The 115,424-nt window shown below is 57.9% G+C and overlaps 5 protein-coding genes and 1 long non-coding RNA gene across 51 annotated transcripts; 2 read left to right on the forward strand and 4 right to left on the reverse strand.

The window, feature by feature from the left end:
* Window positions 1–5,195: 5,195 nt before the first annotated feature.
* Window positions 5,196–13,930, reverse strand: NSMF (NMDA receptor synaptonuclear signaling and neuronal migration factor). Of its 10 annotated transcripts, XM_085002111.1 has the most exons (16): window positions 13,664–13,908; window positions 13,193–13,254; window positions 12,059–12,559; window positions 10,845–10,920; window positions 10,102–10,107; window positions 9,718–9,810; window positions 8,830–8,882; window positions 8,495–8,584; window positions 7,853–7,977; window positions 7,478–7,561; window positions 7,341–7,374; window positions 7,177–7,247; window positions 6,958–7,037; window positions 6,711–6,813; window positions 6,409–6,484; window positions 5,196–6,312 (listed from the first exon to the last, which is right to left on the reverse strand). In XM_085002111.1, the coding sequence occupies exons 1-16, from the start codon at window positions 13,732–13,734 to the stop codon at window positions 6,215–6,217; spliced, it is 1,623 nt and encodes a 540-aa protein (XP_084858237.1). In that variant the 5' UTR covers window positions 13,735–13,908; the 3' UTR covers window positions 5,196–6,214. The 10 variants fall into 10 exon arrangements, with proteins under 10 accessions (XP_084858237.1, XP_084858207.1, XP_020936745.1 ...); XM_085002081.1 differs by lacking the exon at window positions 10,102–10,107 and having other exon boundaries at window positions 9,718–9,786; window positions 12,413–12,559; window positions 13,664–13,930; XM_021081086.2 differs by lacking the exon at window positions 10,102–10,107 and having other exon boundaries at window positions 9,718–9,786; window positions 13,664–13,930.
* Window positions 13,931–14,475: 545 nt separating this feature from the next.
* Window positions 14,476–76,446, reverse strand: PNPLA7 (patatin like phospholipase domain containing 7). Of its 31 annotated transcripts, none has more exons than XR_014831092.1 (37): window positions 76,383–76,446; window positions 75,144–75,175; window positions 73,716–73,790; window positions 73,473–73,560; window positions 73,032–73,111; window positions 72,072–72,163; window positions 71,753–71,893; window positions 69,278–69,437; window positions 68,398–68,498; window positions 67,952–68,032; window positions 54,932–55,060; window positions 54,257–54,337; window positions 53,234–53,351; window positions 52,519–52,659; window positions 49,456–49,556; window positions 49,226–49,372; window positions 42,331–42,408; window positions 41,464–41,669; window positions 40,383–40,514; window positions 39,524–39,647; window positions 39,007–39,120; window positions 35,887–35,956; window positions 32,999–33,148; window positions 29,344–29,407; window positions 29,063–29,231; window positions 27,509–27,691; window positions 26,868–26,986; window positions 19,506–21,727; window positions 17,802–17,918; window positions 17,613–17,682; window positions 16,977–17,093; window positions 16,422–16,570; window positions 15,983–16,135; window positions 15,771–15,881; window positions 15,316–15,400; window positions 15,026–15,135; window positions 14,476–14,911 (listed from the first exon to the last, which is right to left on the reverse strand). XR_014831092.1 is itself a non-coding variant. In XM_085001996.1 (37 exons), the coding sequence occupies exons 11-37, from the start codon at window positions 54,986–54,988 to the stop codon at window positions 14,798–14,800; spliced, it is 3,237 nt and encodes a 1,078-aa protein (XP_084858122.1). In that variant the 5' UTR covers window positions 54,989–55,060; window positions 67,952–68,032; window positions 68,398–68,498; window positions 69,278–69,437; window positions 71,753–71,893; window positions 72,072–72,163; window positions 73,032–73,111; window positions 73,473–73,560; window positions 73,716–73,790; window positions 75,144–75,175; window positions 76,383–76,446; the 3' UTR covers window positions 14,476–14,797. The 31 variants fall into 31 exon arrangements, 24 of the variants coding, with proteins under 24 accessions (XP_084858122.1, XP_084858120.1, XP_084858073.1 ...); XM_085001996.1 differs by having other exon boundaries at window positions 19,506–19,662; XM_085001994.1 differs by having other exon boundaries at window positions 19,506–19,662; window positions 52,519–52,662.
* Window positions 76,447–76,713: 267 nt separating this feature from the next.
* On the forward strand, window positions 76,714–77,369 carry MRPL41 (mitochondrial ribosomal protein L41). Its single transcript, XM_021081118.2, has one exon. The coding sequence runs from the start codon at window positions 76,817–76,819 to the stop codon at window positions 77,222–77,224; it is 408 nt and encodes a 135-aa protein (XP_020936777.1). The 5' UTR covers window positions 76,714–76,816; the 3' UTR covers window positions 77,225–77,369.
* Window positions 77,370–78,869: 1,500 nt separating this feature from the next.
* On the forward strand, window positions 78,870–82,215 carry LOC146407356 (uncharacterized). The gene is made up of 2 exons (XR_014831223.1): window positions 78,870–80,474; window positions 80,740–82,215. It is a non-coding gene; the product is annotated as an uncharacterized LOC146407356 (long non-coding RNA).
* Window positions 79,149–97,355, reverse strand: DPH7 (diphthamide biosynthesis 7). 6 transcript variants are annotated; one of them, XM_085002130.1, is made up of 9 exons: window positions 97,063–97,355; window positions 96,222–96,355; window positions 95,486–95,573; window positions 94,226–94,317; window positions 93,205–93,377; window positions 88,968–89,037; window positions 88,815–88,880; window positions 88,437–88,609; window positions 79,149–79,714 (listed from the first exon to the last, which is right to left on the reverse strand). In XM_085002130.1, exons 2-9 carry the CDS (start codon window positions 96,227–96,229, stop codon window positions 79,260–79,262), a joined length of 1,125 nt encoding a protein of 374 aa, XP_084858256.1. In that variant the 5' UTR covers window positions 96,230–96,355; window positions 97,063–97,355; the 3' UTR covers window positions 79,149–79,259. The 6 variants fall into 6 exon arrangements, with proteins under 6 accessions (XP_084858256.1, XP_084858286.1, XP_084858262.1 ...); XM_085002160.1 differs by lacking the exon at window positions 88,968–89,037 and adding an exon at window positions 93,761–93,890; XM_085002136.1 differs by having other exon boundaries at window positions 97,054–97,355.
* A 2,787-nt stretch (window positions 97,356–100,142) lies between these two features.
* ZMYND19 (zinc finger MYND-type containing 19) lies at window positions 100,143–109,453 on the reverse strand. Of its 2 annotated transcripts, XM_021081116.2 has the most exons (7): window positions 109,180–109,453; window positions 108,463–108,585; window positions 107,621–107,680; window positions 106,291–106,397; window positions 105,560–105,700; window positions 100,914–101,094; window positions 100,143–100,684 (listed from the first exon to the last, which is right to left on the reverse strand). In XM_021081116.2, exons 1-7 carry the CDS (start codon window positions 109,228–109,230, stop codon window positions 100,541–100,543), a joined length of 807 nt encoding a protein of 268 aa, XP_020936775.1. In that variant the 5' UTR covers window positions 109,231–109,453; the 3' UTR covers window positions 100,143–100,540. The 2 variants fall into 2 exon arrangements, with proteins under 2 accessions (XP_020936775.1, XP_020936776.1); XM_021081117.2 differs by lacking the exon at window positions 108,463–108,585.
* Between the last annotated feature and the right edge of the window lie 5,971 nt (window positions 109,454–115,424).

Raw genomic sequence — 115,424 nt, forward strand, 5'->3', positions numbered from 1 at the left:
GTTCCTCCTCATCCTGAAGGCCTGAGAGCTCCTGCTGGAAACGGTCCCGCTCTGGGAGGGCCGTCTGCTCGCCGGGCGCTCCCGGGAGCCGAGGAGCCCAAGGATCACACCTGCCACCCAGAGACTTTGTCTTTTGGAGAAGACGCCTCCGGAAGGACTCCCTTCCACCCCACTGGCAAGACCCCACTACTCAGCCACTGCTAACCCACCCGTGCTGCCAACTGACACACCTGGCAAAGCACCCACCGTCGACGGAGCTGCACACCGTCTGGTGACCCGGAAGCAGAGATGCCACGGAACTGAATGGATGACGCCTTTTAGGTTTCAAATTCATACACGTCTCTCCTTTCATCTGGACTACTACCTGACTCACCTCTTATCCAAATTCATGGTCTGAATTTGTAACTTAATTGCTATATTATTGATAAACATTTAGCTCCAAATTAAAAAGTTTTTAGGGAGTTCCCGTCGTGGCACAGTGGTTAACGAATCTGACTAGGAACCATGAGGTTGCGGGTTTGGTCCCTGCCCTTGCTCAGTGGGTTAACGATCCGGCGTGGCCGTGAGCTGTGGTGTAGGTCGCAGACGTGGCTCGGATCCTGCGTTGCTGTGGCTCTGGCGTAGGCCGGTGGCTACAGCTCCGATTCAACCCCTAGCTTGGGAACCTCCATATGCCGTGGGAGCGGCCCAAGAAATAGCAACAACAACAACAACAAAAGACAAAAAGACAAAAAAAAAAAAAAAAAAAAGTTTTTAACGGCACAACCACTATGGAAAACAGTATGGAGGTACCTCAGAAAACTAAGTGTAGAAGTATCATATCATCCAACAATCCCACTCTTAGGCATATATCTGGACAAAAGTTGAATTCAAAATAATACCTGCACCCCTGTGTTCACGGCAGCACTATTCGCAAAAGCCAAGACATGGAAACAACCTAAATGTCCATCAGCAGATGGATGGATGAAGAAGATGTACACACACACAATGGAATACTACTCAGCCATAAAAAAGAAAAAAAATAATACCATTTGCAGCAACATGGATGGAACTAGAGACTCTCACACTAAGTGAAATCAGTCGGAAAGAGAAAGACAAGCACTATATGACACCACTTATATCTGGAATCTAACATACGGCACAGATGAGCCTTTCCACAGAAAAGAAACAAACTCAACTTGGAGAACAGACTTGCTGAAGGAGAGGGAGGGGGAGTGGGATGGACTGGGAGTCTGGAGTTGACAGATGCAAACTCCTGCCTTTGGAGTGGATGAGCAATGAGACCCTGCGTAGCCCAGGGAGCTCTATCCAGTCCCTTAGCATGGAGCGTGATGGAGGAGCAAGTGAGAAAAAGAATGCCTATGACTGGGTCACTTTGTTGTACAGCAGGAATTGACAGAACATGGTAAATCGACTGTGATAGAAAAAACAAAATCTTAAAAAAATATGAAGCCTTCCAAGTTTGTCTGTTTCGGGGAAAGGTTTATCAGTTGCTGCTTCATGGTTATTCGTGCGGTGTGCCTTCCGGAAGTGCTGGATTCTTTCCGCTTTGAGGTGCTCTTGCCATTGCCGCTGTTCTAAGACAGGCCCTGAAGGGAAACCCTGAGAGCACCCCCCCCCCACTTGTTACTCGGATGTGACCCCCATAGGTCTCCCTGTGGCGCACACGCCTCTCCATTGGGGACACGTCCCCAGGAAACGTCCTCCCTGGCATGGAGGGACGAAAAGGTTAATGAATCTGGAAAACAGCTATTGATAAGCAATGCTTTCAGAGAAAAATCTTTTTCTTTTTCTTTTTTTGCTTTTTAGGGCCACACCCGAGGCATATGGAGGTTCCCAGGCTAGTGGTCGAATCAGAGCTGTAGCTACTGGCCTACACAACAGCCACAGCAACTTGCCATCTGAGCCGCATCTGTGACCTACACCACAGCTCATGACGCAGGTCCTTAACCCACCAAGCAAGGCCAGGGATCGAACCCACAACCTCATGGTTCCTACTCGGATTCGTTTCTGCTGCGCCACGTGTGATGGGAACTCCAGAGAGAAAAATCTTGATCTCAGGGGAGAAATGTGGGGAGATCCCTCATGCAGCAGGTCAAGGATCCAGTGGGTTCCATCCCTGGCCCAGGAACTTTGGCACGCCCCAGGCTTGGCCAGAAAATAAAAGGGGGTGGGGAATGTAAAAATTAATCAACAGAAATTTTATTTAAGAGGAGGCCAGAAGTGGGAGCTCTCCCCTGCTACTGTGTGGCCTCGGTTGCAGATCTAAGGGGAGGGGTACTGCCTACTGCCCAGCTGGAGGACGTCTCGCTGCTCAGCAACAGCTCAGCCACTCGAAGCCCAGCTGCCTCCAGCGGACTCTGCTTAGAAAGGCCCCCACTCGCCGTTGCCCTCTGCGAGAGAGTTTCCTTTGTCTGCACTCACGTGTGGCTCGTACTAGGTTGCTTGTCCCGAATTCCAGCTCTTGCTGGTACATGACCAGCGGCTGTGTCATTTTAGGTCACATCAGCATTTTCACAAAGGCTCTTCCAGGCGTTCGTCAGATCATCTCAATGCCTGCCTTCTCTTGCTTGCCGCCTGCTGGCCCGTGCCCCGCATGCCGGATTTTCATGGTTCTTCAGGCCTGGACTACTTTGTGTGCCATGCTGAGAGCTGGGATCTTGCCTCCATCCAGTGCAGAATGCTGGGGCCTAACTGCACCCCCGGTGGTGGGTATGCGAATGGGCTGGTCTGCTGCTGAGGGGGCCGGTTGGGTCCACACAGGCCTGGATACAGGGCCAGGGGCTCAAACACCCTCGCAGGCGGTTTTCCTGCACTTCCCAGATCCCTGCAGGGTCCCCCTTCCTGGCCCTGTCCGGGTGACGGCTGCGTGAGGTGGGACCAGTGGGGGGAGCCTCCCGCTGTGGCTCTGATGATCTCCTTCCTAATCCCGGTCTTTGGTGGCCCTTCCCTAGGAAACGCAAGCGGGGCTCTTTCCGGGACACAGACCTCCTGAAAGATGTTGGCACGTGTTCCTTCCAGAAGCAGGGCTAACGGTGGAGCTGTGAGTTTCCCCCTAAGGGTGATGGAAGGTTCTAGACTAGCGGAAGTGCCCCGTCTGTCCACCCCAGGATGAGGTCTGTCCCTCTAGGGCACATGTCCAGGGCAGGGGGTGGCTGTTTGGGGTCATGGGCTGAGCTGGGACGTGTAGGCCAGGGTGTGCACACCCTGTCCCCTGGGGGTGCGGTCTGGACGTCGGGCCTGGCCTTCCAGGTAGTTCTAGAGGTGTCTGTGCCACAGTGGGTGAGGGGCACACCTCATCAGTTGAGACAGAGCATTCGGGCCTCTGGCAGACCCGGCCGTGCTTCTCCCTCGACGAGCCTGCTGCACGAGCTGCTTCCCGGGCGGCTGTCCGCAGCAGCTGGCCTCGCCCCGAATAATGGCAAGAACCTCCATGCAGACGCCCGGGGGGAGGCGCTGGCTCCGTGTCCACCAACTATATCTTAAGAGCTATTGCCAGATGGATTTCCAAAAAGGCTACAGCAATCGGCGTGGCCTTCTCACACAGTCACCAGCACAGGGCACGCCACGTCCCTTTACATTTTTGGTCAAGCCAACAGGGAGGAAGCGCCTCTCTCCCTGTGCTGGCTCTCCGTCAGCCGCCTCGTTTCCTCCTCTGCGAGTTCCGGTCCCACCTTTTCTTCTCCCTCCTTGTCATCATTATAGAAAAACTCTTTGCATGTCAAGGACCTTAATCCCCTCTCTCACATCGGTCGCGAACCCCGTTTCCCCAGCTCCCCCGGCTGCTGCCACCCGTGCTCCGCTGGGGAGGGTGTGCTGGAAAGGCCGCAGACCTGAGCTGCCTTGGTGCCCCTCTCACCACCTGCCTCCACCTGGTACTCTTCCGCAGCTGTGCCGGGTTGGTTTCGGGGTGCCTTCTGGGTTGGATGTCTTTTCTCCCTCACGGGCCATGACAGAAGGAAGCCTGTGACCAGACGCGAGGCCTGCCGCCTCCTGTGGGTGGACTCAGCCCTCCCCACTGTGGCCAGCCATAGACTGTGGGCAGAGCACACTTGCTGTAGCAGCCCCAGACCTGCGACTACAAGGTCCCAATCAGGGGCGGGGTGAGCAGGGGCACGAGTCAAAGCTTCTGGCGGTCCTGGGGTCAGAACTGCAGGCGACATGGTACTCGTGCGCTCAAAGCACCAGGTATGCGGGCGGGCGGGTCCCGCTGGCAAGCTCTCCTGGCCTGCGCAGGCCTTGACTGAGACAGAAATTCTGGCAGCTTCACCCTGACTCCGGACCTGGGGGCAGGGTGACACCTCCTGCCTCAGAACCTGAGAGTGTGCAGAGGGCTCCTGGGTCACGTGTGACCTTGCGAGGAACGATTTGGTGGGGAAAGTACGCAGGTATGCATTCGGCACTGAATCCAACTCCCCGAAAGCTTATCTCTTTGAGAGGCACAACCCCTCTATTCCTTGCCTCAGCGCACGCGAGACCCTGGAGGCAGCTCGGGGCTGCAGGGCCGGGTGCCTTCCCTCAGCTGGCACGCTCACCCCACGAAGGGCTGCCAGTCACTAGGTCCCTGGAACCCCAAGCCTCCCAGCTGTCACACACACCATCCACTGGTAGCCCCCTGCCCTCCTCAGCCTTTGGTGGCCCTGGATGTACCAGCTGGCACCTCCTGATCTGCCCACAGGCAATTGGACCAGGAGCCACCAGGGCGGTCAGGCCCGGATGGACCCAACAGCAGCCTGGACGCTGGGGGAGGGAGGCACTGGGCACTTCTGGGGACGACTGGGGCTCATGATGGCCAGTTGGTCCTGTGGTCACTTCCTGGCCTCCCCCCGTGGCCACACTGCTGACCACATGCAGAGAATGGCCCGGGGGAATGGGTGGCCCCGCTCCATGCCTGGGAGTGGGGCAGAGGCTGCAGGAGGCGGGGTGTCTGCTCTTATCTCCTGGCCCCACCAGGCCCTTCCGCAAGACCACATCCCCGCCCCCCGCAGCAGGACCATCCCAAGGACCTGCTTTCCCCAGGCCCCGTCTGGGAGCCTCACAGCCCCATCCCCAGACCTCTCACAGAGTGTCCCCTAGGTGGGAGAGGCCTGGCGGCCCCAGGCCCCCCAGTCCAGGCCGCCACCACAGCAGCAACCTCAGACCAGCAGGCCCAGAAGGTAGCAGACGGCGCCGAGAGAGGAGACCCACGCGGCAGCCGCAGCGGAGGGTCAGATTTAATGGTCACTCTAAGGGATGCCGTACGTGGTGCAGAGCCCGGCTCAAGCCCCGCCCCCTCGGCCAGGGGCACAGCCGGGTGTCTGGCACCAGGCTCTGCAAAGGGGGGCCAGCCCCCGAGCCCCAGCTATGTACAAGAGAGCCCCCCGCCAGGCCACAGCAAGGCTGTGAGCCCATAGCCCACCAGCCGCCCAGCCTTCAGGCCCGGGCCCCCACTGCAGTGTGCTGCAGGGTTCTCGCCACCGGGACCCAGCCCCAGCAGGCTCCCACCAAGACCCCAGGCTTTGCGCTGGGAGAGGCCTTCGGACCTCGGCCGCCAAAAGCTGAGCTGGACAGCTGTGGGGAGCCGGGCAGGCCCGGGAGGCTGGGGAGCAGGCAGGGCCTGACTCGACCCAGTGGCCCTCTGAGCAAAGGAAGGCTCGCTCCCACTCTGTGGCTGCCCAGGCACCGTGCTGAGCCGGTGCGCCTGAGGCCAGGGAAGCAGGGGCGGCGAGAGCAGCGCAAGCACGGACGATCAGGGACTCGGCCAGCGACGGAGCCAGCCGGGCAGACGGGCCGCCCTGGTGCTGGTGATCAGATACGGCAGGGCTGGGGAGCTGGGGCACAGAGCTGAGCCGGGAGATCTACGCCGTAACTAGTAATGCAGCCCTTAACTAGTTCACTAGTCATGCTGCTTCCCTTGGAATTGTCTCGGGCGTGTAGAAAATTGCACTTATTTCTATGAACCTACAGAGGAGCCGCCCCGTGCTGCAGCCTCCAGGCGAGGCCGAGGCCCGGCCAACTTCCACGGCCGTGGTGGCCGTGACGGATGAGGCTCCTCCCAGGCGCAGGGGCTGTGGCCTCGGTGACCCGGGCTGTGTTGAGGACCAGACCCCTGGGAGGGAACCTGAGCGGCGTCGGAGGGTGCCCTGAAGTGGCCATGAAGACCAGGACCCACATGGAACTGGGCGCACACGGCAGCCGAGCCCCAGTCGCCGGTCCAAGGCAGCGGCCCTGCCCTTCACAGAACGTCCTCAAAGTCCAGCAGCTTCGAGTGCTGGCGGCTCTTCCACAGGCGGTACAGTCGGAAGTCAAAGTAGGTTTCAATCATCTGCTTCCCTGAAGGCAGAAGGGGCGAGGCTGGGGCTCAGGCCACCCCCCCAACCCCCGGCCCGGAACCCACCCCGCGGCCGAGGACCACGCCAGCGAGCTCACCTTGGGCCGACAGCTCCAGGGGGGACTCGAAGGTGACCCTGTAAGGGGTCATGAGGCTCCTGAGGTTCTGGAACAGCTGCAAAGAGGGGGTGGCTGTGAGTTCAGGGCAGAGAAGAGAGAGACGAGGAGAACAGGGGTTGGGGAGCAGACACCCCCCCCCAGCTGCTTAGGCTCAGGCACGGGGAGGGTGATCCTCTGGGAGGATTAAAAGAGGGAAGGGAATCTGGAGAAAAACGGGGTTCCGTCCGCTCTCTTCCCGGGTCTGGGGTCCCCAGCCTGGGATGGGGTTCGGGGCCCCTCACCTTCTCCCCGTTGGGGTTCCCCAGAATGTAGCAGCCCATCACATGGATGACGTTCGGCTCTGGGTTTACTTTGCTCATCAAGCGGCTCAACCGCTTCCAGAAGCTGGTGGGGGAGAGGTGGTCACAGGGGGCCTCCTGCCCAGGCCCCGGGGGCGGGGGCACCACGGGAGGCCCCAGCGGGGACATGGGCCGGCAGACGCTGCCGCCAGCCCCCCAGCCCCCCAGCCCGCGGGCGGCCCCTGCTCACTGGATCATGTCCTCCTCCTTCTCCACTTTGGCAAAGGTGGCCACCTTATTCTTGAGCAGGTACAGGTGTCCCGGGCCGCCCTGTAAGAGGCTGCGGTTGGCTGGATGGGGCCTCGCACCAGAGGCTCCAACCGCTGCTCCCCCGAGGAGCACACATGCCAAGGGCCGGGGAGGCGCCATCCTCCAGCCCCGCTCCTGGGCCGGAGGGGCAGAGCCCTACCTGGCAGAAAATCAGCAGCTTCCAGATCTTGGCCCCCTTGTGGTAGACGTTCAGCTTCTTCTCTATCTCCTCTGGAGAGGAGAGGGTGTGAGCGCTGCCCCTCGGCCCCCACCGCTTGTCTGCAGCCCCGCCCCAGGATCCGCCCCCAGGCTGGGGGCACGTACCCAGAATGTCCTCGAATGTTGCGTGCTCGTGGTCCTGGGACAGACAAAAGCCACTCCGTGTCAGAGGGCCCCCCCGCCCCTGGCAGCCCGCCCGCGCCCCCCGCCCCCCGCCCCGCGGCAGGCTGGGCAGCACTCACGTAGAGGATGGGGATGATGGAAGGGTCGTCTCTGCGGATGATGGTGGGGAGGTACTCAGCTTTGGGCACTTTAGAGGAGATGAGCTGGGGACGACGTGGGGGCTGCTCAGGGCCCCGTCGCTTTGGAACCAAGGGCAGCAGGAGCCCCCGGGAGCAGCCGCCCACTGCTGGGCAGCCGGTGGTGAGGCCTCAGGGACCTAACCTGCCCCCATGGCTGAGGAGCCCATGGTGAAGCCCTGGGAGACCCTCCCCCCCTTGCTGGGCAGCCCGTGGTGAAGCCCAAGGAGAACCCCCCCCACTGCAGAGACCACCCCCCACTGCGGGTGAAGCCCCTGGGGACCTGCCCCCCTCCCTGTTTGGGCCTCTGGGCCTCACCATGACCTTGGGTGGCACAAAGCCCTCAGTGTCACAGGCTACAGCCTCCAGGCCCTTCTCGGTCTCCCAGTCCAGGTCCTCAAAGGCCTCGCCCAAGGTGCAGTGTGAGCTCTGCAGGTCACCACCTGTAGGACAGGACGGGTCACCAGAGCTGAGGACCATCTGCAGTGCCTCCTGTCTGGCTGCAGCCCCCAGAGACGGGCGATGCACAGAGCCAACAAGCCATGTTCCGGTGGGTCCTCCCGGGGTGGGTGAGAGAGCCCAGCTGAAGTCTGCACCAGCCCCGCGAGACTGGCAGCTGCCACGAGCCAGTGCTGCCTGGGGAGGAAGGCTGGTGGGAGCCAGGGTGCAAGCTGTCCGCTCCAGCCAGGCGTGCCTGGCGCCTGGGCCAAGGGGGAGCTGGATTTTGCAGCCCCCTGCTCCTCAGGCCACCAGTGTGAGGGCGGCACATGGGCCAAGGGCAGCCGGCAAACTGCAGCCCTTACCCCTGCCCAGAAGATCAGAGGCACAGGAGCGCCCCCCTCAGATGGATAACCTGAGGCTCAGCAGAAGCGCAAAGCCTAGCTGCCCATGGTGGGTGGTGGGATCGCGGGGCTGGGGAGCCTCTGAGGGGAGGTGGGCCGGCCTGTGCCGGGCACCTACTGTCTCGGGAGTCGTGGGAAGTGTCGGCTTTCATGGGGGTGGGGTCGCTCCAGGACCGGCTGAAGCTCCGCTCGCGCCGCTCGGCGAACGCTGCAGTGAGAGCAGAACCTGTTAGGGGGTCGGGGCGGGGGGCAGGGGGCTGCAGCCACCTGCGGTGGACAGGAACCAGTGGGGGCTGGCTGGGGGCGTGGGAGTGGGGCTGAGGCCCAAGGCAGGCAGGGCCGGCGTTGCAAGGGTCTTGGGGGGTTTGGGTGGGGGCCAAGAGTAGCACGCGAAGCCCCGCAGGCCAAGAGCAGCTTTGCCCGCCCACCGCCCGCGCAGCTCCTGGGTCTTACTCTGGGCCTTCACCCGCCGGCTGCCGACCATGCGCAGGTGTTTGCGGAAGTTCCTGGGGGTGGAAGTCGGGGGTCTGGTGAGGGCCCCGAGAGGTGGGCCACAGCCCCGTGCCCCGCTCCGCTGCCCACCGCTCGCGGCCTCGATGGCTGACACCGCCCCTCCTCACGGTGCCCCAGCTCTCCCACGGCAAATCCCACCCGAGCCTCTCCTGTGGAGCCCCCGCCAGAGCGGCCCTGGCTTCCAGGACAAAGGCCCCATAACCAAGCCGCCTCTTGCCACCCCCACCCAGGACTGCCCCCTCGTGACCCTGGGCACTCAGGTACCCGGGCTCTGCTGCCCACACGTCCCTTCCCTTCTTGGGCCCAGGCACACCCAGAAGGCCCAGAGCTTCCCTGCCCTCAAGCTGTCCGCGGCTCCGGCTTCCTGCGCACAGTGGCTGGGCCAGCACAATCGGCCACACCACCCGAGGTGGGTTTGGGCCTGCACATGCCCTCCCCCGCCGCTGTGTCCCTGGGCCACCCCAGAGGCAAGCAGGTCTCCTTCACCCCGAATGCCGTGCCCTGCCAAGGCCCCACGTCCAGGATGGACAGACATGCTTCCCAGACCCATCTCAGAGGTGGTGCCTGGGGAGTGTAAGCTGGCTGTTGACCCCACCACGCTGGGCTTCAAGGGCCAGCTGGCTGCAGTTCAGCAGTCCAGGCACCCCCAAAACACAGGCCTGGGGGCCCAGGCCACATGGCCTTTCCTGTCTGCCGCGTCCCCAGAGCAGGGCCCGGCCAGTGTCGCCACCGCCCTTCCCCCATGGGGTCTGCTGGGCTGGGTGGGCCCAGGCTAGACCAGCACAGACAAGAGACGGACCCTGGTGGCGAGTGGCTGGCAGGCCCTACCTCTGGATTACAGACGCGGAATCATTCTCCCGTTTCCGGCGCTTCCTCTCCGCGTAGCCCCTGAACACCCTGGGAAACCGCCACGAGTCAGAACTGCCCTGGGCCGCAGGCAGGAGGAGGGACGGAGAGGTGGGGACAGAGGCGCGAGCACAGGGCCCAGTGGGGCGTCCAGGGCGCTGGGCCAGGCAGAGGGTCCGGGCTGGCCTGGTCCTGTCCTTGGCCCAGCTCCCGGCAGGCCCTGCTGCGGCCTCTGCGCGCGCTGGGGCACAGCGCGCTCTCAGTCGCGGCCCAGGTCCCCGGCCTGCCCCAACCTACTCCGGAGTGGGGAGGGTCCCCCGGGGACAACCGCGTACCCTCAGGCTCAAGGTCCCACACGGTACTTACGAGATGCTGGGGTCGTGGCGGGAAGGGACAGCGTGAGAGAGAAGACAGAGTGAGCAGAGACCCTCGGCCCCCACGTCCCCTGCAGTTAGTGTCCTTCTTGTCACTGACTTGGAGGGTCCCTCACGGGCACCGCAGGCAAGGAGAGTGCTGCCTACGCTGCAGGCCAGCCCTCGAAAGGGCAGTGACACCGGGGTCACCATGGCCCACGGTGTAACCTGGTCAGGCCACAGGGGCCTGACTGCCCTGCCACGCCTGGGCCCAGCTGCAAAGGTAGTGGCCCCAGCAGCCGGCGGGTGGCGTTGTTCTCCTGGGGAGCGTGTGGGGGACGCTGCGGGCCAGAGTGCCGCCCTGCAGGGCGCCCCGACAGAACCAGGACGCGTGAAGAAAAGAGCACAGCCCCGGGGAAGCTGTGATCACTCGCCTGCACCCGCAACACAGGAGAGGAGGCTGACGTGCGGGAGGGCAGAGCTGGGCAGGGTGCAGCCCCCAGCCAGGTCCCCAGAGGACAGCATGGACGGACTGGAGGGGCCGTAGGGACAGGGCAGAGGCGGCAGTGGGAGTTGGCGGCCTGCCTTCAGACTGAGGCGTTCAGGCAGACCCTGCAGAGCGCGGGCACGAGCGGGGGTTGCCCTGCAGCGGCCCCCCAGGTGGGCTCAGAGGACGGGAGAGGGGCCGGCAGCAGTTGCCAAGCAGCAGGAAGAGGCCACCCCAGCCCGGGCCCCGCGCACGGCCGGGGGACTCACGCTTGCATAGTTGTGGTGGCTGTCTGGAAGCTGAAGAGGTTCTCCTTGGGGAACCAGGTGCGGATGGGGACGTCATCTGGAGGAAGCCAAGGAGCACTGCCTGGGGCGGTTCGCGCTCCGGAGTCTGCACCCCCGCCCCCACCGTCGGGGAGAGGGAATGCGTCCGCCACGGCCAGTGGAAGCACAGCACCAGGGTCCCCAGCCCCGTCCAGGTCGGGGAGGCGGCACAGGGCCACCAGGCTCGGGGGTCCGCTCAGCGGTTCAAGCCGCGCTGGCTCAGTGGCTTCGTGACCCCGTCTTCGCTCGGCTTTCACCCTGCTGCTCGCAGCTGACGGGCGTTCCTAGCACAGCCTGCCTCCGGGGTGCCCAGAGAGAGGACTGACCGGTCTCCCTTTAAGCAGGAGGGACAGGGCAGCTTCTCCCGGGGGCTTCTCTGCAGCTAGATGCTCTGGTGTCTGCTTGGGCAGGCCTCCCTTCCCCAGACCCCTGCGGGAGGACGTGGTGGAGGCCTCCCCTTCCCAGGGTGGGCGGAGGTCGAGTTTACTCGCTCCTCTCACCACGACCCCTGCCCCAACTCCTGGCCCGTGTTCTTCAGGGGAGCATGAGGTCATGGAGGTGAACTGCCCGCCCCTAGGCCTGTGCCCTGATGCCCAGCTGGGGTTCTGGTTTGGAGGCTCAAGAGGCGTCCTGAGAGGACGTGGCGGCTCCGCTCGAGTTAGACTTCTGCTCTTCCGGAGATGACCTCAGCGCCAGGAGGCGTGGGGCTACCCCGGCAACGCGGGAGATGTCTTCCTGACACAGCAGGCCTCTGGGCTCCTCAGCCATCCGTGCCACTCGACAGTCCTGGGGAGGCCCTGCCAGCTCCGTGCCCCCCTGTGAATGGGAGCCCACTTGGTGGGCCCCAGGGCAGGGCTGCTCCCGGGACCGCTGCAGGGAGCCTGGCCTTTCAACTCAGCCGTGGGTCTCGCCTGCTCCACCCTTAGGACCCTCCCAGCTCCCTCCTCAGGGAAGCACTCCTGGAACAACTTGGTGCTGGCAAGACTCCCGCCAGCCATGAGGCCGGCCACGGGGCATCGGGTGTGGCAGCAGGACTCCACCTGCAGGCCTCAGCCTGGCCACCCTGCACCTGCCCAAGCCTCACAGGGGTGGCTGCCGGTGAACCCCAGCGCCGGCATCCTGCCTGCGCCTGCCCGCGCCCTCCACGGGCCCCTCACCAGACACGCGGTCAACGCTGTACATCCTCTCCAGCTTCTTGCGGCGGCTGGTGGCCTCAGGCAGAGGCGGCTGGTCCAGCCCAAAGGCCTGAGGGGAAGGACTGGGGGCCAGCTGGGCACATCCGGGACATTCCTTGGAGCCCTGGCGGCTGCCTGCCCAGCTCTGGCAGGGCCTGCTGACGTCCTCGTGGCTGCCGCCCGGGCTGGCACGCAGGGGCTGGCTATGGTGGTGGGGGTGCCGCTCCCGCTGCCGCCGCCCCTTCACCACGGCCAGCTCAATGGCCTCGGCCTCCGGGCCGGGCAGCAAGGTGGGCTCCCCGGAGATGGTGTACACACGGGGCTGGGGGCCCTCACCGGTCGGCTTCCCACGGACGGCCTCCTCCGGGAGGCTGCCCTCATAGCGGCCATTGGAGATGAGGGAGAGACGCCGCTTGTTCTGGGGGGCCGGCTGCATCTCCGGGGACCCGTCGTGGCCAGAGTACGCGTCAGCCAGCAGGTGGTCTGGGGGAGAGACACCAGGTGAGCCTGCAGCCTGCCGGCCCTGCCCTCCCAGGCTCCTGGGCTCCGAAGGCAGGGAAGGAACGCCTAGCAGGGACCTGTTCCCCGGCCCCACGGACCAAACCCCAGGCCCTGACAACCTCGGAAGAGGTGTGCACGAGCTGCGCGCTCCCGGAGAGGCTCACACCTCGGCTCCTGTCGGGGCCCCAAGCCCCTCGTCTGTGTGGGGGCGACAGGCTGTGCTACCTGTGGGTGACTGGGGTGGGGGCAGGAACAAACAGGCCACCTCCCAGCCTGCTACCGCGCCCGCGTGCCCAGTGCCAACTTCTCCCCTCCTCCCTGCCAGCTGGCCCCAGAAACAGTGGTGCCAGCCCTGGGGGTGCCAGGAGGCCTGTTGCCATGCCAACGGCCCAGGCTGGGTGGGTACCATGGTGATGAGTGACTCGGAGCTCCTCCTGGGGCTCTGGGCCAGGGAGGGCAGGGGATGCGAGGAAGCCAGCCCAGTGGGGCAGCAGCCGCCTGCTCCCACGGCAAGGTACACAGGGGCTGGGCCTGGCTGGGACAGGAGGCAGCGTCCCCTCCTCTAGGCTGGGGGCTATGGACAGACCGTCCTGGAGCAGGCTCACGCGCCCCTACCTGCACCGTTCCGGTTCTCCGGGTGACTCTGGGACAGGTACTCGCCGAACGCTCGGGCTGCTCTGCGAGGTGGACAGCGGCGTGCGCCGTCAGGGCATGCCACCCACCCTGGTTCCCCGCCCCCACCCAGGCAAAGGAGGGCTCAGGGGTCACCCACGGCAAGCACTCCCATCCCACCCCAGAACGCCCAGGGCTGGCAAGTCGCAGTTCCAGGGTCCCTTGAGTCCCCGTGCACATGGGCCGGACTTGCGGACGGGGCCCAGGTCTGCTTTCCGTCCAGCCCCTGCGGCTCAGTGTGTGTGTGCAGGGGCGGGGGGCGGGGGGGTCGTGAGGTCGAGCAGCTCGCCCACTACAGCCTGGGGGGGGGGGGGGGAGCCGCACGGAGGTGGGGGCAGGGCGCCGGCAGGGAGGACGCCGCGGGGACTGGGGCGAGGGCAGCGCTGGCCCCGGCGATCCGCCCGCCGCACTCACCGCACTTTGGCCGCCACCGAGGACATGGCCTCGCTCCTCAGCGCCCTCCTTCGGGAGGCGACGGCGCCCATGGTCGAGGCGGCGGCGCATCCCCAGGCCTCAGAGCGCGCCCCGCGCCCGCCGCCTCCGTCGGGGGAGCCGCGCCGCGCCGGGGCTGGGGCTGGGGCTGGGGCTCGGACTCGGAACCCGCATGGCCGCTCCGGGCCCTCAGCGCGTCCCGCAGCACCGGACGGCGCGGCCAGGCCCGGGGGTGGCGCTCCGCCCACCGTGACGTCAAGGTCGGGGCGGGGCTCTGCCGGGCCGCCCACAGCAACGCCCCGGCGAGCGAGCGAGGCCGCGCCCACAGTGGCGTCAGCGCGGGAGGACCCCGAGGGGACCCGGCTGAAGCTCCGCCCACCAGGCCGGGCGGGGCCTGGAGCCGGGTGGGGGGGGCGGGGCCGACTGGCTCACCGCCCTGGGACTGCAGCCTCCGGTCCCCTGGCCACGCCCTGCAGGGATCCCAGACCCCGGAGTGGCCCGGCTGACAAGCCTCCTTTTCTGTACAAGGGGACCCCCGGCACTATTTCATGATCTGAGAAGTGAGGGGCACATCTCAGGGAAGAATCTTGTGTGTACGGAGTGGGAACATGCCCCAGAGGTCGGGAGGTTAGGGGACCCCAGCTCCATCCCAGCCCTTGGGTGCCCTGCCTGCTTGGCCTGTGGTCCTCACATGGCAATACCATGCCCACTGCAGGCTTAGGGCTGTGGGGTGGCTGTCCCCCTACCCACCCCCCACGGTGATGCTGCCCTTGCCACTGGGACCACGCATCCCGCACAATCAGATCTACCTTTATTGACAGGCTAAGCAGAGCATGGGGGCCATCAGAGGGGTCTCAGAGGCCTGAGGGGGGCTGCAGGGGCTGGCATGGCCCCCCAGGACCGATGTGTGTGCAGGGGATGCCAGGACCCAGGGCTCCACTGGGGGGGCTGGTGCAGAGAGGCCCCAGACACACCAGCTCAGGCCTGGGCTCCTAGCAGAGCAGAAGCTGGGCGTACTCGGGGAGGGGGGGGGCTTGGGCTGCCCCGGGTCTCCCTGGCAGGACTGCAGGATCTGGGCCTTGGAGACCCACCCGCAGGCTGCTGGCTTCAGGGCCATCAGAGCGGAGACCTCGACCCATCTTGGTCAGCAAGCCAGGGGGATGAGGAGTCCTGGGATGTCTGCGGGGGAGCCAGACTGGAGTGCCGATGCCGAGTCGAGATCTCGTCCTCCTGGAAGCAAACCACACACGGTCAAGGTCAAGCTGCGGGCAGGCCCAGAGGGCGGCAGGGAGGGGCCCTTAGAGCCAGCTCAGCCCAGGGGCCCTGGGTGTCTGGGCAGCTCACCGAGGTGGAGCCCGGGTCGGCGTCGGCAGGCGCACTTTGGAAGTCAGCGTATGCGTCCCTGGGGCCATCCAGCAGCTCCTCCTCGTACTCTGTCTGGTAGTCGGACTCGTCTGGGCAGAGGGGAGGGCCATGTAGGCACCTCTGGAAGGCAGGGACCAGGCCACAGGGCCATGGGTCCCCACGTGCAGCCACCCAGGTCCAGGGCAGCTTGTTGAGTGCCAAGGGTCAGGAGCGGGTGCTGCCACCAGCACCCTCAGCTATGTGGGCGTACGTCCCAGGGTCCAACTCACCGTCCACTGCGGCCACCTTGGCAGGCTCGATACGTGACACAATCTCGGCAAGGTCCGTGAAGGAGGCATTGGGGCAGGTGAGGACCTGGGGGCCGAGGGGGAGGAGACAGCTGGCCAAGCCCCTGACTGCAGACCTCCCTTCTCTGTGACCCTGGGTGGTTTAGCCCCACAGTGGGGACAGGGGCGTGGAGATGGGCAGGGGCCTGAGCAGCCCACCCAGAGCACCGTCTTCTCCTCCCATACGAGCACTTCAAGGGTAGGGAGCCAGAGTGGGGCAAAGAGAGGGGACACTGGGCAGAGGACTGCTGCCTGTACCCTTGTCTTCTGGCCCCTCTGCGGCTGGCGGGGGTCCCGCAGGCGTGAGCAGTTAAAAGCTGTGCCAGGACCCTGCCCTCTTCTGGGCTGGGAGGCAGAGGACCGGCTGGGGGCGGGGAGGGGGCAGCCCAGGCACTCACATCACCGGCCTTCATCTTGCTCGTCCCCTGCCGGTCCTGCAGCATCTTCTCCAGCACACCACTTCGACCCCAGATGTCAAACACCGTCCGGCCGTGCTGGTACCCCACCTCCTGCACACACACCGGGGACCCGGTGACCAGGTGCCAGGCCTCCTTCCTGCGCGCTCAGCATGAGAGCCGGGAGGCCTGGGAGGGGTGGCCTGGCCACTCACGCAGATCTCGTCGAACTTGCCGAAGTCCAGGGTGCCGTAGTTGTCGATGGGGGGGCGCAGGTACTCGCAGTAGTCACTGTTCCTCACCATCTCCAGCTGCCGGACGCAGCACACGTAGGCCAGGCGCGTCTGGATCTCCGCCATGTTCAGCACCTGCCGCGTCACAGCCGCTGACCCTGGGGCTCCGTCCCCGAGGGCCCTGGCCTCCCTCAGGACACTGCCTCTGCGTCTCACGTCCCGGGCCCTCCCTCTCCCCCTCCCGGAGGGGCTATCTATCTCTGCTAGGCCTGTCCCCTGTCCCCAGAGCTGGTCCCAGGGCAGGGATGGTGAGCGAGTGACCCATCCCTGCTCACCCAGAGCCTGGCAGGTACTAATGCCTCCCTGCCCATCTCAGGACCACCGACACCAGCGCAGGGAGAAGCGGCCGGGCTGCCCTCACCTTGACTTTTGTGGCCAAGGGATTCCAGCGCTTCCACAGCAGCCACCATCCAGAGAGCGCGTCCCCGTAGTTGGTGAGGTCCGTCTCATCCTGGCTGCCCACGTCGATGGCAATCACCACCTTTGCCCCCATTGACCTGGCCACATCCGCTGGGGAGGAGGTGGCCCTGGTCACTCGGAGAGGCAGGGGAAAGCACGGCTCGGGGGTGGGGGGCTCTCCCTTCCACTGTCACACCTGGGCTTGTGGAGGGGGGCAGCTGAGTGCACAGAGCTGTCCAACAGGTGACAGGTGTGCCCCAGGAGGGATCTTGCCTGCAGCAAACCCGACACCTGCAGGCTGTTAGTTCTGACTGTGGGCACAGACGGGACCTAATTGCTCCCGGCTCCTCTGCTTGGCCTTGTTCTGGGCACCGCTGAGCTGACAAACAGAGCCATATGCTGGGAGCAGGCAGTGCCGAGCGTGTGCCTGGCTGTGTGGGCGCCTGTGTCCCCCTTGGCACAGGAGAGCGTGGGGCTGCGGCAGGGCCGGGCAGCCCCTCCCCACCCACCACAGTACCTGGGAGGTTGTTGATGTAGCCCCCGTCCATCAGCAGGTGTCCGTCTTTGGGGTCGCAGAGAGGGGGCATGTAGCCCGACAGCGACATGCTGGCACGCACGTACCTCCAGAGGGAGCCTGGTAGGGGTGGCGGGTGGGGGTCCGGGAGAGGAAGGGGGCTTTTCACTGCCCTGGACCCTCGGCTCGAAGCCTCGCCGACAGAGTCTGGGCCCCGCACGCCTGGCCTCCAGTGGAGGGCTCTGAGCCCGGGCAGATGGCACCCTTCCTGGACAGCCTTCTCCTCGGGCCTCCCCACATCCCCCTGCGCCTCGGCTCTGCCCGCCCCGCCCCCCACTCACCTCCAACCAGACACATTTCAAGTGGCTCTCGAAAGACTGGCCTCGAAAGGCCTTCGGCTGCTCTTCCGGTCCGGGCCCGGCCGTGACCACAGTGTGCCCTCTGCCCCGTCCTGCCTCCACCTCTCCCCTGCACCCTTTGGTCTTCACGGCGGTCGTGTCTGTGCACATCTCCCCGAGCCTCTTGCCTCTTTCAGGGGACCCTGGGGCCTCCCTGGGCCTGGCCTGGAACCGGCCCCTCAATGCCCCTCCCTGGAGCTGCTGTGCCCCGGGAGAGCCTGCACCCGGCGGAGGCACCCACCGTCCGTGTGGACCCGCATGGCGGAGGCGGAGATGTCCGTAGTGATGGCGAAGGCGGGGATCCACAGGTCCTGCGGGGAGACGGGGCTCGGAGGGCCGCCCCCATGCCGACGCCAGCCCCCACCCTGCGGGCCCGGGGGGGCCAGAGCCAGGCAGGCTGCAGGCCCCTGGGCCTTCCCGGGGGCAGCACCTCGATCTGCCGGTCCTTGAAGACGCTGTAGATGCCGCTGTTGAAGCCGGCCCCGGAGAACACGGAGGTGACGGGGTAGGTCAGGTCCAGCACGGTCTTTACCATCGATGTCATGCCCTGGGCGAGGGGGCACTTGTGAGGCCCCCACGCAGCCCCACCTGCAGGCACAGGCAGCAGGCGACCCTGCGGCCCCACCCAAGAGCCTCCACGTGAAGGGAGCGGGCCACACACGCGTGCTTGCTGCGGACAGACAGCCTCCGGGAAGCAGCCTGGGTCCCGTGGGAACGCTCGCTGACCCTCAGCAGGCCTGGCGGGGGGGACGGCATGGGGCCCATCCAGGACCAGGGCCGGCTGAGCGTCCGCTGCTGCCCCTCCCCGGCTTGCTCGGGCGGGCTTTCCCACGCGTGCTGGTGGAGGCCGTCTAGCCCAGGCGAGCAGCGGCCCCGCCGAGGGCCCTCTCTGCCCAAGTCTCGTCGTCTCCAGTGGGACGAGGCCCCTTCTTTCCTCAGGGAGGACGGGGCCCGTTAGACCTGAGCACCGGACACGGGACCAAGAAGGCCTGACCCCTAGGGATCCGGGATGGAGAGGGAGGGTTTGCCCCGCCTCTGCGCAGACGGAGGCTGGAAACGGGGGCCCCCTCTGGAGCCTCACAATGAGACGCCACCCAGGACAGCCTGGGACACCACCAGGTCCTCTGTGGTCCGCAAGCTTGGCACCACACCCGCCCCAGTCCCTCCACATGCGGGAGACACAGGCCTGGGCACAGCTCCATCCGCCCACAGCATGGCTGCCCAGGCTCCCCGGCCCAGCACACACTCAGGATGAGGGGACCTGAGGCCCCAAGCCCCCTGCCCTTCCCACACCCACACCAGACCCGCAGGGCTGGGGAGGGAGCAGGTCTGCCCGGCCTGGGCCCAGATCCTCGCTGAAGCTGGAGCCCGGTCCCCTGGGGCCACTGCTCTGGGAGGCTGTCCCTGGTGACCAAGGCCAAGCAGGCCGTGGCCCCCGGAGTCTCGGGGAGCTGCCCTGATGGCCTCTGCACAGAGAAGCACCTCCCTTCCCCTCTGGAGGGGAACGCACACACTTCTGGCCCTACGGTTTCAGCCAGGGCTCCTCCTGCTCCACAAAAACAAGCAGAGCCCTGAGAGGGGCAGACTGCAGCCCACCCCCCTCCTGCTCCTGCGGCCCCTCTGCCCACGTGCATTCCCAGAGCCCTGATTGTCCCCCAGCGTCCATTCCTTCCAGGCCCAACTAACGCTGTGTGCTTCCCACTTTCTGGGTCCCTGACGCTCTGGCACTTGGGGGCTTACCTGACCCATCCAGAGCCCACACCGACCACCTCTGTCTGACCTACACAGTAAGCCTAAAGCACCCAGGGACAGGGGGACAGTCCCTCTGCTCCCAAACCCGTTGGAATTATTCAAACGGGCAGATCTGCAGCTGTGTGCCCGGCCCTGCCCTAGGGCCTGGCCTAGGGCTTCCTCCGAGACCCCGTGGGGCGGGCGTACCTCTGGGACTGTGGGGCCGTCTCCTCTGTCACTGCTGTGAGTGAAGACCAGGCACCGACCGGAGCCAAGCCCCTAGCCCCGTGGCCTTGCTTCCTTCGTGCCTCCCTCCACACCACGGGCCACACTCTCGGCCAGAGCCCTGCAGAGCCACGGGCCCCAGTGCCCTCCTGGCGCCCAAGTGCTGCAGGGACCCTACCTCAGCCCACTGCTTGGCCCGGATCCGCATCTGGCTGTAGTTCCGCTCCTCGGCGTACAGGGCGCCCATGAAGGCCCCGATGGACGTCCCTCCGACCATGTCCACGGGGATGCCGCTCTCCGCCAGGGCCCGGATGATGCCCACCTGGGCACAGCCTCTATGCCCACAGGAGCACAGCAGGAAGTGAGTGCCCCAGGCCTGCCAGGACCCCGCCCCTCAGTGCCCGAGTCCTGCCTAAGTCACAGAAAACGGGGCAAAGACGCCGACTCAGAGGGGGGCTGGGGACGCTCCCGAGGGCTGCCCGCCGTCAGCCTCTTCCAGCTGCCGGCTCGGAACGGACTCCGGTGGGAGGTGGAGCCAAGGCGGGCCCACAGGACAGGGCTGCTGGTGCAGGCTCCAGGGCACCCCTGGCCAGACAAGCCCACGGGAAAGCCAGCACCGGGCCAGGACCATCCTTAGCATTTTTGTAAGCGATGCCCACCACACCGCAGAAACACTTGCAAGGAGAAGGGGCCAGGTGCCCAGTGCCAGGAGGAAGGACAGACGGCAGAAGTGGACAGGGATGACCCCAAGAGGCAAAGGCTTGGCAGTTTCAGAACAAGGCTCGAGTTCAAGAAACATCTAAACTCTGAGCATAAATCCCAAGAAAGCCATTCCTACACTGCTGAAAACCCCAGACAGAGGACAACTTTCAACCAGCCTGAGAACAAAAAGCATGTTCCTCCGAGGGGGCAGCAGCACACACAGAGCTGACGGCCCCTGCCCTGTGCAGTGCAGGGAGGTCCCGGACACACCATCCAGCCCTCTGCAGTTGTCTGCAGCCCTGAGAGTTAGAAGAGAAGAGCGTGAATCAAAGAGGATAAAATTACGAAACCAGAAAAGCAGAAATTAGTGAATCAGGAAATAACATACAATAGAGAGGGTCCCCAAAGCTAAAAGGACCAATTCAGTTGACACCTCCTGGTACGACTGATTCAGAAAAGTGACAAGAAGGGGAGGGGAAGGCGAGAGAGACAAAGACAGAGCTGGGGCTTGGAGACAGGCTTTAATTACCAATATCAGGCTGAAAAGGGAACATCTGTACAGATGCTCCAGTTAAAAAGGTAAGAAGCTAGTATGAACTTCAGGCCTTAAGTATGAAAACTCAGATAAAATGGATACATCCCTCGAGCAACATAACTTATCAAACTTGACGCTAGAAACAAAAAATCTGAATAGTACTATAAGCACCAAAATAACTGACACTGTAATTTCTAAATCTCCACAAACTTCTATGTCCAAGTGGTCTTACCAGCACGAAGCATATAAGGGAGAATAACACGAACCACTTAAAACCTTCCAGAGCGAGGAAAAGAAGGAAGACTCCCCACCTCAGTTTTAAAGGCAGCCAGCAAACCTACCTGCCCTCAAAGAAAGGACAGGCGTGGCCCACCTCACTCAGACCTAAGGGAGCTGGTGACCCAGAGAAAGGGCCACACGCCCCAGGCATGAGTCCACCAGAAGAGGGCCGAGGGAGCTGTTCCTTTAAAATCCCTCAGTGTGAGGAAGCTCCCGTGTGGCACAGGGGTTAAGGCTCCGGTGCTGCCGGAGCTGAGGCTGAGGTTGCAACTGCGGCGTGGGTTCTGTCCCTGGCCCTGGAACTTCCACATGCCGTGGGTTCGGCCAATAACCAACAAAAAAACCCCTCAGTGTGATTCACCATGTTAGCAGAGTAAAGGAGCAAGACCGTATAATCCCAACAGACCCATAAGAACCACCACCTGTCACAAAACCTAGAGTAGGAGGAAACTGCCCGATCTGATACAGGGCATCTACCAAGCCTAGAGCCAAGGTTGCACTCAGGGATCAAAGAGAATGCTTCCCCCTGACCCTGAGAGCAAGACGAGGGGCCTGCTCTCACCACTGCCCCAAGCTTGGCGCTGGCAGAGCTGACCACTGCGACAGGGGAGAAGAAGAAGCAAAGGCACTTACCCATTTTAGAAGGAAAGAGGGAGTCCTGCCTTTATTCTCAGAAGAGATGACTATATACAAACAGACACACAAACACACATCTACCAAAAAACACTACTGGCAGGAGAGAATCCCACGAGATGTGGGACAGGACACCGCTGGAGACACCATTGTGGGCTCTCCCGGGCGCAGCCGGTCAGGGTCTGTCGTCCGCAGCACTCAGGTCGCTGCTGTGGCTCGGCTTCAATCTCTGGCCCGGGAACTTCCGCGTGCTGCAGGCACAGCCCAAAACAAAAACAAATACCATGTGTGATTCCATATATTGGCAACAAACAATTTAAAATGAAATTTAAAAAACACAGTTTGTAAGAGCAAAAAATCCCGTAAAATACTTGGCTGATTCTCAAACTTACATGGAAATGCAAAGGACCTAGGGTGGCCGAAACACTTTCAAGAAAAACAACTTGAAGGAATCACAGAAAATTCTGTCTGATGAATCCCTGTGGCGCCCAAGAAAGGGAGCCAGGGTCAGGGCGCCATGAGGACAGAACCCTGCCTCCGTGTAGCTCAATCTGGGGGGTGTTTGGGGTTTGATTCAGACGCCTTAGCAACTCCAGGGGAGGGGTGCGACCATGTGGCAGGAGGAGACTGGCACCTGTCACCTGAGGCCACGCACAGGGCACAAGTGCAGGTGGTCGAGACCTCGGTGTCAGCCCTTCTAGAAGCAGGTGTGGACTAGGTGAGAGCTCTCACAACACCGGAAGTAAAACCCGTTCATCGAAAAGTCCATTAGGAGAGCTCCCTGGTGGCCTAGCAGTTAAGGGCTCCCATTGTCGCTGCTGTGGCTCGAGTTGGATCCCTGGCCCGGGAACTTCCACAAAAAAGACCCATTAGGAAAACAAAATCACAAGTCAAAGACTGAGAGATAATATTAGTGATAAATATCTGGCAAAAGACTCGTATAAAGAACCCCTCTAACTAAACAGCAGAAGACAGGGCACCCGTTAAAGGAGCAGGTGACACCTGACAGCGCTTCTCAAAGAAGACACACAGCAGCCAGGAGGCACCTGGAGCCCTGGTCCGGGGAGGCAGACCAGCGTCACAACAGGGCATAGCCACACACCAGGGGCATGGCCACCATCTAAACGCCTGACAACACTGAGGGTGACAAAAATGTGGGCAGCCCAAACTCTCAAAACTGCTGGTAGGGTATAAGATGGCTCAACTTCCCCACGAACAGGCAATTCCACCGCTAGGTGTCAGCCCAGGAGAAAAGCACCTATGTCCACAAAAAGGATTTGCGCAGCAACGGCTACAGCTGTTTTGCACATGGTAACCAAACCCAAACGTCCATCCACAGGAGGCCGACAAGCGAGCAGGCCCCAGAAGCCCATTCAGAGATGCCGCTGGTGAGGCCAAGGGCACAGACTGCACACACACGGCGTTAGCAGGGCCAAGCCGGAAAAGACAAAACAAGCACCGAAATTCTCGGAAATCCAGTGCTGCGCGGGTATAACACAGAAAACACTATGAGAAAAGCACTCAGACACTAAAAACATTTGGCAAAAAGGGCGGACAGGAAGAACATCTGCGAAAACTCACCCAGAAAGTCGACTCCAAACACAGACGGAAAGCATGGGGTCTGACCCAGAAGAGAGAGCTGGGGCCAAAGGGGGACATCGTACAACCCCCCAGGGTGGAAGGTGATCAACTTGGGAATTTGAAAGGGCCCACCGGGAGCCTGCCAGCCTGACGGTGGGGCAGGAATGATGCCGAGCCCATCATCAAGTGCTCGCAGAACAGCGATCTACGAGATCCAGAAGGAACAGGCCTCATGAGCAAAATGCCACTGAGCGTCTCAACAGCAGACCTGGGAGCCAAGGTGCTCCCATCGAGGCGCCGGGGTCAGCGAATCCGACTAGGAACCATGAGGTTGCAGGCTCCATCCCTGGCCTTGCTCCGTGGGTTAAGGATCCGGCATTGCCGTGAGCTGTGGTGTAGGTTGCAGACGAGGCTCGGATCCTGAGTTACTGTGGCTCTGGCGTAGGCTGGCGGCTGCAGCTCCGATAAGACCCCTAGCCTGGGAACCTCCATATGCCGCGGGAGCGGCCCAAGAAAAAGCAAAAAGACAAAAAAACAAAAAACAAAAAACAAAAAACAAATAACTGGGAGCTAAAAAGACAACGGAAACGCAGCTTGAAACTCTCAGGGAAAACTACTTCCGTCTAGAATCCCAAACCCAAACTGCCATTCAAGAGGGAGAGCAGAATGACGATTTCTTCTGCGAAGCGTGGTCTTAAAAGTTCGACTTTCCCATGCATCGTCTCCCAAGGAAGTTTCTGGAGTAGGAACTCTACCGAAATCAGGAATATATCAAGAAAGAGGAAGACATGGAGTCCAGAAATGAACAGAGGAGGGAAAGGTGCAGGGAGGTCCTAGGATCGCCGTGAAGGGACCCTTCAAGGCCACCTCCCGTCCGCAGCTGCGAGGAGGCAGAGCCTGCGGGGCGCGGCAGGGAGCCCAGCTCTGCAGAGACACGGGGCCCAGAGCCCAGGGGAGGAGGCTGTGCTGCCAGCAGCCTCTGGGGGGAACTAGTGAGCAGGTGGCAACTGCAGCAAAGATCACCCCAAGGAGGAACACTGTCCGCCCAGGCTGTCACGACCACACAAACAGGGAGAGGCCACGGTGGGCTTCCGGCTGCGGAGGAGGGCAGAGGGCAGAGGCGGACGCGGACTTGGACTTCTTGTGTGTGCATGGGAGCGGTTAGGAGCTCAACCATCTAAACCTGAAAAACTGAAACAAATCAGACTGGAAGCGCTATTTAGAAAGGAAATGAACGACGAGCTCCTGCTGCAGAGCCAGAGCAAGACAGTCGGTGTCCTCCAACAGCACACGACGGCGAAGAGCATGGAGAGGACGGATGTTCCGCCGCATACTTTGCTGCACACCAGAAACTACCGCGACATCATAAATCAGCCACGCGCCAATCAAAAATTAAAAGGAGTTAAAAATGTAAATGACGCAGCTGGAGAAAAGTTGGAAGTGACTGTCTATGGGCTGCTGTCTACGGCATGGTGTCTATGGAACACGTCTGAGGGTGGCGACTACAGGACGGCGACTGCGGGACGGTGACTGTGGGACGGTGTCTGGGGATGGTGTCTGCGGGACGGTGACTGCGGGACGGTGTCTGGGGACGGTGACTGCGGGACGGCGTCTGGGGATGGTGACTACGGGACGGCGTCTGCGGGACGGCGACTACGGGACGGTGTCTGGGGACGGTGACTACGGGACGGCGTCTGCGGGACGGCGACTACAGGACGGTGTCTGGGGACGGTGACTACGGGACGGCGTCTGCGGGACGGTGACTGCGGGACGGTGTCTGGGGACGGTGACTGCGGGACGGCGTCTGCGGGACGGTGACTACGGGACGGCGTCTGCGGGACGGTGACTACGGGACGGCGTCTGCGGGACGGTGTCTGGGGATGGTGTCTGGGGACGGTGACTGCGGGCCGGTGACTACGGGACAGTGTCTGGGGACGGCGACTACAGGACGGCGTCTGCGGGACGGTGACTACGGGACGGTGTCTGGGGACGGTGACTACGGGACGGTGTCTGGGGACGGTGTCTGCGGGGTGGCGTCTGCGGGACAGTGACTGCGGGACGGTGTCTGGGGACGGTGACTGCGGGACGGTGACTACGGGACGGTGTCTGGGGACAGCGACTACAGGACGGCGTCTGCGGGACGGCGACTACGGGATGGTGTCTGGGGACGGCGACTACAGGACGGTGTCTGCGGGACGGTGACTACGGGACAGTGTCTGGGGACGGCGACTACGGGACGGCGTCTGCGGGACGGCGACTACGGGACGGTGTCTGGGGACGGTGACTACGGGACGGCGTCTGCGGGACGGTGACTACAGGACGGTGTCTGGGGACGGTGTCTGCGGGGTGGCGTCTGCGGGACAGTGACTGCGGGACGGTGTCTGGGGACGGTGACTGCGGGACGGCGTCTGCGGGACGGTGACTACGGGACGGTGTCTGGGGACGGCGACTACAGGACGGCGTCTGTGGGACGGTGTCTGGGGACGGTGACTACGGGACGGCATCTGCGGGACGGTGACTGCGGGATGGTGTCTGGGGACGCTGTCTGTGGGGCGTCTCTGGATTTGCTGATGGAGCGGATCAGGCAGAAGACTGCTTTGTTGCGTTACACAAAAAGCTCATGGTTACAGCATGGCCAGAAGGCTTTTAAACAAAGTATTTTTACTTTGAAAAGTGCTACTGAAAACCAGGTCCAAGTCTGGGCCAGTTGCTCCAGGCACCTCACTGTCCAAGCCTGGCAGAAAGTAGCCTGGGAGCTCCCCTCACCCTGGGAACCTTGGCAAATCGTCTGACTTTCTAGGCCCACTGGCCTCAACTTTCCAGTAAGACATGGCTCTAGAGCGATGCCCCCAAATCACCTGGGCCAAAGAGCAGGGTGCGCGTGACTCTACCACCCAGGCCAGGCTGTGCCTGGGGGCAGGGTCCCCACGAGCACGGCGCTCTGCCCCCCAGCCCCGCCAGCTGCCCTGGGCCCTGGAAGTGAGGCAGCAACTTGCGTTGTGAAGGAAAGTAAAGCCAGCCCAAAGCAGAAGCCCGGGTGAGGAGGCAGGGTCGCCAGGAAGGGCAGGGACCCCTGCCCGCCCCATTTTCCTGTCTGTAAAGGTCTCAGGCCAGAGCTTCGAGCCCCTGTCTCCATCCCCGGGAAGCAAGGAGACTGAACCCGGCCGGAGAGCAGTTCCGAGGCTCATCCTCTCCAACTGTGATCCGCGGGGAGAAGCGTGGACCAGGCACGAGGGAGCCCACTGGGCAAGGCGCTCCCAGGCGGGGACTCCCGAGGAGCCTCTGTCCCGGGCCACTGCCTTCTCCAGCGCTCAGGGGGCTCTGCTTGGGTGCCAACGCCCACCCGGCCTGGCCCTGGCCCTCGGGGGCTGCTGCCGCGCCCTGCCTCGCACCGCCTGATTCACCTGAGGGCCTTGGCGCCCTCCCCACACACTCCCTCGTCCCCTTCTGCCCCGGGTCAGGAGAGGGGCAGCCAGCGTCAGACTGACCATCCTGGGTAGAAGTTGTGGTTAAAAGTCCTTCAAGGAAACCCCCAGACCAGGGAACTAAAGACCGCCTTGCCAGGCGGTGAGCAGGGCAGACCACCGCTCTACGACCTGTCCTGAAATGAAAATGGAAAGAGACTCACCCAGAGCCCAGTGCAGAGACTGGCCAAGGGTAAGAATGGAGTTTCCAGAAGCAGAGACGAGGCCCAACAGAACAGGAGTGGACGGGGCCCTCCTGAGAGAGCAGTGGTGGCGGCGGCGGCGGCAGCGGCCCAGCAGGGGGCCTCCCAGGATGGGCTCAGGGGCCCCAAGGGGCGAGACTCACCTTGCTCCCCCTCCCCCAAGCACCAAGGCGATGGCGTTGCCAGTCAGCACCCGTGCCAAGCGGGAGAAGTCCGAGTGCCGGTCTGGGGGCCTCTGGCAGACCCGCTCGTACAGCTCCACCTGAGAGAGAGGGAGGCGGAGGCAAGAGCTCTCCAGGCACGGCCGGCGGGTCTCACTGACCTTGCCAGCACCTCGGAGCCCAGGCTCCCCTGGGAGGGCGGGTGGGTGAGCGGGCCAGTGGGCCACATACCCACGGGCCCGAATGGAGCCCGCCAGCCCCCAGGAGGAGCGCGCCGTGGACACCGGGGTGCAGGTGCTGCTAGAGGGATGCTGTCCCCAAGTCTCGGGGCGGGCTGGGCTGGGGCGAGGGGCGGTCTCTGGGTGGATCCCTAAGGAGGAGGCAGAAACCTGAGGCCTCGGATGAACGTGAGGCCCTCACCCATCTTTCTGGGGTTCTGGCCCCCAGCGGCCCAGCTGTGCGGTGCCTGGACTGTCTGGGGCCGCACCAGCGCCCTGCGGCCCGGGAATCCCAACCCTCAAGCTCAAGGAAACGCCCGCACAGCAGGCGGTGAGCGCGCAGAGACCTGGGGCTCAGATGCAGCCAGCTGGAAGTGGGCAGCCCCGTGCGCACCCAGGCCTCACCAGCTTGGGCAGGCTCCTCCGGGAGAAGATGCGGCGGGGGCAGCAGAGGTGCAGGTGGCCGGAGCACCAGCTGCGCATGTTGAGCCAGTCCACGGTGCGGGCCGGCGCCGGCCCGTCCTCCCGGTGCAGCAGGACCAGCTGCTTCTGAGCGCGCACAGCGGAGCGCTCCAGCATCCGCTCCAGCTGAGGGAGAACAGGGCATCAGGTGGCCCAGCAGAGCCCTGGGACTTGGGCAGGACAGAGCTGAACCCGGCGTGGGGCCGTCTGCAGAGGCCCCACACTGGATGTCGCCTCGCCGGCAGCCCAACAAAGCCTTGGCAGGTGGTGCCTGGTTCTGCAGCCCGGCCATGGTGTGCCCAGCTCTTCCCCTGGGCAGAGGTGGCCCAGGGCTGCTGGCTGTGTGCTCCCCTGACGCAGCCTCATGGGCACCTCTGCACCCGTCTTTGGCCAACACTCTCCCGCATGCAGCATCGCCCTTGCAGAACCAGACCCCCTCAGGGACGAGGAGTTTCCAGCTGTCCCAGGACCAGGGGGCGGACGCGAGTGATGAGAGCAGAGGGAGGAGGTGGGGGCAACACAGCTCCGCTTCGCCCCCGGGACGTCGGAAACGCACGGCACTGACAGTGCAGGGGGGACGGGCCTCAGGCCTCGCCCGTAGCCTCGGGCCTCCAGGGAGGGCAGTCTGGCAGATCCTGTCCAGCCTGAAGGCACACAGGCTCGGCGACACGGCCGTGACGCCAGTGGGTGCCCCGAGGCACCCCTGCACATGCCTGTCATGAGGTAACTTCGCAGGCTGCTGGCTGAGGCCAGACCTGGGGGTCACTCACGAACAGGACACTGAACAGCTATAAAATGAGTGGGACAATATGGACAAAACTCAGAAGCATAAGCGGCGAGGAAAAGAGGAATTTCAAAATGATATGAACTAGGCCACTGTTGGAGTTCCTGTCGTGGCTCAGCGGTAGCGAACCCAACTGGTATCCATGAGGACGTGGGTTTGATCCCTGGCCTCGCTCAGTGGGTTAAGGACCCAGTGTGGCGTTGCGGTGAGCTGTGGTGTAGGTTGAAGACACGGCTCGGATTCTGCATTGCTGTGGCTGAGGTGTAGGCCGGCGGCTACACCTCCAATTCGACCCCTAGCCTGGGAACTTCCACATGCCAGGTGCGGCCCTAAAATGACAAACAAACAAACAAACTAGAACACTGTTTATGTAAAAGACAGAGCTGTAAAATGTGAAACAGGGACAGAAGCTTTGACTTCATAAGAGGCCCCCTCAAATCTGGGCCACTCACTTCGGGGTCCCTGCCCTGCTCCTGCTAAAACAGCCAACAGAAGAAAATACAGGAGACTGTTTTTAAAGCTTGGAGAGCAGATATCTGGGTGTTTGCTCTTATTAGCCATCCCTTCCTGAGATCTGGAAATACTGCATTCAAAGGAAAAGAGAGAAACGGGGGGTCTGAGGAGAGACAGTCCCCACCCCAGGCAGGACTTGCCCAGCCTGCCGACCTGGGGTCCCGCCCGCTCAGCCCCCGGCACCCGCGAGGCCAGCTCACCTCACCCACCGTGGGCTCCTGCTCACCCAGGCCCACGATGAGGATGCAGTCGGCCTGCCGGATGCAGCGCTGGGTCCAGGGCGTGAGCGTGCTGTCCGCCTGGTAGAGCACGATGCGGTGGACGTCCTCCTGCTGCCCCAGCCAGCTGGACAGCCGGTACTCGTGGAGACTGGAAGGCAGAGACGGGGCGCGGACACCGGGGGGCGCATTTCAAGGCGGAGCTGGGACTTGCTGGGAGCAGGCAGCTCGGCCAGGCTGTTCCTCCAAGGAGGCCGGCGTACCTGTCCAGAGCAGCAGTGCCAAGGCGCTGTTTTATGTTGTCACTGGTGAGCAGCAGGATGGGGCCTGAAGACACAAGCAGCACACAGGGAAAACTGTGTGGCCGTCCACCTTGGAGGACAGGCGGGGGCCCTCCTTCTCCCAGAGGTCTGCCTTCTGGAATGTGCCTGTGGCTGGAGGTGACATGCCCTCTGGCCCTGAAGGAGACCTTCTGGACAGGTGAATCTGCAGGTGTATCCGCCATCCCGGGATGGGGGCTGCTCTGAGCTCAGTCTCTTCCACATGGGAAGGGGTCAAAGCGCAGCAGCACCGAGACTGCATGTGCACTGGGGCAGGGAAGCACAAGCTTGTAAAATGGAGAGTACATTTCTCAAACCCAACTCTGCCCAGCTGGCTGGACTCTACTCGAGCGTAACTGACCAGCAGCGTGACACACGTCTTCTCGCATTCTGTCTCTGGGCTCAGCATGCGTCCTCCTAAGAGCCACTGTCCCCACAGACACAGTTCTCAGCCAGGAGGACCAGCACCGGGATACCGAGCGGGCCACCAGGGGCTGGGACAGAAGCTGAGCTGCGAGGCGCAACATGTCGGGAAGCTGCCTTGCACTGTGGGGGACCCCTGAGGATGCGGAAGTCCTGCTGCCGCGGGAGGAGCCGGGCTGCTTCCTCGCAGCTTCCTTCTCACAGCCGCACTTACGGCTTCCGAGGGCTCGTGATGAGAAGGAGAGAGGCAGGAAATGGCGCACCCGCAGGACCTGCTTCCCCGAAGCACGCAGGACAAGGCGAGGGGCACAGGGTGGTACCAGTGCTGCTGGGCTGCCTGTGCACCTGTGTAGCTCTGACTCCAGTGGCAGAACCCTGATGGTGCAGGGAAGGGACCCCCTGGAGCGGGTGCCACACACCCACCACAAGGAACACCAATGCTCCCCAGTCTCCACCAGAATACCGAGTGAGAGGCAATGCTTCCTGATGCACGCCACGGGCCAGCACCAGCCGGATGCTGGATGCCAAAGCCAGGGTGGGACCAAGAAACCACTAGAGACTCAGATGAGTAACCCCGATGATAGAGAACCCTCAACAAAGGGGCGGGGGGCGGCCCCAGCTCAGCAGGACAGGACAGGGGCTACAGGCCAGACCAAGAGGGATCTTCTACTGAAGGCAAGACCAACTCAACCTCTCAACGCTGGTCAATGTAATAAATCACATCAACAGAACAAAGGGGGAGTGTGATCACCTGCCCGGAGCCCCGTCGTGGCTCGAGTACCGAGCACGACTCGGAGCCACGAGGACTCGGGTCTGATCCCCGGCCTCACTCAGCAGGTTAAGGATCCCGTGTTGCCCTGAGCTTGGTATAGGTCGCAGACATGGCTCGGACCCCGCATGGCTGTGCCTGTGGTGTAGGCTGGCAGCTGTAGCTCCCATTGGACCCCGAGCCTGGGAACCTCCATGGGCCACAGGGGCGGGTGGCCCTCAAGGAAAGAAAAAAGTATCTGCGATCATCTCAGCTGATGCAGAAAAAGCACTGACAAAATTCAGCATCTTTTTATGAAATAAACACTCAACAAACACGCTGGAGGCTAGACATGGAAAATGGAAGCTAACAGCCTAGGCCGAGCGCTCCCCTCAAGCAGGACCACGGCAGGAGGCCTGCTTTCACCTGATGCTGCTAAGACGTCAGGGCCACCCAAAGCCATCGGCGGATCAGTGCAGTCCCTGTCGTGATCCCCGGTTTCCTGCAGGAGCAGGAATTCACGCAGACACACGCACTCAGTCTGGATGTGGCTGCAGTTATGGGGCCCAGGAGGGCGCATGGCTCTTCCTTTACGATTTCTGCAACTACCCGTGAACCCATAATGATTTACAAATAAATATTTTTTAAAAAGGAATAAACTTTTTATGAGTCCACACACCTCCACTGTGCACTGGGCATCTCTTGTGTGTGCCCTGGTCAGTCTGACTGGCATCAAAGGACAAGGAATGGAGTTTTCCACGTCTGGAACATGTGCCATAAAGCAAAGACCAAGCCTACAGGAAACCAATGCTCTCTGTAACTGAAATTTTCACTTGGGAGGATAACTTTCTTTCTTTTTTGGCTTTTTAGGGCCACCCCTGTAGCATATAGAAATTCCCAGCAGGCTGGGGTCAAATTAGAGCTTAGCGCCGGCCTACACCATAGCCACAGCAAGGCCAGATCTGAGCCACGTCTGCAACCTGCACTGCAGCTCACAGCATAACCCACTGAGCAAGGTCAGGGATTGAACCCTCATCCTCATGGATACTCGTCAGATTTCATCACCACTGAGCCACGACGGACTCAGAATAACTTTCAAATATTAAATATTTATAATAGCATCTTCAATTTTATAGATCATTTTTGGCATTTATCTAATGCCTATCATCAAGTGTCTATTCAGGTAGGGGACATTTTCATGATATTAAAATATGCACTCTTGTCACAATGTACTGTTTCATGAGAGTAATATGACATTCATTGCACCTATTATTTATATCTTTTTTTTTTTTTTTTGCCTTTTAGGGCCGCACCTGCGGCATATGGAGGTTCCCAGCCTAGGGGCCGAATTGGAGCTGCAGCTGCCGGCCTACAGCACAGCCACAGCAATGCAGGGTCCGAGCCAAGTCTTCAACCTACACCACAGGTCACGGCAATGCCGGATCCCCAACCCACTAAGTGAGGCCAGGGATTGAACCCACAACCTCATGGATCCTAGTCGGATTTGTTAACCCCTGAGCCATGAAGTGAACTCCCATATCTTTTTTTTTTTTTTTTGGGGGGTCTTTTGCCTTTTTAGGGCCGCACCCAAGGCATATGGTGGTTCCCAGGCTAGGGATCTAGTCAGAGCTATAGCTGCCAGCCTACACCACAGCCAGAGCCATGCGAGATACAAGCTGCTTCTGCAACCTGCACCACAGCTCACGGCAACGACAGATCCTTAACCTGCTGAGTGAGGCCGGGATGGAACCTGCAACCTCATGGTTCCTAGTTTGATTCATTTCTGCTGAGCCAAGACGGGAACTCCTATTTATATCATTTTAAAAACACCCCTGAAACCTTCCGAATAACCCTATCTCGGAAAATTAACTTCTTGCCTAGGGCTGTGGCCACTCGCAGTCCTGGAGAAGCGTATAGACTCAGTGTCACTGACGCGCGACACCGTGATGCGGGAGCTCCTAGGAGGGCTCGGGCATTTCTGTCCCTTGCTCTTGAGTCCCAAAGCTTTACAGCCATCGGGAAGTCGGAAACACTGCCTAAGCTGCCTGACCCCAAGCGAGAGTGCTTTCCATGTGGTCAGGCAGCTCCCCAGCCACTGCAGCGTTCCCCCCAGTAGTGGAGCAGCTGGCACGCTCCCCTAGGGGGCTCAGATCTCAAGATGGGCTGCCAGTGGTGGGGTTCGAGGTCTCTGTACCCCGGAGACCCCCACGCTCAGCTTGGAGGACCGGCGTGGGGTGAGTGGCAGCGGCTCCCGTGAGAGAGGGTTTGCCCATCAGGACTGGGAGGGACCCGTGTCACTGAGACATCCCTGCCAGCATCGCCCCCACTCCCTCCACCACCACCTGCTCTCCGGGGAGAACCCAGAGGACGAGAGGCAGGAGGAGGAGCCGTCCGGCTGGACCTCAGGCGGCCTGGGGCCGGGCTTACCGATGGCGCTGAGGGCGTGCTTGAGCTCCAGGGCGAAGGCGGTGAGGGGCACGTCCTCCGACGCGGGCATGACGGCCACCGTGGAGAGGTTGCTGGCGGGGTTCCCCGAGTCCCACTTGCTGCCCACAGCATGTAGTCCAAACTGGTGACCTGCACGGCACAGGGTCGTGTGTTGGCCCAGGAGTCAGGCTGCTGCCAGCACGGTTCTGTTGTCCCTGGATGTTTCTAGACACAAGCGGCCCGCCGTCTCCAGCACGAGAGCCCTGCCTTCCCCACTGAGATACAAACCACCACGGTGCCCTTGCACTTCAGGCACACCAGACAGGCCCCCCCGCACGGAGCACGGACGCCCGAGGGGGCCAGAGAAAGTGCAGGTGGAAAGGAGGGGCCTCCTGGAGGCCTCCCCACGCCTGCTCCAGGCACCGTAACTGGACAGAGAGGTTTAGAAGCACACGCCCTCCTACGGCCTTGTCTGCCTGGGACTCCAGGGCCCAGGCGAGGCGCACAGTGACTGGGGAGGTCAGGGCGAGGTCCTGGGCGCCTGTCCCTGAGACCACAGGTCCCGCCGGCTCCAGATACGAGGGACTGAGGCAGCAGAGTGAGGGGCCATGAGCTCACGAGCCCTGTCAGAGCGTCCCCGGCCCAAATTTATTTCCAACAACAGTGTCACTTCTCGGCCAGTGGCATCTCCTGTCTTCATGGCGGTGGCTGAGGGGCAGCCTCAACCCTCCCGCTGGCCACAGCTCAGCCAGACCCCATCTTCCGTGGCTCGCTTGCTCTGCAGCCTGCTCCACGCTGCTCTCCTGGCCACCAGCCCAGCTCCTGCACAGGCCCTCATGACCTGAGGTGCACAGCCAGGGGCCAGACGCAAGCACCGGCCGTGCGGAAAGGCCCCGCTCTGCCAAGAAGGCCTCCATCTCTGACTCTGCTAGTCTCGTCCTGGCAAGTAGCAGTGGTTCCTGAGGGGTGGAGTGGGGGTCCCTGCAAGGCCTGACCCAGAAGCCAGAGTGGCAGAGAAAGGGGGCTGCTAAGGGTTAATCTGGGGGCAGGGAAGAAAAGGGAAAGACCCACTGGCTGCGTACCAGGCAGCAGAGGGTCGCTTTCGCGGGTGTCCCTGCAGCCTCTCTGCAGGGAAGTCCCTTCCTCTCTGTCCTTCCCAGTGGCCTCTGACGTGAGCGCCTCCATCTGGGCAGGACCAAAGGTGGGTTCTGGTGCCAGCTCCTGATCCTGTTCTCTTGGCCGTGAAGAAAGGCACGCAGGAAGATCTGTCTCTGGCCGCCTAACCGTGATCCCCAGTTATAAGGGGACCCAGGGGGCGCAGAGAAGAGGGTAGTCTGGCCAGGGACCTAACTCTACCAATGCGGCAAGGGCCGCAGTGCCACTGCCCTGTCCTGCCACAGCCAAGCAGGGTCCATCTCGCCCCTTCCCCACTGGGTGCTGCCTCCAGGGGGACGTTCTAAGACCCCAGCCCTAGGCAAAGACAAGTTCCTACGTGGAGCTGTAGGTACAGGGCAGTGGAGCCCCCACCTCTCCACGCCCTGCACTGGCAACAGAGGCAGCACCCCCACTAGAGAGGGCAAGATGGAGGAAGGCGCTCTCTAAGTCGCCTGTGCAGTCCTCGTTCACCCGCAAGCAGCCCACACGCGACACTGGCCAGAACTGCACAGCAGAGGCTCTGAGAACAGATACCAGCCAGCTTCCCGATCGCTCTGGGCTGCACACAAGCAAAGCAGACCAGGGGCGCGGCAAAGGCCTCGAGCATTCAACGCAGCCCGGGAAAGAGGGCCAGGACCTGCTCTGTGAATAGAAGTGCGCTGGCGGCCTGCTGAGACAGAAGACTCAAGTGGCACCAGAGTCCTCTCAATCCGCAGGACACAAAGGGTACAACCCAAACCCCCAGGCGTACCCAGAGCCCGGAGAGTCTCTGCCTGGACAGGAAAATACCAACCAACTGACAACAGGAAAGAGAACCTGGAAATTCTGGACAAGGCAATAAAGCTGTGCTAATACCCAGCTGGAAAAAGCAGTCATGAACAGTCTTGAAGCAAATATAGAAATGTTACAATTGAAATAAAAACTCTCTGGATGGGCTTAGGAGCAGAATCAAGAAGACAGAGGAAAAGGCCAATAACCCTGAAGACGGATCCAAAAAACCTCTTCAATCTGAACATCAGAGAGACAAAAGAGATTAAAAAATGGGTCGTGTCCCAGAGACTTTGCAGACACGAACAAGGGTTCAACATCTGCCTCTCTGGAATCCTGGGGAGGAGAGAGGGCACAGGACTCAAAGGGCATTTGAAGAAATAAAGCCTGAAACCTTCCCAAATCCAGTAAAAGATATAAATCTACAGGTTCAAGAAGACGAGTAAACCCCAAACAGAACAAACCCAAACAAATTCATGTCCAAACACTCCACATTCAAATTTCTAAACACTAAAGACAAAGGAAAATCCTGACTGCGGCCAGACAGAAGCGACGCACGACCTACTGGGGACAACTGGGGTTCGGGCTTTCTCGTCAGAGCAACGGAGGCCAGAAGGAAGCGGCACAAAACGTTTACAGTCCTGCAACACAAGGACCGTCAAGCCCAAAGTGCACATCCCGCAGAAAGCATCCTTCAGGATGGAGCTGAAGCAGACAGTCTCAGGTGAAGGGAGACCACGAGAGTCCACAGCCAGCAGACCTGCTCGGAAAGGGCTCACGGCAACGGAACGCCTTCAGGCAGGAGAGAAGTGGTGTCGGGAGGGCCTGCAACACCAGGCTGAAGGAAGCGCTTGAAACGTTTTCTGTGTTCTAACACTGCTTTTCAAGGGAGACCCAGGGCTCCGGGCAGGGCAGGGAGGCTTGGGGCGGTGGGTGGGGCTCCCAGGCGCCCCCTGGGTGCGCACCTGTGGCACTTCCTTGCTGGAGGCTGCCCAGGATCTTCTCGCCCAAGAGATGAATCAGCCGGGTCACAACCTGAGGGCAGAGAGAGAACAGAGACCTCACTCACACGTTTTAAACAAGAAGCCAAGAACCTTGGGCCCTCGATTTCAAAACTGACACGGCCGTGAGCCACTCCGGGCCCTGGGCGGTGGTGAGGCCGCTGTCTGGTCGCAGGCAAGCGTGGAAGCCAGGCGGCCTGCAACAGTTGTCCTGGCCCGGCCTCTCCTCTCACCTCCAGGCAGGAAACGCAGGTCAACAACGGGAAAGCCACAACCTGCAGGCAGGGCCGCTGTGGGGTGTGCGGGAGGGGCTTCCGCAGAGCCAAGGGTGATCACAAGCTGCGGAGCACCCGGCCGGGCTGCACGCTGCTGGTATTACATGAGATCCAGGAAGCATTACGCTCTAAATATAACAATGCCATTTTAAGTATACTATTTTTTTTTTTTTTTTGGTCTTTTTAGGGCCACACCTGCGGCACATGGAGGTTCCCAGGCTAGGGGTCCAATTGGAGCTATAGCTGCCGGCCTACACCACAGACAGAGCAACGCCGGATCCTTGACCCACCAAGCAAGGCCAGGGATTGAATCTGTGTCCTCATGGTTCCTAGTCGTGTTCACTTCCGCTGAACCCCCCCCAAGTATTTAAGATTGGAACACTGAAATAGCTATAATTTACTTTTACATGCTTTTGTATAAGAACAGAGTTAAAAGTTTGTTACTGCCGAAGTGTGCGGGCAGCAGAGGATGTACGTACAGGAAGCCTGCTTCTGTGCCCTTGCACACAGCACAGGGTCCTTCTGATAAAAGAGAAGCTGCTGTCAGTTCAGGAGACCCTAAAGTATCCAGGCAAACAAGGCGAAGGTGTAACAAGGCAATTTGGATGCTAAGCCCTCTGCCTCCCCACATCTCAGCCTCTGGCCTACTTCCTGGCCATTTGCAGCCGAGAGCTTGGGGGCTGATTCTGGAAAGAGATGGCTCCGAGACCTTATGCTACAGTAGCCAGCGGCCCAGCTCCTGCCGGCCAGCCTCCAACTGCAAGCTAACTCAGAGACCCTCTCTTACCCCTGGAACGCCAGGGCCAAAGACCCAGGGATGCAAGAGAAACTGTCCAAATTTTAGGATGTGAGCCAAAACACAGTCAAACACAGTGATCGAAAGAGGAGCTAAAAAGGAGTCTGGTTTATAGACAACTAATCTAGCATCAAACTATTAACTGGGGCTAATCTAACAAACCACATTTTATTACGGAAAATTTCAAACATACAGTAGAGAGAAGTACAGTGGACCCCATCAGCCAGCTCCAACTGCCGACTTCACACACACTCCCCCAACTCTGCAGAGAATCCCAAACACAGCATTCTAGCCGTTCATATTTGAGTTTGTAGCTCTAAAAGATAAAAGCCTTTAAAAACACAACAATGATATAATTATCACACTTACCAACTCACAACAGTTCTAAGCGAAAGCTAATTTCAAAAGTGATGGTTTCTGCGTCAAATGAAAAAGGCTGCCACCAAGCCAGTGGCCACAGGCAAAGGCTTCGCCCTCAGACCTCAGGGAGACGCACATCCTACAGGCACCATCTCCGTCCAAGAGAACCGCGGTGTCCGAGACCGTTGCGGCGGTTCCCCCGAGGAGCCTGCTGGGCTCGCCAGCTGTGTGCGGCCCGGCCAAGGCCCCACGGCTTTCCCAGGGAAGGCGCACCCACCCCGGGGGAAACACCCGGCACCTGGGAAGACGTGGCTGTGGGCACAGCAGGGCCTGCACGCTGCTCAGGGCTGCGGCTTTGCCCACTGCCTCACTCTTGATGACTCTACTGGCCTAACTGGGAGGATGGCTGGTTCCATTTTCACCTGAGACTCTGCCTACATCCCTTCCAAATCCCCCCTTAGTTTCCTCGGAGTTTTCTAGTAAAAGGATATATGCTATCTACAGATAGAATATTTACTCCTTTTCCAAATACACATCTGTTATCTCATCTTTCTAACTTTCCGGGGTAGCTGACAAGGAGGCTGGCTCACTCTGGACTTGGTGGTGGTCAAGACGCAGTCTTTGTTATTCTGAGATGATGTCCGTTCACTCTTTTGTATCTATCTATCGATCGATCGATCGATTGATCAATCTATTTATCTTCTGCCACGACATGCAGAAGTCCCCAGGCCGGGGGTCGAACCCGAGGCACAGCAGGGAAAATGCCTGATATTAACCTGCTGCATTACAAGGGAGCTGCAGGACCGACACTTCCTGATGGACCCCAATCACACACAGAGTTATTATAGTTGATCTGCTAACATTTAGAGTATTTTTTTTTTTTTTTTGGTCTTTTTAGGGCCACACCCATGGCATGTGGAAGTTCCCAGGCTAGGAGTTGAACTGGAGCTGGAGCTGTGGGCCTGCACCACAGCCACAGCCATGCCAGATCTGAGCCGCATCTGCGACCTACACCACAGCTCACGGCAACACGGGATCCTCAACCCCCTGAGTGAGGCCAGGGATGGAACCTGCGTCCTCATGGATGCAAGTCAGATTCGCTAGTGCTGAGCCACAATGAGCACTCCTAGAGTATTTTTATAGCTATGATACTAAGAGAAATGATTGGAGACCTTCTTTTCTGTGATTTTTATCAAGTTTTGGTATTCAAGAAAATAAAGTTAACTTCATGAACAAACTGGGGGCCATTCCACTTGTTCACACACAGGCTCAAGAGGCTGGGTCAGGCCTGAGCCTTCAGAGCCTTCAGCCACTACTGCGACCTCGTCCAGGCAGCCCTGCTTCCTGCCCAGACCTCTGAGCGGCAGCCCCTCCATTTCCTTGGCTCCATTCTCATTACTTGGAAGTAGGGAGGTAAACACCAGAAAACCAGAAGCCTGGCTGGCTCGGCACTGCAGTCTCGCACTGGGAGAAAGCAGCTGCCCGGGAGCGCAGATGGGGAGGCATGGGGCTAGGCCTGCGTCCCCAGGCTGGCCCACACCCACTGGTCCTTCCAAGCCCGGAGCCTGCCTGCTCCAGGCTGCCTCAGGCTGAGCCCCACTCTGGCTCTGGCCCTCCCAGCGCGGACACCCCGCCCCCTGACGCGGCCCTCACCTGGGGGTACCTGCGCTTGATGGACGTCAGGGCCCCTGCAGGAAGCTTGGCCAGCTCTGAGTCTCGAACCGCATGCACCGTGGTCGCCCTGGCCTGGTGGGTGAGCGCCTCCACCTGGGGACAGGAGCCGGTGCTGGGGCCACACACTGACCCACCGACCTGCAGGCCCGGCCACAGAGCCCTGCAGCCCTTCCAGAGCAGACGGGGAACAGGAAGAAGGGGGCTCAGCTGGCGCCCTGGTGCTGGTGACGAAAGTGTCAGTAGGAGCCGTGGGCCTGCTGCCAGCACTCCAAACAGGCCAGGCCCTCATCCTACCTACCAGCATCTCCAGGGCCTCAGAGGGACCACCTTCCAAAGGGCCCCTCCCCGCGCCTCCACCAGGCCAGCACTCTTCCTGGAAGGAGACTTCTGGGATGAGAGTCTTAGGGCTACTCTCCTCCATGTGCTGCAGCCCAGGCCCGGGCCACCCCGGAAAGGCAGTCCCCTCCTCCCCCCAACCCAGGAGGGGCCGGCCTACCACGCCGATGAGGTCTCCGCGGCCGTACTCCCCCGCCAGGCGCTTCTTGCCGTCGTCCTTCCGGATGACGGCGCGCAGGCGGCCGCTGAGCACGATGTAAGTGCAGTCAGACGTGTCCCCCTGCCTGCGGGACAGAAGCCGCTGGGAGCAGTCGGGGCACCCGCCAGAAGCCCGAGGCCACCGTGGTGGCAAAAAAAAAAAAAACCGGTCTTCTCACTAAACTTCCTTATTTTTGAAAACAGTTACGTTCCATTAAAAATATGGATACTAATATGTGAAGGGTTTATTGGGATTTTTAAATAAATGACTTTAACTTTTCTTAGTTTTCATTTTTATTTATTTATTTATTTTTTTGGTCTTTTTGCTATTTCTTGGGCCGCTCCCGCGGCATATGGAGGTTCCCAGGCTAGGGGTCGAATCGGAGCTGTAGCCACCAGCCTACGCCAGAGCCACAGCAACGCGGGATCCGAGCCTCATCTGCAACCTACACCACAGCTCACGGCAACGCCGGATCGTTAACCCACTGAGCAAGGGCAGGGACCGAACCCACAACCTCATGGTTCCTAGTCGGATTCGTTAACCACTGCGCCATGATGGGAACTCCAGTTTTCATTTTTAATACCAGGAAAATTGGTAGCTATAACCCAGGTCTGAAGGGGTGTGCGTGAATCTCTGAATTCAGCCCCATGTGGTCAGGACGTGGAACTGCGGACGCCCACCTGAGAGCACGCAGCACGTTAACGCCGCGGCTGCGTGTGGACCGCACGGGAAGGGGCCCCGAGGAAAGAGGGCATGTCTGGTGTGTGTGTGCACCGTTTCCACGCCCGGGCAGCACAGACTGGCGCCCCGCGGGCCTCACCTGTATATGGCGCGCCCGGCCTCCACCTCCATCCAGTCCAAGGCAAAGTCGATCTGCCGCACGAAGGAGGACACCCGCTTCACCACCGAGTGCGCCACGCTCAGGACCACGGCCGGCTGCCTCCGCATGATGCTGTGGGCACCCCAGAGTCAGCCCCGGCCCCCCGCGGCCCACGGCCAGTCCCGCTGGCTCCACCTCTTCGCTCCAGGCCACAGCCCCCCAACTTCACTTTCAGGCGACACCCACTTAGCAGGCGGCACGGACACCACCAAGGGCCAGGCCGCACAGTGCCTGGTCAGCTGTCCACTGCATCGTGGCCAGGTTCGCCAGCGGCCAGCGGCCAGCGGCTGTGGGAGAGCTTGGGCGCTCCCCCCACGACGTCCTGTGGTGCACAGACCACGCATAAGGCCCCAAGCCTGGCAGCGAGTCAAGCCCCGGCCTCCACCATGTGTCACGAGGACCAGAGCGGGGGGCGAGACGGGGCAGGAGGGCTGAGAAGGAGGGTGCGTCCGAGAGGTCGGCGGCAGGGCTCGGGGGCCTGGAGCCTGGAGAAGCACGGGGGGGAGGTTCAGGGAGGCTTAGGCAGGAACACCCGTGTTCCCGTTTGCTGAGTGTGAACAGGGCTGGGGGTGAGGGGGAAGCAGGGCGCCCCACTATACTCTGGAGGGTTCTGGAAGGCAGAGCAGGGGGAGTGTTGGCTCACGGGCTGCAGTCTGGCTGGGCTGGGCCGTGGAGAGAACAGAACAACGGGCTGAAGACGTTGCCCGTTGCCGCGCCGAGCGCATCGGGAGCAGGAGCGCCCTGGGGAAGGTGCTCACTAAAGGTGGGCTGCGGATGGCGGGTGGCGGGAACCCGCTGCCCCAGGGGACCCGACAGCAGCTGGCAGGCGCCCCGACTCCGGGAAGCTCGCCGGGAGACATGCATTTGTGCAGAAGGTCCCTCCGGGTATCAGCCGGGAGCTGCCCCTCAGGGCTTTGCACGGTGAGCACATGTACAAGGCAGGCCCACGGGTGGCCGTGGAGACACGCGTCACAGACAAGCTCAGAGGCCCCGCGGGAGCCCAGCGCGGGGAGGGACTCACTCGTAGAAGTGCGCCTTGGAGATGGAGAGGAAGCTGCAGTCCCGGTTGGCCCTGATGGTGAAGATGAGGGGCTCGCCCGTGAGCACGGCCAGCTGGCCCACCATCTCGCCGGGGCGCGTGACAAACAGGCACGTGTCCTCCTCGCTGTCGATCTTCCGCTGGTACACGTGCAGCAGCCCCGAGACCACGAAGAGGATGTTCACGTCCTGACAAAGCGAGGGACGCTGGCCCCAGCCCCGCGAGGTCCAGGGCCCGGCGCCAGCGCAGCGGCCGCACGCCTCCCCTGCACCCGTTCGGCTCCGTGACGGGCCCTTCCCACGGGGCCGAGCCATTGCAGAGCGACAGCGACCCCGCCTCGGGGAGGGGGTGCCACGCACCAAGCGTCCCACTCGAATGTGCAGCAAGGGCAGGGGCAGCCCTGAAGGTTCTCCCTCAGCGGGGGAGCCCCGCCCACGCTGCTGCCCCACTCGTGTCCCACAGACGTGCCTGCGAAGCCCGTCCAATGCCCACCCCACAGCAGGGCCTTCCCATACCTGCGCCCCCTACCCCAGCCTGACCACCTCTCCCTGGTCTGAAAAGGGCCCGTGTGGCAGCAACAAAAATGACTGCTGTGTTTCTCAGGGCTCTGGGCTGCCCCGGGGCCGAGGCTCAGACCCAGCTCTGGGCAGCTGGGGGGCGGCCGAGGCCAGTTTTGCTCCAGCTGCTGCCTCGGTGCTGCAGAAGGCTCTGCAGGGCTTCCCATGCAGCCCAGACTGGCCAGTGCCTGAGAGTCGGCCACACCTTTCCCAGCCACGGAAAGAGGAAGTTAAGGGGGGGAGAGAGCGGCTATGGGGGGGTCTCAGCAGGAGATCTCAGCCCCTCACACACCTGGTCTCCCTGCCTCGACACCACCGTGCCCCCTGGGACGTGCAGAAGTGTCACCCGGTTATCCAACAGCGACGGGTCCTGGGAAGGGAAAGACAGGATCAAGACAAGGAGCTTGGAGACAAAGCGGAGGCCGTGCGGCCCCTGTGAGCCGATGGCCACAGCCACAGGGCACAGCCCTCAGACGACTGCCACGAGGACAGGCCTGGAGGACGCCACCAGCATCAAACCAGTGACACGGGCACAGGACGACAAACATCAGCAGACACAGCAGAGTCAGAAATGCATACTGACATTTTCCCGAATTTACGCAGCAGAGAGAGGATTTCATTTCGGTGAGAAAGGCGATTTACTTAATGAATGGTGCTGGCCTAACTGGCAACGATCCTGGGCAGGGCGCCCTTTCCCTACCAGCCCCCCCGGCCGGAAGGGCCTCCCGCACTGGGCCGAAGCACATCCAGGGGCTCGTGGGAGAGGGCCCTGGAAAGCAGGTGCCCAAGGGCGTGAAAAATCCAGTGTGTTTAAGGCCACGGTTCACAGTAAGAGCAGAACAGAGCCACCAGGACAACTCCCTGGTCACCAGTGGAAGATGACGGACCCAGTTGTGAGTTCCAAGGGCACACAAACCCAAGCCTGGGCACGGGGCACAAACCCAAGCCTGGGCACGGGGCTGCCAGCCTCCCATAGCAAAGCCTGACGTTTTGTGCCTCCTGACCAAGAGCAAGACCTGTGCCCTGGCCCCAAACTGGGGGAGGGGAGGAGGGCAGCATCCGCCCAGCTGTCAGACCACAGGGGCCTCTGGGTCAAGGGCAGACGGGCTTTGGAGAGAGCCTGGAGCATCCGTCACCAAGCGGGCTGGACCCCAACCGTTTACAACCATTACAAGACAACCTCAAGTCTGAGCTGGCCAACTGTCCAAGAGAGGAAAGGAGTAGGTGTTATTTTAAAAAGCAGCCTGTGCCCTTTAGAGAGAAACACTGACAGCTTTGCTGAAGACGTAAGATGGAGAGAGTCGCTGCACGGTGGGGCCCGGCCTGGGGCGCAGATGAACCGAGACGGCCGAGCTCAGCGACACCCGCTCGATGGCGGGTCCTCACCTTCGTTCCATTTGCCATCTGTTTCGCTTGAGTTTTTCCACAATGAAAGTATTTCAGAAGAGAGACTGGAGAAACAAAGCACCAATAGCAACGCGCAGACTCTTTCGAACCCTGATTGGCATGCCAGGGACAGGAAACGCAAGACGATTCACGAACTTTCCGTTTCCAGTCCTGGGGAGGCACCACTCATCCTAACAAGGAAAACGCTGAAAAACCTGGAAAGTCAACGGCTCCAACTGGACCCAGGAGAGAAGGGCAGTCCCCACCCCTCCCGCGCTGGAGAGGTCGGGGTCCAGGGGGTCACGGCTGCCGGAGCAGAGCCCGCGAAGGGAGCCCGCACAGGACCAGGGCCGGGCAGGAGAGCTGCTGGAGGCACAGGGGAATGAGTCAGAGATGAAAACTCCAGGGCCCCGTCAGCGCCCTGAGTTACCCCTCCTAGAAGTGCAGCCAGGTTCCCACAGCAAATAACGACGACGACAAGTCCCCTGGCACCTCCGGAAGGGGAGGAGAGCAGAACCACCCGAACCTCAGGGACCCTAGGGAACAGGAGCCAACAGGCCGGAGGAGAGAAACGCAACCCAGCGCGCTCTCAGCAACCTGTGCTGCCAAAGGTCAGGAGGCAAACTGAGAAGCGCCCAGGGGGACAGGCCCACGAACAAGAGACCTCGCCCTAGGAGCACAGAAGGCGTGCCCGCCCCCAACACCTCAGCGCCTCTTCACTGACGGCCTGTTTACCGCAGCTCCTCCACCAGCACCCAACGTCCAGCTATCGAGAAAAAACTACAGGGCGAAAAAAAAGCAGTTTGAAGAGACGGAAGAAGCACCAGAATCAGACGTGGCAAGGATGTAGGAGTTATCTGGCAGGAATTTAAAATACCTGGGGTTACCATTCTAAGGCTCTAATGGGTAACGCAGATGGCACGCAAACACAGATGCGCATGTACGCAGAGAGACGGAACTTGTCAGAAAGAACAAAAGGAAATACTAGAGACCCAAATCGCTCTGACGGAGATGAAGGGTGTCCTCAAGGAGCTTGAGCGAGGCTGGCTCAGCCCAGAGGAGAGTCTCCGAGCTTGAAGAAATGACAGTAGGAACCTCCACACTGAAAAGCACACAGGTAAAAATGGAACAGAATTCCCAGGGACTGCGCGGCAGCCACACAAGGTGCAAAGTGTGGGAAGGAGGCCTGCAAGGGAAGGGGGCCTGAAAGGAAAGGAGCTAGGCACGGAAGACGACTCACGGCAACAGCAGCCGAAACCAGGTCAGACAAAACCGCAGGAAGCTCAGAGAGCCCCGGCGGGATACACGCCAAAGGCTGCATGTAGGCAGATCACACCCAAATTACCGAAGCTCCAAGATGAAAAACCCTGAAGGAAGCCGCGGGTACCACTTTATCTACAGGGGAAGCAAGATAAAAAGGACCTCAGACTTCCCAGGAGCCATGCAGGCCGAAGAGGGCGGTAAAGTGTTGAGAGAAGCCCATCGAGCTGTGAAATTATTCGTCAGCAGTGAAGGGGAAACAGAGACTTTCTTAGACACACAAACATTGAGGGAACATGTTGGCAGGAGAGCTGCCTTCCAGAAAGGCTGGACGTTGCCTGGAGAGAGGGAAAAGGGTGCGGGTCAGAAACGCCCGTCTGCCTAAAGCAGGAAGTGTGCCGGGGGGGGCGGGGGGGGAGGGAGCCAGGAACGTAAAACAAAACCTGCGCTGTTCTCTCCTCCCTCACCTGACGGGTGAGCTTGTTCAAGCAGGTGCAGCGACGACGCCTCGGAGTATGTGAGCTCACACGCGAGCGTGACAAAGGACAGCCGGGGTACAGAGAGGACGGGGGAGGACCTGGGGTCAGTCTGTTCCCACAAGGCAGGTGACCTGTCCGCAAGGCAGTGTGGTGCCAAGAGGAAAACGCTCTCTTCCGCTACACACCGAACACTCCCGACCCCTCCAGCTCGCCAGCTCCCCCGTGTCCCGGGCTCCATTCCGACACTACCTGGAGTTAGCCTCTGGGCCCACACGTTAGGAGTGCGGCCCCAGGGATGTCCCCCAGCGTCAGACACCCGTCGCAAGGACAGGGTCCCCAGGTCACCCACCCTTCCGCCCAACCTGGCCACAGATCAGGGGGTCTCACAACCCTAATTTGCCAGAAGGGCTCATATAACTCAAGAAAACCTAAGTTTACTGGTTTATTACATAGTTGACCCTTGAAGAACATGGGCTTGAACAGCCTGGGTGCCTCACATGTGCATTTTCTTTCAATAAATGCACAGAGAACTACCCGACCTGCAGCTGGTTGGAGACCATGACTACGTAGCTGACCGTGAAAATACACCAAGAGTTTCAACTGCCTCTGCCTGGAGGATGAGCACCCCAGCCCCACACTCTCCAAGGGCCAACTGCGTAATAAAGGGTGGGGTAAGCTCACAGATGAACAGCCAGATGAAGGGGTACATGGTGAGGTCTGGAAGGGTCCTGAGCACAGGCGCTTCTGTCCCTGTGAATGCGGGTACCCCCCCACAATGTGGATGCTACAGCTCCGACTGGACCCCTAGCCTGGGAACCTCCATGTGCCACAGGTATGGCACTAAGAAGACCAAAAAAAAAAAAAAAAAAAGTCAACAAATAACAAATGCTGGAGGGGGTGTGGAGAAAAGGGAACCTTCTACTCTGTTGGTGGGACTATAAATTGGTACAACCTGCCTGGAAAACAGCATGGAGGTTCCTCAGAAAACTATATATAGAACTACCATATGACCCAGCAATCCCACTCTTGGGCATATATCCAGATAAAACTTTCCTTGAAAAAGACACATGCACCCGCATGTTCATTGCAGCTCTATTCACAACAGCCAAGACAAGGAAACAACCCAAATGTCCATCGACAGATGACTGGATTAGGAAGATGTGGTATATATACACAATGGAATACTACGCAGCCATAAAAAAGAACAAAATAATGCCACCTGCAGCAACATGGATGAAACTAGAGACCCTCATACTAAGTGAAGTCAGTCAGAAAGAGAAAGACAAATGCCATATGATATCACTTATATCTGGAATCTAACATACAGCACAAACAGATCTTTCCACAGAAAAGAAACGCGTGGACGTGGAGAAGAGACTTGTGGTTGCCAAGGGGGAGGGGGAGGGAGTGGGATGAACTGGGAGTCTGGGGTTAACAGATGCAAACTCTTGCATTTGGAGTGGATGAGCAATGAGATCCCGCTGCAGAGCATAGAGAACTAGATCTAGTCACTTGTGGTGGAACACGATGGGGGATAATGGGAGAAAAAGAATGTCTATGTATGTGTGACTGGGTCACTTTGCTGCACAATAGAAATGGACAGAACACTGTAACCAGGTGTAATGGAAAAAATAAAAATCATTATAAAAAATTCAAAAATGGAGTTCCCGTCGTGGCGCAGTGGTTAACGAATCCGACTAGGAACCATGAGGTTGCGGGTTCGGTCCCTGCCCTTGCTCAGTGGGTTAACGATCCGCCGTTGCCGTGAGCTGTGGTGTAGGTCGCAGACGCGGCTCGGATCCCGCGTTGCTGTGGCTCTGGCGTAGGCCGGTGGCTACAGCTCCGATTCAACCCCTAGCCTGGGAACCTCCATATGCCGCGGGAGCGGCCCAAGAAATAGCAACAACAACAACAACAGACAAAAAGACAAAAAAGACCAAAAAAAAAAATAAAAAAAAATAAAAAATAAAAAATAAAAAATAAAAAATTCAAAAATAATTTTAAAATAAAAGAATCTGACTGCAGCAGCTGGGGTTGCTGCAGACGCACAGGTGTGATCCCCAGCTGGGAGCAGTGGGTTAAGGGATCCAGTATGCCACAGCTGCAGCACAGGTTGCAGCTGCGGCTCAGATTCAATCCCTGTCTGGGAACTTCCATATGTCATGGGTGCAGCTGAAAAAAGAAAAAAGAAAAAAATTAAATCAACAATTAATGACCTTCAAAACTAGAAAGTACCAGGCCCAGAAGAATTCACTGGTAGATTCTACTAAATATTCAAGGAATAAATTATACCAATTCTCTACAATCTCTTTCACTAGATAGAAGCAGAGTGAATACCATTTAACTTATTTTATGAGGCCAGCATTTCCCTAACACAGAAACCAAAGACATTCCAAGATAAGAAAACTACAGGTGGAGTTCCCATCCTGGCAGTTTCCTAGCAGAAACGAATCCTACTAGGAACCATAAGGTTGCAGGTTCGATCCCTGGCCTTGCTCAGTGGGTTAAGGATCTGGTGCTGCTGTGAGCTGTGGTGTAGGTCGCAGACACGGCATGGATCCTGCATTGCTGTAGCTGTGGCGTAGGCCAGCAGCTATAGCACCGATTAGACCTCTAGCCTGGGAACCTCCATATGCTGCAGGTGTGGCCCTAAAAAGCAAAAGTAATAATAATAAAATAAAATAAAAAATAAAAATAAGTAAATACAAATAATAATTAAAAAAAATAACTACAGGCCAACATCTCTCATGAATGCAAAAATTCCCAACACTTAACAAATTGAATCTAACAACATGTAAAAAGAATTATACATAATAACCAAGTTGGAGTTAGCCCAGATATGCAAGTCTGGTGCAACATTCAAAAATCAATTCATGGGAGTTCCCACTGTGGCACAGGTTAGTGGGTTAGTGATCCGCTTGTCTTTGTGGAGGCACCGGTTCGATCCCCTGCCCAGCACAGAGGGTTAAGGATCCAGTATTGTTGCAGTTATAGCATAGGTTGTAGCTTCAGCTTGGATTTGATCCTTGGCCTGGGAACTTCCATATGGTGTCGGGGGGTGGGCAGAAGCAAAAAAGGGAAGAAACCCATGCCCGGTTTTATCAAAATGAAACTGCAGGGATCCAAGGACAGAGAGACCATCTTTAAAGCAACAAGACAACAGAGTTCCCACTGTGGCACAGGGATCAGTGGGTCAGGGATCTAGCGTTGCCATGAGCTATGGTGTAGGTCGCAGATGCAGCTTGGATCCTCATTGCTGTGGCCATGGTGTAGGCTGGGAGCTGTAGCTTCAATTCAACCCTAGTCTAGGAATTTCCATATGCCGAGGGAGTGGCCCTAAAAAAAAAAAAAAAAAAAATTAAAGCAACAAAACATTGCTCCTTTTCAAAGGAGGAAGGGCCAGCACACCCTTCCCCGCAACGACCCTGGGAGCTGGAGGCAGTGTGCTGGCTCCAACATGCAGCTTGGCACGTAAGCCCTCCTTCAGGAGGAGGGCAGGGCACTGCCTGAGAACCAACACACGGCAGCATCAGGCCCAGTGCAGGAGGAGATTCAGGCACCCCCAGCTTTGGCCTGAGGGTGACCTAGTCGAGATGCTATGCCGTGTCATGCGTGTGGATGGCAAAAACTTGATGAAAACCCCCTTTCTGCCTGGAGGGCCAAGAAGGGAGACCCCTGTGAGCTGGGGCATGTGGAAAGCAAGCCTCTGTTTCCTGCTCTCTGTGGGCCCTGGGAGGACAGCCCCAGGTGCCGAGTGCCACGGCCCTGTGTGCTCCCCAGACCAGGAGAAACAGGACGGAGGACCCAGACAGACCAGGTTTATGACAATGACAAAGCAGAGCAGTGGGAAAGGCCGGCACCTGGAGTAGGGCAGGACACCAGGGACCCCCTGGGGCGCAGGAGGCAGTCTGCAGAGCCTCCAGGATCAAGATGCCATCCTGGCAGGCACCGTGGCCACCCCTCCCTGTGGACATGCTGCCTGAAGGAAGAGGGCCTCTGGGGACAGTCCGAGGTCTCCGGCCACCCCACGCCAGCCAGAGAGAAGGCAGGAGGGCCACTCACATCCAGCTTCATCAGGGTGAGCAGGTCCTTCTTGGCAGCGCTGAGGATGGCGTCAGTCTTCCTGCTGGGGATGGTGTCCTCCGAGTCGCTGTCCGGCAAGTGGAAGACCGCAGGAGGGGTCTCTGCCAGGACCACGCTCTTCTTGGACTTGAGAAGAAGGCAGGCAGCGTGATCGGAGGGGTGCGGCTGGGGAGGGTGTAGGAGGCCCAGCCAGCAAGGACACCGCCTACCTTGCTGGCCAGGGCACTCCCGGGGCGCTCCTCTGAAGGTTGGGAGACCCTGGTGCAGTCACGTGCTGTCCTCTGGTCTGAGGTGGCACCTGCTGTGGCTCCTACACACAGGGAGGAGGACTCAGGACACAGTGCTGGCTCCTCAGGCCCACTGGGCCCTGTGCACCCACCAAGGGCAGGCCTGGCTAAGCACGGCTGGAGCCTGAACACAGACCTGGCGGGTGAGACTAGAGACAGACCAGCTTCAGGCACCCACAGAAAGTTGCTGTCAGAGTTCCCGTCATGGCTCAGTGGTTAACGAATCCGACTAGGAACCATGAGGCTGCGGGTTCGATCCTTGGCCTTGCTCAGTGGGTTAAGGATCCGGCGTTGCCGTGAGCTGTGGTGTAGGCCACAGACCCGGCTCGGATCCTGCATTGCTGTGGCTCTCGTGTAGGCTGGTGGCTACAGCTCCGACTCGACCCCTAGCCTGGGAACCTCCATATGCTGCAGGAGCAGCCTAAGAAGTGGCAAAAAAAAGACAGCTGCTGTCACTGCTGCACGGAAGTGCCAAGGGTGGGAACGTCTAGTTCCAGGTGAAAGTGGAGAGGAACAGGGTGGGAGTGGACCACAGCCTGAGCTCCGCCACAGAGGAGGCCGGGGCAGGGGAGGGGACCTGGAGGCAGGAGGCAGGACTGGGGGCTGCCTGTGTTGAGAGCAACTTTGCCCCAACACCACCCTTCGTGGCAAAAGAAAAGAGGGGTTATTACCAAGAACTATGAAGACCAGTCTCCACTAATTTTTTAGAGGTTACGTTTCTAGGAAAATACTTAAATCTGCATAGCTATTTTCTTATCGGATTAGACTTTGAAATGTTTAAAACAACATAGCAGTTAAAAATAACTGTTTTAGGCCCTCTTGAGACACTATGTTTTCATGGTATTTCTTGTTATATACATTAATTAAGAGTTGTGTATTTCTATATTACAGTCTATAAAACGTAAAGTGTTGAGTATAATTGGCCAGTTTATTGCATTTGTTCCACGTTGGCAGAATCCACGGACGTGGAAGGGCTGGCTGACTGTGCCAATGCCCTTCACATGAGGGACCTGAGTGTCTCTGGACTGTGGTGCCCGCTGGGGCTCTGGAACCAATTCCCGTGGAGGCTGAGGGATGGCCGAGTGTACCTCTGGCTTCTGCCAGAGTCATGTCTTATCAGAGCGTATTATCTACTCAGGCCAGAGGAAAGGTGATCCAGCCTCTATAAATGCTATCTGGGTATATTCATGGAATTGGATAATTCATATTTAAATTCTGTTATATTAGATTGCTATTATTTTGAGTTATCTATCGTTTAGGCTTACTTTAGCTGAAAAAATTCACTATATATATATATATATATATATATATATATATATATATACACACATTTTTTTTTTTTTGGTCTTTTTGCCTTTTCTAGGGCCACTTCCATGGCACATGGAGGTTCCCAGGCTAGGGGTCCAATCGGAGCTGTAGCTGCCGGCCTACACCAGAGCCACAGCAATGCGGGATCCGAGCTACATCTGCAACATACACCACAGCTCACGGCAACGCCAGATCCTTAACCCGCTGAGCAAGGCCAGGGATCGAACCCGCAACCTCATGGTTCCCAGTGGGATTCGTTAACCACTGCGCCACGATGGGAACTCCACTACACACATTTTTAATATGGTGGGTTAACTGGACAGCCACGTAGAAGAAATATATCCTGACCCTACTCCCTTCAGACGAAAGACTCGATTCTGGATGAATGGGTGTGAAGGGTAAAATGTTAGACTCGGAGGCAGATTTCCTAAACAGGACCCAAAACGAATTAACCACAAAAGAAAAAATTTGATCAGTTGGACCCCATTAAATTAAAAAATTTCTTTTCATCAAAAGACACCATTAAGAGCATGAAAAGTGAGCAGAAAACATTTTTAAGACATACATCCAGAGTTCCTGTTGTGGCGCAGTGGTTAACGAATCCCACTGGGAACCAAGAGGTTGTGGGTTCAATTCCTGGCCTTGCTCAGTGGGTTAAGGATCCGGCATTGCCGTGAGCTGTGGTGTGGGTTGCAGACACGGCTTGGATCCCGTTGCTGTGGCTCTGGTGTAGGCCGGCAGCGACAGCTCCGATTGGACCCCTAGCCTGGGAATCTCCATATGCCGCGGGAGTGGCCCAAGAAAAGGCAAAAAAAAAAAAAAAAAAGGCATACATCCAACAGAGGACTCACACAGGGAATATCTAAACAACTCCTATTCGTCAAAGAGAAAATGAAAGACAACCTAAGAGAAAAAACGGGCAAAAGACAGCGCAGCCCCGCCCCAGTGGGGCTGGGAGAGTCTTAGGCTCCTGAGTGTGGAGGGTCGGGTAAGAGCCTGACTGCAGGCCTGGCCGCAGGGCACAGAGGGGCCAGACGACAAAGGTAGCAAACTGGCCACGGGAGGAAGGCTTCCCGTGAGGGTGCGGCCTGTCAGCCGCGTGGCTGTCAGCGGTAAGGCGGGTAGGGGATCTCTATTGGAGCTCGCAAAGAACTACTGCAAATCACAAGACAAATTCAGGAACCCCTGTGGAAACAGGCGGAGAACATAAACAGACGATTCTCAAGGAGGGAAACCAGACAGCTGGCGAATACACCGAGAAATCGCAGAACTTGCCAGCAACCCGCAAAACGCAAGTAAAGACAAGACACGTTTTCTAGGGACATGACAGCAAATGGGGATGGCGATGAGGAGGGACCAGGCCTGGGGCGGGGCGCCGACAACGCCCTGCCTGACACGCTGAGGTCACAGCAAAGGTCCTGTGGTGCGGGGCCTCTGGGAGAGGGCAGGGAGCACTGCTGACCAAAGGGCAGAGGGACTCTCAGCAGAAGACAAAGCAGACAGCAGAGGGGGCAAGGCTGGACACCTCCTGGGCACGAAAGCCTGCGGGACGGCATGGCTCAGGGCAGAAGGGCTGCGGGGCAGACGCTGCAGCAGGACAGGAGGGCAGCGGTGTGCAGAGGGGCACCGAGAGCCAGAGCTCAGAGCAGGGTGGTATGGGGGCACCGGGGGCTCTACCTGGTGGAGCCAAAGGGGCCCTGTCACCTTCCTGGGCCTTGCCTCGCTCATCCAGGGTGTCTTTGTGGACAGAAGGCAGAGGGGAGGAGTGGCTCCTCTTCAGCACAGGCCCAGAGGCCATGGCACGGCTGCCACCACGATCTGCTGGGAGGCCCGGTGTGAGGCCAGGCACCGTCCACAGAGGCACACAAACCACACGCCTGGAGGCGGCATGGCCTCTGCGGGCCCTGCGCACCTGCCCCTTCAGGCCGCACCCTCGTCACCTGCACCTGCCCAGGCGAGTGCCAAGCGAGGCCCTGCTCTGCCCTCCGCAAGATCCCCCAGCTGAGCACCCCGCAGGCACACTCCTGGCCAGGCTGCGGCTGTGAGCACTCGGGGAAGGGCAGGCTGTGGCTGCGCTCACTCCACCCGCTCCTCCAGTGAGTGGATCCGGAAAACCTTCCGGAAAACACCCTGAGCAACAGACTTAGTTGAACTGCAGGAATTTTGTGAGCCGCTTGTTACAAACATCTGTTCATGTGGCTGCAGTCACCCTGGAGGTGACGTCTGGCGGAGAAGCCTCAGTGAACAATTCTTTCCCCCAAATCCAGGCGCCCCCCTCCCCCGAGAGCTCAGGGCAGCGCAGTCAGAGGGAGAAGCTGGGGCTCTGCCCCACTTGGCTTCTCTCTGGCTGGGGAGGCAACGGGTGACCCAAGGGGAGGGCAGGGGGCAGTACCTGGGTCGCCGGGCTCCAGGGGCCGCAGGGGCCGCTCCTCAGCGCTGCAGCACGGCTGTCTCCTGGCCTTCCCGGCAGCCACGCTGGCTATGGACACGAGGGGGATGGCCTGGCTCTCCTGAGACGGGGGCGGGGGAGACGTGGGGTGGTCCCAGGAGCACTCCAGGGCCATTCCCCTGGGGCGCCAGCATGAAACCCGAGAGCAGGAGCCATGTCGCGGGGACTGAGAGGAGCCACTGATTCACCAGGATGCCAGCGCACAGAAAGGAGAGGGTTTAGGGCAGTAAGGCCCAGCTGGCTTTGATCCTGGCAACTCTACCGCATCTAAGTAACAGTCAAGATGGCCAGAAACCTCACTCCTCGTCACGAAGATAAAAAGGAATGTAGACAGCGAAGGGACACGCCCCAACACACCATCAGAGCCAGGGAGAACATCCACCTGCGGCGCAGACACCGGCAGCGAGCGTGTGCCCGGCCGCGCGGTGCCTGCGGGCCCGTGCGAGTCCGCGGAAGACGCGGCCTGCAGTAGCCCCGGCTCCGGGCCCGGGCCGCGACATGGGCTTCCCCCCAGAGTCTATGGGGCGAAGGGGTTCCTCCGGTCTCACAGCCGTCGCTCAGCCCCACGCTGAGCCCCACGCTGACAGAGGGAGGGTCAAGGAGGGCCCGCAGGAAGGAGCCCGGGGCGCAGGAGGGCACAGCCTTCGCTGGCTGCCAACCAGCCCAGCGTGGAGGGGCAGGTGTGCTCCTGGAGCAGGAGGGTCAGAGAAGTTGAATCCAGGCCCACCTCCAGACCCACCCAGGAAGGAGCAGCAGAGGCCGGCGAATGGGAAGGCCCGACTCTGGCTTCGGAGGAGGAAGCCCCGCACCCGAGACCTAACGGGTGGAAAGGCTCTCAGGACTTGGCCCAGGAGACCGCGCCCTGGCGTGTCCGCTGGCAACAGCCTTTGGGTAGAAGGCACACTGTCGGTGCCTCTCAGATTCCCGGGGCTGAGGACCCGCGGCGAAGGCGCCGAAGGCACTCACCGGGTTGAAGAGCTCCGTGGTCAGGCCCAGGTAGTTGTGCAGAGCCAGAAAGGTGACCCTCTGCAGCCGCACCATGATGATCTGGAGGGAGACAGGCCAGCTGAGCCCGCCCGGCCTCGCAGGCAGGGAAGCCCCGGCAGAGGCGACTCGCCGCGGTCACCCGGGCTGTTGGCACCGGGCACAAGGAAACTCCACGCTATTTGCGCAAGTTCTCTGTAAATCTAAAACTGCTTCAGCGTTCCCAATGTGGTGCATCAGATTAAGGATCCAGCACTGTCCCTGCAGTGGCTGGAGCCCCGCTGCTGAGGCATGGATTCGATCCCTGGTCTGGGAACTTCCATATGCTACAGTTGAAGCCAAAAAACAAACTAAAGTAAAATAACTTCAAATCAAGAATTTTATTAATAAGAAAAGACTTCTTTGGGGTGTGATGGGAAATCTGAAGACGCCTTTGAGTTTATCAATATGAATTTTTACTGCAAAATATGTTTAACAAAATATTTTAGAAACCACCTTACTTCTTCCTACACCCACCAGCACCCACGCCACCCACACTCAGTCCTACCAGTGAGGCGGACCCTGCTGCTGTGGCATCCTCAAGGTAAGACATTCGCGGTGCTGGGCTGCCCCTGCTGAGACAGCCACAGAAGCACAACTGCCTGGAAAAGCACTCACCTGCACCACTCTCACCAGGGTTTCAGGATATTTCTCAAACACTCCTTGAAAAGCCATAGCTGGGAGCCGGAGGACGGTGGATGGGACGGCAGCACGGGCAGACACCGTTTTGTAAGGTGCCGTGTGGCCCTGTAACGACACCCCTGGTCACTCTGCTCTGGCCGGTCCTGAAGTCTCAGAGCCCAGCTATGCAAGTCCCCACTCTGGTCTTAAGGATCAAAGCTCTCAGGACCCTGCTCTCTTGGGCCTCCTGCAAGGCCACCTAGAGCTAGGATCCCCCAGCCAACCACCCCTGCTGAGCGCTGCCTACCACAAGCAGGCCTCATGAGGCCTAGGACGGAGCAGGCAGCATGTGGTTGCTCTCTTCTGGGAACTGGCTGGTGCTCGAGGCGTCTCCCCCCAGGTAGTGACCTGGGTCCTTCCTCGTTTGCAGCTCTGAGTCCTCCACTACCTCCCCTCCCATTGCCAGTTCCAGGCCAAAGTTTTTGCAGCCCTGCCCGCCTCCCCCTTTTCCCTGTAAAAGCAAGTTCCCCCTCCTGCTTCTCTGAATTTGGCTTCTGTCTGCCCTAGTTCCCACATGCCGAGCTGCAATTCCTCTGCTTTCTCTCTCTTTTTTTTTTTTTTTTTGTCTTTTTGCCTTTTCTAGGGCCACTCGCGTGTGGCATGTGGAGGTTCCCAGGCTAGGGCTCTAATCAGAGCTGCAGCCACCAGCCTACACCAGAGCCACAGCAACACGGGATCCAAGCCGCCTCTGCGACCTACACCACAGCTCACGGCAACGCTGGATCCTTAACCCACTGAGCGAGGCCAGGGATCGAACCCGCAACCTCATGGTTCCTAGTCGGATTCAGCAACCGCTGCGCCACGACGGGAACTCCTCCTCTGCTGTTTCTGAATAAACGCTTTTGCTGGTACCATAACTGGCTATCACTTAGCAAATTTGACGTGGATGGTGTCAGAAGTGGGATCTGAGGCGGTGACCCCGAGGTGACAAGAGATCCAGGAGCGGAGCTCGGTGCCCACGCGGAGCCCTTCCTGCTCATCCCTTCCGTGAGTCTCCTCTTGGGCCCGACGTCTGCCCTCCCTGTGTTTTGAGCTCTCAGACTTATTCGGGTCTGGAGAGGCTTTGTTCTTTCAGGGAGAGGTTTCGTCCTTTCCGGTTCAAGGCGTCGTCCTTGGGGCACTCAGTTGCTTTCTGGGGCGCAACGGTGAGGTTCTTTTGGGGACCTGAGCTAACTGGAATCCGGGAGCATGGTTTGGCCCTTTTGGAACCTGCGCTCGGACTCCAGCAGTTTGGGGGGTTCCGGGGGCCTTAGGGAAAAGATCCCGATCTGAGGGCTGCCCTGTGGACGCCCTCCCTCGGGGACTCCGGCAGGTCCATGTTTAAAACCTACAGACCCCGACACGCTCGTTTTTTCACTCAGAGTCGTCCGGAGTTATCACGGCCTCCGCGAGGAACTCTCCATCGCCCCAAACTTGCTCTCTAGAGAGTAAACTGGAGGCCGTGGCTCTACAGTTAAACAAAATGAATGGTGTGTGTGTTTCCACGGGTACCTGGAAGCTTCCAAACACACACAAGAGTCTAAAATTGCCTCTTTGCGAGACACCACTTCGAAAGTGGCCAAACACGTTTCAAACGTAGGAAAGAGCAAAACGGCCTCTGAAGCCTCAAGCCCCTTGAGCTCCCTCCGGCAGTTTCCTGGTCACAGAGACAAGCAGATGCCCTCTCCGACCCCGACATCATGAGTCCTCACCAGATCTTTAATCCTGGGCACTTTCAAGTCTTTCTGTCATTACAGGGGTTGCCTGACTCCGATGCTTTTGTACGTGTGTTTCATGGTTAAAGAGGTTCACGGAAAGGACACTGACAAACACTCTGGAACACAGCTCTTGACACCTCTGAGATCGTAAGGCCAACCTGGTGAGAGCTGCTGAAGCTCTACTGGAAAACCGATCGCTTAATGTTTTGTTCCCCAGACACGAAGGGCCCCCTTTTCCCTCCCCGTGAAGCTGTGAAACTTAGAGCGGTTTGGGAAAGTGTCTCTCGAGAGTTCTGAAACTCTCAGTAAATGTTCTTGCTTCTCACGGCAGTGGATGCCTCCGCCCGGGTCTGACGCGAGGCTGTTCTCCCTGGAACAGGACACCCAGTGCACAGGGCTGCTGCCTCTTTGATCCACAGCTGATAAAGGGGGAGCCACGCTTCTGGCCTGTAAAGGCCTCATTGCTTCTCTTGAGCAGAACCGGGCTCTGGTGGGCACGCCGTTTGCAGTGCGCTCCCGGAAGGCCGAGACCCCAAACATCACCTGCAGCCCGGAGAGTCTGTGCACCCACCGCAAAAGGCACCCCCAAAAGGACCTCCTCCGGCCTCTCTGGAAGGGCCCCAGCAGGTCCTGCTGACTAGCCCCTGGGCCACCAAGACACTCCAGCGGGTGGACTCCTGGGTCCAGCGCCGCCCCTAAAGAAGGCCCCGAACCCCAGGTGGACCTGCATGCTGTCCAGCGACCTGAAGATAACCCCCACGGGGACCTGAAGCGGAGGACATCCGAGGCCGACAGCTTTCCCAAGACGTCTGGACCAGGCCTGTACACCTCGCCCTGTTTCCTCCCTCCCTTCCGTGGGAGGGCCATGCCCTCATGCCTAGTTCCCAATCCCTGGAGAAAGGGGGACATCGGCCCTTTGGGTCACCCTGTGAGTAATGTCCCCGGGGGTCGAGGTGCTGCCACACAAACCCACACGTACCAAGGACGCTGCAGAATGGCATGGAATAGGATGCCACTTATGAGCTAGTCATGAAAAATTGCACCACATTTTGTAGAATACCAGAGAAAATTCAGAAAGGAGAAGCTGAACAGCTTAGGCTCCCCTGAGACCTAGCGAGCCGGGCGCTTACTACCTCCCCGGGCTGACAGCTAGCATGCTGTGCACTGCCTTGGGGTTTCAGGTACATCTGAAATACTTCATGACGAATCTGGAAAAGGTAAAACCACGGGGGGAGGAATTGGAGGAAGATGCCCAAAAGGTACCAACTCCCAGAGCTCCCACCGTGGCACAGTGAGTTAAGACTCGGACTGCAGCACCCTGGGTCACAGTGGCAGAACAGGTTGCAGCTGAGGCTTGGGTTCCATCCCGGCCTGAGAACTTCCCTATGCTGTTGGTGTGGCCATAAAATAATAATTAAAAAAAAAGGTCCAAACTTGCAGTTCTAATTTAAGTAAAAGCTGGGGATGTGACATACAGCACAGTGACTACAGCTCACACGGAAAGATCTACAAGCAAACCGCTGAGAGCGGCTCCTCTAACAGGTCTGTCACAAGGAGAATTTTCTTTCCCTTTTTTATTGTACCTACATGAGACGATGAATGTTAAATCAACCTATTATGGTAATAATTTCGCAACAAATATAGTCAAATCACCATGCCGTATCCCTTAACTTTCATAGTGATGTGTGCTAATTATGTCTCAATAAAACTGGAAAGTAAATAAAAGAAGAATCAAAGTTGTATCAGTGCCAAAAGAATCCATTGTTACTTTTGCTGGAAAAACTAGCAACAAGGCCTACCTCCCGTTAAAAGCGGTAGTTGGAAGGCAAGCCTCTTATCTTTGTTCCCTGGAATGCACAGGAGCATCTCTGACTTGTTGAAGAGACACAGCCCCCTTTTGAAGACCAAAGCCGACCGCAGATGGCACATTCACAGCATTCCGAAAGCTGATGGAAACTAAAGGGCTGAGTGGCCACTAACAAAAAACAAAGGAAAAAGGGGCTGTCCAGTGAAAGCAGGAAGGTTCTCTCGAGGGCAGAGCCAAGAAACCACTGCTCCTGGGAGGGCCAGATCCCCTCCAGTGCCCTGCAGCTGCCCCAGTGCTCTCCCGAGGATGCCGAGGCAGACGGGTCCAGCACCAGGACAGCAAGCATGGCAGAGGGAGGTGTGTGCCCTCTTGCACCTGGGCAGGACAGGGTCCACCTGGATAGAGGCCCCCAGACTCCTCTCTGGACTCTGGCCAAGCCCGCCACGCAGCACTCAGCCCTAGAGAATCAGAGAAAAGCCCTACAGACACTGACCCATGCCCCCCAGCCCACCACCTTTCTTCAGGGAACCCCAGGGGAAAAGCCCTGAGCACATGGGCTCACAGCCAGCTTCAAGTAGCTCACGCTACCTTTCTTTTTATAATTAACCCATACAACCTCGGCTCAAGTGGAGGTTGAGAACATGTCTGGCAGCCCAGACCACCTTCTGCCTCCTCCTGAGCCCTAGCCAACCTACCCTGAGCAGGTAACACGAGCCTGCCTCTGTCATGGGGTAGGCAAACCACAGCTGGGGCCAAGTCCCACCACCACCTGATTTTGTAAATAAAGCTTTTCTGGAAGACACCCACAAGCTCACTTGGGCTAGGCTGGCTCAGCTGAGCGGCTGCCCTAGAGGCCAACTGCTTGGCCCTCTTCAGGGGGCTGCTGACCCCTGCACTGTCATCACCGCTCAGCCTCACTGGTGCCTGAGCCTCTGCACGGCCCGGCCTCTGGCCCCAGGACAGGTCTCACGGCTCATCTGCACTGGCTGGGTGGCCAGGTCAGATGTGGGCTTCGCTCTCACGTAAGTGGACTGGTTGGAACAGGAGAGGCCCAGATCTGAAAGATGGAGCAAAGAAACAGAGACAAGAAGCTCAGAGGTGCCACAGGTGACAAAGGGAGCAAAGAGAATTTCGTCTTACTTCATCTATGAGAAAAATATCAAGAGGAAAAAAAGCTCTTGAAATCAAAAACCTGATGACAGGAGAAGAGGGAGCCTCCTGCACTGCTGGCGGGAATGCAAATCCGTGCAGCCGCCATGGAGAACAGCATGGAGGTTCCTTAGCAAACAAAATACAGAGCTACCACATGAGCCAGCAACCCCACCCCCGGGTGCACATCTGAAGAAAACTCTAATTTGAGAAGACCCTGCACCCGTAGGTTCACTGCAGCACTACTCACAACAACCAAGACAGGCAAGCGGCCTCAGTTTCCCCCCACGGAGGGACGGACAAAGCGGATGTGGTACCCGTACACAGTGCGATATGACTCAGCCGTGAGAAGAGTGAAATAACGCCATTTGCTCATGAGTGACCCGAGCGATTATCATACCAAGTGAAGTCAGTCCAAGACAAACAACCTACGCTATCGCTTAGACGCGACAGCTAAAATATGACACGAATGAACTTTTTCACACGACAGAAGCAGACCTACAGACAGAGAACAGACTGGTGGTTACCAGGGGGAAAAGGGCTGGGGGACGATAAATTAGGGTTGGGTTAACAGCACACACTGCCATATAGAAAAGAAGAAGCAGGACCTACTGCGTAATACCCTCTACAGTCAGCACCCTGTGATGAACCGAGACGGAAAAGAACGGGGGGGGGGGGGGGTCCAGTCACTGTACTGTCCCCCGCCCATCAACCCACACCGCAACAAAAGCAACATGACGACGGAAACTAAAACTCAATGGAAGGTTTGGAAAACAAAGTTGAAGCGATCTGAAAGATAAAATAGGGGGTTTCGCAGATGTATTTGGGGCTCACTGCCCTCCTGGGACAGCGGGACACAGGGGCAGGGCTCGGCGGCCGCCACCTCTGGCTGGAGCTGCCCCTGCCTGGTTGGTGTCCTGTCGCTGGAGGCAACCCCCAGCAACGGGCTGGCCTCCAGCAACGGGCTGGCCTCCGGCTGGACCAGTAGTACCAGTCGTACCAGTGCAGCGCCCCCCTCCCCCCGAGGCTGTCTCCTTGCAGCCAAGCCCAGCCTCCCGCTGGGTCTGCCTTCTGCAGCCTGAGCTTCAGCTCCCAGCCCCAACCCGTCAGTCCGTCAGCCCGCCCGGCCCCTCCTCCTGCCTCCTGGCGGGAGGAGCATCTCAGGCTGGGAAGGGCAGGGTGGGGGCGGCTGACCCGTAGCTGCCACCCTCCTCCCAGGCCCCAAGGCTCTGCCTCCTTCCCACCTCACAGATCCTGCCCGAGGGCAAAGGCCTGACCTGATTCCGTCCCCCTTTTTCCTCTTCTCCTTGTGCTACCCAGCCTCATGGGGGGTTAGTGTCCTTTTGGAAGTCTGAGGCCTTCAGCAGGCGTTTTGTGAAGAGACCCATTTGTATTTTTAATGTTTTGTGGGAGGTGGTGAGCTCCATCCTACTCCTCTGCCGTCCTGATCCCCTCCTACACATTAATTTTAGCCAATAATTATCCACTGGTTTCTAGTTAATCTAGAAGGATGTCAGGAATGGTGTGACTTGGCTCCCAAATCAAAACGATGGGGTCTGCTGTGGCAAGGTTGAGACTGTGTTTCCAGTGCGACCTCGCAGAGCAGGAATCAGCACTGGTCAGCCCTCCCCTCAGCTGGCTCAGGCTCTCTGCCCCCCGCTGGAGGTCACTGTTTTTCCATAAACATTAGCAAAGAGGGTTTAGCCAGGTAGACAGGCAGCCTTGATGTGTCTCCCTGCCAGCAACCCAATCTGAACCCAGCTTCTTTTGGAGCTGGCAGGCTTTAGATCACTGTATCCGATCCATGGCTGAAATTCTGGAAGGGAAACATGCAGTCTCTGTGCGTCTCTGGTATCTATGTGTGTGTCGTAGCTGTGGTCCTGTCGAAGTTAATTTGGAAAAGAGCTCTGTGTAATTACTTAGAGGATACTAAGTACTCACACAAGTACATTAAATTAATGCCTGGTATTAGCTTAAGCTTGTTGGTTTGATTGATACAGACGTCTTTAGAGCCATCCATATGAAGTATAATACTTCTGTCATACCTAGGTTTACTTGAGGTTATATAAAACCTTATTATATTACAAGTTCGCCAACAACGAAAGTGACTGGGAGTGAAAAACTTAAGGAAAGTCAGTGTAAATCAGAGAAGTGCTTTTAGGTAAACTCTGCGGGAATAACGACAGTTTAGGAATGTCAACGTGGGGATGCTCTCTCCAGATATTTGGTAAACAGGACATTTTGGAGGTGTGCTCAACTAAGTTGGGTGATAAAAGTTTGCTGAACAGCTGGGTCATTCCCAAAGAAGACCCTGAAACCTTAATTCCCTTTACAGAGAAACTGAAGGTGCTTGGAAGTGGGCTGCGGCAAGGCTTGGATTTGGTCTCTGTGTTAAAAGAGAACAAGGTTTTCTCAAAATGCTGGGGTTTTTTGTTTTATTTATTTACTGTTTTTGTCTTTTGTCCTTTTAGGACTGCACCTGAGGCATATGGAGTTCCCAAGCTGGGGTCAAATCGGAGCTGTAGCCGCCAGACACAGCAACCAGATCCGAGCTGCGTCTGAGAACCACTCTGCAGCTCACTGCAACGCCAGATCCTCTACCCACTGGGGGAGGCCAGGGATCGAACCTGCGTCCTCATGGGTACTAGTCAGATTCGTTTCTGCTGAGCCACGGCAGGAACTTCGAAATCAATCCAACTGCTGTGTTTGTGGTCAATTACCTGCATCTGGTACGTGTGATTTATCTTGGTGGGTTCCTCCCGTCCAAGGCTCCTTTTACTTGGCTCTTGGCTTAGCCTGCTGGAATAAATTTCCAGATTGCTTGGGGATATACTGGGCTACAAAAAATGAAGTTTTTGACTTGATTCTTACTTACGAGCTTACTCATATTACAAGCTATATATTTTTACGCCCTGTTCTACAAAACTGTTTCTTGCATCTCCAAGCGGTCTGACTGAGCCTCTGATAAAGCCATACTGGTGTTGTATGATGTCAGTGACCACAACAGTGCAAATCCAGACACAGGAAGCAGCCAGAGGGAGGATTCTTGGGCCACAGAAGAGTAGCAAGAAAGGTGGTCCCGAGACCCCTGGCTACTGTCAATAAGGCCTGGTCCAGGACTAGCACACCAAGTGGCCTGTCAGCGAAATCTCTCCCAGACCCGGGAATGAGCACTCCCAGCACCGTGGAACAAAACGGTTATGAAATGCCGCCCAAGCCGTGGTCGGGTTTCTGAACACGAAGGGGACTTGCTGACTAAAAACTGCCATTTTCCAACTACCTCTACATCAGGAGCCCTGCAGCTGCTGACCTTCAACCCCCGGAAAGAAGTTCAGAGTGGAGCGCAGGAACGAGACACCGTGCGCTCTGAAAAACTGGCAGGATAGCCCTTCAGATAGTTAGGTATTTTCAGGTAAGGATTTTTATGAGCCCAAATTCTCCCATCTTCTCGTACCTAGAAAAGCACTAAAATCATTAACAGTGACATTTGTCTCAGCCATTAAGGAAAAGACTATTGGTGTTCCTGTTACGGCGCAGCTGAAATGAATCCAACTAGGAACCATGAGGCTGCGGCTTCAATCCCTGGCCTCGCTCAGTGGGTTAAGGATCCGGTGTTGCAGAGAGCTGCAGTGTAGGTCGTAGTCACAGTTCAGATCTGGTTGCTGTGGCTGTGGCGTAGGCCGGCGGCGACAGCTCCGATTCGTCCCCTAGACTGGGAACCTCCATATGCCCGGAGGTGGCCCTAAAAAAACAAAAAACAGGAGTTCCCGTCGTGGCGCAGTGGTTAACGAATCCGACTAGGAACCATGAGGTTGCGGGTTCAGTCCCTGCCCTTGCTCAGTGGGTTAACGATCCGGCGTTGCCGTGAGCTGTGGTGTAGGTTGCAGACGTGGCTCGGATCCCGCGTTGCTGTGGCTCTGGCGTAGGCCGGTGGCTACAGCTCCGATTCAACCCCTAGCCTGGGAACCTCCATATGCCGCGGGAGCGGCCCAAGAAATAGCAACAATAACAACAACAACAACCAAAAAGACAAAAGACAAAAACAAAACAAAACAAAACAAAACAAAACAAAACAAACAAACAAACAAACAAAAACAACAACAACAAAAAAAGAAAAAGACTATTAAAAGTCACAATGGAGTAGGAAGTTCCCCTGTGACCCAGCAGGTTAAGGATCTGGCATTGGTGCAGCTGTGGCACAGGTCACAACTGCAGTGTTGGTTTGATCCCTAGCCCGGGAACTTCCACACACCATGGGTGCAGCCAAAATAAGAGAAAAAAAAAGTCACAATGGAATAGCTGTTCAGACATCCAAGGTAATATTAGACAACATGGGTATAATTTCAGACAACTGCTGAGTTTTATAAGCTATGTCAGACTTGATGCCACCAGTTGTTCTCAAAACAGCATCAGCAAAGGACAAATATATACATGACCATGCCAGTGGTTCCACTCCTTTGGACAGGGTGGCCCGCGCTGACTCTGGACTATAATCAAAACTGCTACCAGGCCTAACCTAGGTCTCACCCTGCTGGATGCCTTGTCACAATCCTCCTTCCGCTGACCTAGTCTCTTCCAGAAGCCAACGGCTCCATCTTCAGACGATGCTCCAACAAGGTTCCCAACCCATTTACCAGAAACTCCACTTTTCCTGAGCCCTTTACACTAAGCTTCTCAAGATTTTTACTCGAACCACTTCTAAATGACCAAAGTGGCTTTTATCCCAATCTATCAGCACACAGAACGCTCGATGGATCAATAATCCTAGGTAGAGCCAACACATCATCCCTATTCATCACGAAGCAGCTACAGAAGATGAGACCTTCGCCCAAATGCCAAAGACGTGGCACTGCTGATCTGTCGGGGGAAATACGGAAGCTGGCTTTTAAGCAAAGCCACTTTATGTTAACCTCAGACTGACTAATGAGTGGCCTTGTATCTCAGCCAAACAGAACCATCATGTTTCAGCCCTTATTTGCATGTTGACAACTGAAAGAGGACAGCAGGAAGCCAGGTCCCTTTTAAGCAGAGCCCAAGCCACCACCCGAGGGCGACGAGCTCTCCTACTCACTGCTCCCCTTAGCGGTGTAGGCAATAAATCTCTTCTAACCTACTTCTAAAAAAAAAGAAATAGGAGCTCCCATCGTGGCTCAGTATCCATGAGGATGCAGGTTCGAATCCTGGCCTCGCTCAGTGGATTAAGGATTGGGCATTGCCATGAGTTGTGACGTAGGTTGCAGACGTGGCTCTGATCCGTGTTCCTATGGCCGTGGCATAAGCTGGCAGCTACAGCTCTGATTTGACCCCTAGCCTGGGAATTTCCATATACCACTGATGTGGCCCTAAAAAGACCAAAAACAAATAAATAAAATAAAAAAAGAAAGAAAGAAAGAGAGTATAGAATAAAAACAATCCTGGATGTGCAACATCTCAAAATGCTGTAAATTAGGAGGTCGGGATTAACATATACATGCCACTATATATAAAACAGACAACAAACAAGGACTAACTGCACAGCACAGGGAACTATGCTCAGTATCTTGCAATAACCTGAAAGGGAAATTAATATGAAAAATAACACATATATGTGTGTGTACATAACGGAATCACTGTGCTATACACATGAAACTAATACAAAATTGTAAATCAACTATACTTCAAAAAAAGAAAAAAGCAAACCAAAAAACTTCTCTATCTCCCTTGCAACCTTCTCAAGAAGTAGATAGAGGCTTTGCTCCACAAAACCAGCAAGGAGACCAGAAGGGGAGGCAAGAGCACTGCCCAGGAGGAAGGAGGAGGCTCCGGGGGGACTGGACTGCATGGCCTGGAAGGTCAGATGTGGCAGAGGTCAGGGCCCAGGGACCTCTCCTTGACTCACAGAACGCTGGGCCAGGGCAGAAGTGCATGCAATGTGCAGAAAACTAAGCAACTGAAAAGTGAGGCAACTATTAGCTCCAGGGAAAACAGAAAGGAACTTCACCCCAGGCCCCACAGTCTTGGCTGTCGACAGTGTCTGCAAAGGTGGCACAAAAGGAAGGAAAGGCGGGGCAAGTAGGGCATTTTCCGCGGCAGGAAGTTGGCATGAATCTAAGAAGAATTACAAAATGGCAGGAGTAGCAGGTTGTGCAAAGTAGCCTGAAGGAGCTGATAGTCGCCCTTCTGGGGAGGGGGCACTGGGACAGACAACAGCCGTTCGCAAAACATCAACTATATTTTAAGCACTTGCTCACGTTGCTTTGATAGGAATAGATAAAAATTCTTAAAAACAACAAACACAAATGTTTGGGGAGGCAAAAGTGAGGTCCTTCCAAAAGATCATTTAACCGAAAATAGAATTTTTTTTCTCTCAGACGTCATGCCCATTCTCTTCTCCCCGCCCCCTCCCCCCAGGAAGCAGGACCCCTCCCCAGGGAGGGGCGCTGACACTACATCAGGAGGAGGTGACTGCACCAGGCCCTGCTCACAGCACACAACCCACGAAGCAGCCCCAGATGGTGCTCAACCCAAAGTCACATGATGTGAGGACCAGCCACAGAGCAAGCAACAAGTGGAGAGCCTCCACGGCCGTTGCATCAAAGCTGTTATTTGCTTACAGAGGGTGCAGAGCTGCACAAACCCCTCATTTACCCACGTGTGGATGGACAGCCTGCCTAGACCTCCTGGCCTCTCAGGCCCGCGGCACAGAGCCCCACAGAGCACCCCCTACACGTCCAGGTACCCTCTCCCAGCACAAGGCTCAGGCTGCACTGGGCCAGCCTTGCTCGGAGGAGGTGCGGTCCTTCTCAGCCTGGCCAAGTGTCTCAGGAGGACATGCCAGGTCCTGGGGGCAAAGATGTTGGGGTCCCATGAGTGCCTCCACCCCAGGCCCCCAAACAGCTCAAAGTACATGTGCGCCTGGCTGACAGAGCAGGATTAGCACACTGGACAGCTCCAAAATCTCTGTTTAGAGCCTGTCACCCCTTTGCCATGCGAGGTCGGAGGAAGCCCACAGGGGTCCCTCCATGCTGAGAGTCACATAGGTCCCTAGGCTCCTGGCCCTGCAGAGATGCATCCTTGCCGAGGTCCTGCTTAACTGGTCCAGAGACACCTCTCCACAGTGTCGGGAGAAACCGAGGCCCATGGTGGCTCAATATATAGCTAAGGGAGTTCCCGTCATGGTGCAGTGGTTCACGAATCAGACTAGGAACCATGAGGTTGTAGGTTTGATCCCTGGCCTTGCTCAGTAGGTTAAGGATCTGGCGTTGCCGTGAGCTGTGTTGTGGGTCGCAGATGTGGCTCGGACCCCACATTGCTGTGGCTGTGGCATAGGCCAGCGGCGACAGCTCCGATTAGACCCCTGGCCTGGGAACCTCCATATGCCGCAGGAAGCAGCCCTAGAAAAGGCAAAAAAGGACGACAACAACAACAACAAAAATATACATATATATATACACACACACACACACAGCTGAGAAGAAAAGCACAGGTATAACCTCCACGGATAAGATTAAAACCAAATACAGCTCTCAAGTGACACAGGTATATGCATTTATCAAAACTCAGCTCCAGACATGTGAAAGTAGATTCCACTTAGAATAAAAAGAAAATCAGGCAAGTAGTAGATTCCAGTTAACAGGGAGAGAACGCGGCAAGCCGAACAGCCTTCTGCAGCTGGCGACGGGCGCAGACACTGATGTTACCGTCCTGTCTACTTTTGAACGTGTTTGACACATTCCGTGATGCGAAGTCGGAAAGCCGCAAGCCAACATGAGACGCTATGTTCCACCTCTTGGACCAGCACAGGTCAGAGAGGAGGTGCCTCACTCGTCGGTGAGGTGAGGCAGCAGCGGCCTTCTCGAAGGCCCGGTGGACCAGCCTCGATGTGGGCTTGCGATGTGCAACCCCTGAACCCAGCAAGTCTCCTAAGGATTTGCCCCAAACTAAAGTCTTCAAATACAGGAAATGAGGTCCACTCAAGCCCAGGCCCTGCAAGGATGCACCCCAAGATCTCAGGGACCACTGAGGGCTCCACATCAGCGCACAAACCCAGGAGAAGGTTCCTCATGGGCAGGGGCCGCAGGGTCTGCAGGGGGGAGGAAGTGCTTTCACACGTGACATTTACACCTCGGGAGCCGGGAACAGGCGCACACACCACCCTGTCCACAGCGTAACCAGCTGAGGGACAGCCCACACCCAGGCCAGCTCCCAGCTCTCCTCCCCGAACTGTGGGGAGGGCCTCCTGACCTAGACCTGGACCCCTCGTGCCCGGAGGACCCTGCTCTCCGGGCGAGTGGGGGCAGAACGGGGTGGGGGCGGGGCACTCACAGTGATGACGTCCAGGATGCTGAGGAGACTGTGGACGCTGTCTCCGGCCAGGACCTCTTTGACCACCAGCTCGGTGCCGTCCTGCACTCGGGAAAGGGAGCGGAGTCACCCACGGCGGGAGGCCAGGCTGGGCCCAGGCCACCGGGCAGACAACCTGCGCCACCTGGTCATGAGGGCGGGGGCCCCGGCCCAGCCGACTTGTGCTTATGAGAACAGGAGCGAGGATGACTGCGGAAGCCAGAAGCCGCCGGCGAGGCCTTTCAGCCCCGAAGCGCGTCACCACCAGGACAGTTTGCCTAAGGGAGTCTGCTGGCCTCACTGCGGCCAAGGCTGCGAGGCCCAAGTGCCGTTATTCTGGGTATAAATAACTGCATTTTGACATCTTCCCCATGGGATTAAAAGAGAAAGGAAACCATGTGGTGCCAATGATTCAGTAGCAGACTCACCTCCGCGGGCCCCGGGGAGAGCCCTCTGCACTCGATCCAACCGGGCGCTGCTCACCGTCCCTGAGCCCCTCCCTCTGCCCGAGGGCTGGAGGACACTGAGCCTGCTTGGACAAAGGCCATTTCCTTTCCAACTACCCCCCAGCTCCAGCCGCAGACAGAGCCCCTGCACAGGTGAGCACTGTACCCTGAAAACACTGCGGGCCAGAAGCCTGAACAAAGGACATGCAGGAGCCATCCTGGGGCCACCTTGAGGCAGGGGTGGGGGTGGCCTCGCGTAGCCCAGGGTTCCCCGCGTGTCTACGGTGGGAAGGCTGGGTCACCACCAGGCAAATAAGCCAACCAGGCCTCAGCAGCGACTCGAATCACAATTCAAGGATGTGATTTAACAGACGTAGGAAACAGGTTAGCTTCCGGCTGAATTAATAACTTAATTCTTTTCTTAGCATTAAAATTGTTTATAATCTGAACCCTGAAAATAAGGCAAGGGTGCGACTGAGCATGGCCCTTCAACGCCCAACCACTGAGGGCTTCTGAGGAAGTGGGAGGGACATTGCAAAACACTTCCGATGGAAGTGCTGGTGCGGAGGCTCAGGTTGCTGCTGTGGTGCAGGGGTGATCCTGGCCTGGGAACTTCTGCATGTCACAGGCACAGCCAAAAACCAAAACCACACAACCAAACGCTCACGATGTGCCTGGGGAAATGCAGAGGTGTGCCCGCACGCAGTGCGTGTGCATCAAGGGCAGCGGTGCCAAGGGGCAGGTCAAAGTCTGTCTCCAAATTTTGCGCTAACTTTTCCACGGAAAACTTAGGACACATTAAAGATGGCAGAGCTCCCAGTGCGCGCCCCCACGGCCACCCTGCCCGGCGCCAGGCTCTCACCGCATCCTGGATGCAGACTTCCAGCCGCCCGTCCTGCACCACGTAGATGCTGGTGTCCGGCTCCCCTGGCCGGAAGACATGCTCCCCTTCCAGAAGCTGCACGAAGACCATGTGCTTGCAGAGTTCCAGGAACAGCGGCTTCTCAAAGTGCCCCAGGACCCTACCAGAAACAGTGCGTGTGGGTGGGACACCTTCGGGAAGGGGGAGGAGGACACAGGCCACCGACCCTGCTGGCCAGGCCACAGAGCTAGCTTTCAAGGGCTGCAGACCCCGGCAGCAAGAGCACCTGGAATCAGAAGCTTAAACTTCAGCCATTGCCATCAGCTTGGAAAACTCTCGAGCCCTGACTGTGGATGTGAATGAGAGGCGTAACCAGCGGCAGGGAGTGGGGAGCTGGAGGAGGAAATGGGCTTCTCGCGAGGGGGGACCGAACTTTCTATTTTCCATCTAGCTACACGCTTCCCATGCTCGCTCTGGGTCCTCCGGGAGACGGAAACACTGACAGGCGGACACACCGAGCAAAGAACCAGAGGGAAGTCTCTGCTCACCACCATGAGGGCGGACCGGCCAAAGGAGAGGCTCTGCCAACCGGCGGACGGAACGTGCACACACTGAGATCTGGGGAGTCATTCTGGCTTAAACGTGGGTTAACTTGAACTGTACGCTGACTGCAACAGTCTGTTTGTGGCCTATAAGGCATACGTCCTACATCTGCTTTAGTTGTTTTGTTTTTGTTTGTTTGTTTCTTAGGGCCACACCGGGGCGTATGGAAGTTCCCAGGCTAGGGGTCAAAACAGAGCTACAGCTGCCGGCCTGCACCACAGCCACGGCAACGCCGGATTCCAGACCCACTGAGCGAGGCCAGGGATTGAACCCGCATCCTCATGGATGCTATTCGGGTTTGTTTCCGCTGCACCACAACAGGAACTCCCTGCTTTAGTTCTTAAAGAAAAGGGTACGCTGACCAGAAGTAAGCAACGTCCATGCTGGAGTTCCCGCTGCGGCCCACGAGGGTCAGCAGCGTCTCTGCAGCGCCAGGCTGCAGGTTCGATTCCTGGCCCAGCACAGTGGGTTAAAAGATACTCCATGGCTGCAGGTGCAGCACAGGCGCAACCACAGCTGGCTCTGATCCCTGGCCTGGAATCCTGGGGGGTGCCGTGCGGCGGCCGAAACAGCGGGAGAGTAATGGTGTCCCTGTTGGAAATGAAGATGAAGTGCCCTCTTCCTGGGGCACCAATGCTGGCGCTCCTTTCAGGATAAGTCTTCTGGGAGTTCCCGTCGTGGCTCAGTGGGTTAAGAACCCAGCTAATACCCAGGAGGATGCGGATCCTATCCCTGGACTTGCTCAGTGGATCAAGGGTCCAGCATTACCGTGAGCTGCGGTGTAGGTCACAGACGTGGCTTGGATCTAGCATTGCTGTGGCTGTGGCTGCAGCTCCGATTCAACCCCTAGCCTGGGAACCTCCATATGCTGCGAGTGCGGCCCTAAATAAATAAATAAAAGACTCTTCCCAGGCGCCAAAGCCATACTGGCTCACCGTGCATGTGCTGATCTGCTTTTATACAAATCTTGAAAGAATGTATCCCTGCTTATCTGATGTTCTTTGTCCTAAGAAGATATAAAACTGGGAGTTCCCTGGTGGATCAGAGGGTTAAGAATCCAGGGTTGTCACTGCTGTGGCTCTGGTCACTGCTGTGGCACAGGTTCAATCCCTGGCCTGGGAACTTCATGCTGCAGGCTTGGCCAAAAAAAAAAATTAAATAAATAAATAAGAGTTCCTGTTGTGGCTCAGCAGGTTAAGAACGTGACTCCCTCAGTGGGTTAAGGATCTGGCATTGCCACAAGCTGTGGCATAGGCCACAGAAATGGCTAAGATCCAGCGTTACTGTGACTGTGGTGTAGGCCGGCAGCTGTAGCTCCAATTCGATTCCTGACCTGGTTACTTCCATATGCCACAGATGCAGCAGTAAAAAGAAAATAAAAATAGGGAGTTCCCTTCGTGGTTAAGGCACCCAACTAGCATCCATGAGGATGCAGGTTTGATCCCTGGCCTTGCTCAGTGGGTTAAGGATCCAGTGTTGCTGTGAGCTGTGGTGTAGGTTGCAGATGCGGCTCGGATTCCATATTGCTATGGCTGTGGCTGTGGCTGGCAGCCGTAGTTCTGATTTGACTCCCTAGTCTGGAAACTTCCGTATCCCTTGGGTATGACCCTGAAAAAAAAAGCCTTTGCTGAAAATGAAAATCATGCTTCTCTGGAGCAGTTCCTCAGAGCTTTCTGAAGCGCTGTCTTCCAGGCTACAGTCCTCGTCTTGGCTCAAGTCAAACTCTTTTTCATCCCTAGTATACACCGTTTCTCGGTTATTTTCATTGATGAACCCATTCACGGCCACAGGGAAAGGACACCTCGGGCCAGGCTGAGGCTGGTGCCCAGGAGCGCGGCCCACAGCAGGCCTCCCCAGGCCCCCATCTCTTACCGAACGTTTTTCAGCATGTAAAGAACTTCTGAGGGCAGGTGGGAATTCTTCACATCAAACTCCGTGAGGTCGGCCTCCAGCAGGGAGGGCGGCGGCTCCTTTGGCTGCAGGGTTGGGTATTCCTTCTTGAAACGCAGAATCCTACAAAGCAGAGGTACACGCACGTGGAGCAGAAGCCCACGGCGGTTCACAAGCAGCTGGTGTGAGCGCTGTGAACCCACAGCGGGGAAGCCACGGCCAGTGTGATGGCCAGAGGCTCCTTGGTGCCCACTGGAGAGGGTAGCTGGGAACTGATGGGTCTGAAAGCCACTCCTGATACCTCTTGGCCAAAGACAGCACCTTGGTCCTCTTCCTCACCCGCTGCCGGGGGGCGGCCGTGTTCCCCACGAGGGTATTGGGGAGTGTGGTCACCTGCAGAGTGAAAGGGGGAGGCCTAGTCTGGACCCTGTGACCAGCCGGCTCCAGTTCTCAGCCTCTGAGGCAGTCCCAGCCCTCAGGCCTGACACCGGCCGGCGTTGTGGTCCAGTCCTCCCGCCCAGCTGCCCAGGAAACAGGGAGCCATCTTTGGGTGCTGCCCTCGCCAGCCAGCTGTGGCCTCACACAGCCCTGGATCTGCGCCCCGTGTCCCCTGTGCCTGGAAGGCCGACACTCCACCTGGCACATGCCGTGACCCGAGCGCCTGCACCAGCCTCCCCATCTGCAAAGTTCTTTGCCCTCCCCACAGTCCAAGCCCACTGGTGCGCCGAACAGTGGTGCTGAGGCCTGCAGAGGGCCTGGCTCCCACGCTGGGGAGTGGCGGCCCCCAGCAGCCGCTGCCCCTTGCTGTCCCTCAGCTCCGCACGGTGCCGGCAGCGCTTGTTGGTGTGTGGTCCCCACGCCTCCTCCTTCCCTCCCACGAGTCCTGGCACCCCAGGACCCCACTCCTGACCTCTGCCTGGGTCCAGCCCCTCTGTGCACAGTCCCTAGCGAGCCTCTCACAAGGGAGCACTTTTGAGAGCGGCACCAGCCTCAGCACTAAGCAGAAGCCCTCTGTCCCACGCACCCCAGGGATACTCCAGGGAGGGGCTTCTGTCCTGTTGCAGCTCATACCTGCCTCATGGGGTGACAGGGCCTCCCTCTCAAATGCTTCAGCCCCGCTGCTCCCTCCCCAGACCAGCCTCGAGCCCCGCTCGGTCCCTGGGCCCAGGCCGGTGGGAGCCACAGCCTCTGCGAGACGAGGGCAGCACCCACGACAGGGCCCTGCCGGAAGGGCGCCGTGGCGGCGCTGCGGCACGAGTACCTTCCTCATGATCTTCCTGCCGTAGAACATCACTTTGTCCCGCTTCCGGAACCTGTACTGCGGAGCGGGCTGCGCGTGTCCTGCGAGAGGAGCCAAGGGGCTGCCTAAGCACCTGTGTGCACACCGAGTGCGTCCTGTCCCCTCTGTGTCTCTCAGCGTTGCGTGACACCGCGTGCCAGAGCTGGGACAGACCCACCCAGAGGAAGGGGCATTTCATCTCTTCTTGGAAACTAGCGCTGAGAACGTTGGGACAGACTCAAAGCCCATGGACTGACGCGCTCGGCCTCAGCCTGGACAGGCCAGCAGTTTCCAAGCAATGACGTCAAGGGCTTGAGAGCCGCTCCCGGAAGCGCAGCTCACAACACAGGGCGAGGCTCCCACACCTCCCCACCCTTCCGAGCCCTCCTCCCCCCGCCCTAGAGCCAGGGTCTGGATACTCACCAAGTTGGCTGAACTTTCTGTACACAAAGAAGGTGGTGATGCCAATGAGGGCCAGGGCCAGAAGAACTCCAAAGGCAACCCCCACCAGCTGGGTGAGGTCACAGAGAATGCCCATCAGCAAGGCCACCACGAAGCCCATCCCGCCCCCCCCAAAGGCCACAACGAAGGACCTGGGGCAGCCACGGCTGGAACAGGCCACGGATCCCAGGACCCCCCATCACCCGGAGCCCTGGAGATGGTTACCATGGTGGACTGGGAATGCTGCTCCATCAGCTGCAGACCCCAAGCCCAGAGGGTGGCCCCCAGATAATAGCCGGCCTGCAGAAGAAGCCTGTAGTCAGGAAGGGCCAGGATGGGCACAGCCCTGGCTTCCCAGGGAGCGAGAACAGAGCTGTGGTCAGGGAGGAAGTCCCCCAGAAAGACCTTCCAGGATGCCGAGGTTCCCCGAGACATCTGCTCAGGAGCCAGGCCACCCACGGGAGTGCTGCACAGGGCCAGCAGCTGTGCTGTGTCGACAACAAATGCTCCGGACATCGCTAATGCATCCGGACCCTAAACCCTGGGCTCTGCTGCTCCTCAGGACGCAAGTCCAGAGGAGCAAGCCTGGCTGCCCTGGGTGGGGAAAGGCCACCTCTCAGGGCCCTCTTGTCACCAACAGGACCATGTGCTGCTGGCCCCAGGGCAGAGAGAAGCCCTAAGGAGCCAAGTGGATTTTGAGGACATTAAACACAGCTCACAGCAGAGAAGGGCTCCCAGGGAAGGAATTCACAGGGCCTTCCGAAGTCCAGACCCCAGGGCGAGAGGAAGGAAGGGAGGAGAGAAAGGCGGAGTGGGATGGTGAGTGGGCAGACGGCTGGGGCAGCTCACACGAGGATGCTGGCTGACCCCCTGGAAGAGGAAAAACTAGCCAAACGAGGAGCCCCGCTCCATTCCTCCTGGTACCCACACACCTTCCACGCAGCCAGGAATAGGACAGAGTGAGGGGAAGGGTCTACACAAGCGCCAAGGATCCAAACAGCCTGACCCACCCTTCGGAGCCAGGATCACACACAGCATTGATGCCAGAAATCCCAGGGACCTCAATGCACTCAGAAAAGCCTTTCAAATCAGAATGCTGCACCAGGCCAAATCAGGAAGTGACCCAGAAAACTCCTGGCCCAGACTGTTGTGCTTGGCTATCAAGGCCACATCCACAGGCGGCAGATGCCCACCTGCCCTCACCTGAGTGTGCCACTGTGAGCTCAACCACCCCCTGGGGGCAGCCAGGGCTGTCCAGGGGAAGGGTCACAGGCGTGCCCCCGGACCTATTTACACAGCCTCTCATGGCTGGGCACCTCAGACTTTCTGGCTTTTTACTGTTGTTTTAATGCGTCTAATTTTCTGGTTTAGGAATAAAGGCCTCTGTGATGTGGCTGAGATGTTCCTAAGTGGAAGCAAAGGGGCTTCCCAAGGGGCCGCAGGACTGACCAGTGTGAGCAAGCGGTGGTAAGAGGAGGGCGGCCCCAGGGGAAGCAAGGGGCGGAGGGGCCCCAGGGCCCCTCCCACAGCCAGGGGGCGCCAAGAAGTTGCCCTGGGACACGTGCTAAAAGGACACTTTCTCCTCATCCAGGAGTGGCCACAAGGGGGAACTGTAAGGCCCGATTTCCTCACGGGGATCCTGGGGTTCTGTACCTCTGGGCCGGCGTCCTCCTCCTGCTCCATGGCTAAAAGCAAAATAAACAGGCAAAGTGAAGAGAGGAGAGACGGGTCGAGGAGCAAAGCAGTGCCTCCAGCCCCTCCCCGCGTTCCTGTCCACGTTAAATCATGTTTCCATTGAGAGGAAAATCCAGACGAAAACAGTGTTCTTCACGAAGAGCAACTCTGTCAAGAAGCAACGGCAGCCACTTCTCCCTCTGTAAGCAGCCGTCGTGTGGCTGGCCAGGAACCAAGAACGGCAGCCTCTCCCAGCCAGTCAAGGGCAAATGTGGGCAGCTGGGCAAAGGGCAGCCAGGAGTTCTGGTGCCACGCAGAGGAGACTGCGGCTGGGGAGGGGCGTGTGGCCACACCGCGGGCTGTGAGCCAGATCGTCCTTGGGGCCTGCGCCCCAGGATTTCCCATTCAGCGCGGCTGAGCCCTGGAGATGGGTGCGCGGGCCCCGGGTGCAGTGAACGTGGGGACCAGCCCTGCACGCCTGGCCTCTGTGCCACGGGGGCAGGAGCCATGTCTGAGGCCTTCACCCTCTGGCTCCAGGCGCCCTCAGCAGGGCCACGACCAGAGAGAAGCGGCTTGTCTCTTCCAAAATCCCACCCCGAGGGTCCGGGAGCCTGTGCTCACTGGTCAGAGGTCCTGGGTCCTCCCTGTCCCCGTGGGGAACTGCCTTCTCGGATGTCTCGGGGACCAGCAGTGCCGTGACCTCAGCTCTGCTGACCAGGCCTGTCTCCCCACGCCGGCCCCCCAGGCTGGCAGGGGACAGAGCTCACGGCCCCAGCACCGGGCTACACACGAGAAGGGCCCTTCCTTGCTCCACCTGCACCGGGTCAGAGGAAGGCGACCAAGCGGGAGAACCGGGGGGCCGGCGGCTGCGGGGTCGGGAGCATCAAGGCTAGGGAGCGGCGGTTGGGAGGGGTTATGGACGTAGGGTTGGAGGGGAGTTAAGGGGTGTCAGGTTGGGGGTGCCGGGGGGAAGGCGTCGGGTTGGGAGCCTCGGGGTTCAGGAGCGTCGAGTTGGGGCCGTCGGGTAGAGGCCGTCGGGGTTGGGAGCGTCGGGTTGAGGAGCGTCGGGGTTGGGGGTGCCCGGTTGGGGCCGTCGGGGCCAAGCGGCCCTGAGGGGCTGGGTACGCGCCAGCGAGGTCTGGGGGAGCGGACGGCTATCCTTCCTCACAGAACGGGACCCCCAGGCCCGCCACCTCAGGGCGCTCGGAGGCGACTCACCGGGACCGCGCGTTCCCGACGCCCGCGCTCCCGTCCCTCCGCCCCGAGGCCCCGCCCACGATTCCCGTCACTCCCCCGAAACCCCGCCCTCGACGTCGGCGCTTCGGACAGCCGCCTCCCGACAACCAGTACTTCGCCTCGAAGCTCCGCCCCCGACGGCCGCGCTCCCGACGCCCCACCCTGACGCGGGATCGCCCCGCGCATTGGCGGGATCCTCGCCGGGCACGCCCCCTCGCAGGGCCGAGGCTGCACATTGGACGCGGCTTAGCCAATCCGAGTTGCTCTTGCTGCGGGGCGGCCCGGGTAGTGCCGGAAGCTGCCGCGGGCGCCGGAAGCGGAGTGTGGCGACTGCGGGGCCCTGGTAGGTGGAGCGGGCGGTGGCCGCGTAGGTGTGCGCTAGGCCCGGAGAGCGTTGGCGTTGTGTGGGCCTCGGCATGGGCCTCTTGAGTGGGGCGGCTCGCGCTCTGGTGCGGGGCGCCGACCGGATGAGCAAGTGGACCAGCAAGCGGGGCCCGCGCACCTTCTGCAAGGGCCGTGGCGCCAAGGGCACCGGCTTCCACGGCCGCGACGGGAAGTTCGTGCAGATCAAGGAAATGATCCCAGAGCTGGTGGTTCCCGAGCTGGCCGGCTTCAAGCTCAAGCCCTACGTAAACTACCGCGCCCCAGAAGGCACAGACACTCCCCTGACGGCCAAGCAGCTCTTTCTAGAAACGGCGGCGCCGGCCATCGAGAAGGACTTTAAGGCCGGGACTTTCGACCCTGAGCACCTGGAAAAGTATGGCTTTGAGCCCACGCAGGAAGGCAAGCTCTTCCAACTTTACCCCAAGAACTTCCCGCGCTAGGAGCGGACGAACAGCGGAGGCAGGGTGTGCCTGGGACTGAGCACTTGGACCGGACCGACCCTCTTTGTTGACCCTAGCCTCGGGGTGGCGGGTCGGGAGGCCTGTCCCTCGTGCCATTTCTATTAAAGACTTTAGCTGTTCTGAACTGTTTGTTTTGGGTACTTGGTAATTGCAAAAAGGGAGCATTCAACGTAACAGTTTAGGTTGCATTGACCCAGGCGAAGTTCCTTACCCAACTAAAGGTTCTGGAAAGTAGGCAAGAACACTGGCTTAGAAGTTCTCTTTTGGCTTTGGTTGTCCCTACTGTGGCTTTGGTTTACAGCTGTGGCACAAGTGCCATGCCACATGGTGCTTGGCCAAAAAAAAAAAAAAAGAAAACCCGTGGCTTAGCTTGCAGGAGGAAGAGAATTCACAAGGCAGATGGAGGTTAATTTAGCTCCCAGATCCTTTGCCCCAGGGAACAATCCATGAGCATATTTATGAGTTCCAAAGAAACTAATTTGGGGAAATCAGGTGAAACCATCCCCCTTGGGGCAAAGCTAAAGATGTAGTTTGTGACAAAACTAGGCTTCCCATAGTATCCTATAGTCTTTTCTCCTTGTTTGCTTGTTTCAGTGCATGATCCTTCAGATTCTAATTCTCATATTTAATTGACCCTTAAGTTAAATATCCTAAAATCGGACTTCTTGTCATGGTGCTGTGGATACAAATCCGACTAGGAACCATGAGGTTGCAGGTTCAATCCCTGACCTCGCTCAGTGAGTTGTGTAGGTTGAAGATCTGGCTCAGATCCCTGCATTGCTGTGGCTGTGGTGTAGGCTAGCAGCTGCAGCTCCAATTAGACCCCTAGCCTGGGAACCTCCATATACCATGGGTGCGGCCCTATAAAGACAAAAGACAAAAAAATAAACAAATATCCTAAAATAAACTCCAGAAGAAAGTTCATTGACACATTTGGACCTGTACTGGCACGTAGCGTTATATCAAAAGAAAGTACAGCTGAGCCATGGAGGACCTCCCTTGTGGCTTGGTGGGTTAAGGATCTGGTGTTGACACTGCTATGGCTGGGGTTTGACCCCTGGCCTCAGGACAGTCAAAAATAAAAACGTAATAAAGTCAAGGGAAGGGGTTGGTGGTTTCTGACTCGGGACACCCGTGTGCCCTGTCCGTGGGCACTGCGGCGCTGACAAAGGCCGAAGTGGCCTGTACTTCACCCTCCACTCCTCCAGAGATGGGAAGAAACTCATCCGCGGGCGTCAGGTCCGTCACAAACAGTTAAGTTCCTGGAGTTAGACTGCGTCCGGGTTCGAAAGCTGCTTGGTTTACTGGAGCCTCAGTGAGGAAATGTGACTAACACACCGCGTGACTCAGAACATTCCCAGCTGAGGGTGCACTAAAGCGACTCGGCATATACACACCTGAGTTCCCGCTGTGGTTTCTCTGAGGTTTCGGGTTCAATCCCTAGCCTCCCTCAGTGGGTGAAGGATCCGGCGTTGCCATGAGCTGTGGTGTAGGTCACAGACGTGGCTCGGATCTGGCCTTGCTGTGGCTCTACGGCTCCAATTAGACCCCTAGCCTGGGATCCTCCATATGCCATGGTGTGGCCCTAAAAAGGACAAATGACAAAAAAACAAAAACAAAAGAACAAGTACACACTTCATTCGCTTGTCTGCACAGGAGGCTATACAAGCATTTAAATAAGTGTGATGAAATGAACGTCAAAAACATAAGAAACCATTAGGTTAGAGCAGGGAACCATGCCCGCCCCCCCAGCAGCACCGAAGCCCAGAGCAAAGACCCTCTGCAGCCACAGAAGAACCGTTTTGAAGGGCCCTAGCAGGTACGATGTATTTAAGAGAGGCCAACAGCTTTTCTGACTGGCCACACGGTAGACGCCATGAGAAACGTGCACGCAGCAAGCATCTCAGTGAGACGGTCTGGGGACACTTTATTCTCAGGAGAGGTGAGGCTGTGCTCTTGGCTTTGTTTGTGGAAATGATCTTTTGATCTCAAACCAAGCAACTTCCTCCCAAGCTCAACTGTTCTCCCACTGCCAGAAGCGGAGACAGTGATCATAGAAGGAGCAAGTGGCTAGCAGGCTGATGTCAGAGCCGGCTGCCTCCGGGGGGTGGTCACAGCCACAGGCCTCGATCCGCGAGGGGAGCGGCCGGCCGCCGTTCTTCGCCACAGCTGTGAGCAGCTGGAGAGGAGCCTTCAGCTCGTCTCCACTCTGGAGCTTGGTGCCACCCTCTCCGTCACTGGCCACTAAATGATCCAAAGAGGGTGCTGGCGGCTGGCCCTCAGCCTTCAGGGTACAGACCGGATCTGCTGTTTTGGCTCCTGGGTCCCTGCAGGGAAGGGACCCTTTGCTGAATGACGGCGGGGTCTGTGGGAGACGGTGGAAGTGGAGCCAGGCCCAGTCGACCCCATACAGCAGCGAGTTGGGCAGGGTGTGGGACAGAGAGACTGTACAGGCCTCCCGCTTCTCCTCTGGAGCAAGACAGGAGGACAGGAGAAACAGAACGAGAAACAGAACGTTATCCCAGGGTTCATCCCATCACCCTCAGCCAGTGGGCCCAGCCCACCGGCCCACCCGCAGAACGGGAATCGGCCAAGAGCAAATACTTGTCACACACAGGGCTGTTGAGACGGGGACAGGACAGGAAAGCACAGGCCTTCATCCTGCAGTGAGCACGCAGTGTACCCGAGAGGAGGCAGCCCGCCCCGCAGAGCTCCTCGCCAAGGACTCGCAAAGCCAAGAACAAAGGAGTCAGCAGGGAGGCTGGATGGAAGGGGGACGTGCGAAACACGCTCGTGCGAAGCACGGCGGTGGAGAGCCTGCCGCGTGCGAGGACCTGCAGACGGGTGGACGTGGCTGAGGAGTCGCCAGCTGGAAGGCCCAAGGGCCGGCACTCGGTCTGCAGCCAGCCTGGAGGCTGCGACACCCGGATGGGGCCACGCGGCCTCCCAAGTGCGGGGATCGCGAGTCACTCTGAATCCTGACAGGAATGGCGACGAGGAAAGGCTGACGGCAGGTGGGATCAAGAAACCAGCCAAGACGACGACCACGGTGCTGGAGACCTACTAGCCGCTACTCCCAACGCAGGCGTGGCCTGAGCAGAGGCGGCTCCAGGGAGGAGCTGGACGCAGACACACACACCGGCCACACCGAGGAAGGAAGCTCCCAGAAGACTGCCCATGCCCCCAATGTGACCGCCCGTGCCCTCAGTGTGACCGCCATGCCCTCAGTGTGACCGCCCATGCCCTCAGTGCGACCGCCATGCCCTCAGTGTGACCGCCATGCCCCCAATGTGACCGCCCATGCCCTCAGTGTGACCGCCATGCCCCCAATGTGACCGCCCGTGCCCCCAATGTGACCGCCCATGCCCTCAGTGTGACCGCCATGCCCCCAATGTGACCGCCATGCCCTCAGTGTGACCGCCATGCCCCCAATGTGACCGCCCATGCCCTCAGTGTGACCGCCATGCCCCCAATGTGACCGCCCATGCCCTCAGTGTGACCGCCATGCCCCCAATGTGACCGCCCGTGCCCTCAGTGCGACCGCTGGGACTGTGAGGGTCCATGACAGGCTTGTGCCCAACAACCACCGGCAGCACCGGCTCAGGCCCAGGCCCCGCGTGGACACAGCAGTCTCAATGCTGCCCAGCACCTGACATGGCTGGCGCAGCAGGGCTGCTGCTCAGGCGCACGTGGAGCATGAACCGAACCTGCAGGCAGCAAGTGACAGGAAGCTCCACGCAGTGGAGACAGGTAGAAACAGTACAAGCAGCACTGTGACCACAGCAATAACAGGTACTAACACCCTCCAAACGTAAGTGCTTCGCCTAGGGGTTCCCATCATAGCACAGCGGTTAACAAATCCGACTAGGAACCATGAGGTTGCGGGTTCGGTCCCTGCCCTTGCTCAGTGGGTTAACGATCCGGCGTTGCCGTGAGCTGTGGTGTAGGCTGCAGACGCGGCTCGGAACTTTGTTGCTGTGGCTCTGGTGTAGGCCGGTGGCTACAGCTCCAATTCGACCCCTAGCCTGGGAACCTCCCTATGCCACGGGAGCGGCCCAAGAAATGGCAAAAAGACCAAAAAAAAAAAAAAAAAAAAAGATGACTTCTTTACACATCTTTAGGCAAATCAATTTCAAAATGTTATGAAATGAACGACCGCCTAGGAAAATAGGGTTCACCAAAACTGACCCCAGCAGAGACATAATGCCTAACCAAACCAATTTCCAAGGGAAAATGTAGAGAAAGTTAACAAGAAACTATCACTCAAAAATCCATCAGGCCTGAGTGCCCCTGTGGTGCAGCAGGATTGGCTGGGCCAGCATGAAGCTTCCATCCCCGGCCGGGACGCGGACAGCGGGTGAAAGGATCCCACATCGCTGCTGCAGCAACTGTAGGTCACGAGTAGTCTGATCAATGATGAAACTGACAGAAACAATTTTTTAAAATTTGTGAGATAGCACAATATGAAATGACCATCCCCCCAAAACAGAAGCTTTCAAATACTCTGACAATATCCAGTTAGAAGATACAATGAAAGAGAAAACTCCACTTACAATAGCAACACAAAAGCTAAATTACTTAGGAATAAAGCTAACAAGCAATGTACCTAGACACAGAGGAGTGAGAGCCGGAAGCCTCTCAAAGATACAAAGCAGATGGGGGCAAATGGAAAGCCATCCCCTTTCTTGAATAAAATGACCCCAGATGGTAAATAAGCCAGCTGTTAATTGGTATCTAATGCAATCCCTAGTTAAAAAAAAAAAAGGAGTTCCCGGCGTGGCACAGTGGTTAACGAATCCGACTAGGAACCATGAGGTGGCGGGTTCGGTCCCTGCCCTTGCTCAGTGGGTTAACGATCCGGTGTTGCCGTGGGCTGTGGTGTAGGTTGCAGACGCGGCTCGGATCCAGCGTTACTGTGGCTCTGGTGTAGGCTGGCAGCTACAGTTCCGATTGGACCCCTAGCCTGGGAACCTCCATGTGCCTCGGAAGTGGCCCAAGAAGTGGCAAAAAGACAAAAAAAAAAAAAAAAAAAAAAAAAAAAAAGCTGTTTTCCTGGGACAAGCAAAGCGGACACCCAAGTTCAAATACTGGAATAGTCAGCAAGTCTTTGAAAAAGAAGAGCCAGAGGCGGCCGTTACACATGCACCACAGAGTTTCCACCATCAAAGAAGCTGCTGCCAACACATGAAGACAGAGCCCCTGGGAGGACAGCCCAAGTCCACCTGAAAAGTGCATATGCCCGAGACGCGGCATCTCGGTTCACTAGGGCGGATGTGGAGGGACTTTCCATAAGCTGGTGTTGAGGTCGTGGCACACGCCACACGGAGGAACACGGGTCCAACTAAAAGGTGAAACCGTACAGGTCCTAGGAGAAAACGCTGGTGAACTCTATGCCCTGGATGTGGGAGGGAGAAGGCTGCATTTTTTTTTTTTTAACTTTTGCATTTCTTTTTAGTGCCACACCGGCAGCACACGGAAGTTTCCAGGTTAGGGCTTCAACGGAGGCTGCAGCTGATGGCCTGCACCACAGCCACAGCAACACCAGATCCAAGCCGCATCTGCAAGCTATGCTGCAGGCCGCAGCAATGCCAGATCCTTAACTCGCTGAGCCACAATGGGAGGTCCAGGGAAAAGCTTTTTATTTTATTTTTTTTTTGCCTTTTGTCTTTTTAGGGCTGCACCCACGGCATATGAAGATTCCCAGGCTAGGGGTCCAATCAGAACTACAGCCGCCTGCCTACACCACCGACACAGCAACTCGGGATCCGAGCCGTGTCTGCGACCTACACCATAGCTCACGGCAGCACTGGATCCTTAACCCACTGAATGAGGCCAGGGATTGAACCTGCAACTTCATGGTTCCTAGTCAGATTTGTTTCCGCTGCGCCATAACGGGAACTCTGGGAAAGGCTTTTTAAATCTAAAATCTAGACTTGGAATTTCACTGTGGCAGAGTGGGTTAAGGATCCAGCACAGGTCACAGCTGAAGCTCAGATGTGATCCCTGACTGGGGAACTTCCATATGCCACAGGAGCAGCCAAAAAAAAAAAAAAAAAAAAAAAAAAAAAAACTCAACTTCATGAAAAAAAAATCTTTAACTTTGATTACATTTTTAAAAAACTTTTGCATGGGGTAAAAAAACACTACAGGCAAAAAAAAAAAAAAATCAAGACAACAAACAGAAAAAAAAATATTTCCAACGTAAACCTGAGATAAAGGGCTAATGTCACTAATACAAAAGAATTCTTTAAACCAAGGGAGACAAAGACTGAGCAGAAGCCAGAGAGAAAAACAGGCAAAAGATAGACAAAGGTAATTCACAAAAAATAAAATATAAAACCAGCCCTTCAACAATTAGAGACATGCAAATTCAAACTGCTTTGAGAGGTCACTTCACACTTATCAGATGCAAAACTCCCAAAGCTGGGAGACAAACTTAGCCAGGCTGCAGGAAGCAGGCATTCTCACAGGTGTCTGCGAGATAACAATATTAGACACATACTGGTCCTTCGACCCTGCAATCCCGCCTCTAGGCAGTGACCCTGAAGATACACCGCCAACGAAACAAAATATACATGAAGCATTGTTTGTAACGATAAAATACTGGAGGAGGGAGTCCCCTTGTGGTGCAGTGGGTTAAGGATCTGGCATTGTCACTGCTGTGACTCCAGTTACAGCCGTGGCATGGGTTCAGTCCCTGGCCCAGGAACCTCCACATGCTGTGGGCGTGGTCAAATAAACATTTAAAAAATACTGAAAATAATCTATACACACACAGAAAATTGGAAGAGAGAAACTATAGTATACCCACAAAATGGAGTGATGTATAACTTAAAAACAAACAAACAAGGAAGCTCTCTAAAAACCAGTATGGAACGATTTCCAGGATGTATTTTAAAAGTGAAATAAACACAATATGAAAGAGTAAATATAGAAAGAAGTATGGATATACAGAGAAACACACATGCCTATATTTGTAAAAAGATACACGACTGTAACAAAACCCTAAAGAAATGGGTTTTCTGCAGGAGGTGAGTGGGAAAGAGGGAAGAAAGGGCCGATATTCTTCTGAGCACTTTTTAACATAATTTTAATTTCTAGAACATCGTTCATGTTTTTACACATTAAGAAAGAAAAATGAGGAGTTCCCATCATGGCTCAGCAGTTAACGAACCTAAGATCTATGAGGATGTGGGTTTGATCCCTGGCTTCGCACAGTGGGTTAAGGATCTGGCGTTGCCGTAGCTGTGGTGTAGACCAGCAGCTGCAGCTCTGATTCGACCCCTAGCCTGGGAACGTCCATATGCTGTGGGTGTGGCCCTAAAAAAAAAAAAGAGAGAAGAAAAAAGAAAAACTTAATCAATGAGGATGAAGAAAAACATCCTTTTAAGAAAGAGAGACAGGAGTTGCTGCTGTGGCACCACGGGATAGGCGGCGTCTTAGGAGCCCTGGGACACGGCCCGAGGCCCAGCACAGTGAGTTAAGGATCCAGTGTTGCCGCAGCTGCGAAAGGTCGCAACTATGGCTCGGATCAGATCCCTGGCCCCGGATTTCCAAAAAAGAAATCCCCAGGGCAGCCAAAAAAGAAAAGAGAGAAAGAGAGAAAAATGATCCTAATTGTACTTCAAATACAATTACCACGCAGAAAAAAAGCCCCTGCCAAGTAACTTCTGAACACAGGACTTTGACTAAATCAAACCGATGTAGCCAAGGGAACTGCGGGAGCAATTCCGCATCACTGAAACCTGCAGGGCTGCTGCTGGTTTGAACCAGCGGTGATCAGTGAGGGTGAACGTGTCCTGGGAGCCGGGAAGACGCCCAGAACGCGGGCGGCAAGAGAACCCTGGGGCTGGAATGACTCAGGGGGGTCACTCTGGCCTCGGGTTCTAAATGCACACACACACACAGCACGGGGCACACACGTATACAAACATAACGCACACAAACGTGCACGTTCACAGAGACGTGCATACACACATGCGTTAGCCTGCATGCACACACAGACTCCACGCACACAGAGACACGTGTGAACACAGCCACACCCTGCAGATCCCACAGGTTCGCTTCTGGGCACAACGACAGTGGAATACTGCAGTACGACAAATCACACCAATTGTCTGGTTTCCCAACGGACTGAAAAGTTATACTCACACCAAACGGTAGCATACAGTAAGTGTGCTACAGCATCGTGTTTTTAAGAAGTGTATTTAAAAAAGACTTTATTGCTAAAGCATGATAAGCATCATCAGCCTTCAGCAAGGAGGTGGAGGGTTTTGAAGTATTTTGAGAATTACTAAAATGGGACAAGAGATATGTGAGCAAACGCTGTCGGAAAAATGGAGCCAACAGATGTGCTCGACACGGGCTCACCACGAATCTCCAATCTGCAGAAATGCTGTGTCTGTAACACACCACAGGGCGAGGTGAGCTGCTCACACGGCACCCGCCGCTACAGGCACACCTGGTAACCAGGTCTTGGACTCTGAACAACACTCAGCACTACGGGGATCCAGGCCTTCCTGGAGATGCAGCTGGTCCCAGGCATGGAGGGCGAGACACGAAGTGAACCTGCAGCACGCCGGGCAGAGAGCAAGGCAATGCAGCGGGCCCGCCCCGTCCACGGACACTGAGGACGGAAAACCGCGACTCTCAATTGTACCGGGGATGACAAAACAGAAAATCCAAAGCCCAGAACCAAACCAAAACAGAACAAAAACCCTGCGATTCTCAGTGGGTTGGACCTGCAGGTTCAGAACCCTGGGATACAGAGGGCTAACTGCACCCAGAACCCAGGAGGACACACGGGGGGACACCACGCCACCACAGACAGCGTCAAGGGCGCCCATGGAAACTGGGACAGTGAGCCCCTACAGCGAGCTGTGGTTCTGCACCCATGGCTCCACAGCAGCTGCAGACTGAAAACAGCCAGAGGCAAATTCCAGAAAGCAAGCTGTGAGTATGCCGCCTCCACAACTACTTCCAGAGTGCGGACTGGGTGTCTACCACTGACAGCAGAGCGTGGGCTTCGCAGCACGGTCATCAACACTCGAAAGACGACTAAAGCGTCGAGGGTGAGCTTAGTTTACATGCAAAGACCACATCGTTTCACGCCAGGGACCTGGTACCTGCAGGGAGTCCTGGCACCCACCCCTGCAGGTACCCAGGTATGTGGAGAGTAAATACATAAAAACAGACAGACATGGGCGTTCCTGTCCTGGCACAGCGGAAACAAACCCGACTAGGAACCATGAGGTTGCAGGTTCGATCCCTGCCCTTGCTCAGTGGGTTAAGGATCTGGCATTGCCATGAGCTGTGGCGTAGGGCGCAGACATGGCTCAGATCCTGAGTTACTGTGGCTGTGGTGTAGGCCGGCAGCCACAGCCCCAATTAGACCCCTAGCCTGGGATCCTCCATATGCCACAGGTGTGGCTCTAAAAGGACAAAAAAAAAAAAAAAAAAAAGGAAAAAAGAAACTGACAGACACGAGGAAAAAGAAAGCTCTTCCTTATAAAAGAATGCTAATAAAAAATGAAGAATCTAATAGTTAGAAAATCACAATTTTGCAATTACAGTAATAATTTACTCAGGCAAGAATCATCAATGGATTCAGCGAAACGCTGGTGAGAAACATAGGTTCAAAGACTCCGACCACAGACCCTGAGTGACGACAAAGGGGAAACAGGGCCTTCCCAGGGAAGAAACCCACGGGAGACAAGCTCCACCATTAGGTCACATCGCCATTAGCAGTAAACGGACAAAGCAGCACATGTGACTCCTGAGCCCACAGAGGAGGGCGGAATGTCACTGCTGTGGTCCTGGCCACAGCACACAGCACAGGCGAACACACTCCGGATGCAAAGCTGTGAACAGAAAGCAATGAGCACCTGCGAGGGGCCCTCCTGGTGCCAGATGAGACGGGCTGCAGAGAGGCGCCGAAGGAAGGTAGCAGAGGGACCCCTGTGCCGGTCACGGGTCAGCGCGCCAGGAGAGCGCCCGTGTGAGCCTCCCACATCTCCGGCCGCAGCCGTGAGACCTCTGCCACAAAAACAGACAGAAATCAGGGAGCAGACAGACACCATTCAACAAGAGCAGAAGCGACTTTCAGGGAGGAACAGCCAGACAGAGACGGCTAAGCAAGGCTTCGAACGGACACTGCAGGGCCCTCTGCCCAGGGTGCCGGAACACACACTCCGCTCAGAGGCAGCGGGGGCCTCCCGGACAGACCATAGGCCAGGCCACAAACGCGTTCCGATAAACCTAAAAGGAACCCACGGTGGAAGAAAATTAGAAGTCAGCCACAGAGAGAAATTTAGGATGCTTGCACAGATGTGGAAATCAAACCCACGCTCTAGACAACGCCTGCGTCAGGAAGAAATCACCAGGGCGGCTGGACGAAAGCGCCTCACGCAGGCTCAGGGGACGCTCAGAGGAGAACGCCCCACCCTCGATGCCCACGGGACAGAGAAGGCTGCAGACCCTTCCCCGGGAACCGGGACGGCGCTGACCCAGGGGCGAGAGTCGGCGCCGAGACGGAGGCCCAAGGGCCCGGGAGGAAGCCCCTGAGAGCCGCTGCGGGAGGAGACTGGCCTTGCAGCCACGACGGGAAGGCCGTGCGGCCTACAGCCCTCTCCATGAACCAAGGAGAGGCCGGGAGATCTGGGGGGACGCGGGGGAAGAGCAGGCACCAGGGGTTTAAGAAAAGAAAACATGCCCCGGTCCTGACAGTGAGCGTTACCGGCTAGAGAAAGGTGCAGGTTCGCTTGCGATCCCGAGGGCTCCCGCAGTGCCAGCCTGTGCAGGGGGCTGCCCCTGGTCAGGCAGGGCTGGCCTCTGCCCAGATGGCGGGCCGAAGGAGGAGGGCACCGCGTCTGGGACGTGAGACCACAGAGGAGGCAGCCTTGGCCGAAGGTGGGGCAGGGACGGCTGTGCAAGCGCCCAGCACCGACGCTCCCGAGGAGAGGGGCCAACAGGGCCAGAAAACCGCGGCGTGCAGCAGGAAGCCACACAGCTGAGGCGCCAGGGTGGCGCCACGGGTCGAGAGGGCATGCTTGACACTGAGATTCTGCAATTGGCAGCGTTAGGAGTCACGGCGAGGCCTGGGGGTGAGCCTGGGAAGAAGAGCTCAGCGGAGCAAGGGGCAGGAAGCTGGGGGCCCCCACCCCAGGCCCGGCCGCCGCGGGTCCCCACTCACCTATTGCCTTTTGGCAGTTGAGGATCTTAAAGCCACTGTGCATACACGCAGCCAGGAGCAGGTGGTGGTGGAAAGGGTGCCACTTGAGCCTCCACACCCCGCCCTGCACAGGCACGTCTGTGAACGGCTCCTTCATGCTCCGAGTGTCCCAAAGTAGAACGTGCTCGTCATAGCTGAAAGGCATCGGTCACAGGGGGCGCGCACCACAGTAACGCCCGCTCCGCAAGGCCCGGAGCCCGGAGCACCGCCCACCAGGACGGGGCCCCTTCCCGAACCCCAGCCCCTGCGTTCTGGCTTGAGGCTTGGCCCAGCCGAAGAGCACACAGGTCAGCCGGCGCAAGGACAGGAAGGGACAGGTGCAGACCCCAGGGGACTCACCTCCCCGTGGCCAGGATGTTCTCCCGATGGGGGCTACTCTGGATGCTGCACACGCCCATGGAGTGTCTGCAGGCAGAGGGCAAGGCCTGAGCAGGGCCCCTCTGCCAGTGGAAGCCCGCGGAGGGGGCGAGCGCCGGCCCCTTGAGGATTTACCTCCTGCTCGTGAACACGGGGGTGCTGGGCAGCCTGGTGTCCCAGCCTCTCAGAAGGCCATCGTCCCCACCTGCGTGCAGACAGCGAGGCTCACTGCCAACCGAAGGCACCGACGAGGAAGGGGCCGTCCCTCAGGGACGGGATTCGTGTCTGGGAGGAGATGCTCCCGCGTGCCTCTTCCTTGCCGCGAGCTGCCGCCACGCAGAACCCCAAAGACAACCCCCCAGAAAGAGTCGCCCCTCAGACACCGGCAGAGAGGAAGGGAAAGACTGAGGCTACGCCCGCAGGAAAAAGGCGGACGCGGAAGCTACAGGCAGAATGATCAGGTCACAGGTGACTCACCCTTCAGGCTCCTGACTGCCAGGAATAAGAACTGATGCGTCAAAGAGCTCTGAACAAGGAGCTCCCATGTGGCTCAGCAGCTTAAGAACCAACTAGGATCCACGAGGACACAGGCTCGATCCCTGGCCTCCCTCTGTGGGTTAAGGATCCAGTGTTGTCATGAGCTGTGGTGAATCTGAAGGTGCAGCTTGGATCCCATGTTGCTGTGGCTGTGGTACAGGCCAAGAGCTGCAACTCTGATTCGACCCCTAGCCTGGAAACTTCCATATGCTGCAGGTGCGGCCTTAAAGAGAAACATTTTAAATTAAAAAGAAAAAAAGAGTTCTGAACAAGACCTGCATGCAGGAGGCATCGGACAGGGAGGGTTTTTTAAAGTTCTGGGAAGCTACGGAACACTTCCAAGTGTCTTAAAGGGAAACACCGTCTGTTTTCTCTCCAGGGCTGCACCTGCAGCACACGGCAGGTCCCGGGCCAGGGCCGTTATGAGCTGCAGCTGCCGGCTGACAGCACAGCCACAGCAACGCGGGATCTGAGCCTCGTTGGCAACCTACACCACAGCTCACAACAATGCCGGATCCTTCATCTACGGAGCAAGGCCAGGGATTGAATCTGCATCCTCACGGGTACTAGTCAGGTTCATTACTGCTGAGTCACAATGGGAACTCCTAGGATCACATAGTTAATGCTTATCGCCCCCTGAGAGAGGCTCCTTTCTGGATTACTTGCTGTCACACCCTTCAACAGTCTCGGGGAAGGACAGATATGTAATCTGAGCTTTCACTTGTGGGTTAGTTCCACCTTGAGGCTTAGCAAATTCATACCAAGGGCATAGTAGGGCAGTAATTTAACAGTTGGAGACTAATGCACTCAACGCATGTCTACTGAGCACCTACTATGTGCCAAGCACTGTTCCAGAGGGTTGGGAGCCTGGGAGAATAAGACAGACGGAAGCCCCTGCTTCCACTGAGCTTCCATCACGAGGGAGGGGAACAGCGACCACGGAGTGTAATGTGTACTGATAAGCGTGACACCCACAGCAGGCGACAAGTGCTCGGGAAAGAAAAAGGGTAGAGCAAGCTGAGGGGGTCCGGGGTGACGCGGGCAGGTGCAGGCTGTCCTGTTTCAGAGCCCGGTGAGTCTGAAGAGCTGTGAGTAGCCAGCATGGCCAGAATGACAGGCGCGCACAGCAGAAGAGAAGGTTGTGAGAGCAGGAGGAACAGCCAGGGTGCGGGGCCTTGCAGGCCACAGGGAGGGCTCTGGCTTTGGCTCAGAGTGGAGTGGAGCTGTTGTAGAGCACTGAACAGAAGAATGATGCTTTCTGACGTGTTTTAAAATATAAGAGGGAGTTCCCGTCGTGGCCCAGCGGAAACGAATCTGACTAGTATCCATGAGGACGCAGGTTCGATCCCTGGCCTCGCTCAGTGGGTTAAGGATCCGGCATTGCTGTGGCTGTGGTGTAGGCTGGCAGCTAGAGCTCGGATTCAACCCTCAGTCTGGGAACCTCCATATGCCACAGGTGCGGCCCTAAAAAGACAAAAAAAAAAAGACAACGACGACCAAGGGTAAGAGGAGCCCTGTTGCGAAGGTGTGGGTACAGACTGCGGGGCGAGGGCAAGGGCTGGTGTGTCACGCAGCTGAGTGAGGAGAAGGGCTTGGGCAGGCGGGAAGGCTGTCTTGTGCGAAGGGTGAGCGGAGGCTCTCCTGGCGGAGCACACGTGGGGTGGAAAAGAAAGAGGAGAAACCCATGTGTCAAAAAACCTATAACCCGGTTTTCTTTACAAAGAATGGCAGCTCACATTTGAGGCTCAGCCACAGGCTCAGGGCCGGGATGGACCGATTCTGCGGCCCCCGTGGTCGCAGGTCGCAGCTGTTGCTGTCACAGGCATCTGCGGCGCGCCGCTGAGCACCTGTGGATGGCTGTGCGGGTGGATGGACGGATGGAAGGGTTATGGGTGGGTGGGTGGGTGGGGGACGGTGGTGTGCTCAGGCCTGTGCATTTTGTTTTGGCTTTTGCTCCTTTCGGCTCCTCTGTAGGCCTCGCTCTGCAGCCTTTCCTGCCTTCCTTCAAGCACCATGACCACGTCTTGGGGTTGCTTTCATTTTCTTTGTTTTTAGGGCTGCACTTGAGGCATATGGAAACTCCCAGGCTAGGAGTGCAGCCCTAAAAAGACAAGAAGCACCTGCGATCGTCACGAGGATGAGCACAGGGTGCCGTGAGAATGAGCGTGGAGGACGGAAGCTGCCAGTTTGTTTGTGTCTTTCCTTCTTTCTTCCTTTTTCTTACAGCCACACATGTGACCCACGGAGGTTCCCAGGCTAGGGGCTGAATTGGAGCTGTAGCTGCCGGCCTACACCACAGCCACAGCCACACCAGACTGGGCCACATCTGAGACCACAGCTCACGGCAATGCCAGATCCTTAACCCACGGAGTGGGGCCAGGGATTGAACCTGCGTCCTGATGGATACTATGTCAGGTTCTTTACCCACTGAGCCACAGTGGAACTCCCTGCACAGCATCTCAAAAGACGAGGGTTTAGCTGAGCTCTGCCCGAAAAGCAGAATTAAAAAAAATTAAACTGAGGCATTCCTACCACGGCTCAGGAGTAATGAACCCAACTAGTGTCCTTGAGGACTCCCCTGGCCTCACTCAGTGGGTTAAGGACCCGGTGTTGCCACGAACTGTGTAGGTCGCAGATGCGACGCAGATCCTGCATTGCTCTGGCTGTGGCGTAGGCCGGCAGGTGCAGCACTGATTTGACCTCTGGCCTGGGAACGTCCATAGGCTGCATGTGCGGCCCTAAAAAGCAAACAAACAAACAAAAATTAGCCTGAGATTGGAGAGCACGTGGACTGGAAAGGGTTGCAAACAAACGCAGGCTGTCGCTCCGTGACAAGCGGAGAGCGAGCAAGGGGGCTGACGTGGGCCACCAAACCCTGTCCTGGGGTCAGGACACGAAGGGAGGTGCAAGGCTGGGGGCTAAGGGTCAGCTGGAGACCCTCAGAGTGAGCCTGGGAGCAGCCGGGCAGGAGCTCTGGGCAAAGGCAGTCCTTTCTGGAAGCGAGGCAGCCACTGAGGCCAGGGAAGCGACAGCACAGCGTGAGAAGCGGATCCAGACAGAGGCCAGAGGCCAGCGAAGGCTTTGGTGCCGGGGAAGGGGCCGCAGAGCAGAAGGGGGAGCTACCGGGAAGAAGCAGTCTGTCTAGGCGCGGGCCAGACAACCAGGGACAAGGACAAGCCGGGAGGGCGGGGCCGGGCTCCGAGGGAGGGGCCCTGACAGCACCTCCGGACAGGCCAGCGGAACAGCCCTGCCCAGAGCTGGCGGTGGCACCAGCACGCTGCCAGCAACTGGATGCAGGAGACCAGAGCCCGGCTCTCCCCTCTGGCTCCGCAAACCCAGTGGCTCCTCTTTGGTCTCCTCCCCAAGCCATGGGCCCTCCCACCATGACTTCTCTTTGCCTGGAAAAGGGGTGACCGCGCCCCCCTCACTCCAAGAGCCCCCCTCACCTACACACCCCTCACTCCCACGGCCCCCCCCTCACTCCCACGGCCCCCCACTCCCAGGGCACCAGCAGAGCAGGGGTATCTGACTGGATTTCTGCACTGAGTGCCAGGGTCCAACACCCAGGGCACCAAAGGTGGGGCGCTCACAGGAGCTGCTCCAGCACCGGGGGTGGTGTCACCTGAAACCTCGCAAGGCCTGCAGCAGAAACCTGTGCTCCGCTGTCCGAGAAACAGCCAAGTGATGAATGCTGACCTCAGCCTTCGCCCCAGAAAACACAGCATCCATTCAGGGCCTTCCAGACCCAATGTGTCCAGAATCAGCCCCCGACTCAGACCTCGCCTGCCCGCCCCCTGGCCAGTCATCAGAGAGGGGACAGCCCGCCAGTGCTCACCTGAATACACGGTCTCCGTCTGCCAGTAATTGAAAGCAGCAATCCAGGCCTCAAAGTGATGGGCCTGCCACGTGGCCACATGCTGCAGTCCTGGCCCGGCCTCGCTCACCTGCAAGAGGTGCAGCCGTCCGCTGGAGTCGCTGCTGATGATTTTCAAGGGCTGGTCACTGGCCCTGGACACGGGGAACCAATGGAGAGATCGGGCCGGAATTGATTCACTGACGCAGACTCGCCATCTCCTCCAGTTCTCAGGTAACACTTCACGCCCCCAGACACGTCACAGAGGGGCTTCCACGGACCTGACGTGCGCACAAGCCTCTCAAGAGGCCTGCCTGGGCAGAGAGCTAAGCTACCATGAGCTTGTCATAGTGCACCAGGATTAGCATCTCCCGACGAAAACACTACTGCATTTTCTTTCTTTCTCTCTCTCTCTCTCTCTTTCTTTCTTTTGGTCATGTTTGGCACCCCCATGGCATATGGAGCTCACAGGCCAGGGATCAGATTGGAACCACAGTCTCAGCCTTCGCTGCAGCTGTGGCAATGCCGGTTCCCTCACCCACTGCGTCCCAGCGGCTCCCACGACGCAGGGGATCCTGTTGCGCCACAGCAAGGGCTTCCCCACTTTCTTTCTAGAAGGGGACTGGCAGCGATATTCCCAGGCCACACAAGGCGGCTTTCATTCTCTCCTGCATGAAAACAGGAAGGGGGAGTTCCTGTGGCGGCTCAATGGTTAATGAATCCGATTAGGAACCATGACGTTGCAGGTTCGATCCCTGGCCTTGCTCAGTGGGTTAAGGATCCGGCGTTGCCATGAGCTGTGGTGTCGGTCTTAGATGTGGCTCCGATCCCACATTGCTGTGGCTCTGGCGTAGGCCGGTGGCTTCAGCTCTGATGGGACCCCTGGCCTGGGAATCTCTATATGCTGCGGGAGTGGCCCTAGAAAAGGCAAAAAGACAACAAAAAACAAACAAACGAGAAACAGGAAGGGACCCTCAGAGGAAAGACCAATGCCAGCCCTCACCTTCCAGCTTTCCCAGTGGACCAGTCCAAGGACAGGGCCAGACACTGCTTCTCCAGGGCAAAGCGGGAGAACAGCTGGAGGAGGAAAGTGTTCTGCCAGAGAGAAAGGAACACAATTCCAGGGACTCAGCCCCGGGACGCCGCGGAGATGGTTCCTCTGGTCCAGCTTTGCCATCGTTCTCTCATCTGTTCCGCAAAGCGCGTGCTCACTCACAGCCGGACCAGAGGACGCTGCAGCACTGCGCCCTGTCCCCAGGAGCTCCCACACCCGAAGGACTTCCCACATGTGTGACCTCAGGGGTAGCAGGTCTGTGCTTCCTGGAGCCCTGGCTGTCCACGCGCTCCCAGAGCCCATCTCGGCACCTGCACAGGCTCGAGGAAGGCCTGGTGCAGGCGCCCCAGCGCCCCAGGCCTCCAGAGTCGCTGGCATGTTCTTTCTCCAGGAACAGAGACAACTCCGTTTAAAAACCACAGCCAGCCACTGTTCGCCTTTCCGAGACCCATGTCAGTTTTACCATCTCAGCAACCTAGACAGTGCTGAACGCTAGCAACAGGCTCCTCTCTTGGCTTTCCCTGCTCCGTCTCGAACCCTGGTTCTGGGCCCATGGGCCTCAGCTATGTCTTGCCTCAGTCCTAACACACGGCTGCTGCTCTCCGCTGGCCTGAAGCAAGGCCCTTTCCCACATGAGCTCTCAGCTGCCGTGAACCCAAGGCCAGCAGGAACGCTGCTCCAACCCCCTCGCAGCACATGCAGGAGTGTGTGTCCCCACCAGGGCCAGGGCACCCGCTCCGTGCCTCCTGTTCCCTCCCTCAGCCGACACTGAGATGGGTCCTCTTGCAAAGGCACGGCACAGGGTCACTGCCAGGTGTTTGGGAAGACACACACAGAAACTGTGTGCTGTCCTAGTTATCGACAAGAAATACCACTGTCAGCCAGGAAGTCCACTGCCCTTCCTAGCCCCAGCAGCATCAACGCAACAGTGCAGCTCTGGGCTTTCCCTACAGGACTTTCAGGTCCACTGAAGGTAAATGACCGGCCTGTCACTTCAGTCCTTCTGCTGGTGACACATAAGGTCTCTTCCTCTTGGAGTTAGATGCAAAACCCATCCAACTTAAAATAGACCGTGTGCTACCTTAGAGGATAAAGTTCACCAACGAGCAGAACTATCCTGGAAGAATGCTTCTATCAACACACCCTCCCTCCCAAACCCTCTGTCCAGGTTCCTACCACCCTCCACACGGCCTGGCTCTAGTCACTGACCTCGGATTGCACCAAGCGGAGCAGTTCTATGGACCCGCCAGCATCTGCCACGCCCAAGAGGGCGTGGCCAGCCACCTGACTGTGACACCTGAGGAGAGAACATAGGAGCCAGGAAGAGCAGAGGATGTGCCCAGAACACAGCAGAGCACGATGCACCCCAGGAGCTTGTTGTCTAGGTTTCAGCTCCAAAACCGGGTTGGGGCCTACAATTTTGTTGCAACAAGATTCCCCAATTTATTGGAGTTCCCGTCGTGGCTCAGTGGTTAACGAATCCGACTAGGAACCATGAGGTTGCAGGTTCGATCCCCGGTCTCGATCAGTGGGTTAAGGATCCGGCGCTGCCGTGAGCTGTGGTGTAGGTTGCAGACAAGGCTCAGATCCTGTGTTGCTGTGGCTGTTCCCTAGCCTGGGAACCTCCATATGCTGCGGGAACGGCCCAAAAAATGGTAAAAAAAAAAAAAAAAAAAAAAAAGATTCCTCAATTTATGAAGCAGAAAACTAGCATCACTTCACAGGACAGAAACTTCAGGGCTCAGAAACTTAAAATGGAAACAAGCCCCCAAGCCTGGAGCATCCTCCAGGCATCACCAAGTGGGCAGGACAAGACAACAAGGAAACAAACCCAAAGTTCAGGCTTCCCCCCTCTTGTCTGATGCTGCCAGGCATCAGGCTCCCGACTCAACACACAGGTACCCACGACGATTCCAAAGAAGGGGAATGGTTATCAAAGCTGTACCATTTCATATCCAGGATGGCATCAGTATCTCTTCTCTGGACCTCAACCAGTGGGCAAGCAGAGCTGTCCTCATTGAAGCTATACAGGTAGAGACGACCTAAACGGATCTGAGGCTCGTCAACATCCAGTCCACTCTACAAAAAATGCACGTGTTCACTGATTCCCTTCACAGCCACCGAGGAACCCAAGGGATGGGAAAAGTGACTGAGACAAAGGAGAGGTTTGCCCAGGCGCCAGAATTCTGCCTGGAAGCAGCACCCCTGATATTCTGAGCTGGAGAAGTCTCTTCTCTTGGATGTGATGAATGAATAGGTGGGTAAGGGTCCTGAGGGACCCCTCTAAAGGGCAAAAGGGGAGCTATGGTTAGGGTCCCCACAGGACCCGGTTTGCCTGGGACAGTCCTGCCTTAGGCCTGTGGCTCCAGTGACAACTTTCACTCTTAAAAGTGTCCTGGTTTGGGTCCGCATAGATACCCTCAAGAGATGAGGTATAGCTCCTCCGAAACCCCATTTTTCTCTTTACTTTGGCCATTATCCATGAGCTTAAGCCATGCCTGCAGAGATGACATCCTGCGTTCAGGATGCAGTTTCTAATCTACGTTTTGGCCACTAGGCCAACGTCGCATCTGCTTTTCCTTTTCAGGAAGACCTTCGCTTTTCAGCCTCCCCCTGCTGAGGATCAGGGTGGTCTCTCAACGCTTGTGGTCAGTTCTGCCTCTCAGGAACCTTTTCTTGCCTTTCTTAAGGGACGACTTCCATCCTGGGGCCTCAGCTGTTCGGGAAATGCCACCTGGCGGTGGCAGGCCTGCACGCCCCCGGCGCAAACCGCGCACCTTGCTCACCGGGTCAGCAGGCTGGTCGTCCGGCTTCTGCAGCTGGTAGGTGCCGCACACTAGCAAGTGCCTGCAGCCTTCCAGCGGGCACCACTCCACCGAGTCCGCGGTGTACTCTGTGTCCACCGCCTGCAACAGCCGGACGCGACTGCTGGCCGCCCAGCACTCGGAGGAGGAGGACGTCGCAGTCACAGGGGTGGCGGACACCGGGAGGAGGCGTGAAGAAGCCAGCTTGAAAACGGGGTGGTAAGCCCGGCAAGGCAGACAGCACAGCCCAGGGCTGCGGGGCACGTTCCACTTCCGCCGTCTCCCCACTACTCCTTCCGGGGCGGGACTTCCGGTCTCCCGTTGCCACTCCGCAAGAGGCCGGGCTCCCGCGCCCCCTGTCGGCGGACCTTAGAGGGCCCCACGTGCCCCGGCGCGCTGCCTGCCCTGGTGGCCAGACACCAGGCGTTGGAAGGGACAGCCAGTGTCCTGCATGGAGGCACGGGAGAGCTGGGCTCTGAAGGGGGATCAGAGGAGGAAAGCAGAGCATGGAAGTAGGGTGTGCAAAGGCCCTGACATTCAGGGAGCCGTTCAAGGTCTGACCCAAAGGCCTGCGCCAGGGCTGCCCTCCCTGTCACCCCAGGGAGCTCCCCTAGTGCTGCACCGGTGGACGCAGACCTGCCAGCCAGGACAGCAGAGAAAGGAGATGGGGCCGCCCAGAGGGCCGCAGGCAGGAGTGGCAGGTATGAGGATGAGCAGAGGGCATGGGGAAGAGCCAAGGTCTGGATCCCAGGGGCAGGATGTAAGGCAGGGGAGCCAGCACAGCCACAATCTGATTGGAAACTGAGGATGTGCTGACACCAATCAAAAAAAAAAAAAAAAAAAAATTTCCGTGACTCCACAGAACAAGTTTGGAGCAGGTAAGTGCTGGATATTGCTATGGACTGAATAGCATCCCCCTAAAAGCTGTTAAAGTCCTATCCAATAATACGTAGAAAGTGTCCTTTGGAAACAGGGTCCTTGCGTAGGTAACCCATTTCAAATGAGGCCATTAGGGTGGCCCTAATCCAATATGACTGACGTCCTTATGAAGGAGACTGTTAGGGACAGACGCCCACAGATGGAAGACAATGCCAGGGCATCTACAAGGTAATGCCCCCTGTGACTGCCAGAAACTAGGAGCCTGTAACACACCCCTAGAGCCCTTGGAAGGCGCACGGTCCTAGAGACTTCTGGCTCTCAGAATCAAGACCACACAGTGGCTTCTGTTTTAAGGTAGTTTGTGATACTTTGTTATGGCAGCTCCAGGAAATGGGACTGGAATCCACATGGATCCTTGGGTAATCAGCCTGTGGTTTTGAAGTGGTTTCCACAGCTGGCAATACAGATTTGAGTCAGCAGGTCAGATGCAGCTGAAGCAAGGAAGCAGAAAAGGTTGATCGGGGAGCAAGAGGCCGTCCTGGATTTGGTCCGGTACCAGTGAAGTCAAGCATCCCCAACCAGCACATTCCAAACAGATGGGAAACAAACTCCATGTTTCAGCCATATGAATGGATGCTGAGCTTCCAAACATTTTGAGATGTGTGGCTATAAAGATCAAGAGGTGGAGGCCATCAGAAGAGAAACCAGGGGCTGGACATCAGATAAAGGACAAAGAAAACAAATGGGAATTGAATGTGTGGACCTCGGGGCACCTTCCGAGTGCATCCACTCCAGTTGCTGCAGCGACAGCAATGGAGGGAAACCCCAGGACCCCATGGCCACCATCCCTGCTCCAGCATGGGATGCAATACCATCAGGCAAGGGACAGCCACCAGCTACAGCACCAGTCCTGTGGCCCCAAGTGAAGGCTCTTCCAAATGTGCCACAAGCCATGGGAGAAAGCGACCAGGGGTCAGAACCCAGTGTGTTGTCCACTAGGTCAGCTGAAACCCTCCCACTTCCCTTTCAATGCAATTTTCCAATGACCAGCTGGCCACAAAACAATTCACGCTGGCCAGAGAATGCAGACAGGCCAGAGTGTCGACCTGGCTACTCCCCAAAGGACACAGGCAAGATACAACCTGTGATCTGGGGCCTCCTCATCCCAGGAGCCTATGAAGGCAGGCTCCCATGCCTGGAAGCTCACCCAAACGGACACAGGTCCCCTCACCCCAACATCCCTGCCCAGAGCTGGCCTCAGGAAGCAGGAGTTGGCCCGGCTCTGGGAACATCCCAAGGGCTCAGGGCCGCTGCTGCCCGTAGGGCTCTCGGGATCCCACTATCTTCCTGACAGTTCTGAGCCCCCATTACTGCCCCACCTGGGCCTGGAGGTACCTAGCGCAGACCTCACCCGTGCAGAAGAGGCCCTGCCCGGGAAGACGCACAGCTGACTCGCACAGACAGCAGCAAAATCTTCTCAGCAGAAACGCATGTGGGGCATGTGGAGTTTCTCCAACTACAGAAAACCCTCCCTCGGGGTTAGGACTGAGGCTCCCCTCCAGCTCCTGGCATGTTGCTGTCTCCTGTTTCGCCAGCCTGTTCCCCAGGAGGACTCCAAGCTTTGCAGAAACTACCAAAAGCTCAGCTCATGGACCATAGGCTACCAAGGGGGCTGGCCTCAGCCAGAGGAAGCAAGAACACACAGGGGATTCTGAAGATGGCAGAAGAGCTGCAAAAGGGGAAGTGTGGCAGGGGCCTGCGGGACCCACGTGGTGCCTGGCATGGCCCTCGATGGATGACCACAGCTGGCATGCCCAGCCTTCACTCTCCCTGCAAACCTGTAAGTTCCAGTCCATACAGCCTGGCTCTTGGCCCCCAGATGGCCATGCAAGGTGTACAAGATGCTGCCCAGTGCTCAGTGTTCTGTGGCTTCCAGGAAGGAGAGGGAGGCCTGGCCTGGGGGCCACGGCCCAGGCCAGGAAACAGCAAAGCTGTTGGCAGAGGCCCCACCTTGAGCCCCGACGCCCGCGCTTCTTGAGTCAAAGCGAGAGGGCACCAGTGGTGGCTGAGAAGAGTGCCGACCTCGGCAGCCACCCCCAGGCCTGGCCACAGCACAGGCTCCAGCCACACCCACGTCCACGGACGACCGGGGAGGAGGCGAGCAGAGAAGGGCACAGTCAGGGTCCCGGGTGTCCCACCCTTTACTTTGCCTTGTGCCAGGTCCCAGGCAGGCCGCCCTCCTCGACCCGGCTACCCGGAGAATTTGAGTGTTACAGCAAATGACACTATTTGTAATTTCTAACCCTGCCACGGCCTCCCCCCAGAAAAACTGTACATGAGTTTACAAACATATTAACATATAAATAATGAGAACTGTCCCTGCGGAGCCTCCCAGCGGTCTCTGCTCCAGCTCCAGGCGAGCGCGGGGGCGGGGCGGGGGCGGGGCCAGTGGCGCGGGGGCGGGGCTGGGCGGCTCCTCCAGTAGCTCTGGTCCAGCCATCAGCCTGGTCCACACCTCCCCGCGGAGATCCAGACACCGCGGCATCTCGGGCCTGAGGCGGCTCTGCTGCCCGGTCATCGGTCATCGCTCCGGCTCGAGCTCGTGCTGGAAGGGGCGCTTCTTCTCCCGACAGTGCTTCTTGTGCGCGGGCCAGTCCTTCTGCTGGCACTGGGAGCCACAGTAGCGCGCCACCTGGCAGCGCCCACAGATGTTGAACTCCCGGAGCTGAAAGGACACACAGGTCACGCTGGGGAGTCGGCTGTGGGGCACAGACTACGCGAGGACCCGGCAACCCCTGCACTGGGTGGAAGGGCCTGGGCCCCGGTCAGGCGGCGACAAAGGGACAGCCACCACAGCCGGGAAGCTGCAAAAGGGCAGCTCTAGGAGAGGCCTGGGGTCTGTAGGGACCAGACCCCGGGCAGGGCTGGGGCGGCCGGAGCCAGCTGCAGCGCACCTGCTTCTCAATCATCGTGCAGGGAGGGTAATGGCACTCGTAGTAGGTACAGGACGTCTCCTCCTCTTCCACCACGTCCCCGTTGGCATTGTAGTACCGGGTCACGTTCAGGACAGGGAACTGCTCCTCTATGGGGTCCGTGGGAAGCTGCTGAATCGCGAGCCAGTATAAGCTTTGCTCCCTTAAAGAGAGAGGCAGACGCGTCAGTACTCTTTGGCCAGAAAGAGCTGAGGCACGGAGGTGACAAGGACTGACTCCAGGGATGGACAAGAGGCTTGCTCATCTCAGGATGCCTCCCCCACGTTCTGATTGGCAGCCCGACCTTCCTCTGGCCCACCCCGACGCCGGGACTTACTTCTCTGTAACCTCAACCGCAAAAAGGTACAGGGCAGGGCTGTGTCTGCCTCGCTGGTCAATCACCCCCACCCCTCGGACAGCCAGGCACACAACAGGTATGTAGATCATGTGGTCTCAGCCCCAGGCCCAGCCAAGCCTGCGCCCCCTGAGCAAGGCCAGGCAGCCTCTCTCCCTGCTGGTGGCCGCAAGAGCACTGGCCTCTGCACCTGGCTAAGCCGCCTCTGCTTCGGTGCCGCGTGCGGCTCTACATCTAACCGTGCATCTTGCTGGAGGAGCTCGAAGGTCACAACCGAAAAACTCTGCCTGATGCTCAAACTGAGGTGCCTGCACAGGCCTCGCAACAGGTACAGGAGAGGGGGGCAAACCCCAGGGAGGGAGCAGCTGGCCTTCCAAGGAAGCAGCACCCGCACCGTGATGGCCAAGGACCGGGTGAACCATCCCCTGCCCACCCTCCCTGGTGGCCAAGCCTGGAGGGACCTGGTTAAAAAGGAAGGGTCGCCCTCTTCGAACATTGCATACAAAAATGAACTCAGAATAGACTGAGGACCTAACAAAGACTCCAACTATAAAACACTCAGAAACATCAGACAAAGCTTCATGACGTCGGCTTTGGCAATGATCTTGGATATGACACCAAAGGCACAGCAAGGAAAGAAAAAGTAGACACAAGGAGTCCGTGAAAAATCCAAAAGTTCTGTGTATCGAAAGGCAATCAAAGGAGTTCCCTTCATGGCTCAGTGGTTAACGAACCCAACTAGGATCCACGAGGATGCAGGTTTGGTCCCTGGCCTCACTCTGTGGGTTAAGGATCCAGCGTTGCTGTGAGCTGTGGTGCAGGCTGCAGACACGGCTTGGATCTGGCATTGCTGTGGCTGTGGTGTAGGGAACTTTCATGTCGCAGGTGCAGCCCTTTAAAAAAAAAAAAAAAAAAAAAAAGGCAACCAATAGGCTGAAAAGGCGACCTACACAATGGGAGGGGGGAATCATCTGCACATCATCTAGCTGATGAGAGACTCAAGTCTAGAATATATAAAGAACTCTACAACTCAATTAAAACCTAAAAGTTTCCTGGTGGCACCGTGGATCCGGTGTTGTCACTGCTATAGCACAGGTTCTATCCCTGGCCCCGAAACTTCTGCATGCTGCAGGTGTGGCAAATAAATAAATAAATAAGTAAAAATGGGTAGGAATTCCCACATAGTGCACCAGGATTGGAGCATCTCTGCAGCACTAGGACACAGGTTCAATCCCTGGCCCGGCACAGTGGGTTGCCAGAGTTGCAGCTCAGACCTGATCCTGGCCTAGGAGCTCCATGTGCTGCGCAGCGGCCAAAAAAGAAAAAAATGCTCAGCATCACTGATCATCAGTCAAATGCAGGTCAAAACTATGGGGCGTTCCCCGGTGGCACAGGGACTGAGGATCTGCCATCATCACTGCTGTGGCTCAGGTCACTGCTGTGGCGTGGGTTTGATCCCTGGCCTCGAAACTTCCACGTGCCACCGCATAACCAAAACACAGTAAAAAAAACTCCCCAATGAGACCACCCGACACTCAGGAGATGGCTACTAGCAACTGAACAGAAAGCAAGTGTTGGCGAGGATGTGGAGACACTGGAGCCTCTGCACCGCCGGAGGGAAGTGAAACAGTGCAGATGCCTGGGAAAGCAGCACGGGGGCTCCTCCAAACACTAAACACACAGCCATCACACGGCTCAGCAGTTCCACTTCGGGGCACACACTGAGAGAAGCAAAAGCAGGGACTCGGAAGAGCTGTTCACACAACTGTGTTCGCAGGCGCATTGTTCACAACAGCCAGGTGGTAGAAGCAACCAAGGGCCCGTGGGTGGGTGGACAAACCCAACGTGCTACTCGTCCACTGACGCAAGACTGTTCAGCCTGAGACGGAAAGGAGATTCTGACACATGCTACGCCATGGGTGAGCCTGGAGCACATGAAGGAGGCAGGGTGGAACAAGCCCGTCACTCAAGGACAAACGCCACACAAACCCACTCAGAGGAGGTCCCAAGACTGGCCAATGCATAGACCAGCGGGTGTCAGGGCCGGCCGAGGGGTGGGGACTTAGTGTTTACTGGGGACAGAGCTTCAGTCTGGGGAACGAGGGATTTCTGGAGGTGGAGAGTGATGGCTGCACAGCAACGTGGGTGTGCTTAACGCTACGGACTTAAAACGGTTCAAAAGAAAATATTACATGTATTTTCCCACAATAAAAACATCTCTTAAAGAAAAGGATGAGTCAGGATGTGGGAGAATGACAACTTTCTGAGCTCTTCAATCAAGTTCTGCACGACAGGCGTGTCTCAGTCCCAGCCAGCTCCTAGAGGCATCGGGGGAAGCTGCGCCCCGGTGGGGCAGCCATCAGGGCCCCCCTGAAGCGTCACTGGGGAGGCAGGGCCGCAGCTACGGGCCTAGGAGGGGCTGAGGTGCTGAACCCCACCTCACAGATGGGACGCTGACGAGAGCTGCCACAGAGGCCACTGGATGAGAGATGGAAGGACACGCCAGGCCAAGGGGAGCTCAGGCCACACTCGCCTGCGGCCGGCTCTGCCCCGACAGACGTGCTGAGGAGCTGAACCCCAGCTTGCAAACCAAAGGTAACCCCACCCCTGGGCACTCAGCTCCTGGGACAACCAGCAGGCAGGAGCCTCGGGATGGCCCTGGGCTGCCCGTGAGTGGCCTGGAAGGAGGATGGGACAGCTGGGGTGGAACCTCTGCCTAACGGGTCCCCTTGTCTCACAACACACGGAGCTCAGATGCACGAATGCAACCCTCGGCCACGGGTCATGGGGAGACCTGCCCGAGATGACAGGCTCCACAGCCCAGAGAGTCCAGGAAGAGGCAGACCCATTGCTGGAGGAAGGGTAGGCAGTGCCCCTCCCGTGTCTGCAGTGGGAACCTCACGGACTCAGAGAGGGTCCTGTGCGCGTGCCGGGTGACCCGGGGGATCCAGAGCGGAGCTGCCTGCTGAGCCGCCCTCATTCTGTTGATGAAAGAACCCTCCTGTCCCCAGCATGGAAGCAGAAAGGAGACTCAAAACGATCCAACTGGAGTTGATCCCAGCTTGTCCTCGGCTGAGGAGAGCGGGCACGTGGCTCTGGCAGCTGCTCCTGAGACCTGCAGGAGGCGCCAGGGCGTTCTACATCCCGCGGGGAACCCGCACGCTCCTGCTGTGCTTCAGCCAAATGAGACTCAAGTTTCTGTCACTTGCAGACAGAGGCTAGGCTAACACAGTCCCCCAGAGGATGGGAGTCCTGACTCAACTGTAAAAAAGGGCCAGCCTTGCTCAAGAACAGCATGAGGGGGCCTTGGGGCCGTACTCTAGGAAACACGGACCTGGAGGCCTGGAGACGCCTCCTGCCCCCCTCGCAGAGTCACGGACGGCCCTCCAGGCCTGCAGCAGCCTTCTTCGCCCTGTGGCCTTCTTAGTCCTGGGGACTATTCTCTACTGCCAAGCCCAGTTAGCAGGCTCATTCTGCCATTTCCACCTGCACTGCATGGGGCTCTGCCAGACACTAACCCGAACCATTGCCAAGGTTCCACCCTGTCTCCAGCTGTTGTGAAGCTCCTAAGAGACACCAGACATCCCCCGCCCCCCGACTTCTGTCTGCAGGGGAGATGAGCACCGGCACAGCCGAAGGTAGTAAGAGCTGCCCAGGGCCGAGGACATGCAGGGGCCCCAGGGAGCCCACAGGAGCCCCTAAAGGATGCACATGTGGCCAGGGACACCCGGCTCGTTTTGGCTCCTGTCCGGCTAGTCCTCCAGCTCTTCCCAAAGGCTCCACGAAGCTCAGAGGGACTGTTCCTGGGAAAAGCCATGGGAACTGTCCTGGGAGCACCTTACGGGCCCAAGGCGGGTACCTGCACCGTCCTGAAGGACAGCACTGCCCCAGGACCCAGGAAAAGCAGAGGCCCAGTAGCCAAGCCCTAAGCCACTGACTAGGCGAGCTGTTCGCTAAAGAGCATGTCAAAGACCCGTCTGTGTGCAGAGGCCCCTGTGATAAGACGCCTGCCATGCCTCGGGGAGTCCTGCTCACCTACCAGGATCCAGCCCACACCAACCTTCCCCTGCCAGGGTCAATTCAGAAGACCACCCCAAAAAGGTCAGTCAAACGGCACCCTCCCCCCGGGAAGAAAAGGAGGACTCCCCTCGTGGGGAAAATAACCAAGGTCCCCAAACTCACTAGCGCTTTGGAGCAGAGAGCAGACCCGGACCCCTCTTGCAGGGCCTCCTTCAGGGGAAGGCCCCCATCACCAAGCCCCAAGATGACCCACCTTTGCTTGCTGGAGGTCTCTTCAGCTTTGGGCCGCCAGCCCCATGGCACCAGCTGCAGGTTGTCCAGGCGATTGTCCACAGTGACAGCGTTGAGATGCACCACCTGGAACCCGGGAGCAATGCCCCCCCTGTGCCGCTCCCTAGGAAACAGACAGCTCTCCACACGGGCCCCCTTACCCCCAGCACCTCGGCCAGGTGCTCTCAACAGGCCCCTGGTCACGCTGACAGGGGCGCATCAGGGGCCAGGCTGCTGAGAGGCTCCAGGTACGTCCGCCTGTGGCCCAAAGAGGACAGACCGCATTGATAGCTTGGCTCCTGGACTTTGGAGCCAGGCTGCAGGAGCCAATGGTGGAAGCCCCAATCATCTCATACACAGCCTAGAGGACACCCCCTCTATCTCTGAACTGCACTGCTCACCCCACAGAGAAAAAGGCCCTTCCCCACACCCCCAGCAGGCTCGGCAGGAGCCAGGCGGAGGGACCAGATCCCCCTCCCCCGGAGAAGGCCGTGTCCAGAGAGAGTGCAGAGTGCGTGTGGTGTAGACTCAGGCTCCTGGCAGAGCTGTGAGAGGTAAAGCAGTCACCCCTCCGGCTTAGTGGCAATGACTCAGGGCAAACGGGACACTTGGGGAAGGCGCCACCCGTCAATGAGGGCGGGCTCTGCTGAGCTCAGGGCTCACGCAAACTCGAAGGAGGAAGCAGGCATCTGAAAACACCCAGAAAACACCCACCACAGCAGCTCATGAAGGAGCCTCCCCGAGCCCCTGCCTCGGTTTTTGTCAAAGGCGTATGCGAATATCTTAGCACCATTTCCGTCTGCGTCCACTTCCATCCGGGCCTGAGAAGAGACAGAAAACCATCTGCTAAAACACCTCCGATTCTCAGGGAGTTCCTGCTGTGGCACAGTGGGTTAAGAACCTGACTGCAATGGCTCAGGTCGTCACAGAAGTGTGGGTTTAACTCCCTGGTCTGGCGCAGTGGTTTAAAGGGTCTGGTGGAGTTCCCGTCATGGCTCAGTGGTTAACGAATCCGACTAGGAACCATGAGGTTGCAGGTTCGATCCCTGGCCTTGCTCAGTGGGTTAAGGATCTGGCGTTGCCGTGAGCTGTGGTGTAGATCTCAGACGCAGCTCGGATCCCGCGTTGCTGTGGCTCTGGTGTAGGCCGGCGGCTACAGCTCCGATTCGACCCCTAGCCTGGGAACCTCCATATTCTACAGGAGTGGCCCTAGAAAAAGCAAACAAACAAACAAAAATGAATAAATAAATAAAAATAAAGGGTCTGGCATCACCACAGCTGGGGCTCGGATTCAGTTCCTGGCCCAGAAATGTCCATATGCCACGGGTGCAGGCATTAAAAACAACAACAAAAACACCTCCAATTCTCAACAACATTCCAAATTCCTCTTAGAAAAATGAATGAAACAAGCCAGAGAGACCAATGGCCATCTATTCCCAGAACCCTGGGGGCCTGTGGAGGCTCCCATAGACGGGTGGTACTGAGGCAAGACCTGTTCACGAACCACTCTGCAAAGTATCGAGGACACAGAGAAATAAACTTCCCTGTCCTTAAAAAAGCCCCAATGCAGTAAGAAAAGAGAAGCCCTCCACCAGGTAAGCATGCCAGTGTGAAGGGCTGAGAAAAGCGTGTGGGGTTGGGCCGCAGACTCCTGGAGGGAGGACAGTTTCACCAGGCAAGGAGCAGAGGAAGGCAGGGGGAGCTTAGCTTGGGGGGCACCAGGTGGGGTGAGGGCCAAGGCCAGAGAGCGGGTGGGAGGCAATGGGACAGAAGTGGCACTTATCCCACTGAACACAATCACAGACAGGACACCGCAGATAGGGTCTCTGGAAGAGCCTGCAAGCAGGTGCACGTGGGGGAAGACCAGCTCACTGAGGGGCTCCAACGGCCAGTGACGGCCAGGTCCTGCCCAGACCTGGGCTCTAGAGGGTGCACTGGCCAACCTGAGATGCTCACGTGCAAGGTCTTGCCTTGTAAACCCAGCCCTCATGAGCTTCCCCAGGCATGACCGAGGGTATGCCAGCAAAGCGAGAGCCGTCCTTACCTCAAAGGAGTAGCCCTCCACCAGCGGGATGTCCTGCTCGTCTATCAGTGTGTACTTGGTCTGGAAATTAATGTTTGAGGACGTTACATTTGAGGAGCCCAAGGTACTAGAAATAAGTGGGAACAGCCCCTTCAAACGGAGAGAGGTCAGCGGGCCTGGGGCAGTCTACCCTGAAAAGCAGGCAGAGAGGCCCAAAGCCGGTCACTGCCCTCTCAAGACTGTGCAGCGGAAAGGGATCAGGCTTCACTTTCACCTGCTCAAGACCAACCATGAGAAGTGCCCCAGAGGAGTTCTCGTTGTGGCTCAGCAGTAAGGAACCCAACTAGTATCCATGAGGACCCCATTTCAGTCCCTGGCCTCGATCAGTGGGTGAAGAATCTGGCGGTGCTGTGAGCTGTGGTGCAGGTCGCAGACGCCACTCAGATCTGGGTGGCGGTGGCTGTGATATACGGCTGGCAGCTGGAGTTCCCGTTCAACCCCTGGTCTGGGAACTTCCATATACTGAAGTGTGACCCTGAAAAAGCGGGGGGAAAAAAAAAAAAAGATGGTGATTTCACTGGAGTAGAGGGAGAAGCCCAGGACTGAGGCAGACTATCCCCAAGATTTCAGTTAACATTTACTGATAGAGGCAGGTGCTCACAGAATTGTCCCTTGTCTTTGTCCAAAACGTCTGTTCCAAATTAAAGTTTCAGAGGATGCAATCTGTCATCACGTTAGAAGGGATCTCAGAGCTGATGAGGAGCCCACTCTAGTTAGAAAGTCACTCTCCCTTGCAGGAAGAGCAAGAACCAGTCTTACTCTCACTTGGAAAGTTTTTTTTCTAGGATATGAATCGGTTTTACCTTCATCTGACTGCCTCTGCTCCTCTCTCCCACCAGAAGCTTCCGCCGCTGGTGATGGGAACAGGGTTCCCATCCAGGGTAAGGTCCGTGGCTGGTGCAGCTGCACGGCCGGCGGGCCGGCTCCTGAAAACAGCCAAGCCTCAATGCCCACAGGTGCTGGGAAGCTCCAGCCTCGAACACGTGGAGAGCGGGGCCAGGTAAGCGAGAGAAGCAGAGGGAGGTCCCGCTTTGGCGAGGCCCACTGAGGCTCAGCCAGCCCGGGCCGCCGCTGGTAACACAAACCCTGCGCAAAGCTTACTACGGACCGGCAGGCACCAGCGGCGCGCACACGCGGGTCTCGGCGAGGAGCGAGCGCGCCGCCTCGGAAGGGCCTGCGCGCCTCGGGGCCGCAGGAGCAGCCTCCAGCCCCCACCTCCCCCCGGCCACGGCGCACGGTCGGGACCCCAGGCGGTGGCCAGAGGAAGGCTACCGGTGAGGGGGCGAGGCCATCAGCCTATCTCCCGTACAACCGCCCGGCCCTGTGCCCCCTCCTCCCAGCCTCGCAACCCCGACCCCGACTCCCAGCCCCGGCAACCCCCGAGCCTCGCACCCCGAGCCCTATCCTCAAACCCGGCCTGGCCCCTCACCCCCAGCGTCGGCCTGGTCCCCAGCCCACTCCCCTGGCCCAGCCCCCCCACGCCCCCAGCCCGACTCTGGCCGCAGCCCCGCGCCGCTCACCTTCCCGGCCACCCGGCCGAGCCGCACGATACCCAATTTGAAGTCGGTCATGGCCGGGCCTGCGCTCGGCCGGCGGCGCCGCTCCCTCGGGAGGCGCCGGGGCCGGGGCGGGGCCGCAGCGCGCCGGGCGGGCCAGGCAGACGACTCCGGGTCGGAATCGGGGCCAGGCAGGCGGGCCGGCGGGACGAGGCTGGGCCGGACTCGGGCCGCCGCCGCCTGGCGCCCGCCGGACCTGCCACGCGCCGCCGCCGCCGCCGCTGCCGCGCGCACCACCGCGAGCGGGGCCAGAGGCGGGGCGCGGCGCGGACACACCCCCGCCCGCCGCTGCCTGGCCAATCGTGGGGCGCGCACTGCACCGGCCGGCGCGCGCCGCCATGCCGCTGCCAATGACAAGAGGGCGAATGCGCCGGCGCGCTGAAGAGCAGGGCGAGCGCGGGGGAGGGGCGCGGCCGGGGGCGGTGCCTGCGCGGCCGCCCCGCGCGACGTCAGTTTCGCGGGAAGCTTTGTGCGGGAGGCGGCGCTACCGGCTCCCGGCTCCAATCTCTCCTCTGCTACCTGGCCCCTGCCCCGCGCCCGGCCCCTACACCTCGTGGAGAGCGGCCTGGCTCCGCATCTCGAGCCGTCCAGGCCCTGCAGGTCAGGGCCCCTGCGGGACTGACTGCGGCTCCCGGTAGACGGCTCCCAGCCCGCGGACAGCAGGCAGGAGGCCAAGGTGGGGACGGGGCCCCGGAGCCCGGTGTTGCTGTGGGGTACTGGCTGGGGCGAGGGGGGGGGCAGAGCAGATAGGAGCGAGCCCACCGAACGCTGCTGGATGGCGGGCACCAGCCCGCGCTCCTCCTCCATGGCCACCCACCTCCTCACAGGGACCCGCGTCAGAACTCCATAGCTCATCATCCGGTTACACTAGCCTTCCCAGGGCCTCGAGCTAGAGCGCTTACAGCCTGGGCCAGTTCCTTCCTAAACAGGAACTCTAAGGCCTGACGACTTTGGGGGGCTCTGCCTGTCTCCTGGCAACCACTCCAGCTTGCTCTCACTCCCAGCCCCCAATGAAACCATTCTACACCAGGGCACCAAACAACTTAAAAACCCCTGCTCGGGTTCTAGCGAGGGAGGCAGAAAAGGCCCATGGCTAGTGAGTTATATGCCACGTTAGAAAGCGATCAGTGCTGTGAGAAACAAGAGCATTAGGGAGCTGGGGTCCTGGGGAAGGAGGTGGGCAGAGTAGGCCTCTTTGACAAGTAATTTGAACAAACTGGGTTGAGGAGAGGGGCGAGTTGTGTGCAATATAGGGAAAGCATTCCTAGCAGCAGGAAGGGCCAGTGTCCAGGGAGCACATTTGGAACGTCTGAGCCGTGGAGCTGGCCATTGTGACCAGGCTGGAGTGCATGAGAGCAATAGGGAACAAGGCCAGAGAGGTGGGGACTGGAAAGGGGTCATGTCAGCTCCCGTGAGGACTTGGACTTCTACGCTCAGGAAAGAGTCCGTGGAGGATTGGAACAGAGGAAAAGCTCTTCAGTGACTCACACTGGCGGATGGAGACAATGGGGAAAGAACGGAAGCAGGGAGCCTGTTGAGGAAGTTCATGCAAATACCAGTCCAAGAACTGACGGTGTTTGGACACCTGTGGTGACAGTGGTGTGTGGCAGTCAGGGTAGCCCTGGTTATGCTGCAGTAACAAACGACTCTAAATTCTCAGTGGCTTAGCAAAATACAAATGTATTCTCACTCATGCTACATGTTAAGGTTATAAGGCAGTTAAATAACGACTAGAGTTCAGGGAGGTGTCCAGCCAGGGTAGAAATTGGGCATTCATGAGCACATTTGTTGTACATAAAGCCGCATAACTGGATGAGCTCACCATGGGAGAAAATGCAGAGAGGGAAGAAGAGAGGTACAAGCTTGAGCCCTGGGTACTCTCATATGAAGGGGGAAGGAAGGCTGGAAAGAGAAGGAGTCAGTAAAGAGAACGAGGGCGTCTGGTGGAGGGAAGCCAGTGAGCGAGAAGCCAAGGGAAGTGTGAACGGACACGAGGGGTCAGCCTTGTCAGTGCTGCTGATAGGTCCTGGACGGCCAGTGCTGGGGATCAGTCAATACATCGTACAGCACCAGGGCACTGGGGACCTTGAGAAGTAAGTGGCGGGGCAATAACTCCAACAAAATGGGCTAGTTGGGGGTCTAAGGGAAGGATTAAAGACCTTGTAACTGGAGTTCCTGAAGTGGCGAAGGATCCGACTAGGAACCATGAGGTTGCAGGTTCGATCCCTGGCCTCGCTCAGTGGGTTAAGGATCCAGCGGCAACAGCTCTGATTAGACCCCTAGCCTGGGAACCTCCATGTGCCATGGGTGCGGCCCTTAAAAAAAAAAAAAAAAAGACCTTGCAATCGAGAGCTCTTCTATAACATTTTTGGTGAAAACAGAAGCAGAAAAAAAATGAGCCAAAGCAAGAAAGAAAAAGCAAGTCAAGAGAGATAGTTGGTTTCACTTGATCTTAGCCAAAGGCCGAGAAGCCAGAGAGATGGTTGGTTTCATGGTGGGAAAGGAAATAGCACGTTGCCTGCCGGTGGGAACAAGCCCAACCGAAGGAGAACCATCGAGACGATCGCCTGAGTGGGGAGCGTGGGGGCTCAGCAGGAGTGACCGGAGTGCGGGTGGTTAGCTCGCCTGCATTTGGAGGGAGTGGATGTGGATGCGGGACTCTGGGGCATTCTCTTCTTTAAGTTCCTGGGCCAGGGATGGAACCTGCACCAAAGCCGTGACCCCAGGCTGCTGCGGTGACGGTGCCACTCCTTAACCTGCTGTGCCACAAAGGAACTCCTGGGGAGTTCTCTCTCTCTCTCTCTTTTTTTTTTTTTTTTTGTCTTTTTGTCTTTTTAGGGCCACACGCAGGACATAAGGAGGTTCCCAGGGTAGGGGTCTAATCGGAGCTACAGCTGCCGGCCTACACCACAGCCACAGCAACAACGCCGGATCCTTAACCCACTGAGCGAGGCCAGGGATCAAACCCACAACCTCATGGTTCCCAGTTGGATTTGTTTCCACTGCGCCACGACGGGAACTCCAGGGGAGTTCTCTTCTGCTGAGAACTTTCTACCTCCTCAAGTCAGTAGGAAATGAGGCCGTCAGCTAAAAGTGAGAAGGGGGCAGGAGAGCGGCTCCGAGGACGGGGGAGCTGGGAAAAGACAGGATGAGAGTGTCGAAGGGAGGCGGTCCCAGGTCTTGCCCGGGGCTTTTGAGTTGGGTGAGGAAAGGAGAGGGGACGGATCCGCGGGTTGGAGGTCCCCTCACGGTCCAAAGGATTGTTGACAGAGGAAGTGGCGAGGAGAGGAGGGGATTGAGAGCCTTGCGGACCTGACACCACGAGGGGCGCAGGTGCTGGTGATGATGGTGCCATCTGCTGACGTGTGACAAAACCACCCCAAAACTCACGGCTTAAGGCAACATCGACTTACTTTGCGGGTTCTGCGACTGACCAGGGACCTTCCCTTCCACACGGTGTCAGCTCCCTTCACTGGGGCTCAGCTAGGAATTCGCCTGGAGCTTCTCCCTTCTCGTCTTGGTCTGCTGTCGCTGGCGGCCTAGGCATGGAGCTCCGTTCTAGGGGGCAGGTCTCGGTGGGCCTCTGCTTGAATCCCGCCTCGGGCAAGCCTGGAGATCGTGCGGGAGGCCTGGGCGGAAGAGCCTAAGTCCCGGAAAGTGCAAGTCGTTGATGGGCTGCCAGTGGGACAGGCTGCCTCCTTGTCTGTCCTCTGGCCCCCCATGATTTGGGCTCCTCCCACATGAAGACCCCAGCACCACCACCTCACCAGGGCTCTAGGCTTGGAATCCAGCAGCTAGCAACATGGAACAAGGCCAGAGGCAAGTTACCTGCCCCCCCAAGACCCAACACTCCGTGGGGAAGCACAGGGTGAGCGAATAGACACACTGTGCAAGAGGGGGACGGGGGTTGCCCTTGCAGCCGCAGGCATCCGTCACCACGGTCCTCTTATCTCTCCCCCCCCCCCCCCCCCGGGCAAGTGGTGCCCTAACCCACCGTTTGGGCTATTCTCAGCTGCTCCCGCTGCCTCCTGGCCCCATGTGCTCAGTCACCTTCCCTTTTCCATAGCAGACTGGCCATGTTGGAGCAGCTTTCTCAGCCTGCTCGCCTGTACAAAGTTGGGGGCTGAGACCTCTTTTATTTTGAACTTTGTTCTTTTTTGTTTAAGCAGATACAACCGCTTAAAGCTTTGTGGATTTTCTGTGTATCAAATTATAACTCAATTAGATAAAAGCTACCCTGCAAATATCTTGCAGCGGCCCCTCTCTCCTGTGGGGGATGAGCCTGGTGTTGTGGGACAATGACCTCAAGACACTTGGAAAACTTTCTGCATGGCCGACAGCGTCTGTGAGGGTTCCCTCCCCTGGAAACCCTTCAGAGGTCTTAACAAGGGGTCACATCCCTCGCCTTCGGATTTTTTTTTTTTTTTTTTTTTTTTTGGTGGCTGCACCTGCGGCACATGGAAGTTCCTGGGCCATGGGAGTTCCCATCGTGCTCAGCAGGGACTGACTAGGATCCATGAGGACATGTGTTCGATCCCCAGCCTCGCTCAGTGGGTTAAGGATCTGGCGTTGCCATGAACTGTGGTATAGGTCACAGACGAGGTTTGGATCCCGCCACGCTGTGTCTGTGGTGTAGCAGCTTAGCTCCCATTCGAACCCTAGCCTGGGAACCTCCATATGCCTCAGGTGTGGCCCTAAAAAGACAGAAGGAGTTCCCGGGCCAGAGATTGAACTGGGGCCACTGCGGTAACCAGAGCCACCACAGGGAACTCCCTCATGGTGTCACTTCTTCCCTTGAGAACTTTTGCTGCCTGGAAAGTCTGGGATTGAGAAATAGTTTTTACTTTCCAACTGCAAGACTTAGCTTGAAATGTTCCCTCCAGCTTCTGCTGGAACATGGACCATTACTGCTTTAGTTCATTTCTCTTTATTTCACTATGGCGTAAACAACGGAAAGAAGCCGTTTGGCCCTTGAAGCTTTCCGCCTGGGAAATGAGATGATTCGATCCATTTTCTGTCTTCCACGTTACCACAGGCAATGGTCGGGCCACTTTCCTGCCAATACTCGACCTGGCTCACTGTTCTCCAGCCTTCCCCAGCGGTGTCCCCACTGCCCTGCCGGAGTCCTCCTGCTGCCGATTCCAGAGTCAGTGCAGGTTTTAGAATTTTGTTATGGCAGTGTCTCGCTTCTAAGTGTCAGGGTCTGTTCCAGGCATCTGCTGGTGCATAAAAAATGACCCGGACCTTATTAGCTTAAAACAACTGTGGGAGTTCCTGGCGTGACTCAGCAGTTAACGAACCGGACTAGCATCCAGGGGGATGAAGGTTCGATCCCTGGCCTCGCTCAGTGGGTTAAGGATCTGGCGTTGCCACGGACTGTGGTGTAGGTTGCAGATGCAGCTCGGATCCCTCGTTGCTGTGACTGTGGCATAGGCTGGTGGCTACAGCTCCAATTTGACCCCTAGCCTGGGAACCTCCATATACCGTGGGTGCAGCCCTAAGAAGACAGAAAAGATACCAAAAAAAAAAAAAAAAAACAAAAACCCAAACCAATTGTGGATTTTCTCATGAATCCATGGTCTAGACTGGGCTCAGCTGGTACCTTCTCCTGCTGTTGGCTGCTGTGGGAAATTGTCTCAAATTGTCGCCATAGATTCCTTCCCTCCATTGGTCGTAGGACTGTTTTGACGTGTTTACTGAGGTTCTGGGACTTCTGGCCCAGGCCTGAGGACTGGAAGCTTCACCTCCCTCCCTCTTGGCGGCCTGCCCACAGGTAACAGCTCACTACCTGGAGACCCTCATGCTGTGCAGAACCCCAAGCCACACTTGCTGAGAGGGCTAATGGAAGGGACACACGACCAGCCCCCAGCCAGCCCAGCCACTCCACTCGAGCTGTCATACAAAAGCAGAAGGATGTCTTAGATGCTCTGTCGCAGTCAGATCCCACGCAGAGCACAGCCCCCTGGCTGAGTGCAGCCTCGTTTTCAGAGTAAGTAGTAAACTGGGGTGGCTTGTTACACAGCAGCAGAAGCTGAAATGGCCAGGGCCTCTACGGCTGCAGTCATCAGGATGTGCGACCAAGGAGGCAGCTCTGAGAAGGTCTCTCTCGTGTCCAGGCTCACCCTCTGTGATCTCGCCAGCGGAGCAACCCGGACCCTCAGGGAGTGAGAGCAGGGGCCGCCAGCCCTCCTTAGAGCCTGCAGCTGGTG

Source organism: Sus scrofa, chromosome 1, assembly GCF_054392235.1.
Source record: "Sus scrofa isolate SSC_HxYL_T2T_F1_AM1 chromosome 1, Sscrofa_HxYL_maternal_Yorkshire_Landrace_v2.0, whole genome shotgun sequence".
Taxonomy (NCBI): domain Eukaryota; kingdom Metazoa; phylum Chordata; class Mammalia; order Artiodactyla; family Suidae; genus Sus; species Sus scrofa.

What these genes read in the sequence shown, in the direction of transcription:
- MRPL41 (XM_021081118.2), top strand. Translation starts at nt 76,817, where the DNA reads ATGGGCCTCTTGAGTGGGGCGGCTCGCGCTCTGGTGCGGGGCGCCGAC.
- PNPLA7 (XM_021081072.2), bottom strand. Translation starts at nt 75,173, where the DNA reads ATGGAGCAGGAGGAGGACGCCGGCCCAGAG. An exon ending in GGCCCCTTTGGCTCCACCAG is followed by an intron (nt 49,557 to 52,518) that starts GTAGAGCCCCCG and finishes CCCTGTGTGTAG; the next exon opens with GAGCCACAGCAGGTGCCACC. An exon ending in GGGCCAAGCAGTGGGCTGAG is followed by an intron (nt 17,919 to 19,505) that starts GTAGGGTCCCTG and finishes CCCCTCGCCCAG; the next exon opens with GGCATGACATCGATGGTAAA.
- ZMYND19 (XM_021081116.2), bottom strand. Translation starts at nt 109,230, where the DNA reads ATGACCGACTTCAAATTGGGTATCGTGCGGCTCGGCCGGGTGGCCGGG. An exon ending in TCGGCCGGGTGGCCGGGAAG is followed by an intron (nt 108,586 to 109,179) that starts GTGAGCGGCGCG and finishes GGCTGTTTTCAG; the next exon opens with GAGCCGGCCCGCCGGCCGTG. An exon ending in GAGACCTCCAGCAAGCAAAG is followed by an intron (nt 101,095 to 105,559) that starts GTGGGTCATCTT and finishes TCTCTCTTTAAG; the next exon opens with GGAGCAAAGCTTATACTGGC.
- DPH7 (XM_085002130.1), bottom strand. An exon ending in TCCGCTTGGTGCAATCCGAG is followed by an intron (nt 94,318 to 95,485) that starts GTCAGTGACTAG and finishes TCTCTCTGGCAG; the next exon opens with AACACTTTCCTCCTCCAGCT. An exon ending in TCCACTGGGAAAGCTGGAAG is followed by an intron (nt 93,378 to 94,225) that starts GTGAGGGCTGGC and finishes CCCCGTGTCCAG; the next exon opens with GGCCAGTGACCAGCCCTTGA.
- NSMF (XM_085002111.1), bottom strand. Translation starts at nt 13,734, where the DNA reads ATGGGCGCCGTCGCCTCCCGAAGGAGGGCGCTGAGGAGCGAGGCCATG. An exon ending in AACATTCGAGGACATTCTGG is followed by an intron (nt 7,248 to 7,340) that starts GTACGTGCCCCC and finishes TCTCCTCTCCAG; the next exon opens with AGGAGATAGAGAAGAAGCTG. An exon ending in AGCTGCTGATTTTCTGCCAG is followed by an intron (nt 7,038 to 7,176) that starts GTAGGGCTCTGC and finishes AGCCTCTTACAG; the next exon opens with GGCGGCCCGGGACACCTGTA.